Here is a 128,887-nt window from a genome sequence, read left to right as displayed (position 1 = left end):
GCCCCCGGGGCTACACAGCGGGGTATTTATATAAACTATAGTAGGGTTTCTGTAGCAAACACCCCAGCTGTACCGGTGCAGGAATGGCTGCCCCGGGGCTACACAGCGGGGTATTTATATAAACTATAGTAGGGTTTCTGTTGCAAACACCCCAGCTGTACCAGTGCAGGAACGGCTGCCCCCGGGGCTACACAGCGGGGTATTTATATAAACTATAGTAGGGTTCCTGAAGCAAACACCTACTTTACCAGTTTAGGGCAACAGTACATTATATTTAATTACTTTAAACACTTTTTTGGTGTTACTGTTCCTTTAAGTAGGCACTTTGGTCACTCTAAGGTCAGTGATTTTAGATGGAGTAGAAATGCTCAGTCACTTCCCATTGGCTACAAGTACAAAAACATCAGATTTACCAAGAACAAGGTAACTTTTAGATTTGACCCCGAGGGAGGAGGCTTACTAGATATATCATTATATAGAGAGAATTACTTATCCAAATTGGGCATGTTAATTAGCTCAGAAATGAATTTATTCTCTGGTGTGTCCTTGTCCTGAAATTCATTGGGAAACTGTTACACAAGTCATTTGGGACACGTTCAAAGACCAAGTAATTGGAAAATGGAGTTGCCCTATATGCATATATTATACCCGGCACTGTCAAAAATGATTTACCATTTCTAAAAAAGTACAGTGCTACTATTTTGTAGCAAATAAACACATTTATTTTGTGTACATAAACACAAGGAATTCTGGGAACTAGTTCCAACGAGCTCCACAACAAAAAACCATTTACATGGGTTTGTCCCATGTTTGGCCCGTCTTCTGATCAGTTAAGGCAGAGCCAGGAATGTGGATACACAGATAAGTCTATAGTTGGGAATCTACTAAACCCTTTTGATTTAACTTTGCGTTTGTAGGGATTATTCTACAGAAAGCTTAACCATACCTGAGTAAACAGCCCTAGAAACGCCCTCAGTTTGTTTAAGATAGCAACTGCTATTTTAGCTTGGTCTCCATAGCTTCCTGTTGCTGGTAGCATAGATCACACATTCTGATGGGAGGGGGAGTGAATTCTTATGGGAGGGGGGAGCAGGAGAAGGGGAGAGGAGAGAGCTGTGCAGACTCTGAAGGATTTTATTGAGAGAGGAAATCAGATACCAAAGTCCATGTATACACAAAAGGAGACAAGAAATTCTTTGGATAGAGGACTCAGCGTTTCTGCCAGTGCTTATGGCTGTTTTTACATAGACCTTTCAGATAAAGCTTACTTAGCTTTTACCTTTCCTTCTCCTTTAATAATAAAATAGGACTACAGCTTCAAAGAGCATATTTGTACTTATCGATCTGCTAATGCATTAATTGCATGTTTCATGTTGGACTTTCTGGTCTCTTATTGGAGGAGGAAAGTATGGAGGGGGCACTGCTATGAGGGTCCTTTATTTCTGATGGCAGCCGCCAGGTGAGGACTGGGATTCAAAATAAGCCGTGGTATTTTACATTTACATAGGCACAAACAGCCCCCAACCATCCCAATAAATAACGACTGTCTATGGCATCTTACAGCAGTCCCTCTGGCTGCCGATACACGGGCTGATTGTAGCTGCTGATATGGGTCCCTTGGACTGATTCGGCAGCTTATCGGCCCGTGTAGGGGCAGCAACGACAGGCCTGCCCGAACAATATCTGGCCTGAAATTGGCCAGATATCGATTGGGCAGGTTAAAAGATTTAGTCAGATTGCGGACCGCATTGGCTTGTTGATGCTGTCCCTGAACCGACTGCGTCCATTGCCGTCGTTATAATTAGCCTAAATTTGCCCAATATCACCCACCTGTAGGTGAGGATATCGGGACCATTAAGATCCGCTCGCCAAGCGAGCCACCTTTAGAGTCCTGTTTCTTCATTCACGGAGTTCTACCAGTTTCCCCCTATTGCCAATGCTAAGTTTTAGGCGGAATGGGACCACCTACAGTACATAAAGGGTTTTGAAGACCCTGTAGCCATTCAAAGCATTAGGAAGTTCAATGACCAAGAGTAGGGAGGCAGTCACCGCTACTAACACCTATATAAAACCCATAATGACCATTTGCCCTACCTATATTTCTCTTTCTGTCTTGAGAATTGCAACAAAGGTGCACAAAAATTTCTAGGTCACAAAATTTCTGCTGAATATTTTCATTATCCGCCTGCACCCCCATATTTCTGATTTCCTTCTCTCCCACCTACAATCCCTTTTCTACCACTGGGGCCACGTTACGCCAAGCTCCAGCGCAACATTAGGAGAATATCCCCGTAACGGCCCTTAGTAAAACACAATGCATTGTTAATGAGCAGTTAGAGGGCTGAGCCAGGGGGGTGTAAGCGGACTTCCCTCGTTGCATTATTCATGTTAAAACAAATAACTGTTAGCGGGTAAAAAACTCTGTCTTTCAAGCTTTTCGGCCCCACTTGTGCCTTTATGTAACATTGTACCGAGTGAATTATTTACAGGCAAAGCAACGTTCACCTTTCGCTCTTTTATAAACCACTAAAATCCAACCCGCAGAACTGCAGCCCGCTAAAGGGAATATTGACACCTTCTGCTTTTCTTTCTCTGGGTACTTATTAAACTGCTTCAGTAAGGAGCTTTGCTATAACTTCTGTAGCTGCCGATAGAGAAAGTTGTTGCACTTTATGTATTATTTATGTAGCTGACGACTAAAGGGGAACTGTCACTGTGATCAAAAAGCACCTTTTTATACGCTTATAAATCTTTTATTATCCTACTTTTTATCGCCGTCATGCAGTCAATTGTAAACAGAGGCACTTGGAATGGAGCCCAACCAGTTTATTAGATACCTTAGTACATATGTAGCATTATTCAGGTTCTTTTATTTGCTGAAAACTCCCTGGGCTACTTCTATGGAAGGGGATCCGCGGCAATCTTCTTTACTGCACTGTTGCTGTCCCCTGTTTGTGTCCAGGTGTAAGTGAGTTCCCTCAACCAATTTTTGTTGCCTGCTAGAAAAACAAAAACATGGTTTAGTTCCCCTTTATTTAGTTCCCCTTTATTTAGTTCCCCTTTATTTTTCATATAATAAACAGGTACATGTCAATTAATCCTAAACAGTTACAGGGGAATGGCTGGTGTGGGTCATGCTGTTGGGGAGGGGGAAGATGGAATGATGTGGATTAAAAAAAACATGGTTTAGTTCCCCTTTAAGGTTCTAGATCATATACTAAATCCTAAAAGGGTACAGGGGAATTTATCCTAAAGGGGTACAAGGGAATGGCTGGTGTGGGTCATGCTGTTAGGGAGGGAGAAGATGGAATGATGTGGTTAATGAAAACATGGTTTAGTTCCCCTTTAAGGTTCTAGATCATATAATAAATACTAAACAGGTACATGCCAATTAATCCTAAACAGGTACAGGGGAGTGGCTGGTGTGGGTCATGATGTTAGGAAGAAGATGGAATGATGTGGTTAATAAAAACATGGTTTAGTTCCCCTTTAAGATTCTAGATCGTATACTAAATCCTAAAAAGGTACAGGGGAATTAATTCTAAAGGGGTACAGTGGAATCGCTGGTGTGGGTCATGCTGTTGGGGAGGGAGAATATGGAATGATGTGGTTAATGAAAACCATGTGGTTTAGCTCCCCTTTAAGGTTCTAGATCCTATAAAGGTACAGGGGAATTAATCCTAAAGGCGCACAGGGGAATGGCTGGTGTGTGTCATGCTGTTAGGGAGGGAGAAGATGAAATGATGTGGTTAATGAAAACATGGCTTAGTTCCCCTTTAAGGTTCTAGATCCTATAAAGGTACAGGGGAATTAATCCTAAAGGGGTACAGGGGATTGGCTGGTGTGGGTAATGATGTTAGGAAGAAGATGGAATGATGTGGTTAATAAAAACATGGTTTAGTTCCCCTTTAAGGTTCTAGATCATATACTAAATCCTAAAAAGGTACAGGGGAATTAATCCTAAAGGGGTACAGTGGAATCGCTGGTGTGGGTCATGCTGTTAGGGAGGGAGAAGATGGAATGGTGTGGTTAATGAAAACATGGTGTAGTTCCCCTTTAAGATTCTAGATCATATACTAAATCCTATACAGGTACAGGGGAATTAATCCTAAACAGGTACAGGGATAATGGCTGGTGTGGGTCATGCTGTTAGGGAGCGAGAAGATGGAATGATGTGGTTAATGAAAACATGGTTTAGTTCCCCTTTAAGGTTCTAGATCCTATAAAGGTACAGGGGAATTAATCCTAAAGGGGTACAGGGGAATGGCTGGTGTGGGTCATGCTGTTAGGGAAGGAGAAGATAGAAATGATTTGGTTAAAAAAACATAGTTTAGTTCCCCTTTAACCCTTTAAGTGCCAGCCGAATTCGTCATTTCGGTTCCCCCCAGTGCCAGACGTTTTTTAAGCATTTTGTACTCATTCGCTTTAACAATGTTTTTTGGTAGGAAAACCTCCATGAAACTAGGGAAATTATATATCGTTTTTTTCGTCACTAATTGGGCTTCGACATACATACCAAATTTTATAACTTTTCTGGAGATATGATGTGTATTTTGGGTGAATTATGTAAAAAAAAAATAAAATTATGAAAAATTTCTGTATATTTTGAGTTTTTTTTCCATAGAAAAGTTAATTTTACACACTTTTTTTTGTTGTTTGTAAAAGCCCTGATACTCCCAAGTCCAACGATACCAAATATGTGGTGGTACCCCACAGTTCCTGTCCAGAAGTAACCCCCAAACTAAGGCAATACTTAGTACAATATCACACCAGAACAAAGCGGAAAAGCGCTTGTAACAGTTGATGCAGCATAACTTATATGTAAACCTAAAATATCCCCTCATGTTTGGTATCTTTAGAAACTACAGACCTTCAGGTTTCTAGGTGCAATGTAGTTTTCACTCAAAAGCCAAATACCTTTTGTCAGTGCATTGTGAAATTTGGAAGTTTTTTTGACATTTTTTTTTTTTCTAAAACGTAAACTTGGACGCATGATCAAATGTGGATTTGACAAAAAAAAATCTCATAAAAATTTTCTAACAAAGGCAAATTTGAAAGACAAATTTCTACTGAATAAAATGATGCCCCATATGTATGGGTGCACATAAAGACGTGGCCACCAAACACTCCAAAGCAGGGGCAATGCACAAGGGCAATTACAGCTAAAAATGTGGGTGCTGTGCTCTTTGTGCACTACCTGCAGTTTTTCAGTGTTAACCCCCCCTACTTGTGAAATAACCCCCACAAACTATATATTTCTGAAAAGTGCACACCTTCAGCTATTCAGAGACACCACTCTTCTCTTTCTACATAGAAAATTGTGGCCGCAGTCCCTTGCAGAAGTCAGCGCTTTGGTCAGAAATCGAGGAAAAAACTGATAAAAAACCTAGATTTCTCCCCAAATCTCCATGGCAACTACCAAAAACTTACTAAACATCAATCTGCAAGTTCCCCTGAATAAAACGATACCCCATATGTATGGGTACACATAAAGACGTGGCCACCAAATGCCCCAAAACAGGGGCAATGCATAAGGGCAATTTCAGTTGAAATTTTGGGGGCTGCGCTCTATGTGCACTTCCTGCAGTTTTTCAGTGTTAACCCCCCCTACCTGTAAAATAACCCCCACAAACTATATATTTCTGAAAAGTGTACACCTTCAGCTATTCAGAGACACCACTCTCCTCTTTCTACATGGAAAATTGTGGCCGCAGTCCCTTGCAGAAGTCAGCGCATTGGTCAGAAATCAAGGAAAAACCAGATACAAACCTAGATTTCTCCCCAAAATCTCCATGGCAACTACCAAAAACTTACTAAACATCAATCTGCAAGTTCCCCTGAATAAAACGATACCCCATATGTATGGGTACACATAAAGAGGTGGCCACCAAATGCCCCAAAACAGGGGCAATGCATAAGGGCAATTTCAGTTGAAATTTTGGGGGCTGCGCTCTATGTGCACTTCCTGCAGTTTTTCAGTGTTAACCCCCCCTACCTGTAAAATAACCCCCACAAACTATATATTTCTGAAAAGTGCACACCTTCAGCTATTCAGAGACACCACTCTCCTCTTTCTACATGGAAAATTGTGGCCGCAGTCCCTTGCAGAAGTCAGCGCATTGGTCAGAAATCAAGGAAAAAACAGACACAAACCTAGATTTCTCCCCAAAATCTCCATGGCAACTACCAAAAACTTACTAAACATCAATCTGCAAGTTCCCCTGAATAAAACGATACCCCATATGTATGGGTACACATAAAGAGGTGGCCACCAAATGCCCCAAAACAGGGGCAATGCATAAGGGCAATTTCAGTTGAAATTTTGGGGGCTGCGCTCTATGTGCACTTCCTGCAGTTTTTCAGTGTTAACCCCCCTACCTGTAAAATAACCCCCACAAACTATATATTTCTGAAAAGTGCACACCTTCAGCTATTCAGAGACACCACTCTCCTCTTTCTACATGGAAAATTGTGGCCGCAGTCCCTTGCAGAAGTCAGCGCATTGGTCAGAAATCAAGGAAAAAACAGACACAAACCTAGATTTCTCCCCAAAATCTCCATGGCAACTACCAAAAACTTACTAAACATCAATCTGCAAGTTCCCCTGAATAAAACGATACCCCATATGTATGGGTACACATAAAGACGTGGCCACCAAATGCCCCAAAACAGGGGCAATGCATAAGGGCAATTTCAGTTGAAATTTTGGGGGCTGCGCTCTATGTGCACTTCCTGCAGTTTTTCAGTGTTAACCCCCCCTACCTGTAAAATAACCCCCGCAAACTATATATTTCCAAAAAGTGCACACCTTCAGCTATTCAGAGACACCACTCTCCTCTTTCTACATGGAAAATTGTGGCCGCAGTCCCTTGCAGAAGTAAGCGCATCGGTCAGAAATCAAGGAAAAACCAGATACAAACCTAGATTTCTCCCCAAAATCTCCATGGCAACTACCAAAAACTTACTAAACATCAATCTGCAAGTTCCCCTGAATAAAACGATACCCCATATGTATGGGTACACATAAAGACGTGGCCACCAAATGCCCCAAAACAGGGGCAATGCATAATAATGGGGCTGCAATTTATGTGCACATCTCAAAGCTTTTCAGACAAATTTTCCCCTTACCTGTGAAAAAAACCATATAAACTGTATATTGATTAAAAAAAGACAACTTCAGCTATTCAGAGACACCACTCTTCTCTTTCTACATGGAAAATTGTGGCCGCAGTCCCTTGCAGAAGTCAGTGCTTTGGTCAGAAATTAAGGAAAAACCAGATACAAACCTAGATTTTGGTCAGAAATCAAGGAAAAACCAGATAAAAAACCTAGATTTCTCCCCAAAATCTCCATGGCAACTACCAAAAACTTACTAAACCTCAATTTGCAAGTTCCCCTGAATAAAACGATACCCCATATGTATGGGTGCACATAAAGACGTGTCCACCAAATGCCCCCAAACAGGGGCAATGCATAAGGGGGGGGCTGTGCTCTATGTGCTCTACCTGCAGTTATTTAGTCTAAACACCCCCATACCTGTGAAATAACCCCCACAAACTATATATTTCCAAAAAGTGCACACCTTCAGCTATTCAGAGACACCACTCTTCTCTTTCTACATGGAAAATTGTGGCCACAGTCCCTTGCAGAAGTCAGCGCTTTGGTCAGAAATCAAGTAAAAACCAGATACAAACCTAGATTTCTCCCCAAAATCTCCATGGCAACTACCAAAAACTTACTAACCATTAATCTGCAAGTTCCCCTGAATAAAATGATACCCCATATGTATGGGTGCACATAAAGACGTGGCCACCAAATGCCCCAAAACAGGGGCAATGCATAAGGGCAATTTCAGTTGAAATTTTGGGGGCTGCGCTCTATGTGCACTACCTGCAGTTTTTCAGTGTTAACCCCCCCTACCTGTGAAATAACCCCCACAATCTATATATTTACGAAAAGTGCACACCTTCAGCTATTCAGAGACACCACTCTTCTCTTTCTACATGGAAAATTGTGGCTGCAGTCCCTTGCAGAAGTCAGTGCTTTGGTCAGAAATCAAGGAAAAACCAGATACAAACCTAGATTTTGGTCAGAAATCAAGGAAAAACCAGATAAAAAACCTAGATTTCTCCCCAAAATCTCCATGGCAACTACCAAAAACTTACTAAACCTCAATTTGCAAGTTCCCCTGAATAAAACGATACCCCATATGTATGGGTGCACATAAAGACGTGGCCACCAAATGCCCCCTAACAGGGGCAATGCATAACGGGGGGCTTTGCTCTACCTGCAGTTATTTAGTCTAAACACCCCCATACCTGTGAAATAACCCCCGCAAACTATATATTTCCAAAAAGTGCACACCTTCAGCTATTCAGAGACACCACTCTTCTCTTTCTACATGGAAAATTGTGGCCGCAGTCCCTTGCAGAAGTCAGCGCATTGGTCAGAAATCAAGGAAAAACCAGATAAAAAACCTAGATTTCTCCCCAAAATCTCCATGGCAACTACCAAAAACTTACTAAACCTCAATTTGCAAGTTCCCCTGAATAAAACGATACCCCATATGTATGGGTGCACATAAAGACGTGGCCACCAAATGCCCCCAAACAGGGGCAATGCATAAGGGGGGGCTTTGCTCTACCTGCAGTTTTTCAGTGTTAACCACCCCTACCTGTGAAATAACCCCCACAATCTATATATTTACGAAAAGTGCACACCTTCAGCTATTCAGAGACACCACTCTTCTCTTTCTACATGGAAAATTGTGGCCGCAGTCCCTTGCAGAAGTCAGCGCATTGGTCAGAAATCAAGGAAAAACCAGATAAAAAACCTAGATTTCTCCCCAAAATCTCCATGGCAACTACCAAAAACTTACTAAACCTCAATTTGCAAGTTCCCCTGAATAAAACGATACCCCATATGTATGGGTGCACATAAAGACGTGGCCACCAAATGCCCCAAAACTGGGGCAATGCATAAGGGCAATTTCAGTTGAAATTTTGGGGGCTGCGCTCTATGTGCACTACCTGCAGTTTTTCAGTGTTAACCCCCCCTACCTGTGAAATAACCCCCACAATCTATATATTTACGAAAAGTGCACACCTTCAGCTATTCAGAGACACCACTCTTCTCTTTCTACATGGAAAATTGTGGCCGCAGTCCCTTGCAGAAGTCAGCGCTTTGGTCAGAAATCAAGGAAAAACCAGATACAAACCTAGATTTTGGTCAGAAATCAAGGAAAAACCAGATACAAACCTAGATTTCTCCCCAAAATCTCCATGGCAACTACCAAAAACTTACTAAACCTCAATTTGCAAGTTCCCCTGAATAAAACGATACCCCATATGTATGGGTGCACATAAAAACGTGGCCACCAAATGCCCCCAAACAGGGGCAATGCATAAGGGGGGTCTGTGCTCTATGTGCTCTACCTGCAGTTATTTAGTCTAAACACCCCCCTACCTGTGAAATAACCCCCGCAAACTATATATTTATGAAAAGTGCACAGCTTCAGCTATTCAAAGACACCACTCTTCTCTTTCTACATGGAAAATTGTGGCCGCAGTCCCTTGCAGAAGTCACGCTTTGGTCAGAAATCAAGGAAAAACCAGATACAAACCTAGATTTCTCCCCAAAATCTCCATGGCAACTACCAAAAACTTACTAACCATAAATCTGCAAGTTCCCCTGAATAAAACGATACCCCATATGTATGGGTGCACATAAGTACATGGCCGCCAAACCTGAAAATGCATAATATTGGGGCTGCACTCTATGCACCCCTTTTTTTTTTGCCTGCACCCGAATGAATGGAATACGCTCGGGTGCAGGCACATGTAGCCGATATACGCATGAAAACGCGTGAGAATGCAAAGTCTCGCGTTTTCATGCGTATATCGGCTACATGTGCCTGCACCCGAGCGTATTCCATTCATTCGGGTGCAGGCACAAGTAGCAGGCGTAGGGCTGAATTTTCGGCAAGCGTTTTTCCACTTGCTGAAAAAATCAGCCCTACGCCATGTGTGGCATCAGCCTAACCCTTGGCAATAGAAACTACCAGAACAATCTTAGCACCTCTGGACCTTTCTAGAACAACTGAAATCAAATGAAGTTAAAATGGAATAAAACCACTAAAAGCAATCAAAGAACAATAATTGCAATGAAATCGGTGGTCAGAGCCCTGGATCCACCAATGTCACTGCAAAAGCAACCTTTTTGGGGCACTAAATACACAATAAAGAACAATGCAAAGATAAAACACCATAAAATCAGTAAATTCAAATAAAAACCAACAGAAGAACAATTATTGCAATGAAATCGGTGGTCAGAGCCCTGGATCCACCAATGTCACTGCAAATTCAGCACCCAATAGCAATACAAAAGTTATAGTGCAATAGAATAATTCAAAAACAGAAATCAATTATGAAAATGCAAAAAAAACACTAAAATGCAACCAAATAAATCAGATAATTATAGAGCAAGATCAGAAATAAAGTTTTAGTAAAAAAAAAAAGACTGCCAGAGAAAGCAAAGAAAGAAAGAAAAGAAAAGAAAGAAAGAAAAAAAAAAAAAAAAAAAAAAAAGTGTAAGTGTAAGTGTGTGTGTAAGTGTCTGTGTGTGCTTGGGAAAGTTGTAAATCAGTGTGTATGTGTGTAAAAGTGTAATAATGACAAAGATAGAAGAAGAAATGGAAAAAAAAAAAAAAAAAAATTTTAGACAGTTGAGATAGAAATAAGCAAAATAAACAGTGGTTAGAGAGTTGTAGTTCAGCTTACACAATGCAGGCAGGCGATCAGGGCGACCAATCTGGCAGGAAGGCAGCAGGAAGGCAGCAGGGGGGCTCCAGCAGTCTCACGTGGCAGCAGAGTGAAGAGGCGACGGCGGGGGCGGCGACAATTAAAGGGACAGCAGTGGACACGTCATCAATGCGTGTCCACTGCTGTCATTGGCTGAGGACCCGGATCGGCGGCGCTGGGGGACCCGGATCGGTGAGTATGTCCTCTCTTGCTCGTTGCCTAGGGGGTTGTGCAGGCTTTACAAGCGCTGCGCTGCTTTAAAAGCGAGCGCAGCGCTTGTAAACCCATTAGTGCTGTAGGACGTAGAATCTACGTCCTATGGCACTAAAAAGGTTAACTAATATAATAATAAATAATAATAATAATAATAATAATAATAATAATAATATAATAAATCCTAAACAAAACCAGCAGTGTTGCGGCCTTACTTTCCTTCTGTCAGTGTTTGCAGATGAAACACAAATAGGATACTGTACACAAAGCAGTTATATTTATATATTTACTCATCATTAGGCCCCAGGGCTAACGCCGATCAAGGTTGCAGTATAATACAGAGCGCAGGATTATAATGCAGCTTGCAGGCTCGTCGCATGTTTTAGCGTAACAGCTTTCTGGTTCCTATGCATAGGGCCTTGGAACAGTGCTTTGCAGGGGAATAATAATACAGGTATAGGACCCGTTATCCAGAATGCTCAGGACCAAGGGTATTCCAGATTAGGGGTCTTTCCATAATTTGGATCTTCATACCTTAAGTCTACTAAAAAATCAATAAAACATTAATTAAACCCTATGGGATTGTTTTGCATCCAATAAGGATTATCTATATCTTAATTGGGATCAATTACAGGTACTGTTTTATTATTACAGAGAAAAGGGAATCATTTAACCATGAAATAAACCCAATAGGGCTGTTCTGCCCCCAATAAGGGGTAATTATATCTTAGTTGGGATCAAGTACAGGTACTGTTTTATTATTACAGAGAAAAGGGAATCATTTAACCATTAAATAAACCCAATTGGGCTGTTCTGCCCCCAATAAGGGGTAATTATATCTTAGTTGGGATCAAGTACAGGTACTGTTTTATTATTACAGAGAAAAAGGAAATCAGTTTTAAAATTCTGAATTATTTGATTAAAATGGAGTCTGTGGGAGACGGGCATTCCATAATTCAGAGCTTTCTGGATAACGGGTTTCCGGATAAGGGATCCCATACCTGTAATTGGGTGAATAGTAATTTGCATTGTAGGGTATATTTGGCATGATAGACAGTGATGATGCCAGTGCTGGGTTATTCAGCCGTTGGTATGTACTATAATAAGAGGCTGAGTCATTTTATACAGAATACAAACGGAAGTGGAAGCTTCCTGTGTTTGGGTACATTACTCCTAATATTAAAATGTAGGTGCAGCCTACGATGAATAGTACTGCTGTTTGGTTCAGATTCGTTGCTTTCTAGTCAATGGCATTATAGTAAGGGGAGCAGACTGCCAGCACGGGGTGGGAAGGGTACAGTTTAAGGGGTCGTTCATTAACTTTTAGTACAGGTATAGGACCCGTTATCCAGAATGCTCGGGACCAAGGGAATTCCGGATAAGGGGTCTTTCCATAATTTGGATCTCCATACCTTAAGTCTGCTAAAAAATCAATAAAATGTTAATTAAACCCAACAGAAATGTTTTGCCCAATAGGGCTATTCTGCCCCAATAAGGGGTAATTATATCTTAGTTGGGATCAAGTACAGGTACTGTTTTATTATTACAGAGAAAAGGGAATCATTTAACCATGAAATAAACCCAATAGGGCTGTTCTGCCCCAATAAGGGGTAATTATATCTTAGTTGGGATCAAGTACAGGTACTGTTTTATTATTACAGAGAAAAGGGAATCATTTAACCATGAAATAAACCCAATAGGGCTGTTCTGCCCCAATAAGGGGTAATTATATCTTAGTTGGGATCAAGTACAGGTACTGTTTTATTATTACAGAGAAAAGGGAATCATTTAACCATTAAATAAACCCAATAGGGCTGTTCTGCCCCCAATAAGGGGTAATTATATCTTAGTTGGGATCAAGTACAGGTACTGTTTTATTATTACAGAGAAAAGGGAATCATTTAACCATTAAATAAACCCAATAGGGCTGTTCTGCCCCCAATAAGGGGTAATTATATCTTAGTTGGGATCAAGTACAGGTACTGTTTTATTATTACAGAGAAAAGGGAATCATTTAACCATTAAATAAACCCAATAGGGCTGTTCTGCCCCCAATAAGGGGTAATTATATCTTAGTTGGGATCAAGGTACCATTTTATTATTATTATTACAGAGAAAAAGGAAATTAGTTTTAATATTCTGAATTATTTGTTTAAAATGGAGTCTATGGGAGACGGCCTTTCTGTAAGTCAGAGCTTTCTGCATAACGGGTTTCCGGATAAGGGATCCCATACCTGTATGATGTAGTAGGAGTTATATTCTGAAACAATTTGCAATGGGTCTTTATTTTTTATTATGTGTGGTTTTTGAATAATTTCACTTTTTGTTCAGCAGCTCTTCAGTTTGGAATTTTAGCAGCTATCTGGTTGCTAGGGTCCGAATTACCCTGGCAACCAAGTGCGACATTGGAGGGGGCCTGAATAGAAGGGAAAGTAATAAAATAGTAGCCCCACAGAACAATAGATTGTTGGCTTCTGTGGCGAGTGACCCCCATGTGAAAGCTGGAAAGAGGCTAATAATTTAGAAAATATAGCAAATAAAAAATGAAGACCAATTGAAAGGTTGCTTAGAACTGACCATTCTATAACATTCTCAAAGTTAATTTGAAAGTGAACTACCCCTTTAGGGATCCAAGGCTTTTACACATTCATGAAATAATTATTGCTGGGGTTCCCGACATGGCAAGTAACACCCCTTAAATTGTGACATTGTTAAACAAGAAATAGCCCAGCGCCGGTTCTGCTGCCCCATCAACCCAGTGGATCAGCACACCCAGTAGCACCTGTAAGCACTAATTCTACCCCTGCAGCTCATGCAAAGGATATGCACAGCTTCTCTTCCCTAGTAACCTCTCTATAGCAACCATTACTTTTCCACCAGCGGCCCCTATAATAGATCAGTTTAATCTTGTCCCCCTATCCCAGTAATAGAACAGCTTTGACCCAACAGGTCTTGTATAGAACTTCTCCCCTTTCCATGGATCTATTGAATGCTTCCATAGTACCTCAGCATCTATTCTCCCCTGAAGTCCATATAGCGGATCAGCTCCTCCTGCCTAGGTGCCCCCCATTAAAATACATGTACCTCTGCAATACTGAACCCCAAATAATGTGGGAAAATAACTTGCATTACATACTAAATCTGTAGTTCTGTATGTATATATCCATTTGTCAATAAAGGTTTCCCCAGAGAAGGTTCCTGAGGGTGAAACTGGAATTTATACTGATTTACCAGATTGATATGATTTTCCACCTTACTGTATCTCCTGCCCCCCCCCCCGGATTACCGAGCCCCCCTCTCTCATAACTCTGAGCCTGGCTGCCATATAAATACATATATACATTTTCAGTTCTGCTTAAGAAAGGGAACAAAGTCCAACTACAATAACAATTGCTTATTTCCCTAAAACAAAACAAAAAACCCTCTACTTCTGGTTTTCTCACATCTCACTGCCTCCAACAGTGACATTGAGGGTTATAGGAACCTCAGTCAACTTTTAATATGATGTAGACATTGATATTCTTTTATTTTAATGGTTTTTCAGTCATTCAGCAGCTCTCCATTTGGGATTTCAGCAGCTATCTGGTGGCTAGGGTCTTATTTACCCTAGCAACCAGGTAGTGGTTTAAACAAGAGATGGGAATATGAATAGTTAAGGGGCCTGAATGGAAAAATAAGTAATAAAAAATTACAAAAGTAATAAAATTGTAGCCTTGCAGAGCAATACTTTTTGGCTGCTGGGGACAGTGACCTCCTATTTGAAAGCTGGAACTAAAAAAAAAAAATTAATTAGGAAGACCAATTGCAAAGTTGCTAGGAATAGGTCATTCTATAACATACTAAACGTTAACTTAAATGTGAACCTCCCCTTTAGATGTGTTTAAGTTAGTTTTATAGAGAGAGAGGCAGTGGGTACTGACACCCCAGGCACATTATATGCAGTGTATATATAACCAAGTTCAGACTTGGTTCTCAGGTAAAGTTACAGCTGCAGATTCTTCTCTTCAGTCTTCATTTCTGCACTGCCTTCAGTTTGTAATATCTCCCAAGCCCTGTCTGCATCTGTGCTTTGATTGGTCAATTTTACTGTCTGTCAAGAAAGCTGTGCTCTGATTGGAGAATCCACAAGAAGAAAGCTCCAATCAGAGCACAGCTGATTACAGCAGGAGCATGCAGGGACAGGAGAAGATTTCCAGGACAGGGCAGAAAGGGAGTGATGTTTTTTGTTCTTTTTAAGGTGCCAAGCAGGTTTGGGGAGGCTTAGCCCCCTAGCCTTACTAAAAATCCACCTATGGAGCCTAAAGCAAAAAGACACACCCTACTAATACGGAAATACTGATGCTGTCAGTTGCACTCTCCTCCTGCAGTCTCTCCATTCTCTTGGCCTTTGTGACACTGCTTGAACCTGGTTTTCCTCTTACCTTTCAAATAGCTCTTTTAGTGTCTTCTACAATGGAGTATTGTCTTCTTCCTTGACTCTTTCTGTTGGGGTTCTGTAATTGCTTCTGTAGATTTGACCCATTCCATGATATCCCAGGTCTAAGCTGGGAAAGGTTCACCCACCAATGAATAGACCCTAAACCTTGTAAATTTATTTTCAATTTATAGTTAGCTTTTTATGTACTTCCAGATTCAGGGGAATCTCTTAGGGATATACAGAATAGAGACATTTCCAATATGGCGTCCCCCGAAGCTGCGCAACAAGGGGATCCAAGGTACATACTTCTTGCAGCCTACCTCACTAACAGCAGATTCCAGTCAATGCTGGACAGCCCCAACTGCTTTAGGGTGAAGACACACTGAGATACTAGTAGCAGCTACTTTTTTACAGCTACTAAACTCCAGAAAATCCCCTGCCATAGACAATACTGAGAATTGCCTCTGCTAAACACACCTAGAGACAATTATCAGTAAATGATCAGCATTGTCTATTTTAGTAGCCACAACAAGTAGCTGCTACTAGTAGCTCTGTGTGTTTTCACCCTTAAGTGTGAAGACACACTGGGCTACTAGTAGTAGCTACTTCTTCAAAGCTACTAACCTCCAGAAAATCCCCTGCCATACTTAGAATTGCCTCTGCTAAAACACACATAGAGACAATAATCAATAAATGATCAGCATTGTCTGTTTTAGTAGCCACGACAAGTAGCTGCTACTAGTAGCTCTGTGTGTCTTCACCCTTAGGGCTGTGACAGATGGGGGGATTAGTCGCCACGCAACAAATCTCCCTTGTTGAGGGCGACTAATCTCCCTAAAATGCCATCCTACCGGTGAGAATGTAAATCGTTGGTAGGATGGCATACGCGGTGCCAAAAGGCAACTTCGGAAATTTCGGCAGATCACCGCGCCACGTATGCCATCCCACCGGCGATTTACATTCTCACCGGTGGAATGGTATTTTGGGGAGATTAGTCGCCCGCGATAGGTTAGATTTGTCGCGCAGGCGACTAATCTCCCTGTGTGCCAGAGCCCTAAGAGTGAAGACACACAGAGCTACTAGTAGCGGCTACTTTTTCAAGGCTACTAAACTCCAGAAAATCCCCTGCCATAGACAATACTGAGAATTGCCTCTGCTAAAACACATGTAGAGACAATTATCAGTAAATGAGCATTGTCTGTTTTAGTAGTCACGACAAGTAGCTGCTACTAATAGCTCTGTGTGTCTTCACCCTCAGGTTGCTCTAGGAGCTGGCCACAAGGAGATCTCTGCTACCCTGGTAACAAAACATTGCCATATAATACGAAAGAAGATTTTTCATTCCACACAGAGCTACTAGTAGCAGCTACTTGTCGTGGCTACTAAAATAGACAATGCTGTTCATTTACTGATAACTGCCTCTACGTGTGTTTTAGCAGAGGCAATTCTCAGTATTGTCTATGGCAGGGTATTTTCTGGAGTTTAGTAGCTATGGAAAAGTCGCTGCTACTAGTAGCCCAGTGTGTCTTCACCCTAATGCTGGACAATTGCTTGCAACCCTTGTTTTTATTAACACAGGCCTTTTTAGCACCATCTACAACTAGTTATTGTACAAATAGGCCCTGGCTGTCAGGTTTTCAGTCAGTGTGGCAATGTAAAGTAAAACCTTCTAGTCATAGGTACCAATGACTCTCTTATATCCAGGGCCGCCATCAGAAATCACCGGGCCCCTCACAACAAAATTTTTTGGGCCCCCCTCCTCCCACATTCTGCCCCCCCAATGGCCCCTCCCCCAGTAACCCCTCCCATCAGTACAAAGGACACACGGACAATGGTAGCCAGGGACCCCCTAAAACACTGGTAGCCAGGGCCCCCCTAAAACACTGGTAGCCAGCCCAGGGCCCTCCCCCAGTGTCCTCATACTATGGCCCACTCCCTGCTGCATCCTGCTCCCCCTACATCCTCCAGCTCCCCCCTAGCATCCTCCAGCTCCCCCCTAGCATCCTCCAGCTTCCACATCCTCCAGCTCCCCCCAAGATTCCTCCAGCTCCCCCCTAGCATCCTCCAGCTCCCCCTAGCATCCTCCAACTCCCCCCTAGCATCCTCCAGCTCCCCCTAGCATCCTCCAGCTCCCCCCTAGCATCCTTCAGCTCCCCCCTACCATCCTTCAGCTCCTGCATCCTCCAGATCCCCCCTAGCATCCTCCAGCTCCCCCTACCATCCTCCAGCTGTCTCCTAGCATCCTCCAGCTCCCCCCTAGCATCATCCAGCTCCCCCCTACCATCCTCCAGCTCCCCCTCCAGCATCCTCCAGCTCCCCCTACCATCCTCAGCTCTCCCCCCCAGCATCCTCCAGCTCGCTCCCCCACCGGCCGCGTCCTCATGCTTCCTGCGGCTCCCCCTGCTCTCCCAGTGTCTGACTGCTTCGTGCACCTGTATTGTGCCGCTGTGTCATCTTCCAATGTCGCCTGGCTCCCTGTTGCATCCACTGTTTTATAACGTTGCACCCCGTGCGTACTGACATCACACGTACGCACGGGGCGCAACCAATTGAATCCCCCCACTGGCCACCAATGACAGGGCCCGTATATGTTTAAATGGGCCCCCGAGTTGAAAACTTTTTACAGCCGGGCCCCCTTTAAAGCGAAGGATCACCCGGGCCTGGGACAACAGTCCCCCCCTAACTATATCAAATAGTAACTCGGACCCTAGCAACCAAGTAGCTGCTGAAACTCCAAACTGGAGAGCTCCTGAACTAAAAATGAAATAACTAAAAATAACAACGTATGAGTGTAATTCCGCCAAGCGCAAGTCACTAAACAGAGGTGAAAAAACATAAAGGTGCAGTCTTTTTGTTCGTGGATAGACTGGTTACACAAGACATTCCGCTTTGTTTTTTATAGGTCTGGACTTTGTAAATATTTACTTTCACTTATTTGCTTCTGGCACTTTCCCCGTAGTTGTGTAAATAACGTAAAGTAGCCATTGTCCTCCTTCATTGTGCTGGAGATGCTCATTTCTGTCTGACTTCTAAACCAATTCCATGATGCCTCCTCACAATAATGAATTAAATATAGAGCATGTATATTCACTCTCCATCAGTGTGTATTATTCATGCATAATGTGGATTTTTTTTTTACTTTGCAATGAGATATTAACAACCCAAATTCCTATGAATTAAATGTAACTATTAAGGTCTGATTTTTAGTTAGCACGTTAGCAAGACGTCCTCCTTATTAGTATTAGGTGGGATAATATTATAAAGGGAAACTCTACCCAAAAACATTGAAATAAAATGTCATTCTAAGCACATTTCAAATACAGGTATGGGATCCCTTATCCGGAAACCCATTATCCAGAAAGCTCCGAATTACGGAAAGCCTGTTTCCTATAGACTCAAATAATTCAGAAATTTAAAACTGATTTACTTTTTCTCTGTAATAATAAAACAGTACCTGTACTTGATCCCAACTAAGATATAATTACCCCTTATTGGGGGCAGAACAGCCCTATTGGGTTTATTTAATGGTTAAATGATTCCCTTTTCTCTGTAATAATAAAACAGTACCTGTACTTGATCCCAACTAAGATATAATTACCCCTTATTGGGGCAGAACAGCCCTATTGGGTTTATTTAATGGTTAAATGATTCCCTTTTCTCTGTAATAATAAAACAGTACCTGTACTTGATCCCAACTAAGATATAATTACCCCTTATTGGGGGCAGAACAATCCTATTGGGTTTATTTAATGGTTAAATGATTCCCTTTTCTCTGTAATAATAAAACAGTACCTGTACTTGATCCCAACTAAGATATAATTACCCCTTATTGGGGCAGAACAGCCCTATTGGGTTTATTTCATGGTTAAATGATTCCCTTTTCTCTGTAATAATAAAACAGTACCTGTACTTGATCCAAACCAAGATATAATTAATCCTTGTTGAAGGCAAAACAAGTCTATTGGGTTTATTTAACATTTATATGATTCTTAGTAGACTTAAGGTATGGAGATCTAAATTACGGAAAGATCCCTTATCCGGAAAACCCCAGGTCCCGAGCATTCTGAATAACTGGTTCCATACCTGTATTTATAAATCACTTTAAAATCCAGTTCTTATGAATATAATTTAACCAGTAAGGTCTGATTTGTAGGTGGATAAGTTAGCAAGATGTCGGGATATTAGGCGGGATAATAAGATAAAGGGGAACTCTACCCAAAAACATTGAAATAAAATGTCATTCTTCTAAGCACATTTCAAATAAATTTTGATGAAATATTTTCAGTTGTTGACGTATTTGTCCTGCTGTCTATATTCTCTGCTTGTTCTGACCCCGGAAACAGGGTCGGACTGGGGGGTGCAGGGCCCTCAGAGGCCCCTGCACCCCCAATGACCCCCGCCGCATTCACCACTGCCCACAGAGGCCCCCAACACCCTCCGACCCCCTCCCCCAAGCGCTCCTCCCCTGCGGCGCATCAAGGGAGGGAGACAGTGGATCACGGGAGCACCATGGGGGCCCACAAGGGATGGACACCATGTAGGAAAAGCTGACTAACAGACCCGGAGGAGAACTCCTTCAGAACCAGAGAGCAGAATGGGATGCTGTACAGAAATATGGATTTCAATTGCATTTACATTTACAAATCACTTTAAAACCACTGGAAATGTTTCATGAATGTATACTAGAAAATTGAAGAGAACTACAATTCCATCTTGTGGTAAAGTTCCCCTTTAAATGGAAGACTAGGGCAGAACGTATTTATTTAATGAATTCTGCAGTTTGCTGCCAGACAGTTCTATGGCCTGGTTCTGTTATCTAAGTGTAAACAAATCCGCTGGGCCTTGTGCACCCAGACCGAGGTGCTGATGGAAAAGAAAAATGGAAATAATACCCCAGGTCAGGGCAAAGTTTAGCTGAAAACGAGTAATTAAATAGATCGTTTTTCCTTGCGTTGCAGCCCTCGGTGTAATGGGAGTGCAGTGCAGGTAATGCGCTACTCCGGCTGCATACAGAATGGCATTGTACCCAAACCCGAGTGTCTCATTGTCTCATTGGCTTTAGAGATTACTAAACAACAATGAAAATAAATAAAACACCCGCAGTCCTTTACCTGCCTTTGCAGTCAAACAAGGAGAAAAAAAGGGTAAACGTAAAAGCGATTATTCAACAAAAGGCTACAGTGCTTTTCCCATTGTTTGTTGGGTGACATTGAGGAAATGTTCAGCAATACAATAGGGAGGAGTGACATTCCGTCAGTAAAAGGAATAAATGTTGTGTATTTGTACCAGGGAGCAGGCGTGCAGTATGGTATCTCTCTGTACAGGCTATGAGAAAACTTAGGGGGCTGTTCCTGCTGAATTGTGCTTAGTACAGGGGAATCCCTATGTGCCATAGTTTTATGGTATCTCTCTGTACAGGCTATGAACAAACTTAGGGGGCTGTTCCTGCTGAATTGTGCTTAGTACAGGGGAATCCCTATGTGCCATAGTTTTATGGTATCTCTCTGTACAGGCTATGAACAAACTTAGGGGGCTGTTCCTGCTGAATTGTGCTTAGTACAGGGGAATCCCTATGTGCCATAGTTTTATGGTATCTCTCTGTACAGGCTATGGGCAAACTTAGGGGGCTGTTCCTGCTGAATTGTGCTTAGTACAGGGGAATCCCTATGTGCCATAGTTTTATGGTATCTCTCTGTACAGGCTATGGGCAAACTTAGGGGGCTGTTCCTGCTGAATTGTGCTTAGTACAGGGGAATCCCTATGTGCCATAGTTTTATGGTATCTCTCTGTACAGGCTATGGGCAAACTTAGGGGGCTGTTCCTGCTGAATTGTGCTTAGTACAGAGGAATCCCTATGTGCCATAGTTTTATGGTATCTCTCTGTACAGGCTATGGGCAAACTTAGGGGGCTGTTCCTGCTGAATTGTGCTTAGTACAGGGAATCCCTATGTGCCATAGTTTTATGGTATCTCTCTGTACAGGCTATGGGCAAACTTAGGGGGCTGTTCCTGCTGAATTGTGCTTAGTACAGGGGAATCCCTATGTGCCATAGTTTTATGGTATCTCTCTGTACAGGCTATGGGCAAACTTAGGGGGCTGTTCCTGCTGAATTGTGCTTAGTACAGGGGAATCCCTATGTGCCATAGTTTTATGGTATCTCTCTGTACAGGCTATGGGCAAACTTAGGGGGCTGTTCCTGCTGAATTGTGCTTAGTACAGGGGAATCCCTATGTGCCATAGTTTTATGGTATCTCTCTGTACAGGCTATGGGCAAACTTAGGGGGCTGTTCCTGCTGAATTGTGCTTAGTACAGAGGAATCCCTATGTGTCATAGTTTTATGGTATCTCTCTGTACAGGCTATGAGCAAACTTAGGGGGCTGTTCCTGCTGAATTGTGCTTAGTACAGGGGAATCCCTATGTGCCATAGTTTTATGGTATCTCTCTGTACAGGCTATGGGCAAACTTAGGGGGCTGTTCCTGCTGAATTGTGCTTAGTACAGGGGAATCCCTATGTGCCATAGTTTTATGGTATCTCTCTGTACAGGCTATGGGCAAACTTAGGGGGCTGTTCCTGCTGAATTGTGCTTAGTACAGAGGAATCCCTATGTGTCATAGTTTTATGGTATCTCTCTGTACAGGCTATGAGCAAACTTAGGGGGGCTGTTCCTGCTGAATTGTGCTTAGTACAGGGGAATCCCTATGTGCCATAGTTTTATGGTATCTCTCTGTACAGGCTATGGGCAAACTTAGGGGGCTGTTCCTGCTGAATTGTGCTTAGTACAGGGGAATCCCTATGTGCCATAGTTTTATGGTATCTCTCTGTACAGGCTATGAGCAAACTTAGGGGGCTGTTCCTGCTGAATTGTGCTTAGTACAGGGGAATCCCTATGTGCCATAGTTTTATGGTATCTCTCTGTACAGGCTATGAGCAAACTTAGGGGGCTGTTCCTGCTGAATTGTGCTTAGTACAGGGGAATCCCTATGTGCCATAGTTTTATGGTATCTCTCTGTACAGGCTATGAGCAAACTTAGGGGGCCAATGCTCCATTCCCCAGAACATCACCCGGGGCGCAGAACTCCTGCAGAGGCACATATCTGGGTAAGGATCTGGGTATGTGTATTTTATACAAGGTTAATAACTTAATATTTACACTGTAATTGTGTATTTAGTTTTATTGGACACATAGTCCTGTGTTAAACACTGCTAATCTGATATAGTCCATTTTATATTGTGGGCGTGGGTACTTAAAGGATTAGATATACATAATATAACAAATCAGAGCCGGATTCACATGATCATTTGCCTCAATTATAACACAATGTGGCACTAAGGCTGATGTTTGAGACACAGGGCACGGTGACTTCATGGTTCAAAGCAGGAAAGTTTTAGGATTTACTTAGTTAGATTAAATGCTTATTGTATGAATGAGTTTAAAAATGTTTATTACAAAGAACTGCTCATAATTTCCAATATCCTTATCATTTACAGTAGGGGGTACATTACCCCTTATAATACATGAGTGATACTCAGAGTTCCCTGTATAACTCAGCCTGCAGCCTTGTGCCTTTATATGGGGGGCACAGAACCCCTCAGTGACTGCTAATATCCTTATCATTTACAGTAGGGGGTACATTATCCCTTATAATACATGAGTGATACTCAGAGTTCCCTGTATAACTCAGCCTGCAGCCTTGTGCCTTTATATGGGGGGCACAGAACCCCTCAGTGACTGCTAATATCCTTATCATTTACAGTAGGGGGTACATTATCCCTTATAATACATGAGTGATACTCAGAGTTCCCTGTATAACTCAGCCTGCAGCCTTGTGCCTTTATATGGGGGGCACAGAACCCCTCAGTGACTGCTAATATCCTTATCATTTACAGTAGGGGGTACATTATCCCTTATAATACATGAGTGATACTCAGAGTTCCCTGTATAACTCAGCCTGCAGCCTTGTGCCTTTTATGGGGGGGTGCCTCTGTGGTTGAGAGAGTGTTCGGCTCACTTTACTGTAGCGCTGCAATAGGGCTTCACCGTTAATGACTTATGTGCAGTAGAAAGGTCGCGCCAGTTAGTTGGGGGTTACTAAGTCCCCAGTATGAATTATTCAGCATTTGCTTAGTGTAGGCACGGCGTGTTCCATTCCTAATTCCATTTCTGGGCTTAATGGCTATATAAAACATTAACCAGCCCTTTCAGCCTAGAGCGACTCCTAATGAGAACATTCCCACCTCTAGCAAGGAGAATTGTTGATTCTTTGCTTTAGAACTATCCACTTTTATTAAAGGGGTGGGTCACCTTTACGTTAGTTACAGAATGTCCTGTTCCTCACAACTTGCCTTTCTCTTCTGCCACTTTCCAGCTTTCATATGGGGGTCACTGACCCCGGCAGCCAAAAACCTATTGCTTATTTTTCATTTTTATTATTTATCTTTCTGTGCAGGCCCTCTCCTATTCATATTCCACTGCAAGTTGGAGTGATACCCCCCCCTCACCCCCAGCAGCCAATCAGCAGAACAATGGGAAGGGAGCAAGATAGCAGCTCCCAGTAGGTATCAGAATAGCACTCAATAGTAAGAAATCCAAGTCCGGCTTGGGACTCCTCCAGTTACATGGGAGTAGGAGAAACAATAGGTTAGCTGAAAGCAGTTCTAATGTGTAGCGCTGGCTGAAAGCTCAGACTCAGTCACACTTTACTGCTGCGCTGCAAGTTGGAGTGATATCCAACCCCCCTCCCCCCCAGCAGCTGATCAGCAGAACAATGGGAGGGGAGCAAGATAGCAGCTCCCAGTAGGTATCAGAATAGCACTCAATAGTAAGAAATCCAAGTCCGGCTTGGGACTCCTCCAGTTACATGGGAGTAGGAGAAACAATAGGTTAGCTGAAAGCAGTTCTAATGTGTAGCGCCGGCTGAAAGCTCAGACTCAGGCACACTTTACTGCTGCGCTGCAAGTTGGAGTGATATCCAACCCCCTCCCCCCCAGCAGCTGATCAGCAGAACAATGGGAAGGGAGCAAGATAGCAGCTCCCAGTAGGTATCAGAATAGCACTCAATAGTAAGAAATCCAAGTCCGGCTTGGGACTCCTCCAGTTACATGGGAGTAGGAGAAACAATAGGTTAGCTGAAAGCAGTTCTAATGTGTAGCGCCGGCTGAAAGCTCAGACTCAGACACAATGCACTGAGATGGCGCCTACACACCAATATTACAGCTACAAATACATTTGTTGGTTCAAGAATAAAAGGTTAAATGGCAGAGGGCCCCGGGCAACTCTTCCAAGGCTTAAACTGCCCACCCAATAACTGTTATATTTGTCTAATGAAAGAAAATGCAATTTTAGGCATATTCTTTCCTATATACGCGCATTAGAAATATCCAGTGGAAGCTTCAGAATGAAACATGGAAAGAAGACGTATTGTAAGCAGAATCCTCACAAGATGGTGCTGTTGGGCCGGGATAGCGGTATGTACAGACAGACTGGGGGAGATGTGCCCACAATACTAGGGCAGTAAATTGCCATTGGGAACTGAGGGAATCACAGTGGCTAAACATAAAGTGAAGGAATTGTCACATTATTACGCACTTTATCTCTTTGTATCAGTATAATGTATAACTGTTTAATAAATGGATATTGGGAAGTTACTTAGAATTCAGTATTGTATGTTTGGGTTTACATCCCCTTTATTAAAGAGTTATTCCTATTAAATGCAGCAAGATGACAATTATGCCCCACCCCCTGATCAACCACCTGACTATAAAGGGTCTGGGGGTGTAACCTATGTTCTCACTGAGCAGCCAACAAGAGATTTGGGGGGAGTGAGTATGCCCAATATAATTTTATGTGGGGGGGTGAGTATGCCCAATATCATTATACGTGGGGGGGTGAGTATGCCCAATATCATTATATGTGGGGGGGGGGGGTGAGTATGCCCAATATCATTATATGTGGGGGGGGGGTGAGTATGCCCAATGTCATTATATGCGGGGGGGGGGGGGTGAGTATGTCCAATATCATTATATGTGGGGGGGTGAGTATGCCCAATATCATTATATGTGGGGGGGGGGGTGAGTATGCCCAATATCATTATATGTGGGGGGGGGGGGGGTGAGTATGCCCAATGTCATTATATGCGGGGGGGGGGTGAGTATGCCCAATGTCATTATATGCGGGGGGGGGGGGGGGTGAGTATGTCCAATATCATTATATGTGGGGGGGTGAGTATGCCCAATATCATTATACGTGGGGGGGGGGTGAGTATGCCCAATATCATTATATGTGGGGGGGGGGGGTGAGTATGCCCAATATCATTATTTGTGGGTGGGGGGGGTGAGTATGCCCAATGTCATTATATGCAGGGGGGGGTGAGTATGTCCAATATCATTATATGTGGGGGGGGTGAGTATGCCCAATATCATTATACGTGGGGGGGTGAGTATGCCCAATATCATTATATGTGGGGGGGGGGGTGAGTATGCCCAATATCATTATATGTGGGGGGGGGGGGAGGGGTGAGTATGCCCAATATCATTATATGTGGGGGGGGGTGAGTATGCCCAATATCATTATATGTGGGGGGGGGGGGTGAGTATGCCCAATATCATTATATGTGAGGGGGGTGAGTATGCCCAATATCATTATATGTGAGGGGGGTGAGTATGCCCAATATCATTATATGTGGGGGGGGGGGGGGGGGTGAGTATGCCCAATATCATTATATGTGAGGGGGGTGAGTATGCCCAATATCATTATATGTGAGGGGGGTGAGTATGCCCAATGTCATTATATGTGGGGGGGGGTGAGTATGCCCAATATCATTATATGTGGGGGGGGGTGAGTATGCCCAATATCATTATATGTGGGGGGGGGTGAGTATGCCCAATATCATTATATGTGGGGGGGGGGTGAGTATGCCCAATATCATTATATGTGGGGGGGGGGGGGTGAGTATGCCCAATATCATTATATGTGGGGGGGGGTGAGTATGCCCAATATCATTATATGTGGGGGGGGGGTGAGTATGCCCAATATCATTATATGTGGGGGGGGGTGAGTATGCCCAATATCATTATATGTGGGGGGGGGTGAGTATGCCCAATATCATTATATGTGAGGGGGGTGAGTATGCCCAATATCATTATATGTGAGGGGGGTGAGTATGCCCAATATCATTATATGTGAGGGGGGTGAGTATGCCCAATATCATTATATGTGGGGGGGGTGAGTAAGCCCAATTTCATTATATGTGGGGGGGGTGAGTAAGCCCAATTTCATTATATGTGGGGGGGGGGGGGGGTGAGTATGCCCAATATCATTATATGTGGGGGGGGGGTGAGTATGCCCAATATCATTATATGTGGGGGGGGGTGAGTATGCCCAATATCATTATATGTGGGGGGGGGGGGGGGGGTGAGTAAGCCCAATATCAATATGTGCCTTTGATGTCTTTAGAAGCCTTAGAAGTGTACGAGCAATTAATTAACGACAGGGGAGAGCCAATCAGGCGGATTTATAGCTCGTTTGGCAGCGTTTGCATAATTTAGAGGTCAGGCGGCCGACGCTACTCAGGAGCCACGAGGCTGAGATCTGGGCAACAAGAGCCGAGAAACACAGTATAAATCAATAGCGAGTCCGCTGTAGGCAGCAGAATGTATCCCTGTAGCACTGGGGAATCACTGGGAACTGCACTCTGATGTGTTGCTATGGATCCTGCCCGGGGTAATGGGATCAGGGAAATGTGCGCGGTCAGTTCTGCCAAGTCCCAATGCAGACTTGGGAGAACTGCTTGTTTAATGGCGGCACCAATGGCTCCCCATATAAATAACATACGTTATTTATATGGGGCCCCCCATGAACACAAGGGCACAGTGCCAACATTTTGGCTACAGCTGATGTTCCTCTATAAGAAGCCGTTTGTATACAGAGTTCTTTGATTAATGTGCTAATTAGTCAGTCAGTTCATTGGGGGCAGTGGGATTTACCTTAACAATATCCCATTCCAAAAATCAGTGTCCAAGAGTCACAGCCTGGTGGCGCTGTTTGCTGCAGCCTATGGGCCCCAGTGCTGGGACGTGGGAGTGCGACATAGACATCATTATTATAAGAGCCAATAGGAATATAGAATTTATTATGCTGCACTTCTAGTTCTGACTCCTGAAGCTCTGCCGTGCTGCACTTCTAGTTCTGACTCCTGAAGCTCTGCCGTGCTGCACTTCTAGTTCTGACTCCTGAAGCTCTGCCGTGCTGCACTTCTAGTTCTGACTCCTGAAGCTCTGCCGTGCTGCACTTCTAGTTCTGACTCCTGAAGCTCTGCGTGCTGCACTTCTAGTTCTGACTCCTGAAGCTCTGCGTGCTGCACTTCTAGTTCTGACTCCTGAAGCTCTGCCGTGCTGCACTTCTAGTTCTGACTCCTGAAGCTCCGCTGTGCTGCACTTTTAGTTCTGACTCCTGAAGCTCTGCCGTGCTGCACTTCTAGTTCTGACTCCTGAAGCTCTGCCATGCTGCACTTCTAGTTCTGACTCCTGAAGCTCTGCCGTGCTGCACTTCTAGTTTTGAGTCCTGAAGCTCTGCCGTGCTGCACTTCTAGTTCTGACTCCTGAAGCTCTGCCGTGCTGCACTTCTGGTTCTGACTCCTGAAGCTCTGCGTGCTGCACTTCTAGTTCTGACTCCTGAAGCTCTGCCGTGCTGCACTTCTAGTTCTGACTCCTGAAGCTCTGCCGTGCTGCACTTCTAGTTCTGACTCCTGAAGCTCTGCCGTGCTGCACTTCTGGTTCTGACTCCTGAAGCTCTGCCGCGCTGCACTTCTAGTTCTGACTCCTGAAGCTCTGCGTGCTGCACTTCTAGTTCTGACTCCTGAAGCTCTGCCGTGCTGCACTTCTAGTTCTGACTCCTGAAGCTCTGCCGTGCTGCACTTCTAGTTCTGACTCCTGAAGCTCCGCTGTGCTGCACTTTTAGTTATGACTCCTGAAGCTCTGCCGTGCTGCACTTCTAGTTTTGAGTCCTGAAGCTCTGCCGTGCTGCACTTCTAGTTCTGACTCCTGAAGCTCTGCCGTGCTGCACTTCTAGTTCTGACTCCTTAGGGCGAAGACACATGGGGCGATTAATAAAGTTGCAGCGACACAATTGTACTCTATGGGCAGAAAGTCGCTGTGACTGAGTTAATTAAAAGTCGCGGTGACTAATCGCCCCGTGTGTCCTCGCCCTTAGTAGCCACGACAAGTAGCTGCTACTAGTTGCTTCGTGTATCTTCACCCTAAGGTATGGAGATCCAAATTATGGAAAGATCCCTTATCTGGAAAACCCTAGGTCCCAAGCATTCTGGATAACAGGTCTGATAACCCTTATATAGGCAGTATATGCACATTTATATATACCTTTTTGATTTGCACAGAAATCCCAGTCTTTTTTGGATGATATATATACAGTGGTGTGAAAAACTATTTGCCCCCTTCCTGATTTCTTATTCTTTTGCATGTTTGTCACACTTAAATGTTTCTGCTCATCAAAAACCGTTAACTATTAATCAAAGATAACATAATTGAACACAAAATGCAGTTTTTAAATGAAGGTTTACGTTATTAAGGGAGAAAAAAAACTCCAAATCTACATGGCCCTGTGTGAAAAAGTGATTGCCCCCCTTGTTAAAAAATAACTTAACTGTGGTTTATCAATTTCAATTTTCAATTTCAATATCAATTTGTGTAGTCACCCCCAGGCCTGATTACTGCCACACCTGTTTCAATCAAGAAAGCACTTAAATAGGAGCTACCTGACACAGAGAAGTAGCCCAAAAGCACCTCAAAAGCTACACATCATGCCAAGATCCAAAGAAATTCAGGAACAAATGAGAACAAAAGTAATTGAGATCTATCAGTCTGGTAAAGGTTATAAAGCCATTTCTAAAGCTTTGGGACTCCAGTGAACCACAGTGAGAGCCATTATCCACAAATGGCAAAAACATGGAACAGTGGTGAACCTTCCCAGGAGTGGCCGGCCGACCAAAATTACCCCAAGAGCGCAGAGACAACTCATCCTAGAGGCCACAAAAGACCCCAGGACAACATCTAAAGAACTGCAGGCCTCACTTGCCTCAATTAAGGTCAGTGTTCACGACTCCACCATAAGAAAGAGACTGGGCAAAAATGGCCTGCATGGCAGATTTCCAAGGCGCAAACCACTTTTAAGCAAAAAGAACATTATGGCTCGTCTCAATTTTGCTAAAAAACATCTCAATGATTGCCAAGACTTTTGAGAAAATACCTTGTGGACCGACGAGACAAAAGTTGAACTTTTTGGAAGGTGCGTGTCCCGTTACATCTGGCGTAAAAGTAACACAGCATTTCAGAAAAAGAACATCATACCAACAGTAAAATATGGTGGTGGTAGTGTGATGGTCTGGGGTTGTTTTGCTGCTTCAGGACCTGGAAGGCTTGCTGTGATAGATGGAACCATGAATTCTACTGTCTACCAAAAAATCCTGAAGGAGAATGTCCGGCCATCTGTTCGTCAACTCAAGCTGAAGCGATCTTGGGTGCTGCAGCAGGACAATGACCCAAAACACACCAGCAAATCCACCTCTGAATGGCTGAAGAAAAACAAAATGAAGACTTTGGAGTGGCCTAGTCAAAGTCCTGACCTGAATCCTATTGAGATGTTGTGGCATGACCTTAAAAAGGCGGTTCATGCTAGAAAACCCTCAAATAAAGCTGAATTACAACAATTCTGCAAAGATGAGTGGGCCAAAATTCCTCCAGAGCGCTGTAAAAGACTCGTTGCAAATTATCGCAAACGCTTGATTGCAGTTATTGCTGCTAAGGGTGGCCCAACCAGTTATTAGGTTCAGGGGGCAATTACTTTTTCACACAGGGCCATGTAGGTTTGGATTTTTTTTCTCCCTAAATAATAAAAACCCTCATTTAAAAACTGCATTTTGTGTTTACTTGTGTTATCTTTGACTAATAGTTAAATGTGTTTGATGATCAGAAACATTTTGTGTGACAAACATGCAAAAGAATAAGAAATCAGGAAGGGGGCAAATAGTTTTTCACACCACTGTATTATAAAATTGGCATGTTTTTTTTTATTTTTACCCACAATGCAGCATTTTTGCCAGGATAATAGTAGGTTCCAGCTAAGAAGTATTCTCTGCGTGATGAACCGCAGTCTGTAGCCCCCCCTGCCAAGTCTCTAAGCCCCCCAAAGGGGCCAGTCCTTCTGTATGGGAAGCTTTAAATGAATTGCACATTCAGCCGCACCTACTGTAGGAAAGCCCTGGGCTGAACAGATCCCATGATTATACGGACACTAGTAGCCAATCCACTGCCTGCCCCCCAAGGTACAGAATTGGGGGGGGGGGGGGAGAGAGCAGCCGTGATATAGCCAATACAATTAGGAATTTACAACTGATTCTGTAAACATTAAACTTTAATGATGATTCCCCTTTACCCTTTATCATGACAAATTCCAACCCAATCTCCTAGTGAACTTCCCCTTTAAACTCAGAACACTGTTTGTCTTGTAACGTTGTACTTTTTCTTTTTAATCATCTCGGACCTCTGTTATTTCTAAAGAACCCGTCAGATGCGCCGATAACGCGAACGCCAAGCACCTCACACATGACAAAAGCTTCAGGCATCGGGAACATTTTAATTGGCTTAGTTACACGGCCCCATATGGCCGACATTCCGCCGGCGTATTGTTCATCCGAGCAACACGTCAAATAAAAATCTTTTTTTTTTTTTTGTTCTTTTTTTTCTCCTTTTTTCATTTTTAGCAGCAACATTGTCCTCAGTTCTGTCCAGATTATTGTCAGATACGAGTGGAGGCGGCCATGTTTGTGACTGTACAAGGAAGCGCCTCCAGGGGGGGACGGAGCAAACAGTGGAAAGGCCACGTCACGGATCGAGGGGTTGGCTTCATCCTTACGCCTTCATATTGATGCAAATAAAGGGAAAGTTGGCCTGGAAAAAAAACAATAAAAGTATGAGAACTATAAGTGGGTTATGTGTTTATTGGGTTTATTTAATGGTTAAATGATTCGCTTTTCTCTGTAATAATAAAACAGTACCTGTACTTGATCCCAACTAAGATATAATTACCCCTTATTGGGGGCAGAACAGCCCTATTGGGTTTATTTCATGGTTAAATGATTCCCTTTTCTCTGTAATAATAAAACAGTACCTGTACTTGATCCCAACTAAGATATAATTACCCCTTATTGGGGCAGAACAGCCCTATTGGGTTTATTTAATGGTTAAATAATTCCCTTTTCTCTGTAATAATAAAACAGTACCTGTACTTGATCCCAACTAAGATATAATTACCCCTTATTGGGGGCAGAACAGCCCTATTGGGTTTATTTAATGGTTAAATGATTCCCTTTTCTCTGTAATAATAAAACAGTACCTGTACTTGATCCCAACTAAGATATAATTACCCCTTATTGGGGCAGAACAGTCCTATTGGGTTTATTTAATGGTTAAATGATTCCCTTTTCTCTGTAATAATAAAACAGTACCTGTACTTGATCCCAACTAAGATATAATTACCCCTTATTGGGGCAGAACAGCCCTATTGGGTTTATTTAATGGTTAAATGATTCCCTTTTCTCTGTAATAATAAAACAGTACCTGTACTTGATCCCAACTAAGATATAATTACCCCTTATTGGGGCAGAACAGCCCTATTGGGTTTATTTAATGGTTAAATGATTCCCTTTTCTCTGTAATAATAAAACAGTACCTGTACTTGATCCCAACTAAGATATAATTACCCCTTATTGGGGGCAGAACAGCCCTATTGGGTTTATTTAATGGTTAAATGATTCCCTTTTCTCTGTAATAATAAAACAGTACCTGTACTTGATCCCAACTAAGATATAATAAATCCTTATTGGAGCCAAAACAATCCTAATGGATTTAATTACTGTTTAAATATTTTTTTAAGTAGACTTAAGGTAGGAGATTCAAATTACAGAAAGACCCCTTATCCGGAAACCCCCAGGTCCCAAGCATTCTGGATAACGGGTCTCATACCTGTATGTTTATTAAAGGGGAGGTTCACCTAAAGTTAATCTTTAGTATGTTATAGTATGTTCTATAACTTTGCAATTGTTCTTTATTACTTATTTCTTATAGTTTTTTACTTATTTGTCTTTTTCTTTTCAAATTTCAAATTGGGGTTGCTGACCCCGACAGCCAAGCAACTATTGCTCTGTGAGGCTACAATGTTTAATGGTTATTGTTCCTTTGTATTATCTTTTTTATTCAAACCCCTCCTATTCATATTCATGGTCTCTCATTTAAACCAATGCCTGGTTGCTAGGGTAAATGAGACCATAGCAACCAAATAACCGCTGAAATACTAATCTGAAGAGCTGCTGAAGAAAAAGTTAAATAAATAAAAAAAACAAAAAGTAAAAAAATGAAGACCAATTACAATTGAGCGAGCGTTTGATTCTTGGCACCCCTGGTTATTCTACATTCGCTTGTTCTTTACAATAAACCCTTGTCAAAGGGTTACTCTACCCCTTGGGCACCCCATACACAAAGCCTTTGTAAAATATACCCCATAATACCCCATACTCAAAGCCTTTGTAAAATATATCCCATAATACCCATTATACAAAGCCTTTGTAAAATATACCCCATAATATCCTATACACAACGCCTTTGTAAAATATACCCCATAATACCCCATACACAAAGCCTTTGTAAAATATACCCCATAATACCCCTTATACAAAGCCTTTGTAAAATATACCCCATAATACCCCATATACAAAGCCTTTGTAAAATATATCCCATAATACCCCATATACAAAGCCTTTGTAAAATATATCCCATAATACCCCATACACAAAGCCTTTGTAAAATATATCCCAAAATACCCCATACACAAAGCCTTTGTAAAATATATCCCATAATACCCCATATACAAAGGCTTTGTAAAATATACCCCATAATACCCCATATACAAAGCCTTTGTAAAATATACCCCATAATACCCCATGCACAAAGGGTTTGTAAAATATACCCCATAATACCCCATACACAAAGGCTTTGTAAAATATACCCCATAATACCCCATACACAAAGGCTTTGTAAAATATACCTCATAATACCCCATATACAAAGCCTTTGTAAAATATACCTCATAATACCCCATACACAAAGGCTTTGTAAAATATACCCCATAATACCCCATACACAAAGGCTTTGTAAAATATACCCCATAATACCCCATACACAAAGGCTTTGTTTTAGTGGACTGAAATACATATAACATTTTTTATCCCACCATTTGAGCAAGAATATACATTTATTGGCTATTTTCCCCTCTTTTGGTCACTAGAGCATATTCCTGCACAGCCATATGTTGTGAGTTCACAATATTTATTATACACTTGATGTTCCCTTGCAATTGGCCATATTTGTTTTTTAAGTGTAGAGAACATAGTCGTGCCCTTTGGTATCTCTCATAACAAGATATTTCCATCCAACTAGAAGCTCCATTTATTGCCCATGATAATCATCTGACCAGTGAGGGAACCTGTAGGGTCCAGACAATTCCCATTCCAGCCAATGGAGGGGCAATTGCAAGGGTTCCCACCAATCAAGTTGAAGATCAGATGCTCAAACGGTACTTACACAAGTCGCTACACTTCTATGTTGGGGTCGGTGAATCCCCGTTTCCCTTCGTTGACCAGAGTAGGACGCTCAGCCCTCGTGTGCCAAACCAAGACCTGTCATGGGGAGAAGAGGTTCATTGGGTTTATATTATATTTTGTTTTTTTTTACAATTTTTTTGAAAATATCAGCTTAAGTATGTTACCCAGTGGCGTAACTACCTATACCCTGCTCATTAGCCTCCCTCCCACTCCTCCTTGGGGGCCAGGGGAGGAGGAGGATAAAAGGAGCGGAAATCAGGATTGGATGGCAGGAATTTATGTGTCTGTTGCCCCCCCCAGCTTTTGTGCCCCAGGCACGTGCCTCTTCCGCCTACCCCTACTTCTGGCCCTGCCCTCCAACCATTTTTAAAAAAAAATATCAGTGGGCTGGGAGGGGGTGGAGGGACTTTTAAGTGCTTTTCTGTGTAATAATAAAACAGTACCTGTACTTGATCCCAGCTAAGATATAATTACCCCTTATTGGGGGCAGAACAGCCCTATTGGGTTTATTTAATGGTTAAATGATTCCCTTTTCTCTGTAATAATAAAACAGTACCTGTACTTGATCCCAACTAAGATATAATTACCCCTTATTGGGGCAGAACAGCCCTATTGGGTTTATTTAATGGTTAAATGATTCCCTTTTCTCTGTAATAATAAAACAGTACCTGTACTTGATCCCAACTAAGATATAATTACCCCTTATTGGGGCAGAACAGCCCTAGTGGGTTTATTTCATGGTTAAATGATTCCCTTTTCTCTGTAATAATAAAACAGTACCTGTACTTGATCCCAACTAAGATATAATTACCCCTTATTGGGGCAGAACAGCCCTATTGGGTTTATTTCATGGTTAAATGATTCCCTTTTCTCTGTAATAATAAAACAGTACCTGTACTTGATCCCAACTAAGATATAATTACCCCTTATTGGGGCAGAACAGCCCTATTGGGTTTATTTCATGGTTAAATGATTCCCTTTTCTCTGTAATAATAAAACAGTACCTGTACTTGATCCCAACTAAGATATAATTACCCCTTATTGGGGGCAGAACAGCCCTATTGGGTTTATTTCATGGTTAAATGATTCCCTTTTCTCTGTAATAATAAAACAGTACCTGTACTTGATCCCAACTAAGATATAATTACCCCTTATTGGGGCAGAACAGCCCTATTAGGTTTATTTCATGGTTAAATGATTCCCTTTTCTCTGTAATAATAAAACAGTACCTGTACTTGATCCCAACTAAGATATAATTACCCCTTATTGGGGGCAGAACAGCCCTATTGGGTTTATTTAATGGTTAAATGATTCCCTTTTCTCTGTAATAATAAAACAGTACCTGTACTTGATCCCAACTAAGATATAATTACCCCTTATTGGGGCAGAACAGCCCTATTAGGTTTATTTCATGGTTAAATGATTCCCTTTTCTCTGTAATAATAAAACAGTACCTGTACTTGATCCCAACTAAGATATAATTACCCCTTATTGGGGGCAGAACAGCCCTATTGGGTTTATTTAATGGTTAAATGATTCCCTTTTCTCTGTAATAATAAAACAGTACCTGTACTTGATCCCAACTAAGATATAATTACCCCTTATTGGGGGCAGAACAGCCCTATTGGGTTTATTTAATGGTTAAATGATTCCCTTTTCTCTGTAATAATAAAACAGTACCTGTACTTGATCCCAACTAAGATATAATTACCCCTTATTGGGGCAGAACAGCCCTATTGGGTTTATTTAATGGTTAAATAATTCCCTTTTCTCTGTAATAATAAAACAGTACCTGTACTTGATCCCAACTAAGATATAATTACCCCTTATTGGGGCAGAACAGCCCTATTGGGTTTATTTAATGGTTAAATGATTTTTAAGTAGATTTAAGGTATAGAGATCCAGATTATGAAAAAACCCGTTATCTGGAAAACCCCAGGTTCCAAGCATTCTGGATTGTAATTGAATATATTTCAATAGATCACTTTAGGGCAAAAAACCCAACACCATAATAAATCCAAAGGCCATATAATATGCACTTAATTAATTAAATCTCCAGCGGGGGGGGGGGTTTAATATTAATGGAATATTAATTGTTGCCAGATTAGAGGTGATACCAGATTAACCGCGCTAAAAGCCAGATTACATTATTACAATGCAAGCTTTCAAGGCTACATTAGTTTCTTCCTCAGGCAGATAATGTTAATTATTGTTAGAAAATCCGTGTATTAATTTGTCATTTAAAGGACAAGTAAAGGCAAAGAAAAGGCAGAATATTTTTCAGCAGTCTCCCCGACGCCAGTTCCTTGCCCTTTAGGTCGGCCTGCAGTACTTGTAACATAATAGGAGGGCTATGGGGAAGGCAATAAGGATGGCTGTGTGACCGGCAGCCTCAGAAACAGTGCCGTCTTCTGGTGAGCTTTCTTCCCCAAGTAATTTTCCCCGTCTTAAGGCCTTGTGGGATGGAGGAGAGGAGAAGGATAGGGGCTATAGATGTGATGCCTCTTGGTGATACATCAAATGAATCCGATTGGACAATTTGGAGAGAGGTTGCCACTGATGCAATTGGAACTGTACTGTAATTGGTGCTGACTGGTTCCAGAGATGTGACAATAATGGTAACAGACCCAGTGGCTGTGGGGGGCAAGGAGCGTGGAAGACCCAATGGCTAAAGCAGAATATTAAAAAGGCCATCTAATGCTAGGTATGGGGGCCCCCAGAAAGAATTTGTTATTGGAGCCAGAAATGAGGGTCAGACTGGGCCACATGACATCGGGAAAACCCCATGTCGACCCAGACCCAATCCCCACCTGCAAGTATGGTCACTGCCCGGTTGCCATTGTTTCCCCACAGAGAGTATAAGGTACATGTGTGGGGGGGCTGGCAGTGGAAGCCCCTAAGAGAATGTAGGGGCCCCTGGTGTAGCAGCCCCAGTTGGCCTTACACACCCTAGTCCGACACTGCCTGGAATGTGTCATTCAGATGCTTCCAAACACTGAGGCCCCAAAGCAGTGGACGGGTCACCCAACTTGGAACGTTTGATTGAACTTTGGGGGAAATGTTCTAGACACGTCAAGAAATCCTGCCTGAAGGTCAATAGGATCATATATGAAACAAGGTGACCTTTTATGAGCTGTCCAAGAAGGCTGACTTGTTAGGAAGTAGGACCCTGCCTGAAGGTCAGTAGGACCATATATGAAACAAGGTGACCTCTTATGAGCTGTGACTTGTTAGGAAGTAGGACCCTGCCTGAAGGTCTATACCTAAAAAAGTCTTCACAGATCCCAGGACACCAGTGGCACCAGTATGGAAGCACCTGCTTGTTGCATAACTGTAGGTGAGGCTAAAAGGTAAGTTTTATGTGTTGGCAGTTCTTTTGAGATGCCCCCTCAGGGCCCGGACTGGCAATCTGTGGATTCTGGTAAATGCCAGAGGGGCTTCTATAGACAGTCACTATTTAGTGGGCTGGTGGGGGGCCCGGGACCAATTTTAACTCCCAGTTCAGACCTGTTCCTTTAGACCAATCACCAGTGTTGAAATCCTAATCTCTCATTTTACTTACTCAACAATTACTCAGCATCGTCAGCCGCTTCTCCCGACTGTTCCCCCTAATTGACTGATTGGCAGCCAAGTGCGGGCAATGGCCAGATGGCCTCCTTTCAATCAGCAGAAGGCACAGTATTTGCTCCCAAAGGCAGTTGGGTAGGAAAAGCTTGGAAGCTGCTTTTTTTAATGTAAATAATTAAGCGTATATCACGCTGTGCATGGATTTCAAAGAATCCTGATGAAAGTGAAATTAATTTCATTGGGATTCATAGCATAGTGCACGTAGGATGGTAATGCCATGCACGTATGGGCCTTATAAAGTGTAAGCGTAATATTCTATGTTGTGCCCTCCCACTCCTGTACATAACTAATGGGGATATGGGGGAAAATGTAACTATAAAGCCTAAAAATGCTGTATATATTGAAGTATATCAGCCCAGAGGTACAGCAGCCATAGAACAGGAATGATCCAGGCCTTGTTAGGCCCTCTCCTGTGTGTCAGCGGCACTGCACGTGCTCAGAGGGCTCTGGGCTGAGAAGCTAAACGTAGGGGACATCGGTAATCATCAAAAGACATTAAAGTGTCATTTTTCTTTCATAGAAACTGATGCTGCAGAGCTGACTATCAATTAAGTAAATAGAGACTGCACTGGTTTCTATGTGTTATGTAACATGAATCTGAACTATTAATTACTTTTATAATAATTACTATAATTAGTAATTATGATGAATTACTATTATTACTTTTAGTATGTTACAGAATGAAAACCAATTACAGAGTTGCTAGGGATAGGATTCCTAGTAACTTTGTAATTGGTTTTCATTATTTATTTTTTTATAGTTTTTTTTAATTATTTTACTTTCGCTTTTGCCTCTTTCCAGCTTTTAAATGGGGGGTCACTGACCCCGGCAGCCAGAAACCATTGCTATGATTTATTTTTATTGGTACTTTTTATTACTTATCGTTCAGGCCCTCTCCTTTTCATGTTCCCATCTCTTGTTTAAACCACTGCCTGGTTGCTAGGGTAAATAAGACCCCAGTAACCAGGTAGCTGCTAAAATACCAAACGGAGAGCTGCTGCAAATAAAAAACTCAATAAATGAAAAAACATTAAAAATAGAAAACGAAGACCAATTGGTAATTGTCTACATGTTAAAAGTTAATTTAAAGTTGAACTGCCCCTTTAATCAGGCTTGTATATATACAGTATATTGTTAGGTGGGTCCCTAAGCTCAGGTAAGTGACAGCCACCCAGTTCAAATTTAGAACTACTGGGGGCATCTTTGGGGGCACAAATCTTCCCTGCTAAAGGGGCTGCCAGCAGGGCCGTCATCAGGGATGCACAGGGGGGGACAGCCGCCCGGGCCCAGGCAATTACACCTTTAAAGGGGGCCCGGCTGTGCTACAGTTTTCTTAGTAGATCGGACCCCCTTTAATTAATTCCGGGTCCTGTCATTGGTGGTCAGCGGGTAATCCGATTGGTCGCGCCACTTCTTTCTGCAGTCAGAAGTGCAGAGGCGTCGTCCAGGAAGGAAGTCGCCGGAGGAGCCCGAAGAAGACGCCAAAGGGAAGGGGGGCACTGCTGGACTGGGCTGGCTACCAATGTATTAGGGGGCACTGCTGGGCTGGCTACCAATGTATTAGGGGGCACTGCTGGGCTGGCTACCAATGTATGAGGGGGCACTGCTGGGCTGGCTACCAATGTATTAGGGGGGCACCGCTGGGCTGGCTACCAATGTATTAGGGGGGCACCGCTGGGCTGGCTACCAATGTATTAGGGGGGCACCGCTGGGCTGGCTACCAATGTATTAGGGGGGCACTGCTGGGCTGGCTACCAATGTATTAGGGGGGCACTGCTGGGCTGGCTACCAAGGTATTAGGGGGGCACTGCTGGGCTGGCTACCAATGTATTAGGGGGCACTGCTGGGCTGGCTACCAATGTATTAGGGGGGCACCGCTGGGCTGGCTACCAATGTATTAGGGGGGCACTGCTGGGCTGGCTACCAATGTATTAGGGGGGCACCGCTGGGCTGGCTACCAATGTATTAGGGGGGCACCGCTGGGCTGGCTACCAATGTATTAGGGGGCACTGCTGGGCTGGCTACCAATGTATTAGGGGGCACTGCTGGGCTGGCTACTAATGTATTAGGGGGGCACTGCTGGGCTGGCTACCAATGTATTAGGGGGGCACTGCTGGGCTGGCTACCAATGTATTAGGGGGCACTGCTGGGCTGGCTACCAATGTATTAGGGGGCACTGCTGGGCTGGCTACCAATGTATTAGGGGGCACTGCTGGGCTGGCTACCAATGTATTAGGGGGGCACTGCTGGGCTGGCTACCAATGTATTAGGGGGGCACCGCTGGGCTGGCTACCAATGTATTAGGGAGGCACCGCTGGGCTGGCTACCAATGTATTAGGGGGGCACTGCTGGCTACCAGTGTATTAGGGGGGCACTGCTGGCTACCAGTGTATTAGGGGGGCACTGCTGGGCTGGCTACCAATGTATTAGGGGGGCACTGCTGGCTACCAGTGTATTAGGGGGGCACTGCTGGGCTGGCTACCAATGTATTAGGGGGGCACTGCTGGCTATCAATGTATTAGGGGGGCACTGCTGGCTACCAATGTCTCATGTCTGTGAGTGCTTTATACTGATGGGAGGGGCCATTGGGTGAGTTGCCCTGGGGGAGGGGGCATGGAACCCAGAATGTTTTGTTGTGAGGGGACCCCGTGATTTCTGATGGCGGCCCTGGCTGCCAGGGCCAATGACTGAAGCCCAAAACAAACCATGGAGTACTTTTTGCAGGACTCTTTATTGAGCTTTAGTTGCCCTTTAAGCGTAACAATGGTAAATGGCTTGGCAAAAGCAGATTTGGAGCGGAACTGGATGTGCTGACCCAAATGGACACATAGTTCATAGGAAGCAGGGATAGTGCCTGTGGGGGGGTGTTACTGGGGGCTCAGCTGGGGAGGATCAGGGCCATTATCTGCTTGGCTAAAAGCATCACACCGGTGGCCAATAGTCATTTACTATAAACCCCACCCCCCTCACACCATATCCTGCAATAGTGAGAGACTGAAACTATAAATCCATTCTTTCTAAATTATTAATCAGGAGTCAATCTGCCTGGGAGAGAATGAAACGGCTGGAGGTGAGTCTGCAATCATCTATATGGAGCTGAAATCTCTACGGCCATTTTATAGGCAGGGATTGCCTAAACTGCTGTTAATGGTTGTTGAGATAAGTAAATACGTATGTGCACTAATGCTTTCTGTGTAGGTTTAATGGCGTTGTGGTTGGGTGATCTGAGCAGCTCTAAATGCCCTTCCCAAAAGCCTGTCTGAAAGGGGTTCTATTAACACCTAATAAACAGCAACACTGGGAAGTATGGGGCCTGCCAGCCGGACAGTGGCTATATGTGCTTTAAAGGGAAACTACACCCCCAGAATGAATACGTAACCAACAGACAGTTTATATTATATTAAGTGGCCTATTAAAGAATCTCCCCAAACTGGAATATATATATCAGTAAATATTGCCCTTTTACATCCTTTCCCTTGAGCCGCCATTTAGTGATGGGCTGTGTGCTCCCTCAGAGATCAGCTGACAGGAAGTGATGCAACTCTAACTGTAACAGGAAGTAGTGTGGGAGCAAAAGGCAGAACCCAGTGTTAGTGTTTAGTGTTAGCCAGGGTTGGCAGAACATTAACCCTAGGAATGCACCCAAACAGCCACCCTCTAACCAAGGGACCCCCAACCTTTTGTACTTGTGAGCCACACTCAGACTTAGTGTTGGGGAGCCACACAAGTATGAAAAAAGTTCTTTGGGGCCAAATAAGGGCTGTGATTGGCTATTTGGTAGCCCCATGTGACTGCTGGCCTGCAGGAGGCTCTGCTTGGGGTAAAACTGTGTCTCTGGGCTTCCAAAACTTGCCTCCAAGCCAGAAATATAAAAATGGCACCTACTGTGAGGCCGCTGGGAGCAACATCCAAGGGGTTGGTGAGCAACATGTTGCCCCAGAGCCACTGGTTGGGGGTCACTACTCTAACCCCTTAAAAACCTAAAAATGATTGGATTGTCCCAACGTTGACAGCTTTTAGGCAGGGCCATATTTATATACTGTATAAAGGCACTGGAGGGCCTGTGTCTAGAGGGGGTGCCTTGGTGTGGGGGGGGGGGGTGAGCAACATGTTGCTCCCTATCGCTGCTTCGGGGGGGGGGGGGGTGACCCACGTTTCCTTCACCAACCCCTTGGGTGTTGCTCTCAGTGCCCCCAAACCAGGGAGTTATTTTTGAATTCCTGACTTGGAAGCAAGTTTTGGTTGAATAAATACAAGTTTTTCTACCAAATAAAGCCCCCTGTAAGCTGATAGGGTGCATAGAGGCCCCTAATAGCCAATCACAGCCCTTATTTGGCTCCTCCATGAACTTTTATGGTGCTTGTGTTGCTCTCCAAGTCTTTTTACATTTGACTGTGGCTCATGAGTAAGAAAGGTTGGGGACCCCCTGCCTTATACAATAAAAAAAAGTGTAAAAAATGCAAAATCTAGAAAATGATCTGCATGGAATTGCCCTGTTGTTTTATCAAGCAACTCCATTCCTGTGTTCCCGAGCTATGTGGCCCCTGGGCACTCTGGGCACATTGAGTCCTCCCTGCTTGGGTTATCATGCCCAGGTACCATAGTGGCAGGATCAGAGAGAGGGCAAGGGCAATGGTAGCCCTTAGGCACCTTAGGCAGCAGAGCTCAGTATACGGTGTGACGCGTAATGGGGGAAAATGTGCCAGACCCCTCCCCGGCCGCCACCAGATTGACCAATGGAAATCCTGCAGCAGAGCTGGGGGGTGAGGGGTCTGGCACATTTTCCCCCCATTATGTCACCAGAAGTGACGCATCACAACACTTCTGTCATATGGGGGGGGGGGTATAACACTGCCTAGGGTGGCACCGGACCTAAATACTTCCCTGCTTTCAGGTTGGGGTTACCATTGCCCCTTGCCCTCTCTCTGATCCCCCCACTATGGTACCTGGGCATGATACCCCAATGTGCCCAGAGTGCCCAGGGCCAATGCCACATTGCTTGATGGAACAAGGAGGCAATTCCGTGCCGATAAATCAGAGATCTCGTTAACAAAAGCTGCAGGGCACAGTGGCTGGATAGATAATATCCGAAGCAGGGACGGCGTCCAACCCGCGCTACTGACAGAAGGCTTTTGTGCCTCGTTTTAAACGATAGATGCCAGATGTCACTAATTCCCCTTCCAAAAAATGAATGACGCAATCTAAAAAGATTGAAATTAACAAATATCTATTAACCATCTTCTCAGAGGATTAAATTGCCTAAAATATGAAAAATACCCCTGGGCAGAGCAATGGGCACTTCTCTTTCTTTACTCGCAACCCACTGGGAAAGTTCTAAATGTAGATTTTGCGATAAGGCTCTGTTTTATTATTACAGAGAAAAGGGAATCATTTAACCATGAAATAAACCCAATAGGGCTGTTCTGCCCCCAATAAGGGGTAATTATATCTTAGTTGGGATCAAGTACAGGTACTGATTTATTATTACAGAGAAAAGGGAATCATTTAACCATTAAATAAACCCAATAGGGCTGTTCTGCCCCCAATAAGGGGTAATTATATCTTAGTTGGGATCAAGTACAGGTACTGTTTTATTATTACAGAGAAAAGGGAATTATTTAACCATTAAATAAACCCAATAGGGCTGTTCTGCCCCAATAAGGGGTAATTATATCTTAGTTGGGATCAAGTACAGGTACTGTTTTATTATTACAGAGAAAAGGGAATCATTTAACCATAAAATAAACCCAATAGGGCTGTTCTGCCCCAATAAGGGGTAATTATATCTTAATTGGGATCAATTACAGGTACTGTTTTATTATTACAGAGAAAAGGGAATCATTTAACCATTAAATAAACCCAATAGGGCTGTTCTGCCCCCAATAAGGGGTAATTATATCTTAGTTGGGATCAAGTACAGGTACTGTTTTATTATTACAGAGAAAAGGGAATCATTTAACCATGAAATAAACCCAATAGGGCTGTTCTGCCCCCAATAAGGGGTAATTATATCTTAGTTGGGATCAAGTACAGGTACTGTTTTATTATTACAGAGAAAAGGGAATCATTTAACCATTAAATAAACCCAATAGGGCTGTTCTGCCCCCAATAAGGGGTAATTATATCTTAGTTGGGATCAAGTACAGGTACTGTTTTATTATTACAGAGAAAAGGGAATCATTTAACCATTAAATAAACCCAATAGGGCTGTTCTGCCCCCAATAAGGATTAATTATATTTTGGTTGGAATCAAGTACAAGGTAGTCTTTTATAAACAGAGAGGAAAGAGAATTCATTTTTTAGATTTTTGAATTATTTGATCAAAATGGAGTCTATGGGAGATGGGCATCACGTAATTTGGAGCTTTCTGGATAACGTGTTTCCAGATAACGAATCTTATACCTGTACAAGTGTCCCACCCACAGCTGAAGAAGTTGTAGGTCAGCAACATCTCACAGGTTCAAATGTTATTGCCCTTCAAAAGGTTTGTTCATTTTTATGTTAACTTTTACTATGATACAAAGAGTAATATTCTGAGACAATTTGCAATTGGTCTTCTTTTCATAATATTTGTTTTTATGAAAATATGCTTAGAATTGGCTATTTTATAACATACTAAACCACCCCATAACAATGAAGAAGATACCCACCTTAGTGCAGTTGGCTGCTTTGGCCTCAAGTCCATCCATGGTGACCAGGTCTTTCAGCAAGCTGGTCTCCTGATATCCACCCTTTATTCCTTCCAGCCGGAAATTAGCGTGGGGTCTTTCTAGAATAAGCCGCAGGCTGATGGCGAATCCGGCCATGTCGATGGCAAAGGGCCGGTTTGGGTCAAAAACAGTCTTCCAGCCGACCACTCTGCCTGATGGACTGACCCTCGGAGACTCGAACCTCAGTCCTCCTACAAATGCCACCGGCCAAACGGACACTGTTCGCGTGTAGCGCATCTGTACGAGGCAGAAAGACATGAGAGTCAGTCGGGAGTCATTTCACATTGTAGGAGAGGCAGAAGAGAAATAGGAAAATAATACAGGTATGGGATCCGTTATCCGGAAACCCGTTATCCAGAAAGCTCCGAATTATGGAAAGCCTGTCTCCCATAGACTCCATTTTAATCAAATAATTCAGAACTTTAAAACTGATTACCTTTTTCTCTGTAATAATAAAACAGTACCTGTACTTGATCCCAACTAAGATATAATTACCCCTTATTGGGGCAGAACAGCCCTATTGGGTTTATTTAATGGTTAAATGATTCCCTTTTCTCTGTAATAATAAAACAGTACCTGTACTTGATCCCAACTAAGATATAATTACCCCTTATTGGGGCAGAACAGTCCTATTGGGTTTATTTAATGGTTAAATGATTCCCTTTTCTCTGTAATAATAAAACAGTACCTGTACTTGATCCCAACTAAGATATAATTACCCCTTATTGGGGCAGAACAGCCCTATTGGGTTTATTTCATGGTTAAATGATTCCCTTTTCTCTGTAATAATAAAACAGTACCTGTACTTGATCCCAACTAAGATATAATTACCCCTTATTGGGGGCAGAACAGCCCTATTGGGTTTATTTAATGGTTAAATGATTCCCTTTTCTCTGTAATAATAAAACAGAACCTCAGGGGTGGGGGACCCTGTGAGGGGTTAGGGAGGCTCGGGGGGTTATCGAGTGCAGGGGACCCCCAGTCCGACCCTGGCTAGGGTTGCCACCTGTCTATATTATTTACTAGGGTGGCCACCCTAAAAGCTGGCCACGTATGGCCAGACATATGGTTGCTGACTAAGCCGCTCCTAATTGAGTCAGGAGTATATTGGACATGTATGGCCTATTCAGCCCTTGCCTCAGTACACATGGTTTGGAACAGTGGCGTTACTATAGAGGAAGCGGACCCAGCAAGGGGACAGGGGGGGCCCGGACCGCCATGTCTGCTTCCTCTATAGTTCTAAGAAATCCTCCCCTCTCTCCAGCTATTCTCCTTCCTACCAAGTGCGAGTGGCCATATAGCGAGGGGGACAAAAGCGAGGGGGTGGGTGGAGGGAGGGCTGGGAAGGTGCGCGCTGGCCCCTCTGAAGATTATTTGCAGGGGGGGGGGCAGTGTTGTTGTTACACCACTGATCTGGAACAATAATGGGGCTCTGAGTGCAACTTTACAGAAGTACAAGGAGCGTCTCTAGGCACAAGTGACTGACATTAATCCGGTACGACTACTTTCATTTTTGCCTGACTGCAACTGTGGTTACGGCTGTAAAATACGACCCTATGGTCTAATAAATACAGTGGGAATTTCATATATAATAGCCCAGAACATACAACATGTTAAATACAAGGCCAGTTCTATATATGATGCCCTCACAATGCTTTGCTGGATAAATACAGCCCCGATTTCATGCAAAACCCCAGAAATGTCTAGGTGTTGGATTAGTCTCTCCAAGCCTTTAGGGGGAAGACACACAGAGCTACTAGTAGCAGCTACTTGTCACGGCTACTAAAACAGACAATGCTGATCATTTACTGATAACTGTCTCTACATGTGTGTTTAGCAGGGGCAAATCTCAGTATAGTCTATGGCAGGGGATTTTCTGGCATTTAGTAGCTGCTACTAAGTAGCTCCGAGTGTCTTCACCCTTATTGAAGTTCACCGCTTTACCCTGAAGGCAGGTCTGGACTGGGATTCAACATAGGCCCTGGCATTTAAAATACACAGAGGCCCAAACAGCCCCCCCCATAGTGACTGTCTATGGCACCTTACAGCAGCCCCTCTGGCATTTGCCAGAACCCACAGATTGCCAGTCCGGGCACAGTGGCACTTAGAAGGATACTTGTTCTAAAGGAAGGCTGTTAAACATCAAATACTAAAGGTGCCCATACACGGGCCATTTCTAGCTGCCGATATCAGTCCCTTAGACCAATTTGGTAGCTTATTGGCCCGTGTATGGGCATTAATGATGGGCCTGCCCGACTGACATTTGGCCAGATCTCGATTGGGCAGGTTTGAACAATCAAATTAGAACGACAGTATAGGCGTCCGTCAGTTCGGGGACCGCTTCAATAAGCCAATGCAGTCCCCAATCCGACGAAAGGTCCCTATACACGGGCCGATCCGCTCGCGATGTTTCGGATCTTCTCTCGATATCCCCACCTATGGGTGGGTGACATCGGGAGAATCCAGGCCCTGGGGCCAAACGATTGAATTATAACGATAGGTATAGGAAAAGTCGGTCCGGGGACCGCATCAACGAGCCAATGTGGCCCCCGATCCAACTAGATTTTCTAACCTGCCCGATTGAAATCTGGGCAATTTCAGGCCAGATATCGGTCGGGCAAGCCCGTCGGTAGTGCCCCTACACAGGCCGATTAGCTGCCGAATCAGTCTAAGGGACCCATATCGGCAGCTAGAATCGGCCCGTGTATAGGGACCTTTAGTCGGATTGGGGACTGCATTGGCTTATTGAAGCGGTCCCCGAACTGACGGACGCCTATACTGTCGTTCTAATTTGATTGTCCAATGACTGAATTAGCACGATATCGCCCACCCGTAGGTGGGGATATCTGGATAAGATCCGCTGGCTTGAAAACCTCGCCAGGTGAGCGAATCTTAGCATGTTTGACCACCTTAAGATTTATGGTAGAGGGGCCGAAGGACACTTTTAGGACATTTTGTCACCTGAGTGGTTGGGTGTCAAAATGATTTAAGTCGCTCCCAATTCACCAGGAGGTGTGGGTGCAATTGTCTTTTTGCCATTTATCCCAGGCTCCCTAATGTGTGCGGGGCAAGAATAACAGGAGTGTTGGGCAGCTCCGTCCCGTACTGGGCAGCGCCATAATCAGCTGGAACCTTTGTCATTAAAAGATGAAATTCACGGCAGCGCAGCTTGGAAATAAAAAGCCTGTAAATAATGTATCGTTTGGGCTCTTTGTTATTCTCGGCTGTAAATCAGTGTTTTTCCTCCTCGCTGTGAGCTCCTCGCCTGCTCTTTCCCGAATGCAAAGTTGACTGCGGCGTTTTCTGCATTCTGATCCGGAACTGGAGAAATATACGGCGCTGGCAATGCGGCTCCCTGCTATGTTAAAACAGCCCTTGCCTCTCACACCCCCAAAGGGAACAGGCATCGCCATGGTAACAGCTGATGCCAGGGGGACCCCCCACTCCATCAAGTCAGAAATGTAAAGTCAAAGAGAGGTAAACAATTAAGCAGAAAAGCTAAAATTATCCCCAAACCAGCAAAATAAACTGAAATGAAGCATTTTATACACGGCGCTTACGGAAAGGGCATCGCTCTTATTGAGGGACGGCAGGGGGGCAGCAGGCAAAGCTGTTGTGTGGGGGGGTGGAGGGAATTGGACTGGGGGGAAAGATGGATTTTGCTGCAGGGAGGGGACACTTTTGCAATTGACATTATTTAATTTTTCTTTCCGTTTGAAAGGTATTAAGCTGTATATTAACTGCTAATATAATTAATTTTGTAACAACATCGCCAACTGCTGGTCAGATCCTGCAACTGCACAGTTGGACAGATACATTAAAATGAAAACAGAGAATTGTCCTGATGTTGCTCTGCTCAGGAAAGACGTGAGAAAGGCATTCTGAGGCTTCTGAGCTCTTTACTGAGTAGACAGGGTCGGACTGGGGAGTGCAGAGCCCACTAGGGCTGCTGCCCCGCAGGACCCCTGCCGCGGACCCCGCACCACCCCAGGGGCCATCTGCCCCCTGCCCAACCCCCTCCCCCTAGCGCGTGTACAGCATACTTACTTTCAGCATGTCGGGGGAAGGGGTTCAGCGGCCCAGGGGAGGCAGATTATTGGCCCGGGGGAGCACTGGTGGGGATCGGGTCTGGGCTGGCCCATTCTGACCCTGTGAGCACAGCAACATCAGAACAGTTCTCTGTTTTCCTTTTGAAGTATCCCTCTCCTATCTCTCCCATTCCCACTCCTACAGTTACATGAACTGACCAGCAGGTGGTGCTGTTGTTACAAAAGTAATCTTTTTAGCAGTAAATAAAATTTAAAAATATTAGCTGTAATATTGGTGTGTAGACTTGGATTTCTTACTATTGAGTGCTATTCTGATACCTACTGGGAGCTGCTATCTTGCTCCCTTCCCATTGTTCTGCTGATTGGCTGCTGGGGGGGAGGGGGGATATCACTCCAACTTGCAGCGCAGCAGTAAAGTGTGTCTGAGTCTGAGCTTTCAGCCAGCGCTACACATTAGAACTGCTTTCAGCTAACCTATTGTTTCTCCTACTCCCATGTAACTGGAGGAGTCCCAAGCCGGACTTGGATTTCTTACTATTGAGTGCTATTCTGATACCTACTGGGAGCTGCTATCTTGCTCCCTTCCCATTGTTCTGCTGATCGGCTGCTGGGGGTGAGGGGGGGGGATATCACTCCAACTTGCAGCTGAAGTTTATTAGAGCACAGGTCACATGTTCTGTGTGCCCACCCTCCCAGATTAGTACATACCTCCTCAAACAGTTCCAGGCTGTAAGTATTATCATCATCAGCAAAGTAGACGACCCCTTCAGGTGGGTTGGAAGCATTGATATTGTCTCTGAGCCAGCGCAAACCCAAATTCCTCTGAGTGGTCCCCCGGGGACTATGAGAAGGCGTCCGGGATAGGCCGATTTTCAAGCTCCGCGGGCTTTCTACATTCAGGTGGGTGAAGTTGATCCCGGCCTTCTCCAGCAAATTGGCCACCAGCTTGGTCTTCCGCGGCGAATCCTCCACCACGATCCAGTGCAAATTGACGACGTGAAGGAAAGTGTTGGCCAGTCGGACCAACTCGGCCTTCTGGACGGGGCGGGTGTAGGTGGGAGTGATGACGTAGATGGTGGGGATATCCTCAGCCCAGGGGGGGGGACGAGAGTAAACATAGGTCCGGACGACGACGGGGGTCTGACGGGTGGCATGTTGGTGGCCACAGTGGGGGTCGTCCTCCTTAGCCGGGGTCACATTGTGGAACAGAGGTTTGGCCGTGGCGTTGTCACCTGTGTCTTCTGCAATAAAACAAGTAAGAAATCAGCATTTGGGCAATAAGGTTTGGGCCGGGGGGGGGCAAGGCTTTCTGCCCCAGGAATCCCAGGGGCCCTTGGTAGGTCTATGAGGCATTCATTAAAGGGGTGGTTTAACTTTGAGTTATAGAATGCCCTATTCCTAGCAACTTTGCAATTGGTCTTCATTATTTATTTGTTATAGTTTTTGAGTTATTTGCCTTCTTCTTCTGACTCTTTCCACTTTCAAATGGGGGTCACTGACCCCGGCAGCCAAACCCTATTGCTCTGTGAGGCTCTAGTTTTATTGTTATTGTTACTTTTTATTATTTATCTTTCTATGCAGGCCCTCTACTACTCATATTCCAATCTCTTGTTCAAACCACTGCCTGGTTACTAGGGTAAATAAGACCCTAGCAACCAGATAGCTTCTAAAATACTAAATGGAGAGCTGCTGAACAAAAAGCTAAATAACTGTAAAAACATAACAAATGAAGATCAGTTGCTAATTGTCTCAGAGTATCAATGTCTACATCATATTTTAGGGGGATTTTTTAAACTATTTTTAAAATTTACTTCCAAACCATAGAGGAAGCAGAGCATTCCCCCCCCCCCCCCCCCCCGCAACAGCAGGTTCTGCTTCCTCTATAGTTACACCAGTGATTGGCCAGACTACAGGCCGATCCAATCAGATCCTAACTGGTCTGTCAGGGTAAAAATCCCAGTCTGCCTCTAATCCAGTGTATAAGAGAACATGTCACAGGGTCCAGCCAATTGGATCAGGGTTGGATTGCACAGGACTGTGGGTAATGCCAGTTTGTGGGTGATGCCAGTTTGTGGGTAGATGCCAGTTTGTGGGTAGATGCCAGTTTGTGGGTAGATGCCAGTCTGTGGGTAATGCCAGTTTGTGGGTAGATGCCAAGTAGGATTACGCAGCCACCTGTGGGTACCCAGTCAGGCTAAGCTTGTGGGAAATTAAATGATATAATTGCAATGTCCTTGGTTTTGTGCCTGTTGCCTCCCTAATGTGCTGCGTATAGTAAGGCACCCCCTAATGTGCTGTGTATAGTAAGGCACCCCCTAATGTGCTGTGTATAGTAAGGCACCCCCTAATGTGCTGTGTATAGTAAGGCACACCCTAATGTGCTGCGTATAGTAAGGCACCCCCTAATGTGCTGTGTATAGTAAGGCACCCCCTAATGTGCTGCGTATAGTAAGGCACCCCCTAATGTGCTGCGTATAGTAAGGCACCCCCTAATGTTCTGTGTATAGTAAGGCACACCCTAATGTGCTGCGTATAGTAAGGCACCCCCTAATGTTCTGCGTATAGTAAGGCACCCCCTAATGTGCTGCGTATAGTAAGGCACCCCCTAATGTGCTGCGTATAGTAAGGCACCCCCTAATGTGCTGCGTATAGTAAGGCACCCCCTAATGTGCTGCGTATAGTAAGGCACCCCCTAATGTTCTGTGTATAGTAAGGCACCCCCTAATGTTCTGTGTATAGTAAGGCACCCCTTAATGTGCTGTGTATAGTAAGGCACCCCCTAATGTTCTGCGTATAGTAAGGCACCCCCTAATGTGCTGCGTATAGTAAGGCACGCCCTAATGTGCTGCGTATAGTAAGGCACCCCCTAATGTGCTGTGTATAGTAAGGCACCCCCTAATGTGCTGTGTATAGTAAGGCACCCCTTAATGTGCTGTGTATAGTAAGGCACCCCCTAATGTGCTGCGTATAGTAAGGCACCCCTAATGTGCTGCGTATAGTAAGGCACGCCCTAATGTGCTGCGTATAGTAAGGCACGCCCTAATGTGCTGCGTATAGTAAGGCACCCCCTAATGTGCTGTGTATAGTAAGGCACCCCCTAATGTGCTGTGTATAGTAAGGCACCCCTTAATGTGCTGTGTATAGTAAGGCACCCCCTAATGTTCTGTGTATAGTAAGGCACCCCCTAATGTTCTGTGTATAGTAAGGCACCCCTTAATGTGCTGCGTATAGTAAGGCACCCCCTAATGTTCTGTGTATAGTAAGGCACCCCTTAATGTGCTGTGTATAGTAAGGCACCCCCTAATGTTCTGTGTATAGTAAGGCACACCCTAATGTGCTGCGTATAGTAAGGCACCCCCTAATGTTCTGTGTATAGTAAGGCACCCCTTAATGTGCTGCGTATTGTAAGGCACGCCCTAATGTGCTGCGTATAGTAAGGCACCCCCTAATGTTCTGTGTATAGTAAGGCACACCCTAATGTGCTGCGTATAGTAAGGCACCCCCTAATGTTCTGCGTATAGTAAGGCACCCCCTAATGTGCTGTGTATAGTAAGGCACCCCCTAATGTGCTGCGTATAGTAAGGCACCCCTAATGTGCTGCGTATAGTAAGGCACCCCCTAATGTGCTGCGTATAGTAAGGCACCCCCTAATGTTCTGTGTATAGTAAGGCACCCCCTAATGTTCTGTGTATAGTAAGGCACCCCTTAATGTGCTGTGTATAGTAAGGCACCCCCTAATGTTCTGCGTATAGTAAGGCACCCCCTAATGTGCTGCGTATAGTAAGGCACGCCCTAATGTGCTGCGTATAGTAAGGCACCCCCTAATGTGCTGTGTATAGTAAGGCACCCCCTAATGTGCTGTGTATAGTAAGGCACCCCTTAATGTGCTGTGTATAGTAAGGCACCCCCTAATGTGCTGTGTATAGTAAGGCACCCCCTAATGTGCTGCGTATAGTAAGGCACGCCCTAATGTGCTGCGTATAGTAAGGCACGCCCTAATGTGCTGCGTATAGTAAGGCACCCCCTAATGTGCTGTGTATAGTAAGGCACCCCCTAATGTGCTGTGTATAGTAAGGCACCCCTTAATGTGCTGTGTATAGTAAGGCACCCCCTAATGTTCTGTGTATAGTAAGGCACACCCTAATGTGCTGCGTATAGTAAGGCACCCCCTAATGTTCTGTGTATAGTAAGGCACCCCTTAATGTGCTGTGTATAGTAAGGCACACCCTAATGTGCTGCGTATAGTAAGGCACCCCCTAATGTTCTGTGTATAGTAAGGCACCCCTTAATGTGCTGCGTATTGTAAGGCACGCCCTAATGTGCTGCGTATAGTAAGGCACCCCCTAATGTTCTGTGTATAGTAAGGCACACCCTAATGTGCTGCGTATAGTAAGGCACCCCCTAATGTTCTGTGTATAGTAAGGCACCCCCTAATGTGCTGTGTATAGTAAGGCACCCCCTAATGTTCTGCGTATAGTAAGGCACCCCCTAATGTGCTGCGTATAGTAAGGCACCCCCTAATGTGCTGCGTATAGTAAGGCACCCCCTAATGTGCTGCGTATAGTAAGGCACCCCCTAATGTGCTGCGTATAGTAAGGCACCCCCTAATGTGCTGTGTATAGTAAGGCACCCCCTAATGTTCTGTGTATAGTAAGGCACCCCTTAATGTGCTGTGTATAGTAAGGCACCCCCTAATGTTCTGTGTATAGTAAGGCACACCCTAATGTGCTGCGTATAGTAAGGCACCCCCTAATGTTCTGTGTATAGTAAGGCACCCCTTAATGTGCTGCGTATTGTAAGGCACCCCCTAATGTGCTGCGTATAGTAAGGCACCCCCTAATGTGCTGCGTATAGTAAGGCACCCCCTAATGTGCTGCGTATAGTAAGGCACCCCCTAATGTGCTGCGTATAGTAAGGCACCCCCTAATGTGCTGCGTATAGTAAGGCACCCCCTAATGTGCTGTGTATAGTAAGGCACCCCCTAATGTGCTGCGTATAGTAAGGCACCCCCTAATGTGCTGTGTATAGTAAGGCACCCCCTAATGTGCTGCGTATAGTAAGGCACACACTGTACCCGCCGTACAGAACAAGCTGGTTTTGTCTCTGTTCCCAATATGGGACACCGGGGGGGCTGTGACTGTGGGACAGTGTGTATAGTAAGGCAAGGGGGGGGCAGGGGATGGGGCTGTGACTGTGGGACAGTGTGTATAATAAGGCAAGGGGGGGGCAGGGGATGGGGCTGTGACTGTGGGACAGTGTGTATAATAAGGCAAGGGGGGGCAGGGGATGGGGCTGTGACTGCGGGACAGTGTGTATAATAAGGCAAGGGGGGGCAGGGGATGGGGCTGTGACTGTGGGACAGTGTGTATAATAAGGCAAGGGGGGGGCAGGGGATGGGGCTGTGACTGCGGGACAGTGTGTATAATAAGGCAAGGGGGGCAGGGGATGGGGCTGTGACTGTGGGACAGTGTGTATAGTAAGGCAAGGGGGGGGCAGGGGATGGGGCTGTGACTGTGGGACAGTGTGTATAGTAAGGCAAGGGGGGGCAGGGGATGGGGCTGTGACTGTGGGACAGTGTGTATAGTAAGGCAAGGGGGGGCAGGGGATGGGGCTGTGACTGTGGGACAGTGTGTATAATAAGGCAAGGGGGGGCAGGGGATGGGGCTGTGACTGTGGGACAGTGTGTATAGTAAGGCAAGGGGGGGGCAGGGGATGGGGCTGTGACTGTGGGACAGTGTGTATAGTAAGGCAAGGGGGGGCAGGGGATGGGGCTGTGACTGTGGGACAGTGTGTATAATAAGGCAAGGGAGGCCAGGGGATGGGGCTGTGACTGTGGGACAGTGTGTATAGTAAGGCAAGGGGGGGCAGGGGATGGGGCTGTGACTGTGGGACAGTGTGTATAGTAAGGCAAGGGGGGGCAGGGGATGGGGCTGTGACTGTGGGACAGTGTGTATAATAAGGCAAGGGGGGGCAGGGGATGGGGCTGTGACTGTGGGACAGTGTGTATAGTAAGGCAAGGGGGGGGCAGGGGATGGGGCTGTGACTGTGGGACAGTGTGTATAGTAAGGCAAGGGGGGGCAGGGGATGGGGCTGTGACTGCGGGACAGTGTGTATAGTAAGGCAAGGGGGGGCAGGGGATGGGGCTGTGACTGTGGGACAGTGTGTATAGTAAGGCAAGGGTGGGCAGGGGATGGGGCTGTGACTGTGGGACAGTGTGTATAATAAGGCAAGGGGGGGGCAGGGGATGGGGCTGTGACTGTGGGACAGTGTGTATAGTAAGGCAAGGGGGGGCAGGGGATGGGGCTGTGACTGTGGGACAGTGTGTATAGTAAGGCAAGGGGGGGGCAGGGGATGGGGCTGTGACTGTGGGACAGTGTGTATAGTAAGGCAAGGGGGGGCAGGGGATGGGGCTGTGACTGCGGACAGTGTGTATAGTAAGGCAAGGGGGGGCAGGGGATGGGGCTGTGACTGTGGGACAGTGTGTATAGTAAGGCAAGGGGGGGCAGGGGATGGGGCTGTGACTGTGGGACAGTGTGTATAGTAAGGCAAGGGGGTGCAGGGGATGGGGCTGTGACTGTGGGACAGTGTGTATAGTAAGGGCAAGGGGGGGGGCAGGGGATGGGGCTGTGACTGTGGGACAGTGTGTATAGTAAGGCAAGGGTGGGCAGGGGATGGGGCTGTGACTGTGGGACAGTGTGTATAGTAAGGCAAGGGGGGGGCAGGGGATGGGGCTGTGACTGTGGGACAGTGGTGTATAGTAAGGCAAGGGGGGCAGGGGATGGGGCTGTGACTGTGGGACAGTGTGTATAGTAAGGCAAGGGGGGGCAGGGGATGGGGCTGTGACTGTGGACAGTGTGTATAGTAAGGCAAGGGGGTGCAGGGGATGGGGCTGTGACTGTGGGACAGTGTGTATAGTAAGGCAAGGGGGGCAGGGGATGGGGCTGTGACTGTGGGACAGTGTGTATAGTAAGGCAAGGGGGGGCAGGGGATGGGGCTGTGACTGTGGGACAGTGTGTATAGTAAGGCAAGGGGGGCAGGGGATGGGGCTGTGACTGTGGGACAGTGTGTGTGACTAGTAGTAAGGCAAGGGGGGGCAGGGGATGGGCTGTGACTGTGGGACAGTGTGTATAGTAAGGCAAGGGGGGGGCAGGGGATGGGGCTGTGACTGTGGGACAGTGTGTATAGTAAGGCAAGGGGGGGGCAGGGGATGGGGCTGTGACTGTGGGACAGTGTGTATAGTAAGGCAAGGTCTCCCACAATGCCTTGCATGCTTCCTTACAAGTACAATAATGAGCTGGCTTCTGCTGCACTGCTTCATTGGTCAGAACCCCCAGTGCCTATGTGACAAATTTGTACTTTTGTGTTTATATGCCCTTTAACTTATGGAACATTATATTTCTGTTCCTCGTGGATTGAAAACAGAAATCACCTGCTCGTCAGTCACATTCATCTCAAGGCAAAAACCCTTATTCAATGGTTTCCTGGCTCCGCCCCTATTCGCTGATACAATGGTGCACCTCAGAGCATATATTTTGGCCACTCAGTCAATTTATTCTGTGTACAGAAATTATTTTGTCATTATTCATGTGATGCAACAGAATTGATTTTGTGACACTGCTTGGAGTTTACTTTTAGTCCCAGAGGGGGGATCTGATCTTGGCCAATCATTAACAGAAAGTTCCTGCACAAACAGCAATTATTTATATAAATAGGACGGAAAGTCTCCTACACACGGGCAGCAGTGCCCGACTCAGTACGTAAATCTCCATAGGGCGCCTGGGGCCCCGCACTGCCGCCCCCCCCCCTGCACTCATTGTATCATTCTGTAAGCACAACAAACCGCTCAATAGATTTTCTGAGGAAAAAGAATCCAAAATCAATAAAACTCCAGTTATTCGGCAGATAGATATAAAGAGAGAAGAGAGAAAGTGATGGATAGAGATACCGGCACAGAGCCGGCGGGGCGAGAATGTTCCAACATAAACCTCCTGCATACGGGGGGGAACAGAATGAGAGAGGGCAAGAAAAGCAAAAATAGATTGATACACAGACAGACATATAGATACACAGATAGATAGATAGATAGATAGATACATAGATATATGATAGATACACAGATAGATATAGATAAATAGATAGATAGAGATAAATAGATAGATATATATAGATAGATTGATAGGAAGGTAGATAGATAGATAGATAGATACACAGATAGATGATAGATACACAGATAGATATAGATAAATAGATAGAGATAGATATATATATATATATATATATATATATATATAGATAGATAGATTGATAGGAAGGTAGATAGATAGATAGATACACAGATAGATGATAGATAGATACACAGATAGATATATAGATAGATAGATATAGATAGATAAATAGATAGATTGATAGGAAGGTAGATAGATAGATAGATGATATATAGATACACAGATAGATAGACAGATAGATATAGATAGATAAATAGATAGATAGATTGATAGGAAGGTAGATAGATAGATAGATAGATATATAGATACACAGATAGATGATAGATAGATTGATAGGAAGGTAGATAGATAGATAGATAGATGATGGATAGATAGATAGATAGATAGATTGATAGGAAGGTAGATAGATAGATAGATAGATAGATACACAGATGATAGATAGATTGATAGGAAGGTAGATAGATAGATAGGAAGATAGATAGATAGATAGATAGATACATAGATAGATAGACAGACAGATGGATAGACAGATAGACAGACAGACAGACAGATAGATAGACAGACAGATAGATAGACAGACAGATAGACAGACAGACAGATAGACAGACAGACAGATAGATAGACAGACAGATAGATATAACGCTATGCCCGTGCCTGGGTACATACATACACACATACAGATACAGCGCTGCGGGATATGTTGGCGCTTTATAAATAAATGTTAATAATAATAATAATAATACAGACATATATATATATATAAATCCCCATCTTACTTCTCAGGAGGGTGAGGTATCGGGTAGTTGGGTGCTGGTGCCACAGAGTGAAGAGGAGCGCCCATGGCAGAACGATCAGCAGGGTGGTCAGAAGGTTCCGTCTCCTCACCATACTGCCCCCACAACCCCCAGCCAGGTCATCTCCTTACCTGGGGACGAGCAGAGGGACAGCAGTTACAGGGACAATATACACAGAGCGGCTCCTCCGGTCACCTACATGTACTCCTATTGGATAAATATCATCAATATGTGATTGGTGCACAGAATAAAAGTGTTGCCCAATCAGATCCAGGCATATTTTGGGCGAAAAGCGTCAGGGAAGGACACCGGTTGCCAGGGAGCGGTTACAGGGTTTGGGTCTGGGCCGCCGGGGCCCACTGGGTTCCCAGTTCCCAGTCCGACCCTGATCTCTTTTCTGGTTCCGACTCACTGCAACAGTCATCCTCCTTCAGGTCTTTAATTAACCAAATTTGCTACATTGTTTCCAAAGTCTGAATCAGCAGTGCAGAGAACAGGCTCATATTTAGTGATAAGCGAATCTGTCCCGTTTCGTGAAATGTTGCGCGTCAAAACAAATTGTCACTCGCAACTATTCTTTTGTCGCTTGCGACTATTCTTTTGTCACTCCCAACTATTCTTTTGTCACCCGCAGCTATTCTTTTGTCACTCCCGACTATTCTTTTGTCGCCCGCGGCTATTCTTTTGTCACTCGCGACTATTCTTTTGTCACTCGCGACTATTCTTTTGTCACTCGTGACTATTCTTTTGTCGCCCGCAGCTATTCTTTTGTCACTCCCGACTATTCTTTTGTCGCCCGCGGCTATTCTTTTGTCACTCGTGACTATTCTTTTGTCGCCCGTGGCTATTCTTTTGTCACTCGCGACTATTCTTTTGTCGCCCGCAGCTATTCTTTTGTCACTCCCGACTATTCTTTTGTCGCCCGCGGCTATTCTTTTGTCACTCGTGACTATTCTTTTGTCACCCGTGGCTATTCTTTTGTCATTTGTGACTATTCTTTTGTCGCACGGCTATTCTTTTTTCATCCGTTTCGCGAAACAATCCACCAATGGTGAAATGCGGAGATTTTCCGCGAATCCGTGCCTGGTGAAATATTTTGCCCATCACTACTCATATTGCTTCCAATACCGGTTATATTTATATATCACTTTAGAACCACTGAAAATGTGAAATGAGTGTTTTACTTCCCCTTTAAAGCCCCTTGTGTGAATTCCAGTTCCCATCTGCGTGTGTTTAATTTCCCATGCCCACGTTCCCTAAGGGACGCCCAGCCCAATATCTCCGCTGATCTGTGGCCCCGGGACACGGCGCTGTCGGAAGGGGCTGATGGATGCCTGCAATATGTTTCTTCCCTGCTCGCTCACAATTACATTCCGTGGGCCTAATTTGGCCCATCCATCTTGCCCCCCCCCCCCGGCTGACAGAGCTGGGGAGTATTAGAGAGGGATTGAAATCAATAAGGAGGAAACCGGCAAATACACATAATTAGTTTGGCGATGGGAGATTAAACAGTATTTCCCTTCTGCCACGTAAATACCATAGTGACCCCCCCCCCCCCCGTTCAAATTCGGTTTGGGATTTGGCCGAATTCCTGCCTCTGGCTCAACCCTTGGTATTCCCTAATAAAAACAAAACTCATTACTGTTCCAGAACCTTCACCCCCCCCACCCCAAATCACCGCCGCTGATCGGGGGTAATGCCCATGCCATAGAATCACCTATGCTGGCAGCACACACATCATGGAAGCCAACTGCAGCATGTAAAGAGTTAATCCCATGTTTACTGGCCGTGGCCTGTTTGGTGATTTTAGTAAACGTGTGACATTTTCACGGGGCTCTTTTTCGGGGAAACGTTTTTCAGTCGTGACGGGGGGGGGCACAGGGGCCGCTGCATCGCCCCGAGGTGTTTGTGACCGTCACACGTTCTTTGGTCTCTTCTTTTAACAATGGAAATATTTTGTGCCGTGTCGGTGTCACTGTGACCACAAAACTCTCTGCCTTCCTCTAATGCCACTCACTGCCGGTGTGTGCCGGGCCTGTATATCTGTGCCCATAACTAGGTTACAGATATATAGAAACATTGGGGTAACAGTCACCCTGCTATAGTTCCAGGGGTACCCAGGGCACAAATAAGCACTCACCCCAAATCCCCCCCTAACTGGCCTTCAGGCTGGGCCCCCTTAGCCCATAACAAGGTTACAGATATATAGAAACATTGGGGTAACAGTCACCCCGCTATAGTTCCAGGGGTACCCAGGGCACAAATAAGCACTCACCCCAAATCCCCCCCTAACTGGCCTTCAGGCTGGGCCCCCTTAGCCCATAACAAGGTTACAGATATATAGAAACATTGGGGTAACAGTCACCCCGCTATAGTTCCAGGGGTACCCAGGGCACAAATAAGCACTCACCCCAAATCCCCCCTAACTGGCCTTCAGGCTGGGCCCCCTTAGCCCATAACAAGGTTACAGATATATAGAAACATTGGGGTAACAGTCACCCCGCTATAGTTCCAGGGGTACCCAGGGCACTGGCATCTTCCAAGTTGATTCAGGAGTCAGAACCAGCAGTGCAGAGAATATAAACAGCCAACCAGACACTTGTGTAACTATAAACCCAGTGAGAATGAGGAATGAATGGATATTGTGGAGTTGTATCAGGAGTCAGAACCAGCAGTGCAGGGAAGGGAAAGGGACAGACACAGTGACAGTTACACATAACTATAAACCCAGTGAGAATGAGGAATGAATGGATATTGGGGAGTTGTATCAGGAGTCAGAACCAGCAGTGCAGGGAAGGGAAAGGGACAGACACAGTGACAGTTACACATAACTATAAACCCAGTGAGAATGAGGAATGAATGGATATTGGGGAGTTGTATCAGGAGTCAGAACCAGCAGTGCAGGGAAGGGAAAGGGACAGACACAGTGACAGTTACACATAACTATAAACCCAGTGAGAATGAGGAATGAATGGATATTGGGAAGTTGTATCAGGAGTCAGAACCAGCAGTGCAGAGAAGGGAAAGGGACAGACACAGTGACAGTTACACATAACTATAAACCCAGTGAGAATGAGGGATGAATGGATAATGGGGAGTTGTATCAGGAGTCAGAACCAGCAGTGCAGAGAAGGGAAAGGGACAGACACAGTGACAGTTACACATAACTATAAACCCAGTGAGAATGAGGAATGAATGGATATTGGGGAGTTGTATCAGGAGTCAGAACCAGCAGTGCAGGGAAGGGAAAGGGACAGATACAGTGACAGTTACACATAACTATAAACCCAGTGAGAATGAGGAATGAATGGATATTGGGAAGTTGTATCAGGAGTCAGAACCAGCAGTGCAGAGAAGGGAAAGGGACAGACACAGTGACAGTTACACATAACTATAAACCCAGTGAGAATGAGGGATGAATGGATAATGGGGAGTTGTATCAGGAGTCAGAACCAGCAGTGCAGAGAAGGGAAAGGGACAGACACAGTGACAGTTACACATAACTATAAACCCAGTGAGAATGAGGAATGAATGGATATTGGGGAGTTGATTCAGGAGTCAGAACCAGCAGTGCAGAGAATATAAACAGCCAACCAGACACTTGTGTAACTGGATGAGGAATGAATGGATATTGGGGAGTTGATTCAGGAGTCAGAACCAGCAGTGCAGAGAATATAAACAGCCAACCAGACACTTGTGTAACTGGATGAGGAATGAATGGATATTGGGGAGTTGATTCAGGAGTCAGAACCAGCAGTGCAGAGAATATAAACAGCCAACCAGACACTTGTGTAACTGGATGAGGAATGAATGGATATTGGGGAGTTGTATCAGGAGTCAGAACCAGCAGTGCAGGGAAGGGAAAGGGACAGACACAGTGACAGTTACACATAACTATAAACCCAGTGAGAATGAGGGATGAATGGATATTGGGGAGTTGTATCAGGAGTCAGAACCAGCAGTGCAGGGAAGGGAAAGGGACAGACACAGTGACAGTTACACATAACTATAAACCCAGTGAGAATGAGGGATGAATGGGTATTGGGGAGTTGTATCAGGAGTCAGAACCAGCAGTGCAGGGAAGGGAAAGGGACAGACACAGTGACAGTTACACATAACTATAAACCCAGTGAGAATGAGGAATGAATGGGTATTGGGGAGTTGTATCAGGAGTCAGAACCAGCAGTGCAGAGAATATAAACAGCCAACCAGACACTTGTGTAACTGGATGAGGAATGAATGGATATTGGGGAGTTGCTGGGAAGCAGATTTTCTCCCATTGGGCAGTACTAATGCCCTTGAACTACAAACTCCCGGCCAGGGAAGGATGCTGGGAGTCGCAGTGCCAGTATCACACTTCTCTAACCCAGTGGCGGTTTTCGCTGCACCCACGAGGAATGTAAATAAATCGCCGCAGTTCTGCAGGTTCCGTACGGCCAATAACAAGTGGCGATTGCTTTCATTATTCATGAGCCTGACCCGCGCTGCGGCACCCTATGTATTATTCATGCCTGTTTGTTGGCTGCGCCGCTGCACCCGCCAGACACAACTCTCCTCCAATTTATATCTGGGGGAAAGTAACAGCTCCATCTGTCTCTCTGATTGGCTTTCTTCTCTCTCCGGGCAATTAGGGAGCCGGGAGTTGTTACATAATGAGCCGCCGCCAGGCCGCGCCGCTTCATTTCTTTCTAACCAATTCCCCACTTGTTTAACTTTCCCTTTGTTTGGTTTCTCTCCATCGATTGGGAGAGGCAGAGACTGGGTTCACAAAAGGACAGAGGGGTGCTGAGACTCCCCAGGGGAACACACACACATGGACCCCCAGCCAGAGATACTTGGTCATTATGACTCCAGCTGTACAATGGAGTTATAAAGTGCCAATAAAAGGGGGCATTTCTAACTAACTCTCTAACAGTTTTCCTGACCCAGACGGTACAGCGAGAGCGAATGGATTGTGCTACTGAATATACCCATACAGACACATGGAACGGAGCTGCCCCAGACATAAATACTAAGGGGGGTCATTTACTATGTGCAGCGCAGGGTGCAAACTGCAAAATAAGGGTCCAATCAGCTGTGGTTTCGCACTGTGCACCCTGCGGGCCAAATACATTGTCATAAGTTGCCAGGCCCAGACTAGGAAGCAAAATAAACCCTGGCATTTCAAATACACAGAGGCCCCAACAGCCCCCCAGCAACCCAATAAATAGTGACTGTCTGTGGCACCTTACAGCCCCCCTGGCATTCCCAGTACCCAGAGGCACAAACAGCCCCCCCAGCCCAATAAATAGTGACTGTCTGTGGCAACTTACAGCCCCCCCTGGCATTCCCAGTACCCAGAGGCACAAACAGCCCCCCTGCCCAATAAATAGTGATTATCTGCGGCACCTTACAGCCCCCCTGGCATTCCCAGTACCCAGAGGCACAAACAGCCCCCCCAGCCCAATAAATAGTGACTGTCTGTGGCAACTTACAGCCCCCCTGGCATTCCCAGTACCCAGAGGCACAAACAGCCCCCCCAGCCCAATAAATAGTGACTGCCTGTGGCACCTTACAGCCCCCCTGGCATTCCCAGTACCCAGAGGCACAAACAGCTCCCCCAGCCCAATAAATAGTGACTGTCTGTGGCACCTTACAGCCCCCCCCTGGCATTCCCAGTACCCAGAGGCACAAACAGCCCCCCCCCCAGCCCAATAAATAGTGACTGTCTGTGGCACCTTACAGCCCCCCTGGCATTCCCAGTACCCAGAGGCACAAACAGCCCCCCCCCAGCCCAATAAATAGTGACTGTCTGTGGCACCTTACAGCCCCCCTGGCATTCCCAGTACCCAGAGGCACAAACAGCCCCCCCCCAGCCCAATAAATAGTGACTGTCTGTGGCACCTTACAGCCCCCCCGGCATTCCCAGTACCCAGAGGCACAAACAGCCCCCCCCCAGCCCAATAAATAGTGACTGTCTGTGGCACCTTACAGCCCCCCTGGCATTCCCAGTACCCAGAGGCACAAACAGCCCCCCCAGCCCAATAAATAGTGACTGTCTGTGGCACCTTACAGCCCCCCTGGCATTCCCAGTACCCAGAGGCACAAACAGCCCCCCCAGCCCAATAAATAGTGACTGTCTGTGGCACCTTACAGCAGCTTCATCAGAAAGTTCCATATAAATAAAGTCATAAACATTCACAGAAACGCTGCATTGAGTCCCCTATTAAAAGAAACACAGGATTTATTTTCTTCTTTTATGTACAAATGTTCTTCTGTGTCAGACTTCCTGGTCTCAGAAAAACCCTTCAGACTACAGGCTCGAGTCTGCTCAATTTGCTTCTCTCTCCCATCCCTTCTCCTACTCCCCTACCCATCTCTCCTCTCTCCCCCTCCCTTCTCCTACTCCCCTACCCATCTCTCCTCTCTCCCCCTCCCTTCTCCTACTCCCCTACCCATCTCTCCTCTCTCCCCCTCCCTTCTCCTACTCCCCTACCCATCTCTCCTCTCTCCCCCTCCCTTCTCCTACTCCCCTACCCATCTCTCCTCTCTCCCCCTCCCCTCTCCTACTCCCCTACCCATCTCTCCTCTCTCCCCCTCCCTTCTCCTACTCCCTTACCCATCTCTCCTCTCTCCCCCTCCCTTCTCCTACTTCCCTACCCATCTCTCCTCCTCCCTTCTCCTACTCCCCTACCCATCTCTCCTCTCTCCCCCTCCTTTCTCCTACTCCCCTACCCATCTCTCCTCTCTCCCCCTCCTTTCTCCTACTCCCTTACCCATCTCTCCTCTCTCCCCATCCCCTCTCCTACTTCCCTACCCATCTCTCCTCCTCCCTTCTCCTACTCCCCTACCCACTTCTCATCTCTCCTCCTCCCCTCTCCTACTCCCCTACCCATCTCTCCTCTCTCCTCCTCCCTTCTCCTACTCCCCTACCCATCTCTCCTCTCTCCCCCTCCCTTCTCCTACTCCCCTACTCATCTCTCCTCTCTCCCCCTCCCTTCTCCTACTCCCCTACCCATCTCTCCTCTCTCCTCCTCCCTTCTCCTACTCCCCTACCCATCTCTCCTCTCTCCCCCTCCCTTCTCCTACTCCCCTACCCATCTCTCCTCTCTCCCTCTCCCTTCTCCTACTCCCCTACCCATCTCTCCTCTCTCCCCCTCCCTTCTCCTACTCCCCTACCCATCTCTCCTCTCTCCCCCTCCCTTCTCCTACTCCCCTACCCATCTCTCCTCTCTCGCCCTCCCTTCTCCTACTCCCCTACCCATCTCTCCTCTCTCCCCCTCCCTTCTCCTACTCCCCTACCCATCTCTCCTCTCTCCCCCTCCCTTCTCCTACTCCCTACCCATCTCTCCTCTCTCGCCCTCCCTTCTCCTACTCCCCTACCCATCTCTCCTCTCTCGCCCTCCCTTCTCCTACTCCCCTACCCATCTCTCCTCTCTCCCCCTCCCAACTGTGCTGTAATCTGAGCTACCAGCAGCCATCACTGCAGCAGGAAGCTACTGAGACCAAGCTTAAATGGCAGCTGTTATCTTAAACAAACAGAAGGAGCTTCTAGGGCTGTTTACTCAGTTATGGCTGCCCCGGTCCCACAGCTGCTGCACTCTGAGCATTGCCCCGGCCAAAGGTCCAACCTAAACCGGGGGTGTAACTACAGGGGAAGCAGACCCTGTGGTTGCAGGGGGAGCCCATAAAGGCCTTAATCATAGGAAAATGTCAATATCTCTTGGTACAATAAGTCAACTTACCAATATTCTGGGGCCCCTACTTGGAATTTGCTGTGGGACCCAGTTACATCTAGTTATGCCCCTGACTAAGGGGGTGTTCTTTTGTGCCCCTTAGTGCTCCCCTTGCACCAGGGGCAGTTGTAATGACCCCTTACAACCACCACTAACACTGCCCTGGAAAGCTGCCCTGCCCACTTACATCTGTGGGATGGTGGGATACAGGCACTGGCACATCTTGCCTTACTACATACTGCTACAGCTGCAACTCTGTGTGGCCCCTGTGTAGTAGGGCCCATGGCTGATTCCCGCTCTGTAAAGGGCAAATAACATTTAGGAAGCGGTAAAGCCCTGCAGGGAACGGCCAAGGTGCCCAATGCCCCTATTGTGCTTCTCCATGTTGGCTCCGGACCTCCGGCCCCAGTTCCAGCTCATATTATTTGCATTAATACCCGCTGCCCTTCATTTCCACTTTATACAACAATGATCTGTGTGTCCGACGCCTGAAACAAACCATTCATGGCGAACGCGCAACACAAAAATGCAAAGGATTCTGATTGGGACAGGGGGGGGGGCAATACTGTATCAGTTAGTGTTTGTCCGGACATTTCTGCCTCCTCCTCTCTCCGAAAGGATTAGAAGCCAATCGGCTCAGCCCTTTCCTGGCGAACTGTGATCTCTCCGACCGCTGCGCAACTCCCGGCACAACCAGACGCTCATTGTACTCACACAAGGGCAGCCTTTGTGGTGTGTGTCCTACACAGTGTTACATTGTGTTACTGCCAGGCTGAGTTATACAGGGAACTCTGAGTATCACTCATGTATTATAAGGGATAATGTACCCCCTACTGTAAATGATAAGGATATTAGCAGTCACTGAGGGGTTCTGTGCCCCCCATATAAAGGCACAAGGCTGCAGGCTGAGTTATACAGGAAACTCTGAGTATCACTCATGTATTATAAGGGATAATGTACCCCCTACTGTAAATGATAAGGATATTAGCAGTCACTGAGGGGTTCTGTGCCCATATAAAGGCACAAGGCTGCAGGCTGAGTTATACAGGGAACTCTGAGTATCACTCATGTATTATAAGGGATAATGTACCCCCTACTGTAAATGATAAGGATATTAGCAGTCACTGAGGGGTTCTGTGCCCCCCATATAAAGGCACAAGGCTGCAGGCTGAGTTATACAGGGAACTCTGAGTATCACTCATGTATTATAAGGGATAATGTACCCCCTACTGTAAATGATAAGGATATTAGCAGTCACTGAGGGGTTCTGTGCCCATATAAAGGCACAAGGCTGCAGGCTGAGTTATACAGGGAACTGTATATGATAAATGATAAATGATAAGGATATTAGCAGTCACTGATCACATTCCCATCAGTCCCTGCCCCAGTGAGCTTACAATCTAAGGTCCCTATCCCATTCCCATCAGTCCCTGCCCCAGTGAGCTTACAATCTAAGGTCCCTATCACATTCCCATCAGTCCCTGCCCCAGTGAGCTTACAATCTAAGGTCCCTATCCCATTCCCATCAGTCCCTGCCCCAGTGAGCTTACAATCTAAGGTCCCTATCACATTCCCATCAGTCCCTGCCCCAGTGAGCTTACAATCTAAGGTCCCTATCCCATTCCTATCAGTCCCTGCCCCAGTGAGCTTACAATCTAAGGTCCCTATCCCATTCCCATCAGTCCCTGCCCCAGTGAGCTTACAATCTAAGGTCCCTATCACATTCCCATCAGTCCCTGCCCCAGTGAGCTTACAATCTAAGGCCCCTATCCCATTCCCATCAGTCCCTGCCCCAGTGAGCTTACAATCTAAGGTCCCTATCACATTCCCATCAGTCCCTGCCCCAGTGAGCTTACAATCTAAGGCCCCTATCCCATTCCCATCAGTCCCTGCCCCAGTGAGCTTACAATCTAAGGTCCCTATCACATTCCCATCAGTCCCTGCCCCAGTGAGCTTACAATCTAAGGTCCCTATCACATTCCCATCAGTCCCTGCCCCAGTGAGCTTACAATCTAAGGTCCCTATCCCATTCCCATCAGTCCCTGCCCCAGTGAGCTTACAATCTAAGGTCCCTATCACATTCCCATCAGTCCCTGCCCCAGTGAGCTTACAATCTAAGGTCACTATCACATTCCCATCAGTCCCTGCCCCAGTGAGCTTACAATCTAAGGTCCCTATCCCATTCCCATCAGTCCCTGCCCCAGTGAGCTTACAATCTAAGGTCCCTATCCCATTCCCATCAGTCCCTGCCCCAGTGAGCTTACAATCTAAGGTCCCTATCACATTCCCATCAGTCCCTGCCCCAGTGAGCTTACAATCTAAGGTCACTATCACAGTCACACACACTAGGGACAGTTTTATCAGAAGCCACATTCAAGCGAGTGTATTTTGGGGTTTGTTTTACACAAATATACCCAGAATGCACGGTAAGACAGAGGGCTCAGAGAGAGAGAGAGAGAGTTAATATGACCCAATAGAAGTCTGCACTCAGATTGCTTGCCATGTCAGTAGCCTCTAAACCCCTATAAATAAACTTCCGAGGCCCAGCTGTGCCCCCACCCTGTGATGGAGAGACCCCAGGAGTAGGGACCGACGGCTGCTCGATGATTTATGCAGAAGGGAAAGGTAATAGGAAAATGAGTTTTCGTGGAGATTTAGTTGCAGCCATAAACCAAGGAAGTGTCAGGACTGGGTCCGTAGAGTGTTAGGTCTTTATAAACACCTTTACTCCATTGCTGCAAAGCTAAGGTCATTCACACTCTGTACTTCACTAAGGTTCATAACATGGTTTTATTTTATGTAATGGGGAAAACTTCCCTGAAATTAACTTTTAGGAAGAATAAAATGATGGTATTTTTTGACAATTTACCCTTTTAGGGTTTTCTAACATAGTCTCTCTGCTATCTGCTCTCTAAGGTCACTGTCCGTATAGAAAGATACCATAAAACTATGGCACATAGGGATTCCCCTGTACTAAGCACAATTCAGCAGGAACAGCCCCCTAAGTTTGCTCATAGCCTGTACAGAGAGATACCATAAAACTATGGCTCATAGGGATTCCCCTGTACTAAGCACAATTCAGCAGGAACAGCCCCCTAAGTTTGCTCATAGCCTGTACAGAGAGATACCATAAAACTATGGCACATAGGGATTCCCCTGTACTAAGCACAATTCAGCAGGAACAGCCCCCTAAGTTTGCTCATAGCCTGTACAGAGAGATACCATAAAACTATGGCTCATAGGGATTCCCCTGTACTAAGCACAATTCAGCAGGAACAGCCCCCTAAGTTTGCTCATAGCCTGTACAGAGAGATACCATAAAACTATGGCTCATAGGGATTCCCCTGTACTAAGCACAATTCAGCAGGAACAGCCCCCTAAGTTTGCTCATAGCCTGTACAGAGAGATACCATAAAACTATGGCTCATAGGGATTCCCCTGTACTAAGCACAATTCAGCAGGAACAGCCCCCTAAGTTTGCTCATAGCCTGTACAGAGAGATACCATAAAACTATGGCACATAGGGATTCCCCTGTACTAAGCACAATTCAGCAGGAACAGCCCCCTAAGTTTGCTCACATAGCCTGTACAGAGAGATACCATGTATAAAAGCCCAAAAGGCTTGGAAGGATAAATGCAGAGCTGATATAATGTATAATAACCACGAGGGCCGTCGTCAGGGGGGTACAGGGGGTATTAATCAGGGGTCCTATGGCAGAAGGGAATATCACAGACCCGTCAACCCAATTTTGTCAGAATTTACATGATTTCAACCTCCCCCGTCTCCCATCACCTGAAGTCATACCCCCAGGTTTTTTCGGTTTCTACTTTGCTGCACAGTAAGGATTTAGTGATGACAGTGGAAGCGTCTGTGCATGCCCAGCGAGTAACCAAGGTAAATATTACCGTGTATGGCCACCATTAGTATTATTGGGCTGTCTAATTACTGATGGAGGCACTAATAACACAGAGGATAAATTCAGTGTCCATTGCATGTATAATATATCCCATAACAAAAATGCCAGCTCCAAGTACAGGTATAGGACCCGTTATCCAGAATGCTAGGGACCAAGGGTATTCGGTATAAGGGGTCTTTCTGTAATTTGGATCTCCATATCTTAAGTCTGCTAAAAAATCAATAAAACATTAATTAAACCCAATAGGATTGTTTTGCCTCCAATAAGGGGTAATTATATCTTAGTTGGGATCAAGTACAGGTACTGTTTTATTATTACAGAGAAAAGGGAATCATTTAACCATGAAATAAACCCAATAGGGCTGTTCTGCCCCCAATAAGGGGTAATTATATCTTAGTTGGGATCAAGTACAGGTACTGTTTTATTATTACAGAGAGAAAGGAAATCATTTAACCATTAAATAAACCCAATAGGGCTGTTCTGCCCCAATAAGGGGTAATTATATCTTAGTTGGGATCAAGTACAGGTACTGTTTTATTATTACAGAGAAAAGGGAATCATTTAACCATGAAATAAACCCAATAGGGCTGTTCTGCCCCAATAAGGGGTAATTATATCTTAGTTGGGATCAAGTACAGGTACTGTTTTATTATTACAGAGAAAAGGGAATCATTTAACCATGAAATAAACCCAATAGGGCTGTTCTGCCCCCAATAAGGGGTAATTATATCTTAGTTGGGATCAAGTACAGGTACTGTTTTATTACTACAGAGAAAAAAGAAATCACTTTTAAAATTCTGAATTATTTGCTTATAATGGAGTCTATGGGAGACGGCCTTTCCGTAATTCAGAGCTTTCTGGATAACGGGTTTCCGGATAACGGATCCCATACCTGTATGATACCCCAGAATTCTCGCCAGGATCAGTTTACTGCCAGTTTTACATGTAATAACTCCCAGAATGCATTGCAGGATAAATGCCTGCTGTATAATACCTCAACATGGCTATATAGGGAATTTATAGGTGTTGGGGAGGCTTTACCTCTCCCTGCCTTCATTACATTTCTCCTATGCTTGGGGCTTGTCTATGGCTGGATATTATCAAAATGGCTGCTCTGGGGCAACATAAGCAGGAGATGTTAATTACCTACAATAATGTATGTGAATATAAAGCCAGCAACAAGATGAAGACAAATATAAATACATATTCCCTGTGTATTCCAAGTGTATGGATCCTAGGTAATCAGTACCCCAAAAAATATATTTAATAAATAAGAATATATGTCTAATTTCAATGAAATATACAACATTTGTTATACAATAGAGCATCAATGTTCCCCCCTGTAGGGGTTCCCCAGACAAGAACCCATTATGCTTTTGCCCCTTAATCCCCCCCATACTCAGGTTTGCCCGGCAGGCGAGAGCCATTGACTAAACCCACGGGAAATATTGTTACTTTGTGAGAGTTTTATCCGCATTAAAGAGAAGACGGAACAGTAAAACCTGCAAGAATAATTTCTTTCCTGCGCTTGGGGAACGGAGAGCTGGAACATATTGCCTTTCCATCACACTACACCCCCTCTCCTACATAAAGGGAATATTAGGAAGACGCGTGGGCTTTCAACTTTACTTAAGTGTTTAGTTAATTGCACATATGCTCAGAAGTTTCTCCTGTTACTGTAATAAATTCAGATTCATCTTTCCAGCGGCACCTACTGTTTCGCTCCGAGTGCCACCGGGCACAGACATTTCTCATTATTATTGATCATTAAAGTTGGGTTCTTGGGTAACACGATGATGGAGTGCCTCAGCAGCTTCTGTTAATTAGGAAGGAGTCTCCTTTGGGTGTGATCAGAGCTGCCCATTGGGGTGAAATGCAATTCAATGGTGTGTTACAGAGCAGCATTTGTAGGTAGGACTGGGGGTGTCTAGTAGGGCAAGGAGTAGGCAATAGGGTAAGATAATGACAGCAGGACAAGATGGTAGCAGCTGGGCAAGATAGAGGCAGTTGGGCTGTTGCTGTGTAACATCACTCAGATGGGTACCAGGTCTTTATAGCTTATTAACAGGAACAGGAACATCCAGTTTGTAGGAGGTACAATATAAATACATTTTAATGTTCAATGTAGTTTCGGCAATATTTAGTTTGGCCAACAGGTTGAACCAACCCATAAGGTTGTCCCTTAGGGGACTTACAGGCTTCCCTGGGAGCCTACATAGTTGGGAGCCAGTAAGCTACTGTTTGGCTTAGTAACATCAGGAGTCAGGGCAGACTTCAAAAACCAACTCAGGTGGGGTAAGTGCGCCTTGTTAGTAAGCTGGTGAGTAGGGGGTATGGTGACAGCACATACAGTTACACTGTGCCTCTCAGCTACAGTCATTGGAAGGGCTCAGGCTTGGATTTTAACCACAATCAAGGTGGAGCTGCCAGGATATTTTTCATAAAGGGGTAGTAGCCAACACTGTATTTACTCAGGGTAAATACATGTCCACAGCACTAGAGCAACCAGTAGCTAACCCAAGCTTCAGAATGTTCACAGGGCTAAACCAACCAAGTAGTTAACCCGACCTTCAGAATGTTCACAGGAATAAACTAACCAGTAGTCAAACCAATCCTCAGAATGTTTACTGGGCTGAACCAACCAGTAGTCAACCTGATCTTCAGAATGTTCACAGGGTTAAACAAACTAGTTGTCAACCCAACCTTCAGAATGTTCATATGGCTAAACCAACCAGTAGTCAACCTGATCTTCAGAATATTCACAGGGCTAAACCAACCAGTAGTCAAACTGATCTTCAGAATGTTCACAGGGCTAAACCAACCAGTAGTCAAACTGATCTTCAGAATGTTCACAGGGCTAAACCAACCAGTAGTCAAACTGATCTTCAGAATGTTCACAGGAATAAACTAACCAGTAGTCAACCCGATCCTCAGAATGTTTACTGGGCTGAACCAATCGTTAGTCAACCCAATCTTCAAAATGTTCACAGGGTTAAACCAACTGGTAGCTAACCTGATTTTCAGAATGTTCACAGGGCTAAAGCAACTAATAGTCAACCCAATCTTCAGAATGTTCATAGGGCTAAACCAACCAGTAGTCAACCTGATCTTCCGAATGATTAAGGGACTAAACCAACTGGTAGCTAACCTGATCTTCAGAATGTTCACAGGGCTAAACCAACCAGCAGTCAACCCGATCTTCAGAATGTTCACAGGGCTAAACCAACCAGCAGTCAACCCGATCTTCAGAATGTTCCTAGGACTATACCAACCAGTAGTCAACCTGATCTTTAGAATGGTCAGAGGGCTAAATCAACTGGTAGTCAACCCGATCTTCAGAATATTCACAGGGCTAAACCAACCAGTAGTCAACCTGATCTCCATAATGTTCCTAGGACTATACCAACCAGAAATCAACCTGATCTTTAGAATGGTCAGAGGGCTAAACCAACCGGTAGTCAACCCAATCCTCAGAATGTACACAGGGCTAAACCAGCCTATAGTGAAGATCATTTGAATTTCAAAGGGCTCCAACCATCAATGGGTTTATAAGGTTCAAACTCACTTCAAGGCATTAGAATGTTTACCTGCAGCCAATCAAAGCAATTCTTAGGGGCTGATTTACTAAGACACGAATTCGAATCCGAATTGGAAAAATTCCTACTGGTAAACGAACTTTTTGCGACTTTTTCGTATTTTTGCGATTTTTTCGTTGCCTTTACGATTTGTGCGAAAAAACGCGAGTTTTTCGTAGCCATTCCAAAAGTTGCGCAAAATCTGGCGATTTTTTCGTAGCGTTAAAACTTGCGCGAAAAGTTGCTACGCTACAATTTTCCGAAAAAATTGCAAAATACCGATCATTACGAAAAAAACGCAATCAGACGCATTCGGCCCGTTCGTGGGTTAGTAAATGTGCCCCTTAGGGTTGGACCAACTGGCCACCCGTCTCATAGAACTGATCCATAGGCAGTCAGAAGCATTCCCATGGCTCGGCCAACCCGTGGGCAGCATTAAACTGATGTTTATAATAATACGACCCTGGATATCAAATGATCCTTTTTATAAGTACATCTCAGAGATTTCATTGATTGATTTATATGTGAATGTTCTTTCTTTTATTAAACATTTGAAAGTTAATATTTCAGCTATAAATAAACTTTGATTTAAAAAAAAAACAAAAAACTTTTTCTTATAGAAATTTCTGTCTGGAACAGTGTTTTTTCTGTGTTTGATTCCATTGGCAGAGCGTACGCCGGAAGCCATTAACCCAGCAGGGCAGGCTAATAATGCCTATTCAGAGAATACGGGGGGAGCAGAACACGGAGGCTTCGGAGGGATAATTAATCCCATTCTGAGGAGGGCAAAACACAAAACATCTAATCAACAATGTTCTGCCGCCTCTCCTCCCACTGCCGGGGCCACTGACACAATAATACACTCAGAGAATTGGTGGCTCTGTGGCGGAATTGCACTCAATTGGTAGGTAATGGGATTTAAAAGAACAAATTTGGAAGGAAAATGTGCCCTTTATAGAGATCCATTTCACTTTTGTACTCTATAAATATTCAGCCAAAAGCCTCAGTATAATGTAGGTCATAGAAACATAAGTCCCGGGATTTTAGCCTCCATCAAGGCAACTAACACTTTAGCCCTATGGCGGGGAGGGGGTATTCCTTCCTGAACCCAAACTGGCAATGGGGTTGGTCTGGCCTTATGCCGGGGGCATTCCTTCCTGAACCCAAACTGGCAATGGGGTTGGTCTGGCCTTATGCCGGGGGCATTCCTTCTTGGCAATGAAATGACAATGGGGTTGGTCTGGCCTTATGCCGGGGGCATTCCTTCCTGAACCCAAACTGGCAATGGGGTTGGTCTGGCCTTATGCCGGGGGCATTCCTTCCTGAACCCAAACTGGCAATGGGGTTGGTCTGGCCTTATGCCGGGGGCATTCCTTCCTGAACCCAAACTGGCAATGGGGTTGGTCTGGCCTTATGCCGGGGGCATTCCTTCCTGAACCCAAACTGGCAATGGGGTTGGTCTGGCCTTATGCCGGGGGCATTCCTTCTTGGCAATGAAATGACAATGGGGTTGGTCTGGCCTTATGCTGGGGGCATTCCTTCTTGGCAATGAAATGACAATGGGGTTGGTCTGGCCTTATGCCGGGGGCATTCCTTCTTGGCAATGAAATGACAATGGGGTTGGTCTGGCCTTATGCCGGGGGCATTCCTTCTTGACAATGAAATGACAATGGGGTTGGTCTAGACTTATGCCGGGGGCATTCCTTCTTGGCAATGAAATGACAATGGGATTGATCTAGACTTATGCCGGGGGCATTCCTTCTTGACAATGAAATGACAATGGGATTGATCTAGACTTATGCTGGGGGGGGAGGGGGTTACTTTCTAAACCAAAAATAGCAATGGGGTTGGTCTGGCCTTATGCCGGGGGCATTCCTTCTTGACAATGAAATGACAATGGGGTTGGTCTAGACTTATGCCGGGGGCATTCCTTCTTGGCAATGAAATGACAATGGGATTGATCTAGACTTATGCCGGGGGCATTCCTTCTTGACAATGAAATGACAATGGGATTGATCTAGACTTATGCCGGGGGCATTCCTTCTTGACAATGAAATGACAATGGGATTGATCTAGACTTATGCCGGGGGCATTCCTTCTTGACAATGAAATGACAATGGGATTGATCTAGACTTATGCCGGGGGCATTCCTTCTTGACAATGAAATGACAATGGGATTGATCTAGACTTATGCCGGGGGCATTCCTTCTTGACAATGAAATGACAATGGGATTGATCTAGACTTATGCTGGGGGGGGGGGGGTTACTTTCTAAACCAAAAATAGCAATGGGGTTGGTCTGGCCTTATGCCGGGGGCATTCCTTCTTGACAATGAAATGACAATGGGGTTGGTCTAGACTTATGCCGGGGGCATTCCTTCTTGGCAATGAAATGACAATGGGATTGATCTAGACTTATGCTGGGGGCATTCCTTCTTGACAATTAAATGACAATGGGATTGATCTAGACTTATGCCGGGGGCATTCCTTCTTGACAATGAAATGACAATGGGATTGATCTAGACTTATGCCGGGGGCATTCCTTCTTGACAATTAAATGACAATGGGATTGATCTAGACTTATGCCGGGGGCATTCCTTCTTGACAATGAAATGACAATGGGATTGATCTAGACTTATGCCGGGGGCATTCCTTCTTGACAATGAAATGACAATGGGATTGATCTAGACTTATGCTGGGGGGGGGGGGGGTTACTTTCTAAACCAAAAATAGCAATGGGGTTGGTCTGGCCTTATGCCGGGGGCATTCCTTCTTGACAATGAAATGACAATGGGGTTGGTCTAGACTTATGCCGGGGGCATTCCTTCTTGGCAATGAAATGACAATGGGATTGATCTAGACTTATGCGGGGGCATTCCTTCTTGACAATGAAATGACAATGGGATTGATCTAGACTTATGCCGGGGGCATTCCTTCTTGACAATGAAATGACAATGGGATTGATCTAGACTTATGCGGGGGCATTCCTTCTTGACAATGAAATGACAATGGGATTGATCTAGACTTATGCCGGGGGCATTCCTTCTTGACAATGAAATGACAATGGGATTGATCTAGACTTATGCCGGGGGCATTCCTTCTTGACAATGAAATGACAATGGGATTGATCTAGACTTATGCCGGGGGCATTCCTTCTTGACAATGAAATGACAATGGGATTGATCTAGACTTATGCTGGGGGGGGGGGGTTACTTTCTAAACCAAAAATAGCAATGGGGTTGGTCTGGCCTTATGCCGGGGGCATTCCTTCTTGACAATGAAATGACAATGGGGTTGGTCTAGACTTATGCCGGGGGCATTCCTTCTTGGCAATGAAATGACAATGGGATTGATCTAGACTTATGCTGGGGGCATTCCTTCTTGACAATTAAATGACAATGGGATTGATCTAGACTTATGCCGGGGGCATTCCTTCTTGACAATGAAATGACAATGGGATTGATCTAGACTTATGCCGGGGGCATTCCTTCTTGACAATTAAATGACAATGGGATTGATCTAGACTTATGCCGGGGGCATTCCTTCTTGACAATGAAATGACAATGGGATTGATCTAGACTTATGCCGGGGGCATTCCTTCTTGACAATGAAATGACAATGGGATTGATCTAGACTTATGCTGGGGGGGGGGGGGGGGTTACTTTCTAAACCAAAAATAGCAATGGGGTTGGTCTGGCCTTATGCCGGGGGCATTCCTTCTTGACAATGAAATGACAATGGGGTTGGTCTAGACTTATGCCGGGGGCATTCCTTCTTGGCAATGAAATGACAATGGGATTGATCTAGACTTATGCCGGGGGCATTCCTTCTTGACAATGAAATGACAATGGGATTGATCTAGACTTATGCCGGGGCATTCCTTCTTGACAATGAAATGACAATGGGATTGATCTAGACTTATGCCGGGGGCATTCCTTCTTGACAATGAAATGACAATGGGATTGATCTAGACTTATGCCGGGGGCATTCCTTCTTGACAATGAAATGACAATGGGATTGATCTAGACTTATGCCGGGGGCATTCCTTCTTGACAATGAAATGACAATGGGATTGATCTAGACTTATGCCGGGGGCATTCCTTCTTGACAATGAAATGACAATGGGATTGATCTAGACTTATGCCGGGGGCATTCCTTCTTGACAATGAAATGACAATGGGATTGATCTAGACTTATGCCGGGGGCATTCCTTCTTGACAATGAAATGACAATGGGATTGATCTAGACTTATGCTGGGGGGGGGTTTACTTTCTAAACCAAAAATAGCAATGGGGTTGGTCTGGCCTTATGCCGGGGGCATTCCTTCTTGACAGTGAAATGACAATGGGATTGGTCCAGACTTAAGCTGGGGGGGGGTTCCATTCTAAACCAAAATTGGCAATGGGGTTGGCCCCAGGATCAGCTATATTACCAACAATAGCCCCGTATAGGAGATCAAGTTGCAAATTTTCACTACCTATAGCAACTAGTCATCAAGTAGCAGCCATTACTTATCAGCTAATTAGTTATCATTACATATCTGGAATGGAAAAATAGGGGCGTTTAAGGCCACACCCCGGATTTCCAGTGACAATACCCACGCCCCTGATTCATCCGAAACCCAATATACTTTCCAGGAAGCATCACCGTTTCTGTACTAAAAATTGGACCGGTTCTCATAATTAAAAAGCTTTTTTTTAAAAATGGGCTTATTCTAACGTAATTAGAGCTGCCATACCGATATATAATGGGCAGAATAGCGATATAATGGGCAGAATAGTTCATAGCCCCCGGCAGTCTCTCTCCCTCTTGATTCTAGATTCTGGCTGTGCCTTTGGTCCTTCCATAAACATGGTGCTACACAGAGCCATGACCTAGAGCCACCAATCAGCAATTAGCTTTCATCTTTCTAGTGTAGATTGACTAATAGAAACTAGCTGCTGATTGGCTGCCATGGATTTCTGCATTTTAGAATCTATAACTGGTCAGTATAATGCCCCATACTGCATTCATCCATTGGCACATACAGCCCACACAGTCGGCCATCTTGGCGAGGAAGGTTGGCGCAATGAACTAGGTCAGGTATGGGAATGCCACTGCACAGCGGAACAGTTAGGAATGGATATTGAGAAGATTTGGGATTCAGCAGTTGAGTAAAGAATTTTCCTTCAGATCAATGAGCTAATTGGCTGGATGTGCAATATTCTGGAAAAAAAAACCCGCCGCAAAATTCTGAGAAAAATCAAATTCCGTCCGTTCAAGTGAAAAGCTGGCAGCGTGTTCAGCCATTTGATCAAACTGCTAGACATCTGCGATGCGGAGACGGCTCTCACCTTAGGCAATGGAATGGGCTGTTGTGCGAAAGAAAGAGCCAATTTCTGCCGTTACATTATTCCGGTTTAATTAATTACCCGCCCCCACATCGCTGTTCAGTGATTCACATTAAAGCAGGACTGAGCGTTTGTATTTAGATGTTACCGGGGCCGGGAGAACGCGGCAGCCTGAGGGGAGCGCCGCCCTGCTGTCTCTTGTTCCTTTGTGCAGAATGATTCAGGCTTTTTATAGCTAATATATAGGTTATTTCCATGTGAAAAATAATTGTCCACTATTTATATATGTCACAACATACATTACAGAAATTTAGATAATAAGCTAGTTTGTAGGGCAGCCATTTTGTCTTTTTTACTCTCCACTTCCTGTTTTAAAAAAAGACTTCCTGTCTCTCCCAGGAAGGATTTTTTTTCCACGTCTGAAGCCTTTTGGAGAGGTTTAGCTCAACTAGAAGTAAGGTTGGATTGACTTGGATTGGCAGAAGGTTAAGCCTAATATTCAACATGGAGGTGACTTGTCGCTCATGGATCCCTGGATCTATTTATGGGGGACATTCTCGTGCTCCTAAGAACTGCCCAGCCTACTTAGTCTAACACCACCTTTAGCTTAAGAAACACGACCACCCTCATCACTTAGGGGAAGACCACTCATTTATACCACTTGGAAAGTCACCTGACTCTGCCTGTACCAATGGGAACCTAAACCACCTATGGGATCCCATATTAAGTCCTCCATCAGAAAATCATGGTGTATGGGGGTTGGAGGAGGGGCTCTAAACTGGGTAACCCCTGACAAAATTGGGGGAGTTGAGGGGGGTCCAAACTGGGTAACTCCTGACAAAAGTGGGGGAGTTGAAGGGGTTTAAACTGGGTAACTCTCAACAATATTGGGGGAGTTGATGAGGTCTAAACTGGGTATCTCCCAACAAAATTGGGTTGTGGAGGTCTAAAGTGAGTAACTCCTGACAAAATTGGGGGGAGTTGAGGGGGTTTAAATTGGGTAACTCCTGGTAAAATTTGGGGGGTTGAAGGCATCTAAACTGGGTAACTCCTGACAAAATTGGGGGAGCTTAGGGGGTTTAAACTGGGTAACTCCCAACAAAATTAAGGGAGTTGAGGAGGTCTTAACTGGGTAACTCCTGACAAAATTAGGGGAGTTGAGGGGGTCTATCTTGGCTAACTCCTGACAAAATTAGGGGAGTTGAGGGGGTCTATCTTGGCTAACTCCTGACAAAATTAGGGCAGTTGAGTAGGTCTAAACTGGGTAACTCCTGACAAAACTGTGGGAGTTGAGATGGTCTATCTTGGCTAACTCCTGACAAAATTAGGGGAGTTGAGGGGTCTATCTTGGCTAACTCCTGACAAAATTAGGGGAGTTGAGGGGTCTATCTTGGCTAACTCCTGACAAAATTAGGGGAGTTGAGGGGTCTATCTTGGCTAACTCCTGACAAAATTAGGGGAGTTGAGGGGGTCTATCTTGGCTAACTCCTGACAAAATTAGGGGAGTTGAGGGGTCTATCTTGGCTAACTCCTGACAAAATTAGGGCAGTTGAGTAGGTCTAAACTGGGTAACTCCTGACAAAACTGTGGGAGTTGAGATGGTCTATCTTGGGTAACTTCTGACAAAAGGGGTTGAAGGCATCTAAACTGGGTAACTCCTGACAAAATTAGGGGAGTTGAGGGGGTCTATCTTGGCTAACTCCTGACAAAATTAGGGGAGTTGAGGGGTCTATCTTGGCTAACTCCTGACAAAATTAGGGCAGTTGAGTAGGTCTAAACTGGGTAACTCCTGACAAAACTGTGGGAGTTGAGATGGTCTATCTTGGGTAACTTCTGACAAAAGGGGTTGAAGGCATCTAAACTGGGTAACTCCTGACAAAATTAGGGGAGTTGAGGGGGTCTATCTTGGCTAACTCCTGACAAAATTAGGGGAGTTGAGGGGTCTATCTTGGCTAACTCCTGACAAAATTAGGGCAGTTGAGTAGGTCTAAACTGGGTAACTCCTGACAAAACTGTGGGAGTTGAGATGGTCTATCTTGGCTAACTCCTGACAAAATTAGGGGAGTTGAGGGGGTCTATCTTGGCTAACTCCTGACAAAATTAGGGGAGTTGAGGGGTCTATCTTGGCTAACTCCTGACAAAATTAGGGCAGTTCAGTAGGTCTAAACTGGGTAACTCCTGACAAAACTGTGGGAGTTGAGATGGTCTATCTTGGGTAACTTCTGACAAAAGGGGTTGAAGGCATCTAATCTGGGTAACTCCTGAGAAAATTGGGGAAATTGATGTCTACCCTCATCACATTGGACTCCTGGGAGGTGAACCCTGCCAACCAAGTAGAATTGGACCCCATGCCAGCAGAGGGTGACCCTGCCCACCAAGCTTGATGTCAGATGCCATAGGTTGTTTTGATTCCCTCTGTTGCAGGCGGTGTCAGGAACTGACTGTAGTGGTATAAAAGACTGGGACGGAGCTATGATCTCTTTCTTGGGTGCTCATCCAAACAGCCATTCCATGATTTGCCAGCCCATTATACCCAAACATGCCATGTATTGACCAACAAACCCTGCCTGCTCATCTAGGCTGCTATGCCTATCCAGGACCAGGTGGCGAAACACTTGCCTTTCACCCACAATTGCTGGTAGGGCTTGCCACCACAAAGCACGTACCAATAGTGCCATGAATAGAACAATAATATGAAGTACTGGGGAAAAATACATCCCAATTAGCCAAGGGGCAAGGTCTTTTTTTTTTTATAGCCCAGTACTATGTGTGTTTTTTTGCACAATAGGGGCTCCCAGTGCATTTATATGTGGGGGCAGTCAGGAAGGCGCTACAGGCTGCAGCTGGGAATGGGAAGCAAAGTCTGTATGTATTCCTGCCTATATAATGATCATTTTCATAAACAGATAAGTATTTAAGAGTAGTTGGTGCTCAGCAAGTGCAGGGTATTGTTATTACTACAGGGAACCGGCTGCTAATCCATTAGGCATATGGCTTTAACCCCAAGGTCACCCCCAATCCCTGCCGCCGGCTGATTGAAAATCCCCAATCAACAGCTTTGCCAATCAGGGCTTATTCAGGTATCATTCCGTGGCCTGCGTCGCGGCGGCCATAACAATTAGATTAATTATGGGCCGGTCAGTCGCAGGCCGCAAGCTCTGTGGTCAGATTAATTGAAGTGTTACAGCCAATCCCTTGGGACTGGAACAGCTGCTCGGGCTCGGGAACAGCTTTCCAAGGGATAAACCCAACGGCAACACTGGAAGCTAAAGCCCAGGCAGAGCTGCATGAGTCGGGATATGATGGAGATTAGGGGAGGGAAAAAGCGGTGACATTTGGCTGCCGCTGCATAGCGCGTGGGTATTAGAAGCTAGAATCTCAGCCATAAAGCAGGGCAGGACTGCTGCTTACAATGGGGGGATCAGATAGGATCTGGGCCACTGTGACAGAATGCTCTGTTATACAGATAGCTAGAATCTCAGTCATAAAGCAGGGCAGGACTGCTGCTTACAATGGGGGGATCAGATAGGATCTGTGCCACTGTGACAGAATGCTCTGTTATACAGATAGCTAGAATCTCAGCCATAAAGCAGGGCAGGACTGCTGCTTACAATGGGGGGATCAGATAGGATCTGTGCCACTGTGACAGAATGCTCTGTTATACAGATAGCTAGAATCTCAGCCATAAAGCAGGGCAGGAGTGCTGCTTACAATGGGGGGATCAGATAGGATCTGTGCCACTGTGACAGAATGCTCTGTTATACAGATAGCTAGAATCTCAGCCATAAAGCAGGGCAGGACTGCTGCTTACAATGGGGGGATCAGATAGGATCTGTGCCACTGTGACAGAATGCTCTGTTATACAGATAGCTAGAATCTCAGTCATAAAGCAGGGCAGGACTGCTGCTTACAATGGGGGGATCAGATAGGATCTGTGCCACTGTGACAGAATGCTCTGTTATACAGATAGCTAGAATCTCAGCCATAAAGCAGGGCAGGACTGCTGCTTACAATGGGGGGGATCAGATAGGATCTGTGCCACTGTGACAGAATGCTCTGTTATACAGATAGCTAGAATCTTAGCCATAAAGCAGGGCAGGACTGCTGCTTACAATGGGGGGGGGGGATCAGATAGGATCTGTGCCACTGTGACAGAATGCTCTGTTATACAGATAGCTAGAATCTCAGCCATAAAGCAGGGCAGGACTGCTGCTTACAATGGGGGGGATCAGATAGGATCTGTGCCACTGTGACAGAATGCTCTGTTATACAGATAGCTAGAATCTCAGCCATAAAGCAGGGCAGGACTGCTGCTTACAATGGGGGATCAGATAGGATCTGTGCCACTGTGACAGAATGCTCTGTTATACAGATAGCTAGAATCTCAGCCATAAAGCAGGGCAGGACTGCTGCTTACAATGGGGGGATCAGATAGGATCTGTGCCACTGTGACAGAATGCTCTGTTATACAGATAGCTAGAATCTCAGCCATAAAGCAGGGCAGGACTGCTGCTTACAATGGGGGGGATCAGATAGGATCTGTGCCACTGTGACAGAATGCTCTGTTATACAGATAGCTAGAATCTCAGCCATAAGTGCACCCCTTAGTATATACAGATGCCCCCCAGTACGTGTGAGTGTAAGTAGCTGTATTACTGTCCCAGAGCTCTAGTATAATTATCCAGGCGCGGGTGTCACACTCCAGAACATCTGATTGCCCCCCCCGGGTAACAGTAGAAGTGAGGGGCTAATCAGCCTTTGATAAATTCCGCATTCCCTTTGGTCGCAGTGAGAAGTTACTGCTGTTTCTCTCGCTGTGTCTGCTCCGGGGGGGAAGGAACAACAAGTTAATGAGGAGCGGCCATATGTTTATCCCCTAATTGCTACACTGCGATACCGAGCAGAATCCCCCAGAATCCCACCCACTCGCTGCATTTCATGTTATTTCCCCCAAAGAAGCCAAAATACTATTTACTGTCAGTCTGGTGTTTTGTATGGATCTGCCCCTCGGCTGCTGAGCGCTTCCGCGGGTTCTTGGGGGGCAGATAATGTCTCATTTCCCTCTGTGGCTCTATAACGGGGGGGGGGGGGGACTTGATTTAGGGATAAAACCCCTCATATAAAACTGTTTTGCCCCAGAGGTGCAACTCCAGAAAGAGAAGGGAAATACTGGGCAGTGCAGGATATTATAGGGGTGTCAAGGGCCGGAGGTGGGTGTTAAGGGCCACCATCTGTAATAATGGAGCCCCTGTACAACTAGGTGTAGTCCCCTAGGGGGCAGTGATTATTACCCCACTAATACTGATAGCGAGGAAGGCTAGGCCAATCACCCGAGGGCCCTGATGACTGTCGGGCTAATGAATGGGGTCCCCTAGGGGGGCGGGGTCCTAATTTAGCAGCAGGGGTCCATGATTACTGCTCAGGTACAATCCAGCACAGAGTGCAAACCACCAACTATGGGTAGGGGTACTAGCGCTAAGGGCACCGCCTTTCCCCCTGCCCATACATATTGGGGAAGGATACAGGCAACTGCAAAAGCCAGTGGGAGTGGGCTGGAATGTAATAGAGCACTTAGGGACTTATTGCACTGTGTTAGAACTAGATCAGCATTGTTCCATCTGAGTGTTCTACTTTCACTCACTTGAGTTACAGACTCTCTGCCCCTCCCCCTGTAAACTTCCATCAGAGTGCTTTAGTCCCACCCACTGCTTGAGGTGCAGAATCCCTGCCCCTCCTCCTGTAAACGTCCATCAGTGTATTATAGTCCCACCCACAACTTAAGCTATAGACTCTCTGCTGCCCGCCCATCTGCAAGCTTCCATCAGAGTATTATAGTCCCACCCACTACTTGAGCTATAGACTCTCTGCTGCCCGTCCATCTGCAAGCTGACATTAGAGTATTATAGTCCCACCCACTACTTGAGCTAAAGACTCTCTGCTGCCCGCCCATCTGCAAGCTTCCATCAGAGTATTATAGTCCCACCCACTACTTGAGCTATAGACTCTCTGCTGCCCGCCCATCTGCAAGCTTCCATCAGAGTATTATAGTCCCACCCACTACTTGAGCTAAAGACTCTCTGCTGCCCGCCCATCTGCAAGCTTCCATCAGAGTATTATAGTCCCACCCACTACTTGAGCTATAGACTCTCTGCTGCCCGCCCATCTGCAAGCTTCCATCAGAGTATTATAGTCCCACCCACTACTTGAGCTATAGACTCTCTGCTGCCCGCCCATCTGCAAGCTGACATTAGAGTATTATAGTCCCACCCACTACTTGAGCTAAAGACTCTCTGCTGCCCGCCCATCTGCAAGCTGACATTAGAGTATTATAGTCCCACCCACTACTTGAGCTAAAGACTCTCTGCTGCCCGTCCATCTGCAAGCTGACATCTCAGTGTTCTAGTCCCACCCACTGCTTGAGTTACAGACTCCCTGCCCTTCCCCTGTAAACTTCCATCAGAGTATTCCCACCCACTACTTGAGCTATAGACTCTTTGGTCATCTATCTGTAAGCTTCCATCAGAGTGCTCTAGTCCCACCCACTGCTTCAAATGCAGACTCCCTGCCCCTCCCCCTGTAAGATTCCATCAGGGTACTCTAGCCCCACCCACTGCTTGAGCTATAGACTCCATGCTCCTCCCCCTGTAAGATGCCATCAGAGTGCTCTAGTCCCACCCACTGCTTGAGTTACAGACTCCCTGCCCTTCCCCTGTAAACTTCCATCAGAGTATTCCCACCCACTACTTGAGCTATAGACTCTTTGGTCATCTATCTGTAAGCTTCCATCAGCGTGCTCTAGTCCCACCCACTGCTTCAAATGCAGACTCCCTGCCCCTCCCCCTGTAAGATGCCATCAGGGTACTCTAGCCCCACCCACTGCTTGAGCTATAGACTCCATGCTCCTCCCCCTGTAAGATGCCATCAGAGTGCTCTAGTCCCACCTACTGCTTCAAATGCAGACTCCCTGCCCCTCCCCCTGTAAGATGCCATTAGGGTGCTTTAGCTCCACCCACTGCTAGAGCTATATACTCCATGCCCCTCTCCCTAAAAGCTGCTTTGGTTTTGGAGCCTAAAGTTAATTGTCGCCCTGTTTATGGTTCTGACCCACATTTATTTTATTTAACTTTTTACAAATTTTGAGCCAAAGACATTAGAACTGGTAAAACTGGCGAATGTCACAATATAAGTACAAACAGAAGTTTCCAGGAACAAAAACAGCGCAGGGACGCAGTTTACCTGTTTTTTTTTTACCCAGAATGCAGTATGATTGTGTGAGACAGTAGCGCCCAATGCGCCAAAATACATGAAATTGCCCATGTTCCTTTTGTTGGGTGCGAATGCTCTGAAAATAGTTGGAAATGGCATCATTTCTGGCTCTCAGGTGGCAGTCGCTCCAGGGGCCCCAATGAGACCCGTTGGGGGCCCCCCTGCCATGGAGCCCCAGACTGCAGTACTCCCTGAAACCCTTTACAGGGTTTGTCCGCCTTTGAGTTTACTTTTCGTATGATGTACAAAGTACTATGCTGAGACAATTTGCAATTGGTCTTCATTTTTTATTATTTGTAGTTTTTTAATTATTTCGGTTTTTGTACGGCTTTTAGCATCTATTTTGTTGCTAGGATCCAAATTACCTTAGCAACCGGGTCTGGTTTGAATTAAAGACTGATATATGAATAGGAGAGGGACCTGAATACATAAATAAGGAATAAAAAGTAACAATAACAATAAAACTGGAGCCTCACAGAGCAATAGGGTTTGGCTGCCGGGGTCACTGACCCCCCATTTGAAATAATTAAAAACAATGACCATTTTGTCAGCGCAGAAAGCTGCAGATTTGGGCAGAAAATTTCTACAGAAATTCCATAGGGGCCACAGCTAAGACGACTTGCCCTTGACTGATGGAGGCTGCTCTATGCTTTTACTTTCCCTTTAAAACCCAATAGCGATAGTAATGGAATAACCGTGAACAGAGGAGATGCATCTGATTAAAGGCAATTCCGCACCCAGAGCCCCGGTGCTCACCGGAGCAGGATCAATGGGAGTCTGGGGCGGGAATGAATGTTCAGCTCATGAGAAATCCTGCGGGAGACGCCTCGCTGCTGAGCCAGAGGCTCCTCCAATCAATAATGCAACTCAACAAGGAATCCCAAGGCGTCTGGCTACTATTCCGGATTAACCACGCATATGCCAAGTAGCTGGCACGTTTGCACCGCTGAGCCAATCACTCCTTCTCGGGCACAGCAATTAAGGGATTTGGGTACTGGGAGAGCAATTATGTTATTAAAGAGAATACACTGCAAAGCCTCATTAAGTACAGTAATTAGGATCATGACCCCCCCCCCATGGTGTAGGATATGGATATGGCACTTGTGCCACTGACCCAATGCTTTGTAAGTGAGTGGGAAGTGGGTAACGGGGTATTTATTGCTGCCACAAATAAAATGCAATATGTGATGCCACAATTCAGCAGGAACAGCCCCCTAAGTTTGCTCATAGCCTGTACAGAGAGATACCATAAAACTATGGCACATAGGGATTCCCCTGTACTAAGCACAATTCAGCAGGAACAGCCCCCTAAGTTTGCCCATAGCCTGTAAGAGAGTATACCATAAAACTTTATGGCAGCATAGGGATTCCCCTGTTACTAGCACATTCAGCAGGAACAGCCCCCTAAGTTTGCCATTAGCTGACAGAGAAGATACCATAAAACTATGGCACATAGGCGTTCCCCTGTTACTAAGCACAATTCAGCGAGGAACAGCCCCCTAATTGTTGCTGATGAAGATGATGAGAGATGATGAGAGATGATGAGAGATGAATGAGAGATGATGAGAGGATTGATGAGAGATGATGATGAGATGATGAGGATGATGAGAGATGATGAGAGATGATGAGATGATGAGAGATGATGAGAGAGTGCCGCAGAGGGTAGCTAACGCTAGGTAGCCTTGCCAGCTAGCAATTCTAAGCGTCCTCTACTTTCTGCTGCCTCCTGCATTAGCATAGGGAGAGAGGGCCGCACAGGCTAGGTAGCCTTGCCGGCTAGCAATCCTCAGAACCCTCTACTTTCTGCTTCCTCTGCATTAGCATAGGGAGAGAGGGCCGCACAGGCTAGCAATTCTCAGCATCTTCTACTTTCTGCCTCCTCTGCATTAGCATAGGGAGAGAGATGATGATGATGATTGATGAGAGATGATGAGAGATGATGATGAGAGATGATGAGAGATGATGAGAGATGATGAGAGATGATGAGAGATGATGATGATGAGAGATGATGAGAGATGATGAGAGATGATGAGAGATGATGAGAGATGATGAGAGATGATGAGAGATGATGAGAGATGATGAGAGATGATGAGAGATGAGAGAGATGATGAGAATGATGAGGATGATGAGAGATGATGAGAGAGTGCCGCAGAGGGTAGCTAACGCTAGGTAGCCTTGCCAGCTAGCAATTCTAAGCGTCCTCTACTTTCTGCTGCCTCTGCATTAGCATAGGGAGAGAGGGCCGCACAGGCTAGGTAGCCTTGCTGGCTAGCAATCCTCAGAACCCTCTACTTTCTGCTTCCTCTGCATTAGCATAGGGAGAGAGGGCCGCACAGGCTAGCAATTCTCAGCGTCCTCTACTTTCTGCTGCCTCTGCATTAGCATAGGGAGAGAGATGATTGAGAGATGATTGAGAGATGATTGAGAGATGATTGAGAGATGATGAGAGATGATTGAGAGATGATGAGAGATGATGAGAGATGATGAGAGATGATGAGAGATGATGAGAGATGATTAGAGATGATTAGAGATGATTAGAGATGATGAGAGATGATGAGAGAGTGCCGCAGAGGGTAGCTAACGCTAGGTAGCCTTGAAAGCTAGCAATCCTAAGCGTCCTCTACTTTCTGCTGCCTCTGCATTAGCATAGGGAGAGAGGTTCACACAGGCTAGCTAGCCTTGCCGGCTAGCAATGCTCAGCACCTTCTACTTTCTGCATTAGCATAGGGAGAGAGGGCCGCACAGGCTAGCAATTCTCAGCGTCCTCTACTTTCTGCTGCCTCTTCATTAGCATATGGAGAGAGATGAGAGATGAGATGATGAGAGATGATGAGAGATGATGAGAGATGATGAGAGATGATGAGAGATGATGAGAGATGATGAGAGATGATGAGAGATGATGAGAGATGATGAGAGATGATGAGAGATGATGAGAGATGATGAGAGATGGCCGCAGAGGGCAGCAAACGCTAGGTAGCTTTGCCAGCTAGCAATCCTAAGCGTCCTCTACTTTCTGCTGCCTCTGCATTAGCATAGGGAGAGAGGGCCGCACAGGCTAGGTAGCCTTTCCGGCTAGCAATCCTCAGAACCCTCTACTTTCTGCTTCCTCTGCATTAGCATAGGGAGAGAGAGCCGCACAGGCTAACAATCCTCAGCACCCTCTACTTTCTGCTTCCTCTGCATTAGCATAGCAATCCTCAGCATCCTCTACTTTCTGCTGCCTCTGCTTTAGCATAGGGAGAGAGGTTCGCACAGGCTAGCTAGCCTTGCCGGCTAGCAATGCTCAGCACCTTCTACTTTCTGCATTAGCATAGGGAGAGAGGGCCGCACAGGCTAGCAATTCTCAGCGTCCTCTACTTTCTGCTGCCTCTGCATTAGCATAGGGAGAGAGATGAGAGATGATGAGAGATGAGAGAGATGATGAGAGATGATGAGAGATGATGAGAGATGATGAGAGATGATGAGAGATGATGAGAGATGATGAGAGATGATGAGAGATGATGAGAGATGATGAGAGATGATGAGAGATGATGAGAGATGATGAGAGATGATGAGAGATGATGAGAGATGATGAGAGATGATGAGAGATGATGAGAGATGATGAGAGATGATGAGAGATGATGAGAGATGATGAGAGATGATGAGAGATGGCCGCAGAGGGTAGCTAACGCTAGGTAGCTTTGCCAGCTAGCAATCCTAAGCGTCCTCTACTTTCTGCTGCCTCTGCATTAGCATAGGGAGAGAGGGCCGCACAGGCTAGATAGCCTTTCCGGCTAGCAATCCTCAGAACCCTCTACTTTCTGCTTCCTCTGCATTAGCATAGGGAGAGAGCCGCACAGGCTAACAATCCTCAGCACCCTCTACTTTCTGCTTACTCTGCATTAGCATAGGGAGAGAAGGCCGCAGAGGCTAGCAATCCTCAGCATCCTCTACTTTCTGCTGCCTCTGCTTTAGCATAGGGAGAGAGGTTCGCACAGGCTAGCTAGCCTTGCCGGCTAGCAATGCTCAGCACCTTCTACTTTCTGCATTAGCATAGGGAGAGAGGGCCGCACAGGCTAGCAATTCTCAGCGACCTCTACTTTCTGCTGCCTCTGCATTAGCATAGGGAGAGAGATGATGAGAGATGATGAGAGATGATGAGAGATGATGAGAGATGATGATGAGAGATGATGATGAGAGATGATGATGAGAGATGATGAGAGATGATGATGATGAGAGATGATGATGAGAGATGATGATGAGAGATGATGATGAGAGATGATGAGAGATTGCCGCAGAGGGTAGCTAACACTAGGTAGCCTTGCCAGCTAGCAATCCTAAGCGTCCTCTACTTTCTGCTGCCCCTGCATTAGCATAGGGAGAGAGGTTCGCAGAGGTTCGCACAGGCTAGCTAGGCTAGCCGGCTAGCAATGCTCAGCACCTTCTACTTTCTGCATTAGCATAGGAAGAGAGGGCCGCACAGGCTAGCAATTCTCAGCGTCCTCTTCTTTCTGCTGCCTCTGCATTAGCATAGGGAGAGAGATGAGAGATGATGAGAGATGATGAGAGATGATGAGAGATGATGAGAGATGATGAGAGATGATGAGAGATGATGAGAGATGATGAGAGATGATGAGAGATGATGAGAGATAGATGATGAGAGATAGATGATGAGAGATGATGAGAGATAGATGATGAGAGATAGATGATGAGATAGATGAGAGCCGCAGAGGGTCGCTCAGGCTAGGTAGCCTTGCCAGCTAGCAATCCTCAGCGTCCTCTAATTTCTGCTGCCTCTGCATTAGCATAGGGAGAGAGAGCCGCACAGGCTAACAATCCTCTGCATTAGCATAGGGAGAGAAGGCCGCACAGGCTAGCAATCCTCAGCATCCTCTACTTTCTGCTGCCTCTGCATTAGCATAGGGAGAGAGGTTCACACAGGCTAGCTAGCCTTGCCAGCTAGCAATGCTCAGCACCTTCTACTTTCTGCATTAGCATAGGGAGAGAGGGCCGCACAGGCTAGCAATTCTCAGCGTCCTCTACTTTCTGCTGCCTCTACATTAGCATAGGGAGAGATGATGAGAGATGATGAGAGATGATGAGAGATGATGATGATGAGAGATGATGAGAGATGATGAGAGTGCTGCAGAGGGTAGCTAACGCTAGGTAGCGTTGCCAGCTAGCAATCCTAAGCATCCTCTACTTTCTGCTGCCTCTGCATTAGCATAGGGAGAGTGGGCCGCACAGGCTAGGTAGCCTTGCCGGCTAGCAATCCTCAGAACCCTCTACTTTCTGCTTCCTCTGCATTAGCATAGGGAGAGAGGGCCGCACAGGCTAGCAATCCTCAGCATCCTCTACTTTCTGCTTCCTCTGCATTAGCATAGGGAGAGAGATGATGAGAGATGATGAGAGATGATGAGAGATGATGAGAGATGATGAGAGATGATGAGAGATGATGAGAGATGATGAGAGATGATGAGAGATGATGAGAGATGATGAGAGATGATGAGAGATGATGAGAGAGATGAGAGATGATGAGATGATGATGAGAGAGATGAGAGAATGATGAGAGATGATGAGATGATGAGAGATGATGAGAGATGATTGATGAGAGATGATGAGAGAGTGACGCAGAGGGTTGCTAACGCTAGGTAGCCTTGCCAGCTAGCAATCCTAAGCATCCTCTACTTTCTGCTTCCTCTGCATTAGCATAGGGAGAGAGGGCCGCACAGGCTAGCAATGCTCAGCACCTTCTACTTTCCGCATTAGAATAGGGAGAGAGGGCCGCACAGGCTAGCAATTCTCAGCGTCCTCTACTTTCTGCTGCCTCTGCATTAGCATAGGGAGAGAAGTTCGCACAGGCTAGCTAGCCTTGCCGGATAGCAATGCTTAGCACCTTCTACTTTCTGCATTAGCATAGGGAGAGAGGGCCGCACAGGCTAGCAATTCTCAGCGTCCTCTACTTTCTGCTGCCTCTACATTAGCATAGGGAGAGAGATTAGAGATGATGAGAGATGAGAGATGAGAGATTGATGATGAGATGAGAGATGATGAGAGATGAGAAGATGATGAGAGATGAGAGATGATGAGAGAGATGATTGAGAGATGAGAGATGAGAGATGAGAGATGATGAGAGATGGAAGAATGATGAGAGATGAGATGATTGATTGAGAGATGAGAGATGATTTGAAGATTGTGACAGAGTAGCTCTTGTAACACAGGAGATAGACCATATAGTAAAAATTGACGATGATAGTCTACGATAGAGTGGAGATTCGCCGATGTGACATGAAGCACAATTCAGCAGGAACAGCCCCCTAAGTTTGGACTGCAATAGCCTGTTGAGCAGAGAGATGACCAATTTAGAAACATTATGAGAGGGCACATAGGGTGGAAGATTCCCGCATTGTACTGAATGAGCACAATTCAGCAGAGGGAAACATGGGACCGCGCTAAGATTGGCTTCCATAGCCTGTACAGAGAGATACCATTGTAAAAGAATGAAGCAGTAATTTGCACCAGATAGAGGAATTTGCGACCCTGTACTAAGCGAGCAGATTCTGAGAGCAGAAGACAGCCATGGCCTAAGTGTATGCTCATAGCCTGTATCAGGAGGAGATACCATAAAAATGAAGCTAATGACACATAGGGATTACTCGAGCCCGTATTACAGGAGCCACAATCAGGCAGGAAAAGCAGACTCAGCCTAAGATTGTGCCCATAGCACCTGCTAGCCAAGAGAGAGTGACCAGTAGCTTAACAAACCTATATGGGCACCAGTTAGAGCGTTGTGCCCCCGCTAGTACTAAGACATCCCTCAAAGCGTTCCTCCTCCAGTACAGCTATTCCGCAGTGCCCTCTCGCCTATTATAGGTTCTAGCTCCATAGGCACTGTACAAGGAGAGGAGAGATACCATCCAAGACACAGACGCTAATGCACATAGGGATTCCCGTTGTACATAGACATAACAAATTCAGCCCGGGCATAGCACAAAGGCCTCCCAGAAGTCTCTGTCCCACTAGCCTTGCTATACTAGATCCTCGCATAACCATTTAAGAACCTAATATGGGAGGGAGAGCAATTATGGACTTCCCCTGTACTACAAGGCACAATGTCAGAGCGAACAGCCCCTAAGTTTGCCTCACACATAGATCCTCCATTGTCACAACCGACATCGTAAATCATTCTCCCGAGTCTTATACCATCTGTATGCACAAGATGCAATTCCGCGCGGTGAGAATAGAGGCACAAAATTCAGCGGAGGAACCGCAGCAGGCCCCTAGGTTCTGACGCCTCGAACCCTGTACAGCATCTCAAGCCCATAAACTAAAAGACCAATTGCAGAATGAGATATATGTTCTTTCCTACTTCTCCAGACCCTCCACAGTGAACATACTCATGAGAGACCGTCAGTTTATCACCAATTAAAGTCCAATTAGCATAGCGGAGAGAGGTTCGCACAGGGACTAGCTAGCCTGCCGGCTAGCAATGCTTCAGACACTAATTTCATTCCTACTTTCTTGTACATTAGAAAGAAATTCCATTTCAGCTGGAATCTTAGCCCGGTCGCGAAGAACTCCATAGAGAGTACAAGTGGGAAAGTTGCTTATAAAAGGCCGTCTAACAGAAGGGCAGAGGTAAAGGGGCAAATAACGGGCAATTCTCGAGCGCCAGCGTCTGGTACTTTGCTGCGTGAGCTACCTCTGCAGTAACCAGCTTTCATAGTAAGACGCATAGGGTACCTGCGAGGAGATAGGGAGGAACTCCCGTGTTGTAACGAAGCACAGCACTTTGCGATATGAGCTTGTATGTAGTCATACATAAAGACCAAGATAGAAGATCCGCCCTGAAGTTCAGCACACTGACCCGAGATTACAAATGATAGTCCAAGATACCGCTGAGAGAAATCATCGCGCATAGCTGTTGAAACCAGTGGAGAGATTTATTAAACTGAGCTGAGACTGCTATGTGTGCATGCGTATGGAGTTCGCAGTCTCTAAAAGTCTGCCGAGTGTTACATTGGCCACCAAGTGGACGACTCACACCTCCTTAGTTGTATTTGAGCGCTAGAGACCTGGCCGGACGCCTCAGCAATCGTCGGTGCAGGAATTAGTACGGCGTTCTCCTTGCTCTCCTTGCTGGTCCGCGACTATATCTGCCTGCTCCCACCCCCAGATCAACATGTTATGAACTAATGTAAATTAGCGTTGAGAAGATACCCCGAGCCTGGTCCACCATGTGCGAAGAGTATTAATAGCCGCGCTACGCTGTGCCAAAACTTGCCTGCCCTGAGTCGCATACAACCTTGGAGAGCCTGTGGGATTCTACCAGGCACACTCACAAGTGCAGCTACTTCTGGGTTGCGCGTGTGGCACCCCAGTCTGTACAATAGAACATTCCTTCTCTGTATATTTATCTGTAAGGGTGGGAGCTGCCATATTGTTTCCCATAGACATTAGACTACTGGGGTAGAACTGATTGTGTGACCAGAAAATGTATTTGCTTAAGCCGAGGCACCTGTCTAGCTAGCAATCCTCAAACCCCTCTACCTTTTTGCCTCCTCTCGGGGCATTTAGCACTAGGGAGGAGGGAGGCCGCACAGGCTAGCAATCCTCAGCATCCTCGTATGGTCCCACCATGGCACATTCCTGTATCTCTTGCCCCCTGCAAAATGCCCCCCCCAAGTTATTATAAAGGACTATCTTGTTAGCACTTTAATCCCTCTCTGCCTCTGGATTACAATTAAGCAGCTCACAGGTTTAACCTTTCAGTGATACGCCGCATAGTTCCGAGCAATTTCCCTCCAATCGCCGCTCCCCATACAATCCCCCCACCCACCACCCAATTCTCTTGTGGCGCTTCAGGGGCCCAGAGCCCATTTATATTGCATGTGAAATCGGACACTAATCACCGTGTTTTGCTTGGATACAATGCTGCACTTTATTCCCAGAATTCCAGCTGGTAGTGGGCACCCAGGGTGCCGCTTTGTAGCCTCTGCTGCAATGTGTGTGCAATATGGGTGCAAATTAGGGTCCAATTTGCCCAATCACTGCCAAGTTATACACCACATTTTCCTTAATGCATTTGGGTGATTCAGCCACAGTCCAGTAGGGGAACCCAGGAATCACCTTTTAGAATGTAAGCTCTTGGGAGCCGGGCCCTCCCCCTCGTGTCTCCAATCCACATCCAATGTAACCACAAACCATTTTTGTGAATTGTTTATATCTAACTGTTCTGTCCTTTGTACCCCTTTATTCTGTAAATTGCTGCGTAAACTGATGGCGCTATATAAATAATAATAATTACCCGGAACCCTGTACCCACGTGCCCAACGTGCCCAATTTATCAAGCCCTAGTATATAAATCAAGGGCAACTTCACAGTCTGGGGACCACTGAACTGCGTTCATAGGGCAATTGCCCCTGATATGGCCCCAGACAGCGCTGGTGTAATTGTGGGTCAGGTAATTTTTAATCATAAATGTAATCAGCTGCATTTACCATTCAGGGCAACGGAGGGGCAAATTGGAGCTTCTTGCTACCCACCCACCCAAGCCAGAACTTGAGTGGGCAGCAAATGACTCTTAATTGCCCATGGCTAGTGATGGGTGAAATGTTTTGCCAGGCATGGATTTGCGGCGAATTTCTGCGCTTCGCCATTGGCAGATTGTTTCGTGAAACGGATGAAAAAATGCGTCGCCCGACAAAAGAATAGCCACGGATGACAAATGAATAGCCGCGGGCAACGAAAGAATAGCCGTGGGCGACAAAAAAATAGCTGCGGGCGACGAAAGAATAGCCGCGGGCGACAAAATAATAGCCGTGCGACAAAATAATAGGCGCTGGCGACAAAAAAAAATAACCGCGGATGACAAAATAATAGCCGCTAGTGACAAAAAAATAGCCGCGGGCAATGAAAGAATAGCCGTGGGCGACAAAAAAATAGCTGCGGGCGACGAAAGAATAGCCGCGGGCGACAAAATAATAGCCGTGCGACAAAATAATAGGCGCTGGCGACAAAAAAAAATAACCGCGGGTGACAAAATAATAGCCGCTAGTGACAAAAAAATAGCCGCGGGCAACGAAAGAATAGCCGTGGGCGACAAAAAAATAGCTGCGGGCGACGAAAGAATAGCCGCGGGCGACAAAATAATAGCCGTGCGACAAAATAATAGCCGCTGGCGACAAAAAAAAATAACCGCGGGTGACAAAATAATAGCCACTAGTGACAAAAGAATAGCCACGTGACGAAAGAATAGCCGCGGGCGACAATTTTTTTTGACGCATGACATTTTCGCTGTTTTGTGAATTTTCCGCCATTTCGCAAATCTTTTGACAGATTTGCTCATCACTACCCCATGGCCCATAAATTCCCACCCACTGGAGTTTATTCCCAAATAAGATCTTTGCTTTGCATTAAAAGGATTAAATCGTCAATCGCCAATCAGCATTCATTGTAGCAATACATAAAGGGCAAGTAAAGGGAAATATATTCTATGACACAGGTCCTTTTCCAAAAATACCCCAGCACCAGTTATGGATGTTATTCCAGATTATGTGGGGGGTAAATACCCCATCTCCTTGCATCTAAAAGCACTTTGTGGCACCATTACGCGCAGGGCTTATTATCATGCACTCTCCTGGGTTTATTTACTCCGTATATCGACCCCCAGTCTGGATACAGATAGTTCCTTGGTCCCCAGGGCCCGTCTGAGAGCGCCGTCTGCGCTGCCTGAGGGATGTGACTGGGCATTGACTTACACTATCTAGAACTGCTTTCTCCAACCCCGGGAAGTTATTTAAAGGGGAAGTAAAAAAAAAAAAAAAAAGTTGTTGCCCAGGGAAAGAAAATGCATTTAAAAAAATTCATTTTCAATGGTCTTACAGTTATTAGTACATTGCTATTGGCAACAATTCTCTGCACTGCTGGTTCTGACTTCAGAAATGATATAACAGGAGCAATCAAACATTGTGGGCTGGAGGGGGCTGGCTTCCGCTTCATGGTTTCAATACTCAGAAGCAGCAGTGAGTGTTGGGAATAAGAGACAGACAGAGACTGCTTTCCGTTGGTTGACCTTGGCGCGTATTGTTTTTTCATCCTCAGCTACTAGGTACCCATGGCTCCAACTGATCAAAGCCCATGGGGGTCGTATAATACCTAAATGACATAATGTCTGCTTGCCTTCCATGTATCACAGGCAAAGGGTTAAAGTCTGTTCTGCTGGTAAACCACATGGCAGCTTCCACTCATACAATGTTATATATATATATATATATATATATATATATATAGACAGAGAGAGATATATTAATAAAACTGCCTATAGAATCAATTTAAACCATTTTTTTAAAAATGTTGTTTGTTAACCCATAGCAACCAACCAGCAATTGGCTAGTACGGGTCTACAGCAGATGGGATACTGCAAGCAAAGGTCTGATTGGTTGCTTTTTATTCATGCCCAGATCAGGCCAATGTGTTACACTTTTACCCGAGGGCAAAACCAATGTAATTGTATGGCAAGTTATTGATTTCTGTAAACGACATTAGAAGATCAGGGATGCTCAAGTGTCCATCTGTTGTCAGTTATAACTGCCAGCAAAAACCAAAGAGGATGCTGGGAATTGTGGTCTAGTTTGTTGGTTAAACCACTGTGTGGGCACTGGGCAATGCAACCAGTAAAAATGATGCTCGGTGCCAATGTCATTAATAGGGAATAAAGGGAACAGAGATAAGAATGTTTGGGGTGCTGCTGGGAGTTGTAGTTCTGCTGGAGGGCTGCCAGCCCCTCACACATGGGAAAATAGAATAATGCAGTATCTCTGTGTGCTACGAATGTGATTCCCCTTTTAGATATCGGGAATCATAAAATATGATACAAAAACATTCTATTCATTCATATTTCTAAAGCTAAATAATTCTGTAAATGCAGGGAACCCATTGGCTGTATGTGGGGCGCTCAGGCTCTGGGGGAACAGGGCAATCATCATTTCTGCCCCTCCGTAATACCCACCCCTGGGTCTGGGGAAAAAGTCTCTTTCGCTGTTCTTTATGCCAGTACCCAGGATTGCTAAGGAACCTACCGGGATAAATTAAAGGGCAACTAAAGCCAGCAAATGTGTTATCTTTGCACTTACGGCATTGGGTTGCCATGCTGCCTCCCACAGCCAACATCCCTGTATGTCTTAGCCCCCCAAGATGTATCCTTAGTAGCACCCCTTGTCTCTGAGCAGTGCACTGCTTTGGGGCTCAGTGTGCCTTTATGGGGTAACCCCAAAAGTTAAGCCAATGTTATTAACAGGGGAGATGACTGAACCCCTTAAACTGTCTGTGTATGCTCTGTAGTGCCCCTAGTCTCCTTGTCTAAGACACTGCATGCCTTGGGGTTCAGCGTGACTCACTAATGTAACCCCAATTTTAACAACAGTGAAGACTGAGCCTCCCAATTGCCCCATGTGTGCTCTGTAGCACCCCCTACCTCTACGTCTAAGACTTAGCACACATACACAGTGCACTGCATTGGGGCTCAGTGTGCCTTTATGGGGTAACCCCAACAGTTAAGCCAATTATATTAACAGGGGAAATGACTGAACCCCTTAAACTGTCTCTGTATTCTCTGTAGTGCCCCTAGTCTCTTTGTCTGCACTGCACTGCCTTGGGGTTCAATGTGATGACTGAACCCCTTAAACTGTCTGTGTATGCTCTGTAGTGCCCCTAGTCTCCTTGTCTAAGACACTGCATGCCTTGGGGTTCAGCGTGACTCACTAATGTAACCCCAATTTTAATAATAGCAGAGAAGACTGACCCTCCCAATTGCCCCATATGTGCTCTGTAGCACCCCCTACCTCTACATCTAAGACTTGGCACACACACAGTGCACTGCATTGGGGCTCAGTGTGCCTTTGTGGTGTAACCCCAAAAGTTTAGCCAATGTTATTAGCAAGGAAGAAGCCCCATACATTGCCCCAGGTATGCTAAGGAGTGACCCCAGTCTCTATGTTTAAGACTTAGGTGACAGTGTGCCATTATGATGTAACCCCAAAAGTTTAGCCAATGTTATTAGCAGGGAAGAAGTCTTAGCCCCATAAAATTGCCCCAAGGACGCTAAGGAGCGCCCCCTGCCTCTATGTTTAAGGGCTCACACAGTGCACTGCCTTGGGGCTCAGGGTTCCTGGCTAGTGTAACCCCAAACTCTAAGCTGGATTTAAAGTGCAATGACATAGGACCCTGTGCCATAATAGGAATTAAAATAACCTACAGGCTTTATTTGCCCTTTGGGGTGGCAGCCCCCGGCATTTATCTCCTGGTTACACCAAGCCATCAGTCTCCCATCTATTCCTACACAGAGAGGGAAAAGCCGGAGTGCAAGCTCACCTGGTACTCAGGGGTTGGTCCATTCCTTGCCGGGGGGAGTCAGTAGGGCACTTGCTCCTATTAGAGTGGGGTCCCCAGAGACAGAGAGGGGGGCAGTTTTCTTTCCAGTTGTGCCCCTCACAGCAGCAGCAGGAGGCAGAATGAGCCCAGGCAGGGGGCAAAGTCAGTGGGCATTGTGTGGCTACAGCCTTAATCCTAATCTGTGCAAATAGGATCCCTGTCTCATATGCAGCACCGGCTGCTGCCCCTAATCCCCCCGCTGCTCCGGCAGGAAAGGCAGGAATACGGCTACAGGCTGGGCATCCCTCCCTTCCCGGGCTCCGGCTCACATCTCCCACAGGGGAATGGAGGCACAATCCTCAGGCTTTTCATTTAAATTTGAATGGTGGGGAGGTATTTAGAGATGATTGGGGTGTGCTGGGTTCTGATTGGCTGCAGCTGATGAAGTGAGACACAGAGAGACGCTAAGGATGGAGAGCAGAGATACAGGGAATGGAGGAGCAGCGGATTGGAGAAAGGATCAAAGTCCTGAGGGATGGGAGGCATTTATAGGAGCTGTACCTTTAACCGAGGCCCCCCCGATAGTGAGAGCGTCCCCAACAGCTGCTAATGTGCTGCGTCTGAGTGGGCACCTGGGGCTAGGAATATGGGGGGATGTGGGTACCTCAGAAAGGGGGGCTGCACTGTGACAGAATGCTCTGTTATACAGATAGCTAGAATCTCAGCCATAAAGCAGGGCAGGACTGTTGCTTACAATGGGGGGATCAGATAGGATCTGTGCCACTGTGACAGAATGCTCTGTTATACAGATAGCTAGAATCTCAGCCATAAAGCAGGGCAGGACTGCTGCTTACAATGGGGATCAGGTAGGATCTGTGCCACTGTGACAGAATGCTCTGTTATACAGATAGCTAGAATCTCAGCCATAAAGCAGGGCAGGACTGCTGCTTACAATGGGGGGGATCAGATAGGATCTGTGCCACTGTGACAGAATGCTCTGTTATACAGATAGCTAGAATCTCAGCCATAAAGCAGGGCAGGACTGCTGCTTACAATGGGGGGATCAGATAGGATCTGTGCCACTGTGACAGAATGCTCTGTTATACAGATAGCTAGAATCTCAGCCATAAAGCAGGGCAGGACTGCTGCTTACAATGGGGGGGGGGGGATCAGATAGGATCTGTGCCACTGTGACAGAATGCTCTGTTATACAGATAGCTAGAATCTCAGCCATAAAGCAGGGCAGGACTGCTGCTTACAATGGGGGGGGATCAGATAGGATCTGTGCCACTGTGACAGAATGCTCTGTTATACAGATAGCTAGAATCTCAGCCATAAAGCAGGGCAGGGACTGCTGCTTACAATGGGGGGGATCAGATAGGATCTGTGCCACTGTGACAGAATGCTCTGTTATACAGATAGCTAGAATCTCAGCCATAAAGCAGGGCAGGACTGCTGCTTACAATGGGGGGGATCAGATAGGATCTGTGCCACTGTGACAGAATGCTCTGTTATACAGATAGCTAGAATCTCAGCCATAAAGCAGGGCAGGACTGCTGCTTACAATGGGGGGATCAGATAGGATCTGTGCCACTGTGACAGAATGCTCTGTTATACAGATAGCTAGAATCTCAGCCATAAAGCAGGGCAGGACTGCTGCTTACAATGGGGGGATCAGATAGGATCTGTGCCACTGTGACAGAATGCTCTGTTATACAGATAGCTAGAATCTCAGCCATAAAGCAGGGCAGGACTGCTGCTTACAATGGGGGGGGGGGGGGATCAGATAGGATCTGTGCACTGTGACAGAATGCTCTGTTATACAGATAGCTAGAATCTCAGCCATAAAGCAGGGCAGGACTGCTGCTTACAATGGGGGATCAGATAGGATCTGTGCCACTGTGACAGAATGCTCTGTTATACAGATAGCTAGAATCTCAGCCATAAAGCAGGGCAGGACTGCTGCTTACAATGGGGGGATCAGATAGGATCTGTGCCACTGTGACAGAATGCTCTGTTATACAGATAGCTAGAATCTCAGCCATAAAGCAGGGCAGGACTGCTGCCACTTTAGTATAAGGAAGATAACTCCACTATACTAGGCAGACAAGGTTTAGATACATCAGACAGAAGGCTTATCAGGTTTAATGTTGATGTTGATCTTCGGGTCATTAGTATTTAAGTGTATTGGGCACCCTGCGGTTTTAGAGAACCGGAACAGTTTCCGATAGCTGTGAAATGGGTATTGATTTCTAAAGTCAGCGCCACAGAGATATCAGCAGCCTAGAACTGGCATCGTACTGTTCTCTGTGGTTTCTGCAAATGGCAATGTGAATAAGCCCGATGTTGGGGAAGGAGGAGAAGGGATTATGGGTAACTCTACTGACGTTCAACATTTCCCATTAGGAAGTTTTTTTCAATTGAATCATCTACTCCATTACGTGATTGGGTCACATGAAGGCAAAAAGTGTGAGGTTTGGCAAAACCCACCCCCCATACTCCATATAAAAACTGGTACATATGTGTACAGGCACAATTCCCCTAGAAAATAGAGCTACTCGCCCCAAGCAGGGAAGCATTTGAGACAGTAAGACAAGATGGAGACAGTAGGGCAAGATGGAGACAGTAGGACAAGATGGAGACAGTAGGGCAAGATGGAGACAGTAGGGCAAGATGGAGACAGTAGGACAAGATGGAGACAGCAGAACCAGATGGAGACAGTAGGGCAAGATGGAGACAGTAGGACCAGATGGAGACAGTAGGGCAAGATGGAGACAGTAGGGCAAGATAGAGACAGTAGGGCAAGATGGAGACAGTAGGGCAAGATGGAGACAGTAGGACAAGATGGAGACAGTAGGGCAAGATGGAGACAGTAGGACAAGATGGAGACAGTAGGGCAAGATGGAGACAGTAGGACAAGATGGAGACAGTAGGGCAAGATGGAGACAGTAGGGCAAGATGGAGACAGTAGAGCAAGATAGAGGCAGTACAGTAAGATGGAGATGGTAGGACAAGATGGAGACAATAAGACAAGATGGTGACAGTAGGACAAGATTGAGACAGTAGGACAAGATGGAGACAGTAGGACAAGATAGGGACAGTAGGGCAAGATGGAGACAGTAGGGCAAGATGGAGACAGTAGGACAAGATGGAGACAGTAGGACAAGATGGAGACAGTAGGACAAGATGGAGACAGTAGGGCAAGATGGAGACAGTAGAGCAAGAGAGAGGCAGTACAGTAAGATGGAGACAGCAGGACAAGATGGTGACAGTAGGGCAAGATGGTGACAGTAGGGCAAGATACTCTTTGTAAATGGGTGCAATTTTTATTGTATCTGATCACAATAAAGGTTATTTGTATGTAGAAAATAGAGGTGATTTGGGATAGAAAAAGGTGCTGCTTTCCTGCACTGCTGATCCTGCCCGGTACCAGGATGAAAATGCCACGCAAGTAAGATCACGGCAGAAATGGCCAATGAGCATATCAACTCCAGATGTGCCAGTAAGATCACTGCAAAAATGGCCAATGAGCATATCAACTAGATGTGCCAGTAAGATCACTGCAAAAATGGCCAATGAGCATATCAACTCCAGATGTGCAAGTAAGATCACTGCAGAAATGGCCAATGAGCATATCAACTCCATATGTGCCAGTAAGATCACTGCAAAAAATGGCCAATGAGCATATCAACTCCAGATGTGCCAGTAAGATCACTGCAGAAATGGCCAATGAGCATATCAACTCCAGATGTGCCAGTAAGATCACTGCAGAAAATGCGACTTCATTTCCAAATATGTATACAAATCTCTTAAGAAATTGAATAATGTTTATTGAAGAGTTTTCTAATATTACATTTTCTTTCATTGTAATTGGTATTATAAACCATTCGAGATTTTCAGCTGTTCCTTGCCGCCATATTCCAACGCGCGGCTTTCTGCCTCATCTTTATTCTAAGGAAGAAGCAGAAATAAGAGAAAAAACATTCTGAGAAAGAAATGAGAATGTGAGAGGATTGAGCGGAAGGTGTGTGGGGGGGGGGGGGCATTAGATTGGAGCGAGAATGGTGACCTGTGGGGTCATTCAATCAGCCTCACTCATAGGCCGGGTACAGAGAGAAACGCGTTGGGAATGCGGCGCCGGGGCTCATCGTATTGACACAAATTGAAGAAACAGGCGGATTTCCATCTTCTGTCGCTCTGATGTTTTATTGTGGGGGGGGGGGATATGTGATTATTCAGCAGGGAAATGGCCCCAGTACATAAAGCGACCGAGCAATAATCATATTCCCACTGTAACGACCCCGACGGAGAGATAACGAATACGAACTTTCATTTGCCTGGAATTAAATATCTCTGTGTCAGGTTTCCATTTAGTCAATTAGTTCAATTGTTACTGCTAATAATTATATTTCTCTGCATCATTAGTGTGTGATTTAGTCTCCTGGTCTGAGAGTATCTGTCTGCCATTCTCTGCACTGCTGGTCCTGACTACACATACTATAGTATACATTGTCCCTTATAATACCTTTATATGGGCACAGAGCCCCTCAGTGACTGCTAATATCCTTATCATTTACAGTAGGGGGTACATTATCCCTTATAATACATGAGTGATACTCAGAGTTCCCTGTATAACTCAGCCTGCAGCCTTGTGCCTTTATATGGGGGGCACAGAACCCCTCAGTGACTGCTAATATCCTTATCATTTACAGTAGGGGGTACATTATCCCTTATAATACATGAGTGATACTCAGAGTTCCCTGTATAACTCAGCCTGCAGCCTTGTGCCTTTATATGGGCACAGAACCCCTCAGTGACTGCTAATATCCTTATCATTTACAGTAGGGGGTACAGTATCCCTTATAATACATGAGTGATACTCAGAGTTCCCTGTATAACTCAGCCTGCAGCCTTGTGCCTTTATATGGGGGGCACAGAACCCCTCAGTGACTGCTAATATCCTTATCATTTACAGTAGGGGGTACATTATCCCTTATAATACATGAGTGATACTCAGAGTTCCCTGTATAACTCAGCCTGCAGCCTTGTGCCTTTATATGGGCACAGAACCCCTCAGTGACTGCTAATATCCTTATCATTTACAGTAGGGGGTACATTATCCCTTATAATACATGAGTGATACTCAGAGTTCCCTGTATAACTCAGCCTGCAGCCTTGTGCCTTTACATGGGGGGCACAGAACCCCTCAGTGACTGCTAATATCCTTATCATTTACAGTAGGGGGTACATTATCCCTTATAATACATGAGTGATACTCAGAGTTCCCTGTATAACTCAGCCTGCAGCCTTGTGCCTTTATATGGGCACAGAACCCCTCAGTGACTGCTAATATCCTTATCATTTACAGTAGGGGGTACAGTATCCCTTATAATACATGAGTGATACTCAGAGTTCCCTGTATAACTCAGCCTGCAGCCTTGTGCCTTTATATGGGGGGCACAGAACACCTCAGTGACTGCTAATATCCTTATCATTTACAGTAGGGGGTACAGTATCCCTTATAATACATGAGTGATACTCAGAGTTCCCTGTATAACTCAGCCTGCAGCCTTGTGCCTTTATATGGGGGGCACAGAACCCCTCAGTGACTGCTAATATCCTTATCATTTACAGTAGGGGTACATTATCCCTTATAATACATGAGTGATACTCAGAGTTCCCTGTATAACTCAGCCTGCAGCCTTGTGCCTTTATATGGGGGGCACAGAACCCCTCAGTGACTGCTAATATCCTTATCATTTACAGTAGGGGTACATTATCCCTTATAATACATGAGTGATACTCAGAGTTCCCTGTATAACTCAGCCTGCAGCCTTGTGCCTTTATATGGGCACAGAACCCCTCAGTGACTGCTAATATCCTTATCATTTACAGTAGGGGGTACATTATCCCTTATAATACATGAGTGATACTCAGAGTTCCCTGTATAACTCAGCCTGCAGCCTTGTGCCTTTACATGGGGGGGCACAGAACACCTCAGTGACGGCTAATATCCTTATCATTTACAGTAGGGGGTACATTATCCCTTATAATACATGAGTGATACTCAGAGTTCCCTGTATAACTCAGCCTGCAGCCTTGTGCCTTTATGTGGGCACAGAACCCCTCAGTGACTGCTAATATCCTTATCATTTACAGTAGGGGGTACATTTTCCCTTATAATACATGAGTGATACTCAGAGTTCCCTGTATAACTCAGCCTGCAGCCTTGTGCCTTTATATGGGGGGCACAGAACCCCTCAGTGACTGCTAATATCCTTATCATTTACAGTAGGGGGTACATTATCCCTTATAATACATGAGTGATACTCAGAGTTCCCTGTATAATTCAGCCTGCAGCCTTGTGCCTTTATATGGGGGGCACAGAACCCCTCAGTGACTGCTAATATCCTTATCATTTACAGTAGGGGGTACATTATCCCTTATAATACATGTTACAGGAGAGAGTATGGGTGCAGCACAGTTTAATAGCCCCAGCCCCCCATGCCAGTTGGTTCCAATAGACAATTACAGTTCCAGCCCCCCTAATTGCGGTGCCGGGGGGGGCAGGTTTAATCGCACCGTTACCCCAGTTCCCAGACGCCGAGTCTCTGACGGCCCCAGATCTCTGACAAGCGCTAAAAGCTTCTCGGCGGAAGACAAAAGATTTCCCAGGGCTGCACTTTATAAAGCAGGAGAAGCCGTAATAATCGCGTCTCGCTGTCAGAAAGCGCTAATTACGCACGGGGGGAGATCATGTTAAAAACCTATTTCAGCGAGATGTTGTCAGGGGGAGATATATTACACCAATAAAGATATCATCCCTGGGAAGGGGGGGGGGGGGGGGGGGTTGGTTGGCCGGGGTACAATTATATGGGGCAATGGCAGACTAATGGGTTATACCAACCTGAGCAACTGCGGGGGGGGGGGGGGGGGGGGGTGAGGGGGTGAGCTCAGTGCTGGGTAAATATTACATAAATACAAATAAATAATGTCCTATAATGTAAATGTTCTGATTGGCTGCAGGTTGGTCCTATAATGTAAATTCTGTGATTGGCTGCAGGTTGGTCCTATAATGTAAATTCTGTGATTGGCTGCAGGTTGGTCCTATAATGTAAATGTTCTGATTGGCTGCAGGTTGGTCCTATAATGTAAATTCTGTGATTGGCTGCAGGTTGGTCCTATAATGTAAATTCTGTGATTGGCTGCAGGTTGGTCCTATAATGTAAATGTTCTGATTGGCTGCAGGTTGGTCCTATAATGTAAATGCTGTGATTGGCTGCAGGTTGGTCCTATAATGTAAATTCTGTGATTGGCTGCAGGTTGGTCCTATATGTAAATGTTCCTGATTGCTGCAGTTGGTCCTATAATGTAAATGCTCTGATTGGCTGCAGGTTGGTCCTATAATGTAAATGCTGTGATTGGCTGCAGGTTGGTCCTATAATGTAAATGCTCTGATTGGCTGCAGGTTGGTCCTATAATGTAAATGCTCTGATTGGCTGCAGGTTGGTCCTATAATGTAAATTCTGTGATTGGCTGCAGGTTGGTCCTATAATGTAAATGCTCTGATTGGCTGCAGGTTGGTCCTATAATGTAAATGCTCTGATTGGCTGCAGGTTGGTCCTATAATGTAAATGCTCTGATTGGCCGCTGGTTGGTCCTATAATGTAAATGCTCTGATTGGCTACAGGTTGGTCCTATAATGTAAATGCTCTGATTGGCTGCAGGTTGGTCCTATAATGTAAATGCTGTGATTGGCCGCAGGTTGGTCCTATAATGTAAATGCTCTGATTGGCCGCTGGTTGGTCCTATAATGTAAATGCTCTGATTGGCCGCTGGTTGGTCCTATAATGTAAATGCTCTGATTGGCCGCAGGTTGGTCCTATAATGTAAATGCTCTAATTGGCTACAGTACAATTACAGTCTTGAGCCCCATACCCAGGGAGTGCCGTCCCTAATAGGAAAATCTGCTGCTACAGACAATTTTGTGCGCCCCAGATGCTCAGTCACTTTGCTGTTAGTTCCCCTTTAATAACAGGGATGGCGCACAAGGAGCTGCGCAAGGGCCGAGCACCCAAACTGCAGTAATTGCACAATTCCTGGATAAAGTCATTAACTCTCCCCATCGCTACAGACTATGCACATTCCTTCCCCGCAAAAGGGCTTCACCCCGAGAATTTCCTGCCTTTGGCCATTCTTTGGGGTCACAGGCTCCCCCCCAGTCTCCAGCACCCCTCCTGCAACAAAATCAGGAATAGTTTCTTCCCCCCCCAGGCACCCCCCTGTCTCTAAGACCCCTCCTGCAACCAATCAGATAGTTTCTCCCCCCCAGCACCCCCCCCAGTCTCCAGCACCCTCCGTGCAACAAATCAGAATAGTTTCTCCCCCCCCAGCACCCCTCCTGTCTCTAAGACCCCTCCTGCAACAAATCAGAATAGTTTCTCCCCCCCACCCCTCCTGTCTCTAAGACCCCTCTGCAACAAAATCAGAAATATTTCTCCCCCCCAAGCACCCCTCCTGTTCTCTAGCCACCTCCTGCAACAATCCCAGATATTTCTCCACCCCCAGCACCCCCCTGGTCTCTAAGACCCCCTCCTGTAATGGATAGAATAGTTTCTCCCACCCAGCACCCCAAACAGTCTCCAGCAACCCCTCCTGTAAACGAAATCAGAATATCTTCTACCCCCCGCAGCACCCCAACAGTCTCCAGCAACCCCTCCTGTAACGAATCAGAATATCTTCTACCCCCAGCAGCAAACCCCAACAGTCTCCAGCACCCCTCCTGTAATGAATCAGAATATCTTCTACCCCCCAGCACCCCAACAGTCTCCAGCACCCCTCCTGTAATGGATCAGAATATCTTCTCCCCCCCAGCACCCCAAACAGTATCCCAGCACCCCTCGCTGTAATGGAATCAGAATATCTTTTTCTCCCCCACGCAGCAACCCAACAGTCGCCAGCACCCCTCCTGATATATGGATCAAGAATATCTTTCTTCCGCTCCCCCGCACCCGGAGGGGCTGGCCAGAACGAGATACTCACAACAGCGAGCTATCGCCTGGGGGTTTTTGGGCTGTAACCGGATTCCAAGGAATATCGAAATCAACCCCAGGGGGACCAGAGGACAGACTATCCCTGATTCATTACAGGAATGCAGGAGATAGTTTTCTTTCGGAGACTGTCCTGGGCAGTGCTGGGGGCGAGAAGATACTTCTCCGATCCCCAGTTATAACACGGACGCCGCGGTGCTGGAAGACTGTTGGGGTGCGCGCAGGGAGCCGGACCGCAGGGGGGTGGAGGAGATCTCTCTGATCCATGCACTACGCCCATTACGAAGGGAGGGGTGCTGGAGACTTGTGGGGGTCGCAACAGGTGCTCGGTCCGAGGCTCGGTCAGCGGAGCAGAGCACCGAGAACGATAGTTCTAGATCCACTTCCGTAATGGATTACAAAGGAATATCATGTATCTTCCTCTGCTGCTGCTGTCGGCCTCCCCGGACGACTTGTTGGGCCCAGCAGGTCTCGCTGGGGGAGGAGAAGAATAAAGGACGAACACCAACAAGTCTCGCATCAAACAGCGCTACTCCAATAGAAAATGTACGAAGGTCGCTGGCGATGGTGGGCAGCACCCTGTTGGGCCTCCTTGTAATGGAATGGGTCAGAATAGTGTGCCTGTGGCGGGAGAAATCATTACTGCACCCATTACAGGAGAGGGAAGGGCCCGTGCGCGATCACCCCGAGAGCGAGGCATCACAGGCACCCCACTCCCTGTAACGAGAGTCTAGAATGGGGTGCTTGCGGTCCCCGGCCAGGCAGCCCCAGAAACAAAGACTTCCAGCTACCCCCTCCTGTAATATAATCAGATCATCATCTCTAAGCACACGTCACGGGGTGTGGCTAGCGAGACGACTGGCCGGCAATAGTCGTCCAGGTCGCGCTGCGTGCGGCTGGTTTAAGAAGATATGATATTCAGAATGCAATTTCGTACAAGTTCAGGGTCTGCTCCCCGGACCTGCTGTATGAGTACAAGAGACACTTACGACCAACGTGCGGGGTAGAAGATCTTAGTTCTGATAATGGCAGTATCAAGCAGGATAAATTTTGGGTGCTGGAGACTGTTGGGGTGGCGGGGAGGAGGAGAACCTAATTCTGATCCCTACCAGAGACGGTCTTAGGAGACAGGAGGGGTGCTGGGGGGGGAGAGAACTATGTCTGATTTGGTTGCAGGAAGGGGTTTAAGGAGAACAGGAAGAGGGTGCTGGGGCGGGGTGAGATAACTATTCGATTTGGGGGTACGGAAGGGGTCTTGTCTCCAGCACCCGCCCCATCCTGTAGGACGGGGTGCATGCGAGGAATAGGGTGCGTGCACCCGCTCCAGCACCACCAACATTCCTCCAGCATCACTCTCGTCATGCTAATGAGATGCAGTGAGAATCGTGATCTTCTTACGACGCTGATTGCAACCAGCACCCCAGCAGTCTACCAGCCCCCCTGCGGCTGCTAAGAGATGCAGAGATGAGTCTTCGTCCCCGACGACAACTACATCATCCCACTAATCGCAGGGAGTCGTCCAAGGCGTGCCGCCAGACCTTCGGGGGCGCTGTAATCGTAATCAGAATTCTTGCTCGCCCTCGGGCGAGCACCCGCAACAGTTAACTACATGCACTCCCCTCCTGTATATCTGAATCGCAGAAGATAGGGCTCTCTCCCCTCTAGAAGACAGCACCCTAACCAAGGAAGAAGGTGCCTTGCCCTGCGGGAGGGCGAGAAACTACTGATTGAATCCCCCTCCTGAAGTGGATCAGAATATCTTCTCCCCTTCCAGCACCCCAACAAGTCCCAGCCCCCTCCGTAACGAATCAGAATATCTTCTCCGCCTCCAGCACCCCCAATCAGTCTCCAGCCCCCTCCTGTAAGAATACAGTATCTTCTCCCCCAGCACCCATACAGTCACCCCCCCCCCCCCCCCCCCCTCCTCCCTCCCGCTCCATGCCCCCGCGCCCCCTCCCTGTAATGAATCAGAAGTACTTCTCGGCTCGGCCCAGCACCCCGGAACAGGTCTCTCAGCCCCGCCATCCTGTAATGGATCAGAATATCTTCTCCCTTCTAGAACCATAGCTGTAGACTCTCGCGTAGCACCCCGCCCCCCCCCCCCGTTATGAAGCAGGGCAGCTTTTTTTCCCTGGGACCCCACCTTACAAATTGAGGGGCGCTAAGGGCTATACTTTGGGGGAATGACCCCCCAGCTTGCGCCAATTCTGCCTGAATCATTATTGCAGCTTTCCGCCCGGCAATTCAATACAGACGACACCCCAATACCTTAAGGCCCAAATTTCGGGGAGAATTTACAACAAAACTCATTCTTCCCAACAAATTTTTAGCTCTTCAAAAACAAAAATCTATATTTACTGCAGCTCTGGCCTGAGATCAATGAAACCCCAGAAACGATTCCCCTAACGAGGTGAAGGGAAAGGTTTGTTTATCATACAAATAACCAGGTCTATTTACTCTCATAATGAGATCTGATCGCTCGGTCATTAAGTCCATTTTTAATGATCTCTCGTTATTATTAAACGTATTCTCCTTTATTCCTTATTGTTTACAGGCCGCTCCTTCCAAGAATCCCCAATTAGGCGCCACTAATTATTGTTTAATGTTAATGATGAATATCTTTTATAGGTTCTGCTGGCGAAGCTTAATTGGATCTCTAGGAATCGTTATGGGTAGAATTTTGATTACGGGAGCGGAAATGGATTTCCAGAGAATCCGCGATGGACGTTTTTGTATTTCATTAAATCGCACAGTAAAAGGGAAATTAATGGCCTTCGTGATAATTAGCGCCCGCGCCCGGCAGAAGGCGGCGTAATTGAATGTATTTTGCCTTTTAATACAGTAAATCCTAGTGGAATATTGCAGAACTTTATTACTTCATTACTTTATGGGTTATTCCAGAAAGATCTCCAGAAGCTAAAATATAAATAAATTGGGTCAAATTACCCCATGGGACCTTGACTTTTGTTTCATTTTATTATTTTATTTACTTTATATTATACAGATGAGTTTAAAACCAAAGCAAAATGTATAACTATTCGATTGTGATGATAGATTCTGCCACTAGGTGGCGCATGTAGTGAAAATGATAGGAAGCTGTGGCAGACGGCCTTGCTGCAAAGGCTTTTGAAGTCATTGAAATCACATAATTCAGGTTTATACACCATTTCTAACTAGATAGTAACCCCTCTAGATTTCAAGCAACCAGTGATACGTAGGAATACCCAAAACCTGTGAGATCTGTGGGTTGGGCAGCAGGCCTGGACTGGGATTCAAAATAGGCCCAAACAGCCCCCCCACAGGCGCAATAAATAGTGACTGTCTATGGGATCTTACAGCAGCCCCTCTGGCATTGGCCGGAACCCACAGATTGCCAGTCCAGGCCTGTTGGGCAGGTTTGGTCAGACCTATTACCCACCTAGTCGGTGGGGGGGGGGGGGCTAAATCTGCCCAGAGTCCCCCTCGGCTCTATCTGGTAGTTTTTTCCCCTAAACGTCTGCCTGCCCTATCACCTCTAAATTAGTGCCTGCCCTGCCCCCCTGATACAGTCCTTGGGGGGTTTATTCTAGTACAACAACCCCCTGCTGCCTATATGGGGGTAAATATTGTCCATCTTCCATGCATCTGATGCTCTGTTACTATAGAATCTTTAATTTCCAACACTGAGAAGACGGAAAAACTCTGGGATTTTAGAAACTCCAAAGGAAAATGGTGCAACCAATGCAACGTAAGACTGGGCCGCCGGGGTACCTGGGAAAAACCCGGTGGGCCCCAGCAGGCCCAGGCCTGATCCGATACCCCCCAGGGCGCTCACATGATCCGCCGCCTTCTAGGAGCGCTTGGGGGGTTGTTGGGGGCCCCTGCGGGGGGGGGGGTGTGAAGGCGGTGGGGGCCCATTGGGGGGTGCAGGGGCCCCTGAGGCAGAAGCCAAGCACCCCCCAGTCCGACTCTGAACCAATGTGCTCCTTGATACCCAGAGTGTGAGTTTCCATTAATCAGCATCACATTTGCCACCAGGTTTAGGGGTACAGTAGCCCTGGGGTTCCCCAGTATCAGTAGGCTCAGTTACCCATCGTTTATATGGCTGAGCATAGACTTATATTGGGATCTTTTATCACCAATGGGCAAATTTGCCCATGGGCAGTAGCCCATAGTAACCAATAAGTGATTGTTTTTGTTAACCAGCTGCAGGTAGAACCTTTAAATGCAACAATTTGATTGGTTGTTATGGGTTACTGCCCATAGGCAAATTTGCCCAGGGTTGATAAATGACCCCCCAATGGCTTATTTATGAACTTCAATGTGCAAAGTGCAGAAAGGAGCACAGTTTTATGGGTGATTATGCACCATTTGCAAAGGTACAGTACTTGCACCCATACATGCGCCTTGCAACAATGCAAGGGGGCCTATACATCTGACTTGCACATTAACACCACATTATTGATATCCCCCAAGTAAAAAGTTGCACCCACATTAATAAATCACATGGTGATTTCTGGCTGTTTTTGTGCTAATAAATTAGCCTTTTTTCAGCACTTTGGTGGAGTGTTGGTTCCACCTACTGGTTAGTATGGGGCATTGCAACTAAAAAAACATGGCAGGGGGGCAGCTAGAAGAAAGATAAAGCAACAAACAGGCTGCTTATTGGGGGTAGTCACTGCTCTATGTACAGCTTTATTATAGCAAATATACTATTATAGGGGTCATTTACCCTGGGGCACAAGAGTGCAGCCCTTAGTGCCAACTTAGCCCCCCGGGGTAAGCTTTCTGCTCTGGATTTTACTCCTGCTGAGGACTGAGACAAACTGAAGTTATTCCTTGGAAAATATTTGTATATTTTCCATAGCAAGTTGGTCAATAGAGGGCACTGTATAATTACAGCCTTTGCATGAGGTTTCCTCTCTAGAGCCATTAGTGGTTACTATGTGTTGCTAAGGCTTCACTCAGTAGATACAGTGTTGTGGGTAACTACAACCTACTGGAATTCCTCAGGCACGGCTTGTAATAAGGGTTACCCCCCCCACCTTGCACCTTAGGGCTATCCATCAGCTGCAGCCAGATCTCTGGGGACTAAAGTTAAAGGTGAAGGTCACCTTATAATGAAGTTTTAGTAAGCTATTAATATTGGGGTGCAATTTGCTGCCCCCCCCCACCTGGTTTGGCACCCAGCACCCACACAATTTCTCCTTCCATTTTCAGTACATTACATCTGCACCCACATTGTGGAAATGGGGGTACAGGATGATCTCCCCATCCAAGTCTTAAAAGTAGAGTGTAAGCTCTTTTGGGCAGGGCTCTCTTCCCCTCCTGTATCGGTTACTGATTGCTTTATATGTTACTCCTTGTAGAGTGTAAGCTCTTTTGGGCAGGGCTCTCTTCCCCTCTTGTATCGGTTACTGATTGCTTTATATGTTACTCCTTGTAGATTGTAAGCTCTTTTGGGCAGGACTCCCTTCCCTTCCTGTATCGGTTACTGATGCTTTTATATGTTACTCCTTGTAGATTGTAAGCTCTTTTGGGCAGGGCTCTCTTCCCCTCTTGTATCGGTTACTGATTGCTTATATGTTACTCCTTGTAGAGTTGTAAGCTCTTTTGGGCAGGGCTCTCTTCCCCTCTTGTATCGGTTACTGATTGCTTTATATGTTTCTCCTTGTAGAGTGTAAACTCTTTTGGGCAGGGCTCTCCTTCCCTTCTGTATCGTTATGATTGCTTTATATGTTACTCTTGTAGAGTGTAAACTCTTTTGGGCAGGCTCTCTCCCTCTTGTATCGGTACTGATTGCTTTATATGTTACTCCTTGTAGATGTAAGCTCTTTTGGGCAGGGCTCTCTTCCCCTCTTGTATCGGCTTACTGATTGCTTATATGTTTCTCCTTGTAGAGTGTAAACTCTTTTGGGCAGGGCTCTCTTCCCCTCTGTATCGGTTATGATTGCTTTATATGTTACTCCTTGTAGAGTGTAACTCTTTTGGGCAGGCTCTCTTCCCCTCTTGTATCGGTTATTGATGCTTTTATATGTTACTCCTTGTAGAGTGTAAGCTCTTTTGGGCAGGGCTCTCTTCCCCCTCTTGTATCGGTTACTGATTGCTTTATATGTTACTCCTTGTAGAGTGTAAGCTCTTTTGGGCAGGGCTCTCTTCCCCTCCTGTATCGGTTACTGATTGCTTTATATGTTACTCCTTGTAGAGTGTAAGCTCTTTTGGGCAGGGCTCTCTTCCCCTCCTGTATCGGTTATTGATTGCTTTATATGTTACTCCTTGTAGAGTGTAAGCTCTTTTGGGCAGGGCTCTCTTCCCCTCTTGTATCGGTTACTGATTGCTTTATATGTTACTCCTTGTAGAGTGTAAGCTCTTTTGGGCAGGACTCCCTTCCCTTCCTGTATCGGTTACTGATTGCTTTATATGTTACTCCTTGTAGAGTGTAAGCTCTTTTGGGCAGGGCTCTCTTCCCCTCCTGTATCGGTTATTGATTGCTTTATATGTTACTCCTTGTAGATTGTAAGCTCTTTGGGCAGGGCTCTCTTCCCTCTTGTATCGTTTACTGATTGCTTTATATGTTACTCCTTGTAGAGTGTAAGCTCTTTTGGGCAGGACTCCCTTCCCCTCCTGTATCGGTTACTGATTGCTGTATATGTTACTCCTTGTAGAGTGTAAGCTCTTTTGGGCAGGGCTCTCTTCCCTCTTGTATCGGTTACTGATTGCTTTATATGTTACTCCTTGTAGAGTGTAAGCTCTTTTGGGGCAGGGACTCCCTTCCCCTCCTGTATCGGTTACTGATTGCTTTATATGTTACTCCTTGTAGAGTGTAAGCTCTTTTGGGCAGGGACTCTCTTCCCCTCCTGTATCGGTTACTGATTGCTGTATATGTTACTCCTTGTAGAGTGTAAGCTCTTTTGGGCAGGGCTCCCTTCCCCTCTTGTATCGGTTACTGATTGCTTTATATGTTAACTCCTTGTAGAGTGTAAGCTCTTTTGGGCAGGGCTCTCTTCCCCTCCTGTATCGGTTACTGATTGCTTTATATGTTACTTCCTTGTAGAGTGTAAGCTCTTTTGGGCAGGGCTCTCTTCCCCTCCTGTATCGGTTACTGATTGCTTTATATGTTACTCCTTGTAGAGTGTAAGCTCTTTTGGGCAGGGCTCCCTTCCCCTCCTGTATCGGTTACTGATTGCTTTATATGTTACTCCTTGTAGAGTGTAAGCTCTTTTGGGCAGGGCTCTCTTCCCCTCTTGTATCGGTTACTGATTGCTTTATATGTTACTCCTTGTAGAGTGTAAGCTCTTTTGGGCAGGGCTCTCTTCCCCTCCTGTATCGGTTACTGATTGCTTTATATGTTACTCCTTGTAGAGTGTAAGCTCTTTTGGGCAGGGCTCCCTTCCCCTCCTGTATCGGTTACTGATTGCTTTATATGTTACTCCTTGTAGAGTGTAAGCTCTTTTGGGCAGGGCTCCCTTCCCCTCTTGTATCGGTTACTGATTGCTTTATATGTTACTCCTTGTAGAGTGTAAGCTCTTTTGGGCAGGGCTCTCTTCCCCTCTTGTATCGGTTACTGATTGCTTTATATGTTACTCCTTGTAGAGTGTAAGCTCTTTTGGGCAGGGCTCCCTTCCCCTCCTGTATCAGTTATTGATTGCTTTATATGTTACTCCTTGTAGAGTGTAAGCTCTTTTGGGCAGGACTCCCTTCCCTTCCTGTATCGGTTACTGATTGCTTTATATGTTACTCCTTGTAGAGTGTAAGCTCTTTTGGGCAGGGCTCTCTTCCCCTCTTGTATCGGTTACTGATTGCTTTATATGTTACTCCTTGTAGAGTGTAAGCTCTTTTGGGCAGGGCTCCCTTCCCCTCCTGTATCGGTTACTGATTGCTTTATATGTTACTCCTTGTAGAGTGTAAGCTCTTTTGGGCAGGGCTCCCTTCCCCTCTTGTATCGGTTACTGATTGCTTTATATGTTACTCCTTGTAGAGTGTAAGCTCTTTTGGGCAGGGCTCTCTTCCCCTCTTGTATCGGTTACTGATTGCTTTATATGTTACTCCTTGTAGAGTGTAAGCTCTTTTGGGCAGGGCTCCCTTCCCCTCCTGTATCAGTTATTGATTGCTTTATATGTTACTCCTTGTAGAGTGTAAGCTCTTTTGGGCAGGACTCCCTTCCCTTCCTGTATCGGTTACTGATTGCTTTATATGTTACTCCTTGTAGATTGTAAGCTCTTTTGGGCAGGGCTCTCTTCCCCTCTTGTATCGGTTATTGATTGCTTTATATGTTACTCCTTGTAGATTGTAAGCTCTTTGGGGCAGGGCTCTCTTCCCCTCCTGTATCGGTTACTGATTGCTTTATATGTTACTCCTTGTAGAGTGTAAGCTCTTTTGGGCAGGGCTCTCTTCCCCTCCTGTATCGGTTACTGATTGCTTTATATGTTACTCCTTGTAGAGTGTAAGCTCTTTTGGGCAGGGCTCTCTTCCCCTCCTGTATCGGTTACTGATTGCTTTATATGTTACTCCTTGTAGATTGTAAGCTCTTTTGGGCAGGGCTCCCTTCCCCTCCTGTATCGGTTACTGATTGCTTTATATGTTACTCCTTGTAGAGTGTAAGCTCTTTTGGGCAGGGCTCCCTTCCCCTCCTGTATCGGTTACTGATTGCTTTATATGTTACTCCTTGTAGAGTGTAAGCTCTTTTGGGCAGGGCTCCCTTCCCCTCCTGTATCGGTTACTGATTGCTTTATATGTTACTCCTTGTAGAGTGTAAGCTCTTTTGGGCAGGGCTCTCTTCCCCTCCTGTATCGGTTACTGATTGCTTTATATGTTACTCCTTGTAGAGTGTAAGCTCTTTTGGGCAGGGCTCTCTTCCCCTCCTGTATCGGTTACTGATTGCTTTATATGTTACTCCTTGTAGAGTGTAAGCTCTTTTGGGCAGGGCTCTCTTCCCCCCTGTATCGGTTACTGATTGCTTTATATGTTACTCCTTGTAGAGTGTAAGCTCTTTTGGGCAGGGCTCCCTTCCCCTCCTGTATCGGTTACTGATTGCTTTATATGTTACTCCTTGTAGAGTGTAAGCTCTTTTGGGCAGGGCTCCCTTCCCCTCCTGTATCGGTTACTGATTGCTTTATATGTTACTCCTTGTAGAGTGTAAGCTCTTTTGGGCAGGGCTCCCTTCCCCTCCTGTATCGGTTACTGATTGCTTTATATGTTACTCCTTGTAGAGTGTAAGTTCTTTTGGGCAGGGCTCCCTTCCCCTCCTGTATCGGTTACTGATTGCTTTATATGTTACTCCTTGTAGAGTGTAAGCTCTTTGGGGCAGGGCTCTCTTCCCCTCCTGCATCGGTTACTGATTGCTTTATATGTTACTCCTTGTAGAGTGTAAGCTCTTTTGGGCAGGGCTCTTTTCCCCTCCTGTATCGGTTACTGATTGCTTTATATGTTACTCTGTATGCCCAATGTATGAAACCCACTTATTGTACAGCGCTGCGGGATATGTTGGCGCTTTATAAATAAATGTTAATAATAATAACTCAAAAATCAAGGGGAACTAACCTTTTCTGTTTTTTTTTGGTACATTTAAAGCCGCAGTCACTTCTTTAAGTAAAGCAGAGACCAATGTGACCCCTTCAGGCTGAGTAATGAATGGCCGCTGGCTACAGGCGCGATGCCCAGGGATTATCCTACGGTGAGAGACACTGATAAGAAGAAATTCCTATTATGATGGATGAGAGCAATATGAGGCTGTATATTAATGCCCCGGGGGGGGTACTTACTGGGACTGGTCCCACTTCTCTATCTGCCCAGAACACATTCCTGGGGATCAGCGGATCCCTTGCCTTGGGGACCTGGGTGCCGAGCAACTCTATGGGGGTTACTGTCTCCCCCATTCCTTTCTATAGTGTATAGAGATTTTAAAGGCAAACTAATGCCAAATACAGGTTTTACTTGGACTTAAAAATGTACAATGTTTATACCTGTGGGATGAAATGAGTTTGATGTTACTTTCTGGCAAAAAACCAATTCTCTCTTGCTTTATGGCAAAGGATCTAGATATACGCTGGGTTTGCTTCCCCTTTATATAGAAAGCCTTGTTCATGTTTACTCAGCGCTGCCATCACCTGGGTACAGGGGGTACTGCGGCCAATACCCCATAGCGATTTGTCAAATAGGGCAGGGCTTGAGGGAGTGTGGGTGGGGTTTAAATGGCTTATGGGCAGGGTTTTGTGGATAAGGGGTGTGGTCATGCATACAAGGGGACTATTTTTTTTCATTGGGGCTCCATTTTGACTTGCTGGTGGGCCCCAATACCCAGGGGGCACAGGGGATCAGTGGCCTAATAAATAGGCCGGGAGGAAAACCAGCTGACTTAGTAGTATAGGGCCCCATGATTACCTCTGTTTTCTACTACAGGTATGGGACCTGTTATCCAGAATGCTTGGGACCTGGGGTTTTCAAGATAAGGGATCTTTCCGTAATATGGATCTCCATAACTTAAGTCTACTAAAAAATAATTTAACCATTTAATAAACCCAATAGGGCTGTTCTGCCCCCAATAAGGGGTAATTATATCTTAGTTGGGATCAAGTACAGGTACTGTTTTATTATTACAGAGAAAAGGGAATCATTTAACCATTAAATAAACCCAATAGGACTGTTCTGCCCCAATAAGGGGTAATTATATCTTAGTTGGGATCAAGTACAGGTACTGTTTTATTATTACAGAGAAAAGGGAATCATTTAACCATTAAATAAACCCAATAGGGCTGTTCTGCCCCAATAAGGGGTAATTATATCTTAGTTGGGATCAAGTACAGGTACTGTTTTATTATTACAGAGAAAAGGGAATCATTTAACCATTAAATAAACCCAATAGGGCTGTTCTGCCCCAATAAGGGGTAATTATATCTTAGTTGGGATCAAGTAAAGGTACTGTTTTATTATTACAGAGAAAAGGGAATCATTTAACCATTAAATAAACCCAATAGGGCTGTTCTGCCCCAATAAGGGGTAATTATATCTTAGTTGGGATCAAGTACAGGTACTGTTTTATTATTACAGAGAAAAGGGAATCATTTAACCATGAAATAAACCCAATAGGGCTGTTCTGCCCCAATAAGGGGTAATTATATCTTAGTTGGGATCAAGTACAGGTACTGTTTTATTATTACAGAGAAAAGGGAATCATTTAACCATTAAATAAACCCAATAGGGCTGTTCTGCCCCAATAAGGGGTAATTATATCTTAGTTGGGATCAAGTACAGGTACTGTTTTATTATTACAGAGAAAAGGGAATCATTTAACCATTAAATAAACCCAATAGGGCTGTTCTGCCCCCAATAAGGGGTAATTATATCTTAGTTGGGATCAAGTACAGGTACTGTTTTATTATTACAGAGAAAAGGGAATCATTTTTCAGAATTAGAATTATTTGCTTATAATGGAGTCTATGGGAGATGGCCTTTCCGTAATTCAGAACTTTCTGGATAATGGGTTTCCCTATAAGGGATCCCATACCTGTACTTTGCTCCCAGAGCCAGGTGAATTACTATTAGCACCCTCCCTACTGCTGCTTGAACCCAGGGTCGGACTGGGCCACCAGGGCACTGGGAAAATACCCGGTGGGCCCCAGCCCTGGTGGGCCAATCCCCGCAGGGCGCTCCCCTCAACTGTCGGTTTCCGAAGGTAAGTTTTATTTATGCGCACTCGGAGACGGGTGGTGGGGGCCCCTACAGGGGCGAGGGTCGCTGTGGGGGCCCATTTGGGGGTGCAGGGGCCCCTAAGGCAGTAGCCCTGCCCTGCTCAAACCCCCCAATCCCACCCGTTGCTTGTTCCTGTTGCTCCCTCACTTTTGCTCTCTCAGAATTGCCCCCAGCACCCTGCACCCTAGGCACCTACCCCTGCTGCCCAAATCTTGCCCCCGTCTGCTACATAGAAGGCTCTGTCATTTAGCTGGGAAAGCAATAAAACATACAAACTTGCCCAGGCCATAGTAACCCACAATGAGACCAATCAGCAGGCAGCATTTACTGATCACCATTTTGACAGTAAACATCTTTGGTTGCTATGGGTTACTGCCTTTTACTACTTATGGGGGGGTATAAATAGAAAACAATAGGGCAACTTGAACTTTTCTAATTCGTTCATCTGAATCTGTAACGGCACAGAGAGTCGGGGAATGAGAACAGGAGACAAAATTCAATTTTCTCTTTCTAATGAGAAGAAATGAATTCCGCCCTCCGCTCCGGGTTTTCCATATTTTGTCACAAAGCGTTGATCAATAAACCCGTAGAAATTTCCCTATAGAAATGCTCTGAAACTAATCAGATCTGAGGCTCCGAGGTGCCCAATTAACCCCCCCGCTGACCGCTCCCGGTCCAATCAGCCGCCGGCGTTACTGGGGAAATTGGAAAGGTCTGTGGATGAATAAGAAATGACTGACGGAGGCTCTGCTGTGGGGTTCTGCACCGGCAGGGGAAGTGTGAGCTCCTGTGGCCACAAAGGCTGCAGCCTTGTGCCTTTATATGGGCACAGAACCCTTCAGTGACTGCTAATATCCTTATCATTTACAGTAGGGGGTACATTATCCCTTATAATACATGAGTGATACTCAGAGTTCCCTGTATAACTCAGCCTGTAGCCTTGTGCCTTTATATGGGGGGCACAGAACCCCTCAGTGACTGCTAATATCCTTATCATTTACAGTAGGGGGTACATTATCCCTTATAATACATGAGTGACACTCAGAGTTCCCTGTATAACTCAGCCTGCAGCCTTGTGCCTTTATATGGGGGGCACAGAACCCCTCAGTGACTGCTAATATCCTTATCATTTACAGTAGGGGGTACATTATCCCTTATAATACATGAGTGATACTCAGAGTTCCCTGTATAACTCAGCCTGCAGCCTTGTGCCTTTATATGGGGGGCACAGAACCCCTCAGTGACTGCTAATATCCTTATCATTTACAGTAGGGGGTACAGTATCCCTTATAATACATGAGTGATACTCAGAGTTCCCTGTATAACTGTTTAAAGGGTAGAAAAACCTAATTTCTACTTTCTAAAAATTAAATAGGAATAAAAATACAGGCAGAACAGCCTCTTTATGTGACAAGGTGCATAGTCCATCGCTTTTAAAGGGAAACTTCACCTAAAAACTGTTTTCTTGCACAGTGCAATCTAAGCAAGTTTCCAGTATACATTAAATGAAAATGCTAACTGTAATTGCTATTAAAAGCCGTATCTGTCAGGCTTTTTATATTCCCTGCCTGATAATACATTGTGTCCAGAGTCGGAACTAGATTGGCTGCACGTTCCTCTAGTGGCCACAAGATGTCACTCTGCCATTTCTTTCTCACATTTCATTGGGGGGGGGGGGGGGGGGGCAGACCTTGTCCAGGGTGTGAATTTAGTACAAGGGGAAGAGCAGTGACAATTAGTAGGAATGTGTCCTGCTCTCTGATTGGTTGGTGTAGGTTTGGGAGACATTTCTGCAGCTTCTATACAAGCAGATCATGAACTCAGTGTTTCCTTTTCCTGTGGAATCTACGGCTTCATCCCAGCGCCGGCTCTGTGTGTCTCGCTGCCAACTGAGAGCAGTCTCGGCCTGTCCCTTTCCCTTCTCTGCACTGCTGGTTCTGACTGTTGAAATAAAATAGTAGAAACAAGCTGCACTTTGGCCATTTCCCATAATGCCTTGCATGCTTCTCACGGTGGTGTAACTACCTACAGAGCAGACCCCACAGTCACAGGGGGGCCCGGGGGGCCTGAACCTCAAGGTCTGCTGTATCGTAATTCCCCCTCCCTAGCCCCTCCCCTACCTTTAGAATAGAGGTGCTGTGTGAGTGGGGGCCCCCTTAGAAGGTTATTTTGCAGGGGGGCCCCACGTGACCAAGTTACACTACTGTGTCCCAAGTCATATCAATGCCATCTGACATGAAGCCTGATAACAGGTTAAGCTTGCAGCCATAATGGTCTTGGCCGGCCCTCTCTATAGTGTCACCGACACTGCACGTGCTCAGTGGTCTCTGAGCTGCTTTAGGTTCTTACTGAGCATGCTCAGTGCGCTAAGTACACTCTGCCCGCCCCATAATATCCCCTGCATGGTGGATTAAAGCCTTTATGAGAGTATAAATCTTTATGGACAACATTCCACCAATAATAATGGCTTTTCATGCAAAACTGAAACTGCAAGGTAAGTCAGTGACAGAGGAGTTCCATATAGTTCCATATAGTTCCCTGCATTCCCATGATGCACCGAAGCCAATTAGTTCTGCAGTTTGATTGCAAATTTGCCTATGCACCGTAGGCATCCATCTTGCTTACTCATGGGCGGAGCTACATATATTATGCAGATGATTAAAGTGACAGTACCTGATATTAATGCAGCCTACGGTAACCCAAGGGAAATGATTCCACTGGAAACTTCATTTATGATATTTATCTGAAAATTGGCACTGGCACATAGCTTTGTCCTGATTGGCTGTTGGTCCAGGGCACAGATGGAACATTGTTTTCTGTAGAGGTTTAAAGGTGATGGGACCACCTGAGTGGACTTGCCCTTCGGCCAAACCCGCCAATAAGCGCTTCCCATTCTTTTTGATGAGGTTTCTGTGCTTACGGCTTGGAAAGTGGCACCGAGTGCAATGTAAACAAGGCAGGGAGCCAAGAATATCTGGAATTTTCATGTTCCGAGGGCAGATGGCCAACATGATACTGAGTAACGAGTCTGCCCTTGAGATCTTCAAGGTATGAGGCAGCGGAATCAGAGGTATGTGGGTAGGAAGACATTGGGCTGCTGTTCATGAGACCCAATACACCAGCCCCCTGCCATAATACAAACTGTTACCCTTGGGCTTTAGTCACAGGGTATGTCAGTTCCTGCATGAAACCGAAATGAGAAGAAACACAAGTGACAATTAGCAATGAGTTCCAGATATGGTGAAACCAGCGCCTCCAACTGGTCCAACTTGGTGATTGTGAGACCAAGGCACGACAGACTTGGCCCCCAACCGTATGGTCCTTCCTGAACCTCAACCATAACTGAAGGTTTATAGAATTGTTATAAAGTATTATTGGTGCCACCGTGCCCTAGTGCCACCCTCTGCCCTACTGTCATATTGTCTCCAACTCACCAATGTTACCATCATTCTCTACTGTTTCCAACTTGTGCTACTGTCTCCACTGGTCTACTCGTGCCACCTCACCCTACTGTCCCCATGTTGCCCTACTGTTTCTATTATGTCCTAATGGCACGATGTTATCCTACTGTCGCCTTGGCCCACTGTTGCCATATCGCTCTACCCCTACTGTCACTATCTTGCCCTACTGTCTCCATCTTGTCTTACTGTGTTCAACTTGCTCTACCATTGCTATCTTGCCCTACTATCTCCATCTTGCTCTACTGTCTCCATCTTACCCTACTGTCACCATCTTGCCCTACTGTCACCATCTTGTCCTATTGTCTCTATCTTGCCCTACTGTCCCCATCTTACCCTACTGCCGCCATCTTGCCCTACTGCCTCCATCTTACTCTACTGCCCCCATCTTGCCCTACTGTCTCCATCTTGCCCTACTGCCCCCATCTTGCCCTACTGTCCCCATCTTGCCCTACTGCCTCCATCTTACTCTACTGCCCCCATCTTGCCCTACTGTCTCTATCTTGCCCTACTGTCTCCATCTTACCCTACTGCCGCCATCTTGCCCTACTGCCTCCATCTTACTCTACTGCCCCCATCTTGCCCTACTGTCTTCATCTTGCCCTACTGCCCCCATCTTGCCCTACTGTCCCATCTTGCCCTACTGCCTCTATCTTGCCCTACTGCCCCCATCTTGCTCTACTGCCCCCATCTTGCCCTACTGTCTCCATCTTGCCCTACTGTCTCCATCCTGCCCTACTGTCTCCATCTTACCCTACTGCCCCCATCTTGCCCTACGGTCTCCATCTTGCCCTACTGTCTCCATCCTGCCCTACTGTCTCCATCTTACCCTACTGCCCCCATCTTGCCCTACTGTCTCCATCTTGCCCTACTGTCTCCATCCTGCCCTACTGTCTCCATCTTACCCTACTGCTCCCATCTTGCCCTACTGTCTCCATCTTGCCCTACTGTCTCCATCCTGCCCTACTGTCTCCATCTTGTCCTACTTTCTCCATCTTACCCTACTGCCCCCATCTTGCCCTACTGTCTCCATCTTGCCCTACTGTCTCCATCCTGCCCTACTGTCTCCATCTTGCCCTACTGTCTCCATCTTGCCCTACTGTCTCCATCCTGCCCTACTGTCTCCATCTTACTCTACTGCCCCCATCTTGCCCTACTGTCTCCATCTTGCCCTACTGTCTCCATCCTGCCCTACTGTCTCCATCTTACCCTACTGTCCCCATCTTGCCCTACTGTCTCCATCTTGTCCTACTGTCTCCATCCTGCCCTACTGTCTCCATCTTACCCTACTGCCCCCATCTTGCCCTACTGTCTCCCTCTTGCCCTACTGTCTCCATCTTGCCCTACTGTCTCCATCTTGTCCTACTGTCTCCATCTTACCCTACTGCTCCCATCTTGCCCTACTGTCTCCATCTTGCCCTACTGTCTCCATCTTGCCCTACTGTCTCCATCCTGCCCTACTGTCTCCATCTTGCTCTATTGTCCCCATCTTGCCCTACTGTCTCCATCTTGCCCTACTGTCTCCATCTTGCTCTACTGTCTCCATCTTGCCCTACTGTCTCCATCTTGCCCTACTGTCTCTATCTTGCCCTACTGTCTCCATCTTGCCCTACTGTCTCCACCTTGCCCTACTGTCTCCATCTTGCCCTACTGTCTCCAACTTGCCCTACTGTCTCCATCTTGCCCTACTGTCTCCAACTTGCCCTACTGTCTCCAACTTGCCCTACTGGGCAGTGCCCCCAGCACCCTAAACTCTTTATGCCGTTTCCAAATCAAAATGCAAAACTTCTACAACAAAACAATTGACTATTTTTAATGTTCCGCTTATCGGCTCCATCTTTGCGGCTGAAGACTTGGCCGCCCTATTAGGGGGGCGCTGGGTGTAACCCCGGAGAGTCGGGCACCTGGAAACAGACAAGCAGAAGAGGCTGATAAGTTATCAGCAGGGAAGGACAGCGCGAGTCCCTCTCCAGGGCCAGAGGGAGGGGACAGGGAAGGGGACGGGGGCTATTTTTAAATGTCCCCCCGTGCCCACCCAATGCCTTGTTCCTTGTTTGTTTCCTGATGAACAATGCGATCTGAAAGAATTGCTTGGGGCCGAGCCAGGAAAAGGCTGCGGAGCTGCGCGGAGTGCGGGCCCAGGAGGGGTCACCGACGGGAGAAGGGCGAAGCCGAGACCCAAACAACATCCCATTGTTACTGGTGGTGCCGTCCAACCGAGATACACCATTGGCCGGGGGCCGTCCTTACACCGAGGTCCGAATAAAGGAGCCGGGCGGTGAAACAGTGTAGCAGAAGCCAACTGACTAACGGACCTGGGGGGGAATTGACTTTAGCTACATTGTTTCATGAGTCGGACTCAGAGAACAGAAAGGGAAAGGCACTGCTTTTAGTAGCAATTACATATACAGGTATGGGACCCATTATAAAGAATACTCGGGACCAAGGGTATTCCGGATAAGGGGTCTTTCTGTAATTTGGATCTCCATACCTTAAGTCTACTAAAAAATCAATAAAACATTAATTCAACCCAATAGAATTGTTCTGCCCCAATAAGGGGTAATTATATCTTAGTTGGGATCAAGTACAGGTACTGTTTTATTATTACAGAGAAAAGGGAATCATTTAACCATTAAATAAACCCAATAGGGCTGTTCTGCCCCCAATAAGGGGTAATTATATCTTAGTTGGGATCAAGTACAGGTACTGTTTTATTATTACAGAGAAAAGGGAATCATTTAACCATTAAATAAACCCAATAGGGCTGTTCTGCCCCAATAAGGGGTAATTATATCTTAGTTGGGATCAAGTACAGGTACTGTTTTATTATTACAGAGAAAAGGGAATCATTTAACCATTAAATAAACCCAATAGGACTGTTCTGCCCCCAATAAGGGGTAATTATATCTTAGTTGGGATCAAGTACAGGTACTGTTTTATTATTACAGAGAAAAGGGAATCATTTAACCATTAAATAAACCCAATAGGGCTGTTCTGCCCCAATAAGGGGTAATTATATCTTAGTTGGGATCAAGTACAGGTACTGTTTTATTATTACAGAGAAAAGGGAATCATTTAACCATTAAATAAACCCAATAGGGCTGTTCTGCCCCAATAAGGGGTAATTATATCTTAGTTGGGATCAAGTACAGGTACTGTTTTATTATTACAGAGAAAAGGGAATCATTTAACCATGAAATAAACCCAATAGGGCTGTTCTGCCCCCAATAAGGGGTAATTATATCTTAGTTGGGATCAAGTACAGGTACTGTTTTATTATTACAGAGAAAAGGGAATCATTTAACCATTAAATAAACCCAATAGGGCTGTTCTGCCCCCAATAAGGGGTAATTCTATCTGAATCTGTACAACGAAATTGGTCATCAATGAAAATACTGAATGAATGGATATTGGGAAGTGGCTTACAATTCTATTTTCTTTTATTAAGCAAAAAAGTGTTTTTGGGTGAAGTTTTCCTTTAGATTAGGGCATTGCCCTAAAATTAAAGGGATACACTAACACTGTCAGTTAATGGCAGAAGGCATATTGTTTAGGACAGAGCTGTCCAACTGGAGGCCTGTGGGGCCAAATGTGGCCCTCCAAAGGATTTTTTTGGCCCCCTGTCTGCTTAGGGGCTATATAGACATCTTCATTTTCATTTAATCAGGCCTCAAACATTCTCAGCCCAATATATTATTATTATTATTATTATTAATATTTATTTATAAAGCGCCAACATAGTCCGCAGCGCTGTACATAGAATCAGTTGGACAGCACTGGAGATTGTGGGTGGTAGTAGCCCTGGCACTGCATGGCACGATGCCCTTCTAACATTATAATGGCACCTAACTGTACAGTCCAGTGACCCCCCCAGTGACCAAAATCACACACCTTTTATTGTACTTAGCTGTGCCATTTTTCCTCTGCCCGTAAATGGCCATAGCGGCTACTTGGGGTGGGCACAGACTGGGTATCATAGTGCGTGCCATGGGACGAGTGGGTTTGGGGCTGGCCAATTACTGTTTTAGTTATGGGCCAAACCTGGAAAAGACACCTCTTGCCTGGCTACCATTGCTCATTTATATAGTTGTGTCCCCTTGGGCAATGGGGCACAAATCGATAGGAAACTACGGCTCACTGGGTCGGGTTTGGTATAAGTTGACTTCTTGCAACCACCATTAAACTGGCCCCACTGCCCTCTGTAGCAAAGGACTATGGGCCGGTTCATTACTCAGGGAAGAGGAGAATTGGCCCAGGGTAGACGGTTACCCACTTTGCTTGCTGGGGGTGCCCACATCATGGAACTGCCCACTGCTTCTGTGCCTAATGCCAGGCCAAATCTTAATCCCATGTCTATGGACTAGGGGTAGGGATTTAGGCAGGTCCACCCTGTGAACCCACATGGGCCCAGAACCAGAAACCTGCGCTGCCAGGTAATAAAGCTTCCCACTGCGCCAATGTGCTGCCCCCTGTATTATGGTAGTAAAGTTCAGTCTAAATCAGTGATCCCCAACCAGTGACTCGGGGGGAACATGTTGCTCCCCAACCCCTTGGATGTTGCTCTCAGTGCCCCCAAACCAGGGAGTTATTTTTGAATTCCTGACTTGGGGGCAAGTTTTGGTTGAATAAAAACAAGATTTACCACCAAATAAAGCCCCCTGTAAGCTGATAGGGTGCATAGAGGCCCCTAATAGCCAATCACAGCCCTTATTTGGCTCCTCCATGATCTTTTATGGTGCTTGTGTTGCTCCCCAAGTCTTTTTACATTTGACTGTGGCTCACGAGTAAGAAAGCTTGGGGATCCCTGGCCTAAACAAAGAGGCAGAGATAAGAAGGTATAGGCAAAGCAGAGCAAACAAAACCACTGCCTATATAAAATGTATATTGGGTTATAAATAAAAGTGAATTGACACAATGACAAAATCTTATTAAAAGCTCATTTTTGTTTTTTCTGCTGTTAATAAAAGTTCGGATTTTAACGCTGGGAAGTCGGTCAGCGAAACGCGCTGTCAGAGGAATGGATCAACATGAAACAGAGCGTGAAAGTAACGAAAACATGGAGTTCAGTAAGTGAGAGCCAAGTGATGTTATTGGGCTGTGTCTGCCGACGTCTCACTGACAGAGCCACGTCCCCTGCTGCCACGCAATGAGCCCCACACACAGGAGCCCTTTACTCCAGCAGGAAACTTTCCAAATAAAAACCTCTGTGTTTTGGATGAGATTTTGTTTAATAGAGGCCCAATCTTCCCTTCCAGGCAATAAACGAATCACTGAAATGTACACAGGGCCATAGAGTATCTTTGGGGGAGCCATAAAGCAGGGCAGGACTGCTGCTTACAATGGGGGGATCAGATAGGATCTGTGCCACTGTGACAGAATGCTCTGTTATACAGATAGCTAGAATCTCAGCCATAAAGCAGGGCAGGACTACTGCTTACAATGGAGGGATCAGATAGGATCTGTGCCACTGTGACAGAATGCTCTGTTATACAGATAGCTAGAATCTCAGCCATAAAGCAGGGCAGGACTGCTGCTTACAATGGGGGGATCAGATAGGATCTGTGCCACTGTGACAGAATGCTCTGTTATACAGATAGCTAGAATCTCAGCCATAAAGCAGGGCAGGACTGCTGCTTACAATGGGGGGATCAGATAGGATCTGTGCCACTGTGACAGAATGCTCTGTTATACAGATAGCTAGAATCTCAGCCATAAAGCAGGGCAGGACTGCTGCTTACAATGGGGGGATCAGATAGGATCTGTGCCACTGTGACAGAAATGCTCTGTTATACAGATAGCTAGAATCTCAGCCATAAAGCAGGGCAGGACTGCTGCTTACAATGGGGGGATCAGATAGGATCTGTGCCACTGTGACAGAATGCTCTGTTATACAGATAGCTAGAATCTCAGCCATAAAGCAGGGCAGGACTGCTGCTTACAATGGGGGGATCAGATAGGATCTGTGCCACTGTGACAGAATGCTCTGTTATACAGATAGCTAGAATCTCAGCCATAAAGCAGGGCAGGACTGCTGCTTACAATGGGGGGATCAGATA

General features: G+C 45.8%; 1 protein-coding gene across 2 annotated transcripts; it reads right to left on the bottom strand.

Moving 5' to 3' along the window:
- Nucleotides 1-31,057: 31,057 nt before the first annotated feature.
- Nucleotides 31,058-99,092, bottom strand: b3gat1l (beta-1,3-glucuronyltransferase 1 like). 2 transcript variants are annotated; one of them, XM_012957068.3, is made up of 6 exons: nucleotides 98,657-99,092; nucleotides 57,487-57,635; nucleotides 49,194-49,726; nucleotides 44,377-44,673; nucleotides 34,080-34,174; nucleotides 31,058-31,391 (listed from the first exon to the last, which is right to left on the bottom strand). In XM_012957068.3, the coding sequence occupies exons 2-5, from the start codon at nucleotides 57,596-57,598 to the stop codon at nucleotides 34,088-34,090; spliced, it is 1,029 nt and encodes a 342-aa protein (XP_012812522.1). In that variant the 5' UTR covers nucleotides 57,599-57,635; nucleotides 98,657-99,092; the 3' UTR covers nucleotides 31,058-31,391; nucleotides 34,080-34,087.
- Between the last annotated feature and the right edge of the window lie 29,795 nt (nucleotides 99,093-128,887).

This window comes from Xenopus tropicalis, chromosome 2, assembly GCF_000004195.4.
Source record: "Xenopus tropicalis strain Nigerian chromosome 2, UCB_Xtro_10.0, whole genome shotgun sequence".
In the NCBI taxonomy this organism is placed as follows: domain Eukaryota; kingdom Metazoa; phylum Chordata; class Amphibia; order Anura; family Pipidae; genus Xenopus; species Xenopus tropicalis.
The sequence above is the reverse complement of the archived record's forward strand: the minus strand, read 5'-3'. Positions and strand labels throughout refer to the sequence as shown.

What these genes read in the sequence shown, in the direction of transcription:
- b3gat1l (XM_012957068.3), bottom strand. Translation starts at nt 57,598, where the DNA reads ATGGTGAGGAGACGGAACCTTCTGACCACCCTGCTGATCGTTCTGCCA. An exon ending in GCCTGGAACTGTTTGAGGAG is followed by an intron (nt 44,674 to 49,193) that starts GTATGTACTAAT and finishes TGCCTCGTACAG; the next exon opens with ATGCGCTACACGCGAACAGT. An exon ending in AAGCAGCCAACTGCACTAAG is followed by an intron (nt 34,175 to 44,376) that starts GTGGGTATCTTC and finishes TCCCCATGACAG; the next exon opens with GTCTTGGTTTGGCACACGAG.